Source organism: Haliotis asinina, chromosome 1 (genome assembly GCF_037392515.1).
Source record: "Haliotis asinina isolate JCU_RB_2024 chromosome 1, JCU_Hal_asi_v2, whole genome shotgun sequence".
In the NCBI taxonomy this organism is placed as follows: domain Eukaryota; kingdom Metazoa; phylum Mollusca; class Gastropoda; order Lepetellida; family Haliotidae; genus Haliotis; species Haliotis asinina.
In genome coordinates this window covers 66,886,351-67,021,289 of record NC_090280.1, presented here as the reverse complement: position 1 = coordinate 67,021,289, position 134,939 = coordinate 66,886,351, and the positions used below count along the sequence as shown (strand labels likewise).

Below are 134,939 nucleotides of genomic sequence, written 5' to 3'. Positions count from 1 at the left end.
TAACTGATGGAGAGAACCCTTTCAGATCTCATCAACAGTAACCAACCTTTCCATTTTGATCAGTAGAGAATGCCTGGTCTCTTTGATGCCTTCAGAAACATGCTGCTGCAGGATCAAATGCAGCAGTTGGCATTCTGTTGAACTTGAAGCAGTATCATACTTATGAACAAAAACTCTTTCCCTTCCTCAGAATGTTCGTGCCATACCATATGTATTTGTTTGCAGTCACTTCTGCTTTGATTTTTCAAGTATATCTGAATACACGATAATGATAGAAACTCCTAGCACAGTCACTGCCATAGCTTTACTTTGGAATTGTTAGCTGTGTCTGCTACATGGTTGCAACAGATATAAAACAGAGATGGCACACAGTCACAAATCATCCTGCTACTGCCGTGTATTAAACTCCTTATTTGTTTTACTCAGGTAAAAAACTTTACTTGACAAATCTTTACCATTGCTGTTCTGAATTAACTGTAATCTGTTGTTGATACTTTACCTAAATGTTCCGACCCTTGGCACAACCGTTAGCTCTCTGTGAAACGTGGCGTCGTTAGATGTACTTTTCAATTACTCTGTATTGCGGTTTAGGATTGTTTATTTGATAATGTTTAACTTTACATTGTTTTGTGGTTATTGTGGATTGTATAAAGTGTGTCGTACATTGCGTCATCAGCACCTTCCTGTCTGTGCTGCATGTGACATATTTTATCTATTGTATTACGTTGTGAATTACGTTACGTTGCAACTGTGTACCATGTAGATGTGTACACGCCCTCTGACTTGATGTGTAGAGAATTTAACAATGCCGTTATGTTGTATACTTTTGTATGTGTGTCGTGATTAATGTGGTATGTATAACGAATCCACATATGATGTTTCTGTTCTTTGAAAGCTGACTGATCACTATAATAATTGTACCCATACTATTTCCGAATGATTATGTAACAAAAGATGCGGCGACTGCTATGTATTGAACTCCTTGTTTGTTTTACTCAGGTCTTGTGGTGTGTTGTGTGTGGGTTGATCTAGTCTTGCCGAGCGAGCTAATTCCCCGAACTCGCGAATTAAGAAGTGGAGAATCAAAAATCGGCCTATGGCGACTTTCCAACCCACAAGTTACAACACCAGGAGCCAGACACAGCTTCAGCCACAGGCGACCTCTGACCCTGCCACAGAAACCAACGACCTTGACGAACTCGTGGAGGACCTTACAACAATAGCTTCGGGTCCAAACACGGAAAACGTTCATCCTACCGGCACTATCAACGAAGACGAGAGTGCGTCAAGCCAAGACACCGACGGTGCTCATCCTACAGCAGTTCCACGTCATACACAATCTCCCAGTATAGCATTCGTAAATAATTTGGCGAACAAATTCAATGGGACAGGCAACGTATGACAATGGCTAAAGAAGATGGATTGTCTTCGACAGCACCAATCGCTCAGTGATTCGGTGTATCTTAACCTGCTGCCATTGTATTTAGATGGAACTGCTGCTACTTTGCTGGACTCTCTTAATCCAGCACCAACAACTGCAGCCGAATTCGAAGCTGTCTTCACTCAGAGGTTCAACAATGTCTCCTAACAAACGGCTTTCCTGTCCACCCACCAAAATAACACTGCATACATTGAACGTGTGCAAGAGATGACAGCCGGCCTCCATTTCCCCGAGACCTTCCTTGCGCAGGTAATGGTCTGCAGTCTCCTTTAAAGGGAATATTTATTCCCCATGGCCTAGAGACACTGCAGGCAGTGTCACATCAGGTGAGACTGGCAGAAGCTGCTCTACAAGCCACACAGGACGCCACACCACTCATCTCATGTGTGACGTCCCCTTCAGTTGAAAACAATAATCAACTGACTACCATTGCTGCACTGTTGAAAACACAACAGGAACAACTGGACAAACTCACCGCGCAAATGGTCTATGTTCCACCACGACTGCATGTCAACACATATACCAGCCAGGGTCCGTCTCAGCAGCCCAGAGCTAATGCTCGCCATTCTACACAGCCTCTGTAGCGACAACAGTGGAGCAACAACCTTCAGGTAATGGACAGGGTTGTGGAAACAAATGCCGGTCTAGATTGTCAAGTCCATCTGCAAATCAGCGATGTAGTTATTGTCAAGGGTTACATCACTTTGCAAGGGTATGTTACCGAAGTTGGAATCAGCAATAGGGATTCGCGCCTGTTGGTGGGTCCTGGCCTACGAGCAGGCACACCTTAAAAGCCCCTAGGTGAAAGAATACATTTAAATCTTGCAGCAGGCATACCAGTAACCCCAAATCCTCTAGTGTATTCAGTCAATCACAGATTAAGAATACAGTGTATGTAAAGGCTGGTTATATTTGTTGCCATGCTTTGGTAGACACAGGTGCCACTCTGTCAGTTCTGTCTCTCCCCACTTAGGGCAGGTATTCCTCTCTCCTAGATGCAGGGCAGTAAGCTCTCACATGTTAGCGGTGTTGGGGGAGAGCACATTAAGGTACTTGGATCAGTTATCATTTCCCTCTCCATTGGTAGTGTGACAATTGACCACAACCTTTTAGTTCTCAAATCAGTTCAACATGCAATCATCCTCGGGTAAGATTTCCTCACTCCAAATGAAGTCATCATAGATTATACAACACATACTCTTGCCCTCCATCACGGTTTAGTCATTGTACCTCTCCAAACCAATGGCTCAGGTCTTGTACGTACTTGTTCATCTGTCACCACACCACGTTAGTTTGAATAACCACAAAGGTCAGTCATGTGCCTTTCTATTCGAACTAGTCCCTCCATTGACCTCATACAAATTGGCAGGTGCTAAGTGTCTTGTACAGTCAAAGAGAGGTAGGGCATGTTTTACCCTTCTGAACCAAACAAGTGAACCAGTTGTCCTCCCCTCCCACAAGGTCATAGCAGTTGCTTACGATGTGGCAAACTGAAACCCCTGAAGTTCAGTTTTACTATGACACCCCATCTCCGTCTATCTCTAATGTGGATACCACTATGGAGACTCCATGCCCTCTTCTCCTGATCTGGAGAACATTGGAGAAATGCAACGTAAGTGTCCTGATTTCAAGGCCATTATTAGTTTCCTGGAAGACGATTCTTTACCACAGGAGACCAGCCAGAAAGAAGGATTCAAAACACTGCTCATGAGTATGACATGTTAAATGGTGTACTTTATCAATTCTATCATCTTCGTACTCGCAAGATAGGGGCAGCTCATAAACTCATTCGTCAGTTAGCACTTCCGCAGAGCCTCCACAGGGATGCTCTGATCTCATACCCGGATTCACCACCACTTATTAAATCGCGAGTTCGGGGAATTAGCTCGCTTGGCAAGAGGTATGACTAGACCAACCCACACACAAAATAACACCTGAGTAAAACAAACAAGGAGTTTAATACATAGTAGTCGCCGTATCTTTTGTTACATAATCATTCGAAAATAGAATGGGTACAATTATTATAGTGATCAATCAGCTTTCAGAAAACATAAACATCATATGTAGATTCGTTATACATACTACATTAATCATGACACACATTCAAAAGTACACAACATAATGGCATTGTTAAATACTCTACACATCAAGTCAGAGGGCGTTTATACAATCTACATGGTACATAGTTACAAAACAGCATAGTATTCACAACGTAATACAATAGATAAAATATGTCCCATGCAACCTAGTAGGTGTTCATGCAGCACAGACAGGAAGGTGCTGATAACGCAATGTACAACAATAACCACAGAACAATGTAAACATGTAACGACGCCACGTTTCACATAGACCTAACGGTTGTGCTGTCATAAAATATGCAGAAATACTGTGCGTTTTCCCCATGTTAATATAATTCTCTATAGTTACCTACTATTCACAGCCCCTGTCATATAAGTGTCTATAGTTACCTACTATTCAAAGCCCCTTGATGTCAAAAAAACCTTATGGTACACTTCCAGTTACGTTGCCATGGTTTCTTTTGTTTTTACTGTCGGTGTATTTAACGATACACCTACTGGTTCGATATGATACAGTAGGTGTATCGTCAAAGTGACTACTTCAGGTCTTTGTGGTCCCAAGTAAGGCATATAAGACAATGGGAATGGCAAATTATTCATTTCTGGACTTTCCACTGTTATATCGATTCTATCTCTGTTTGCACACTTCACGAGAATGCGGTTTTTCGCTGGAACAAAGCCATCCTCGGTCTTTCCTTCAAGCGCAGTGGACGTTGATATTGGTGCCCCAGTTGCGATAGTTGCTGGAGTTGGTGCACATAACGTAGTTGTGGAGGTTGTTCGAGGAGCGACTGCATTGCATTTACTGTCATAAAATATTCAGAAATACTGTGCGTTTTCCCCATTTTAATACTTACATGACATGGGCTGTGAATAATAGGGGACCGTGCATACTTGCGTGGCATCAACGAGTTGCGAGTAGTATCGAACTATATATAGTTACATGACACCAAGGAGCTGTGAATAATAGGGAACGATATATAATTACATGACACTTATGGGTTGTGAATAATAATAAAAAATATCAAGTATGTCAATGATTAAACACATCATTATTCATAATTTAAGAATTTACAAATATCCCTAACTATTTTTGTCCGGGGAAGTTGCGTGCTATCAACGTGTTGCGAATGGTAGGGAACCATATGCAGTTTCATGACACAATGGGGCTGTGAATAATAGGGAACTATATATAATATTACATGACACTTAGGGGTTGTGAATAATAGGGGACCATATATAATATTACATGACACTTAGGGGTTGTGAATAATAGGGGACCATATATAATATTACATGGCACTTAGGGGTTGTGAATAATAATAAAAATATCTTCTCTGGAGGTAGGTCGTCCGAAGCATATGTTTACACTGACATTTCTTTGTGTTGTGTAAAAAGACGCAGTTACGGGCATATTTTCACTGCAGTGAACATATCCAGTGTCCGTCGCGGCAATGGAACTATGTGTGTCTCTTTTCAGAATGGGACAACACGAATACTGGGGCACGTTGAATGGTCCTGTCATATCTGGGGTGTTGTATAGTTTGACACCATGACTGGTCATGTGTCACCTGGGATGTTGTATAATGTAGATATTATGAATGTTCCTGTGATACCAGGGGGTTTGTACAGTTGGACACCATGACTGGTCATGTGTCACCTGAGATGTATAATGTAGATATTATGAATGTTCCTGTGATACCAGGGGGTTTGTACAGTTGGACACCATGACTGGTCATGTGTCACCTGAGATGTTGTATAATGTAGATATTATGAATGTTCCTGTGATACCAGGGGGTTTGTACAGTTGGACACCATGACTGGTCATGTGTCACCTGGGATGTTGTATAATGTAGATATTATGAATGTTCCTGTGATACCAGGGGGTTTGTACAGTTGGACACCATGACTGGTCATGTGATACCAGGGGGTTAGTTTAGTACGAAATCATGATGTGATACCAGGTTGTTGTGTAGTGGGACTTCATAAATGGTCCTGTGATACCGGGGATGTTGTATAGCGAGACATCATGGATGGTCCTACGATACCACGGGTGTGGTGTACTGAGACAAAACATCAGTACTTCCTTAGCCAATATGCTCAGTGAGTGGTAAGAAACTAGGTGGGCTGCTGCACTCGCGCCACAACCTATTTTTTTTCAAAATCAGAATGCACGTAGACAAAACAAATGAAGAAACGCATTTGGAACAGTTAGACTCATAACCTTTGCTAAGCAGAAGCAGTTGTAGTTATTCTGTGCTGCGCTGAAGCAATGATGTGAGCTCAAGTGCCTGTTTGTAATCACCTAAAAAGGGAAACCCGTGATTAGTTGCAGTCTGAATTGATAGCGGCACAGCTTTCCTGACGTCATTTATTGACCAGTAAATCCTTTGGTCTTAGCTGACCTTCACAAGCAGCAGATCCCCTGGGGATAGAGCTGCAAATTAAACCGGGATAGTCATTCCTAATCTGAAATGATTGTTGAACACGGGGTTTCTAAAATTGACTTTTAGGGAAGTGTACATGCCTTTAAAATTAGAAATACACCAACGCAATAGCTAATGTGTTTTCAGTAAATAGTAGGGTATATAACAGACCTCCGCGACTACAACAGTGGTGATATATCACAAATTTCCATGACTACAGAGGTGGGGGTATGTAACATATCTCCTTCACACCACCAGTGGTGGTATGCAACAAATCTCTGTGACTTCAGCAATGGAGATATATACCTCCATGACAACAGAACACATCTCCGTGGCTACAGCAACATATATCCATGACTACAGCAACATATATCCATGACTAAAGCAACGGGAGTATGAAAAAGATCTCCGTTACTACAGGATAGGAAGTATATAACACACCTCGATGACTACAGCTGTGGAAGTATATAACAAATATCCGTGACTACAGGAGCGGGGTTATGTAACAGACCTCGATGGCTACAGAAGTGGAGGTGTTTAACAGACCTCGATGCTACAGTAGTGGAGGTGTTTAACAGACCTCGATGCTACAGTAGTGGGTTTGGGTTTGTTTTGTTGTTGTTTTTCACATATTCAGTTCAGTAGTATACATATATCTGTGTAGTCTTTACATACACTACATTGAATCCATCCAGATACATTTCAGTGTCAAATGCATAAATGTCAAATACATTTTCAAATACCTTTTCAACCAAGAGATAATGTATGTATTTCTTGGCTAGGAGAATGATGTGATTTATAAGATAATCTGAGGGTTGGGAACCAAAAGAGATTGTGGACTTAGTTAAGACAAGACTTGGTATTCTGTCTTTCAAAAACACTTTAAAGTAAAACCACAAGTTATTGGTACGCTGACAGTAATAATACACATGTTCCACATCTTCTCTTTCTTACGTACAAAACGAACAAACATAATCATCAACAATTTTCATACATAGCAGCTCACGTTTGGTGTAAATTTTCTTATAAGTAAATCTGTATCCAAAACTGATCAATTTAACATCCTTAGTACATTTTCTAAATGAACATAGTGAATATTGTTTTCCAGTTCATATCTTCTGGAAATTGGGTTTTCCATTTTGTACATATCTGAGGTAGAATGTTTTGCATTAGTAATGTACCATAAAAGTGTCTACAACCTTAAGAATATTTTAACATATTTCTTAAGGGTTCAGTAAAGTTGATATTTTCTGCCATGTATTCTCTATCAGATATAGAATTTCTCCCTTGAGTAATATTTAATAACATGTTATTGTAATGTAGTACAGTACCATTCAAGCCATATTTGTCTTGTAATTGCGCGAAAGGTAATATACCACTGGAATCACATATATCTCTAATAGTACAAAGTCCTTTTGGAAACCATGACTTAATAATGACGTTTCGATGAGTAAACTGGTGGTTAGGCCATATGGTTCTGTTAGAATATCATCTACCGTATTTCCATCACATTTATACAATCCATAGTACACATTCCAAGATTCCAATACATCTTGCCATAAAGGGTTTTCCAATGAAACAAAGGTATTGACATTGCCCCCAGGTGTAGATATATCATCTACAAGAACATAGTGTATGTAGTTATTGTTTCTAACATATCTTTGGAGATAGGTAAAGCAGTGAATATATACAGTAGTGTTGACAACGCTGGAGACTTGATAACGATTATTTTGCCAATTAAGGTCAGATTGTTCTCCTGTTTCCTTATATTCTTTTAATATTTTATAGGTTTTTACGTGTGTTAATCGCCCATAGGTCTTCCAGCTCTACATTTAAGACTCCCACAACACCAGAATTACCTTCTTCCCAGTCTAGTTGGAGTTTCTTTTGCATAATTTTAGCCTACTCATTGCCATATAACCTAGCCATACAGAAGTTGTTGTTTTTTTTTATCATCTATCTATTCTTATTCCTTGTCCTGACATTTTGTCAAAAGTGTCTAGAGTGTTCATCGCTGCCTGTAGACTATATTCTGACCCGTTTAGAAACATCTCCGAGTCTACATCAGTGGAGGTATATAACAGACGTCCATGACTATATAACAAATATCCATGACTACAGCAGCGGGGTTATGTAACGGCCTGCATGACTACAGCAGTGGAGGTACATAACAGACCTCCATGACTACAGCAGTGGAGGTATATAACAGACCTCCATGACTATATAACAAATATCCATGACTACAGCAGCGGGGTTATGCAACGGCCTGCATGACTACAGCAGTGGAGGTATATAACAGACCTCCATGACTACAGCAGCGGGGTTATGCAACGGCCTGCATGACTACAGCAGTGGAGGTATATAACAGACCTCCATGACTACAGCAGCGGGGTTATGCAACGGCCTGCATGACTACAGCAGTGGAGGTATATTACAGACCTCCATGACTACAGCAGCGGGGTTATGTAACGGCCTGCATGACTACAGCAGTGGAGGTATATAACAGACCTCCATGACTACAGCAGCGGGGTTATGTAACGGCCTGCATGACTACAGCAGTGGAGGTATATAACAGACCTCCATGACTACAGCAGCGGGGTTATGTAACGGCCTGCATGACTACATCTGTGGAGGTATATAACAGACCTCCATGACTACAGCAGTGGAGGTATATAACAGACCTCCATGACTACAGCAGCGGGATTTTTGGCATAGGTCCATGGCTACAGTAGTGGGGTTACACATCAAATCCATGACTACAGCAGGGTAAGTATAATCTTCAAAAATGTTAACTTAGAGAGTGCGTATAATTGATTCAAACATGACATTATTGCTTAATTACAGTAAAATCATCCCTTTACAGCTCTCCAAAACATCATTATCGAGGAAGTGTTTGGTAAATGGCACTTGGTTAGAGTAAAATGTCAGTGATTAGTGTGACCACCGTGAGCATTGATAACAGCTTGGCAGCGATGACCCACAGAAGTAAGGAGATGCCGAATGCTGTTTTGGGAAATTCTTTGATACCTTTTCTGAAGTGTTATGTGCAGTGAATGGGGACAAATGGGGCGACGGCGAAGGTCAAGGTAACAGCTGAAAATTGTTTTGCAGGAGGAAGTCTTGTCAAACACGTGAGGTCGAGCATTACCATGCTCCAAAGATCAACCATTGACGCTGATTACAGGGGCCCCGTGACATTGAACTTGCAGAAGAGGTATATAACACTCCGTTACAACGCCAGTGGGGGTAGATCTGACCTCTGTGGCTACAACAATGGAGGTACGTAACAGACCTCAGCAGTGGGGGTATGTGACATACATCCGTTACTACATCAATGGAAGTATATACATAACAAACCTCCTCGGCTTCAGAAGTTAGAGTATATTATTAACAGACCTCAGTTTCTTCAACAGTGGGGTTTATAACAGACCACAGTGACAGTTATAAACACCTCCATGACCACTAAAGTGGTGAAACATATCACACGCTCGTCACTTCAGCAGTTGGGGTACATGCCAGACCTCCGTGAATTTAACAGTGGGCTATTAAAAAGATTTTCGGACCTCCGTGACTACAGCAATGGGAATAAATAACAACTCTCCATGACTACACAAGTGGGGCATATAATATACATCCATCACTGCAATAGGTATATTACAAATACCCGTGACCACAGTAGTGGAGGTCTATAAAAACGTCCGTGGCTTAACAGTAACGGTATATATAACAGATCTCCATGGCTACAGCCGCGGGGTATATAGTATAGGTCGTCCATGGCTACATGAATGGAAACATTTCCCTGTGAGGTATGACTATATGTACATGTCAATACCGTATGAAACGTGTCTGTGTAGGATATATTCATGACATTACTATGGGAAACATTTCACTGTAAGATACGACTATATGCACATCATTACTGTGTGAAATCTTAAGCTGTGCGATACGGTTATATGCATGTCTTTACTGTGGGAAATCTTTCACTGAAAGATACGGTTATATGCATGTCTTTACTGTGGGAAATCTTTCACTGAAAGATACGGTTATATGCATGTCTTTACTGCGAGAAATCTTTGACTGTAAGATACGGCTATATGCATGTCTTTACTGTGAGAAATCTTTCACTGAAAGATACGGTTACATGCATATCTTTACTGTGGGAATTCTTTCACTGTAAGATACGGCTATATGCATATCTTTACTGTGGGAATTCTTTCACCCTAAGATACGGCTATATGCCTATATTTACTGTGGGAAATCTTTGACTGTGAGATACGGCTAAATGCATATCTTTACTGTGGGAAATCTTTGACCGTAAGATACGGCTATGTGCATATCTTTACTGTGGGAAATATTTCACTGTGAAATACGGTTACATGCATATCTTTACTGTGGGAATTCTTTCACTGTAAGATACGGCTATATGCATATCTTTACTGTGGGAATTCTTTCACCCTAAGATACGGCTATATGCCTATATTTACTGTGGGAAATCTTTCACTGTGAGATACGGCTATATGCATATCTTTACTGTGGGAAATCTTTCCCTGTGAAATACGGCTATATGCATATCTTTACTGTGGGAAATCTTTCACTGTAAGATACGGCTATATGCATATCTTTACTGTGGGAAATCTTTCACTGTGAAATACGGCTATATGCATATCTTTACTGTGGGAAATCTTTGACTGTGAGATACGGCTATGTGCATATCTTTACTGTGGGAAATCTTTCACTGTGAGATACGGCTATATGCATATCTTTACTGTGGGAAATCTTTCACTGTGAAATACGGCTATATGCATATCTTTACTGTGGGAAATCTTTCACTGTAAGATACGGCTGTATGCATATCTTTACTGTGGGAAATCTTTCACTGTGAAATACGGCTATATGCATATCTTTACTGTGGGAAATCTTTCACTGTAAGATACGGCTATATGCATATCTTTACTGTGGGAAATCTTCACTGTGAAATACGGCTATATGCATATCTTTACTGTGGGAAATCTTTCACTGTAAGATACGGCTATATGCATATCTTTACTGTGGGAAATCTTTCCCTGTGAAATACGGCTATATGCATATCTTTACTGTGGGAAATCTTTGACTGTGAGATACGGCTATGTGCATATCTTTACTGTGGGAAATCTTTGACTGTGAAATACGGCTATATGCATATCTTTACTGTGGGAAATCTTTCACTGTAAGATACGGCTATATGCATATCTTTACTGTGGGAAATCTTTCACTGTGAAATACGGCTATATGCATATCTTTACTGTGGGAAATCTTTCACTGTAAGATACGGCTATATGCATATCTTTACTGTGGGAAATCTTTCACTGTAAGATACGGCTATATGCATATCTTTACTGTGGGAAATCTTTCACTGTGAAATACGGCTATATGCATATCTTTACTGTGGGAATTCTTTCACTGTAAGATACGGCTATATGCATATCTTTACTGTGGGAAATCTTTCACTGTAGGATACGGCTGTATGCATGTCATTATTGTGTCAAACATTTCGCTGTAAGATACATGTCATGATAGTACAGGACATATTTATGTTCTGTAGGTGTGTCAGGGTCACGCTGGAGGTGGTGGTGTAACGTCATTTAAGCCCTATCAGTGTGCAGGGCAGTATTGATTAACTGACTGCTAGTGTACATGATTGATGGTTCGTATGCATTCATCGCTTTCATAGTCAAACAAACGGGGCGTTATTGTCCCACGACAGTTTCAATCATCTACATCACTATGGTTACGTACTGCCTTGGGATTAGCCTGGCTGTTTTACAATTAAATAAAATGAAAACTGTTTATCGTCCATTGTTATATATCTGCAGGGCGCATCCTTTGCATAGCGTCACATCTCGGCTCATTTCAAGCATACAAAGATCGGTGCATGTTTTATTGCCATGAGCTTCATTGGCTCTGGACGGCAGAAGTGTTATTAAAATGTTACAGAGAGAGAGAGAGAGAGAGAGAGAGAAAGAGAGAGAGAGAAAGAGAGAGGGAGATAGAGATAGAGAGAGAGAGAGTATTTTTCTGTTTTTGTTGTGGTGTGACGGGTTGCGATTTCATAGACTTTAAAATAATAGTTCGTTCAGATGCACTGGAACTTCCTGCGAACATGGGGGAAAGTTCTAAGTATCCGGGATTCGAGTCGAGAAAGTAACGGGAATTTCCAAAACCTTAACATCATGGTATGGTAGAATTTCACAAGTAGTCTAGTTGTCATTCGTTACTGCCAACTTTGATAACCATTTCGTAAGAAAAATGAAAGTCCGTATATCATGCAGTGGTATTTTCAGGAATCTATTCAGCCTTATCGCAGTCACCATATAATCATCTTTTGGTAAAAACAAATTATTCGATCTGACGTCGTAAAAGTAAACCATGAGATGTAAACTGGTGAACGTAGTGTACTCTTTGACAGCTTCAGGTCAACATTTTTCACAGACAAAACACGGTTAACGTGATTCAAACGTCTGTAAAATACCTGTAGCGCTCAAATGAACGTTCACATGAGTCAACCTCTTGATGTTGTGTCCTCTTCTCAGGCTCTTGGTCTTCTTATCAATGTCAAGACACACACGCGTACATAGTCACTGCTCTCGGGTAACCTCAATGAGGCACGCCGTGACACGTTGTGAAACGTTTTATGTAATTCAGGGAGTAGGGAGCATTATCCCCCTGCATGAGGTCTGACGAATATTAGTTTAATTTTAGTTTAATAGAACGATTCGCTGAGTGGATATTCTTTAATTACTCAGATTATTAGGTTCATGAAATATCCTATTCACAGGAACACTTTTCGTAGCAGTATGATTCAGATTTCGGTAGTTAGGACAGAAGTCCAAAATACATCATGCAACATGTTCATCTATATCTTTTCTCAAGACAGCCAGATGTTGGGTTGTTTGCTCAGGCAACAGCACATGTCAGTATGCCAGACATTGTAATGTAAGTGCTGTCAGTGAGTTACACAAGCAGGCGAAGTGTAATTGTACATGTGACTGCTGCAAGTATGGTGGTTGGTGTCAGGAATACACTAATGACAGCACCACACTGATGTCTGCTGCGACCCGACCGTTGACACTATACAGGACAGAGTTTGTGCGCTACCAGAAATCGATCAACGGAGGACCGACACGTCAGTAATATGTTTGCAAAACTAAAATCTAAGCAAGCATCGCGAAAATCTGTCCACCGTTGATAATCGATTGCAGTGGGTATTTGTTGTGTGATCGCCCGTGGATTGTGTGATGATTTTGTTACCCGACACCTTCAATAATGCAGTGCCATACGAGGGGAGGACGGAGTCGGACCATGCAATTTGAGCAAGACAACCAACACTTTATACTCATTCACACCATCACATCTGGACTGCTTCTCTGCAGCATTCATTCTTGTCGTTATTAAACGTATAAACAGAGGTAAAGGAAGCACTCACAAGGCAACCATTCACAGCCATCTGTTTCAGCACAACGTAGACACTGTCGTCATATTAGTAGCATTAGTAGTAACAGCGGAGAATGTTAGGGAAGTACTGGCAACTGCACAAAGTAGTAACAGCGGAGAATGTCAGGGAAGTACTGGCAACTGCACAAAGTAGTAGCCTCAGTAGAGGTAGTAAAATTCGGAGCGATAGTAAAAAGTTGTAGCAGCAGCAGCAGCAGCAGCAGCAGCAGAAGCGGCAGTAACAATAATATTTTCAACCATCATGGTTCAATCACAATTTCAAAAATGCATCAAACTACATAAAGAACTGTATAGATAAAGGGATTATATTGTGGATATATGTGATGAAACTGGATTACTGTCAGTAGAATCCCATAGACAATATGGCATAGACTACAGATATTTTCTGCAATGTATTGCCTGAAGTAGGGACAGTAGCAACATTACTGTAGTAGCAAAAGGAACGTGTGTAGCGACGCTAACAGTATCAGCAGCAGTAGTAGAGGCAGTAGGAGTAATAGTAGTAGCAACAGTGATCGTCACAGAAATGGTAGTAATAGTAGCAACAACAACAGTAACATCATGGATAGTGGCAGCAACATTCACAGCAAACATAACGTCGTTTCCGTTCTTGCGGAAACCTAGTGGATACTTGGTGATGTAGGTTTCCGCTAGATTTAAATTAGCATTAGTGGTGGTAGTAGTAGTAGTAGCAGTAGCAGTAGTAGTAGTAGTAACAGCAACCGTTGCAGCATCAGTGATGGTGAAAGTGAAAGTAGATGCCGAAGCAGACGTTGTTGTCGTTGTTGTAGTGGCAGCAGTAACATAAAAGTAGTACTAGCTTCAGTAGCAACAGTAGCAGTACCAGTGATGTACTGTGCTTTCTTTGATATTTAACGCCGCACTCCGCATTACTCCAGCTATATGAAGGAGTGCCGAAACAGCGTCTTGACCAGTCACTACTGTCACGACTGGCATCAAGAGGATAGATTTACGCAACTAGGATACGATAATATGCATCAAACAGTTGAAAGAAACATTCTAACCTGCATTTTAATATTGGTAGTAACGGTAGTGGAAATACAACCAATAATATAATGTATATCACTGACGTTACTGTTCCTTTTGACACAAATGGGATTGACAAATTCGGGGGTCAACATGCTCAAAATGCTATCCCCGCATGCACCAAACGTTACGCCAGCCTCGGGTATGGTTGGATGGGTTTGTTGTTTTACGCCGCACTAAGCAATATCCCTGCTATATGGCGGTGGTCTGTATATAACAGAGTCATAGACAATGCAATGATAAGCAGCATGACCATCCATCTGCGCACTTTCTTGAAAGAAGTAAACACAAATTATATTGTGCATTCATTGACTTCTCTAAGGCGTTTGATAATGTTTGGAGAGTCGGTTTGTGGCATACAATACTGAAGCAAGGTATACGTGGGCGCTTTTTCGACCTAATACAAAGTATGTACAAAAACATTAACTCATGCTTATATGCAAATAACAATTATTCAGACTTCTTCCCGAGTGAGTGTGGTGTAAGACAATGTGAAAACCTATCACCACTCTTGTTTTCACTGTTCTTAAATTATCTTGAGGTATACATCTCTAATGATAATTGTGTTGGTGTCTATATCGAGAGTCCAGATGTAAATGCTCTTTTACACCTTTTTATTCTCTTATGCGCAGATGACGCAGTACTTGTTAGTCAAAGTCCAACTGGACTCCAGAGATTATTAAAATCGTTCCGTATGTATTGTAGGCAGTGGAAACTTGATGTCAATATATCCAAAACTAAAATCGTCATATTTGGTGGTGGATAACCTTCTAAAAGTAAACACATGTTTTATTTGGAACACAAGCACTCGAGATCGTTAACTTTTATACTTATTTGGGTTTAAAATTACATAGATCCGTTTGGTTGATACACGCCATCAAATCATTAGTGGACTCAGGAACTAAGGCTATGTTTTGTCTCTTGAAAAAGGCCAGAAATATTAATCTTCCGATAGACTGTTGAATCTATCTATTTGATGTAATGGGTGTCCCCATTCTCTGCTATGGGTGTGAAATCTTGGGATATGAATCGTTGGACATTATCGAAAAAATTCATCTGAAGTTTCTGAAAATCAGAATCCTTAAAGTCTCTACCCCAACTTACATGGTTTATGGAGAAACGGGAAGGTAACCTCTGAGAATTAAGACGGTAAAGCGATTGATTAAATGTTGGCACATCCTTGCAGTACCAAAAATATTAAGCGTTAAATTATCCCACACTTTACACAACTTTGTTACTCTACGAAAAAAGCACCGCGGCTATCAAGATAGGTGGCTAAATTTTGTTGAATGTACGTTAAATCAGCTAGGTCTTAGTAACATTTTCAGAAACCCAGAATGTGTTAACACTGAAGGCTGCAGCTGGCCTTAAAGGTAAAACTAGTTTTGAAAGATCAGTTTACTCAGAGCTGGTTGTCTTTGATGAATAAAAGCTCCAAGGCTCTTTATTATAGGACTGTAAAAGACTCCCTAACACATTGAACGTTACGTTTTTGTTCCAATCAATGTTTATATGTCAATTCTGAAATTCAGGACAACTAACCACCATCTACCCATTGAGACCGGCCGCTGGGAGTGTATAACGAGAGAACATAGAACATGTAAGCTATGCGACTCCCCAGCAATAGCCGATGAACTTCATTACTTACTGTGATGTAATTACTTTAATGACATTAGACTAAAATATATCCCTCTACGGTACCTCAAATGGAAAAACTTGGCTACCTTCCGCCAATTAATGTGTACAAAAAAAACTGCAGAATTGAAAAGCTGTCGATATTTATAAATTATATACTGTCACACTTTAAACATTAACTATGCCCCATCTTGCAATTTTTCTATGCAGTCCGATTTTCTGTACTCTTGTACCACCACTGGGTGGTTGAAGGAGAATAAAGAAGTTTGAAGTTTGACGCAAGTGAGATCCGAGAGCATGTGTCAACCAAACCAGCGAGCCTGACCATCCGATCCCGTTAGTCGCCTGTTTTGACAAGCACGGTTTACTAAGACCATTCCTTACCCATCTCTTCATGGTTTTCAGGTTTGGTACCTACCAGGCTTGAGCATTTGGCAGTATACATGTAACCGACTGCCTGGAACGCAATCCTGCTCACAGTGTAGGGGACGCAGCAGACTTCAGTGTGGGGAGTCAACACATTCTACGATATGATCTTGGTGAGTTTGACAAGGCAGCGCTTGCTAGGAGAGACGTCACTCGTGCGTGAAGAGGCAGCAGTGAACATGAATACTAATGATGGTAGTAGTAGTCGTCGTCGTCGTCGTCGTCGTCGTCGTCGTCGTCGTCGTAGTAGTAGTAGTAGTAGTAGTAGTAGTAGTAGTAGTAGTAGTAGTAGTAGTAGAAGTAGTAGTAGTAGTAGTAGCATCAGCAACCCTGGATTTATAACATATGGTATATGAATTCTGAAGTCTCCCGACTGTATTGACATCCCTGAGCGACTGCTTCATTTACTCTAGCCTTTAGTGAGTTGCTGAGCTTGGTTGATCAGAGTGAATATGGTGTTAGGTGATCTTCGTGAGTCTGGGGTTGGGTGGTCTGTTTGAGTTTGGGGTTGGTTAATCTGAGTCAGTCTGGTGTTAAGCGATCTGCGTAGGTCTGGGTTGGTTGAATGCTGTTTTGAATGCTAACAGCTGTGGGACGATCCAAAACATTTAAAGTAGATCACACCAAATGGGTATTCCGTTTAGAATTATAACACGTTTCTAAACATGTTAATATATTTACATGCCCTGTATGCATTTTAGATTCAAAAAACATTTTCACATTGTATTTAACTATAATGATGTGGGCTCATCATTTATATATGTATTACTTACCTGCTGAAATCGCCTAAATATATAGATGAAAGTCAAATTCTAGACATAATAGTGTATCGCCTGAATTAATGTTAAATTCTGGAAACGGACAGAAATCTTATTACGACCGTTTGGGGAGACCAGGCCCACAGGCAGGGTTAGCAACATCACGACGCAACCGAAAGTAGGTGTGAATATAATCAACTTGTCTTCGCGGAAACTGAACGAAATTGAAAAAAACCCAGATTTTGAACAAAGGACTTAAATTACAACCACTCCATATAGTAATGCTGTGAATGAACTCCAATGAGTTTTGTCGGAAATTAAGGAGTATTGAGTGTTGTTCTAACACAGGAGAGGATATGTCACTTCTTAAGAACGAAAGTTACTGGATCCCAAAGAAAGGTACGAATTCAAATCTTGATAAATACATTGATTCTATATCTTATCTTCCTTTATTACCACAAAAATGTCCAAAATCTAACATTTCCAATTCAGAACGGATTGCACTTAGAGATATTCTTAATGATAAAAACATTATAATCAAAGAAGCCGACAGAGGTAGGGCTGTTGTCACAATGGACGTTAAACATTAAAATGTCTTAATAATTCATGATCAAGAAGTTGTAAACAATGCCAATGTTCATTAAAAACTTAAAGGTTTTCTTGCTACATGTTCAAACGAAAGAAGGAGTTAGATTACAAAACAAATTCTATTTACAAAGAAAGCAACTTATTTAAGGATTACAAAAGAGCGCAAATGTTGGGATATTAAAGAATGTTAAATGTTTAAATGCTACTGATAACGACATTGAAACAGAACACCCTAATGGTTTAACAGTTAGGCCAATAATTGTAAGACCTAGTTGTGCTATACATCGGTTGATTAATTTCATTGACATAGTGCTTAATCCTTTTATTACAAAAGTTCACAATTATACTACAGATACAATGGGTTTCCTAAACTATTTACCCCAACAAACGCAAGGAAAAAACAAACTCGTTACTTTTTATGTGAAAACAATATTTTCTAATATTCCACACAATTTAGAAATTGACGCTATATCACTCTGGTTACACGAATATCCAGCATTACTCCCAACCCGAAGGACTTCGTCATAGAAAGTGTTAAGTTCATATTGAATAATAATACATTGATTTTGATGGAGAATAGTATAGACAAATAAAGGGTACAGCGATGGCAACTAAAATGGCACCCACGTACGTATGCTATTGTTATAGAGTAGCAATGTGGAATATGTTTCGTACAGTGTTATACATTCTATATTGTTTGAAATAAAGACCATTGATACATTTCATTTACTGTATATTAAATGTTACTTTAGAAAATTCTTCTGGCAAAGGTAAACACACCTCAGATAAGATCCTTTCGATAAGCATAAATTAAACACTATCGCTTCCCTCTCGACTTGTCAAAACAACTACCTCTCCATACCCATCAGCATAGCCTCCGGCCATGACTTCCAGGTCAGTATCCCATTATCTTCTGGCTAAGCTCGTGAGCACGGCTCACTCCATTGTTAAAGTTTCCTGAATTACCTTTGCCAGTCTCTGTGACGTTACGCATGCCTACGGCGTAAATATACCGCACTATTGTATTGTTTCATTTAGTTTTAAGCAAAAGAGTCATTGTGAAATTTAAACATTGCCGCGGGTCTTACCCCAACAGGTTTGACTGCATGTTCCTTGCACATAAATACAGGGTATCGTCCCCTCATCTTCATTCTTGACTGAACAGCATGAAAATACTTGTTGGTCATATATTGATATTGTTCAGGTAAGACCTTGCATTCTATATTTTTTGTACGTATTACTTGACTTACATTTCATTTATGATGATGTTGGACTTACTATTTGTACTTGAACTATTTTGAACTTATATCTGATTAAATATATATCTAGGTAACTCTTATTGTTTTACTTGAATACGTATGATTAAACATTCACTGGTAACGTTTGTGTAATGTGTACGGTTAATAAAGTTATATCCTATTCTATTGTAAGTCATGATATGAAATATTAGACCCTATATTGTATATGTAACTTACTATCATGTTACTCTTGATGTTATTCAAGTACTTCTATGTATATGATAGTAAAACGTACAGACATAAATGTAATCTACAACGATGTTATCATTGCTGAAATTTGTATTTGATTATGTTACAGACGATATCAGTAATCCATTGATTATTAATATATACTGACGTTATTTATTCTTCAAATTACTCAAATTACTATGAAATTCCTCTTTTGGACACTATGGTAAAACTATGTGGACATAACCTAGAAACCGATATATATTATGAACCTAGCTACAGATGCTAAAGAATATCTACCTTTGTCACATTGCCACACGAGCCATATGAAGAGAAGCATTCCCTATAATTCATCAAGACGTATATGCATGATTGTGTCTCAAATACCGAAAAGGAATATATATACGACATACAGAAGTAAACTCACATCTACAGTCCCCTGAATACCCTGAATTCTATTTGTGGAAGATGGAAAAAAGACGTTAATGAACACAGACAGAAAGACTCTGTTGAAAGTCCGTGATAGACAAATAAACAACGCTGTCAATCTGGCCTATGTGTCAACACACAACCTCAATAATCCAGAACGTTTTCATATCATAAGACAAAATGTTCCAGTTTTAAATGCAGATATTAAAATGAATCGAATTATGGCATGTGTAACTATGATAAAAAGTGAACGCCAAAGCCGTAACTTAAAACACATATTGACGGGTGCAAAATTCAATTCATGTATTAAACCTACAGAATTTAGTGTCTCAAAATGTAAACGGGGCAATTGTGGAACTTGTGAGTATATACTTGAAAGTTCATGTATAAAGTTCAAAAACAGGCACGCGCCATTGACGTTAGAACGAAGGTCAAACCAGGCGAATATTTTTTTTTTGTTAGAGGGGTGTTCCTTATTACAAAACTCATTCCATTAAAGTTGTCCACAACGTACGACGTACAATGCCAGTACAGATGATGCACCTTGCAGTGTATTTGAAGAAAACGTTGTTGTGAAAATGACTAAATAACTAACTGGAAATTTACATTTGACACTATGTACATTGTTTCTTTTTCCTGTTTCACCCCGAGTATTTGGGAAACCATCGGTTCCCAGCTGCGCAGATCAGTGCTGTTGCTGTTGATCACTGGATTGTCTGGTGCACACTCGATTAATTACAGACCACCACCATGGACTATTGCTGGATTAAACTAAACTCACTGACTCTGACAGCACTACTGGAGAATTGACCACCCGATCACGTTAGTCGTCCCTTACGACAAGCATGGGTTACTGAAGGTCAATATTCTACCCCGTACATTCAAGGGTCAAATTCTCCAGTAACATGTATTTAAGTGTATAGATAGTTTTAGGCACAAGGAGAAGAATACATCACGTGGTATGGGTAGTAGTATCATGGAATATGCTGGATGTTTCAAGTGAGATTAGGAGCAGAGATGTGCCAACCCACCCGTTTAACTTCGGAGTGTTTCTTATTCACTGATGTAAAGGTACTCCAGTTTGTTTGGTTTGGTGTATTACGAAACAGCCACATAGAACTTTCATCTGAGAAAATCACATTCACTACGTTTTCAAAATTGAAGTATTTAACATTTCATTTCATATTGTATATGATGCGTTAATACTGAAGACATTCCTTGTCCGCGTTAATACTGAAGACATTCCTTGTCCGCGTTAATACTGAAGACATTCCTTGTCCGCGTTAATACTGAAGACATTCCTTGTCCGGTATGTGTGTCAGACATAGATCAGCAATTTAATTTCATGTGCATGTTCTCCATCTACCAGAAGTAACATGTACCCATATGTGTTCGAAGAAATCCCCACTGACTGTAACTTGGTACACCTACATACCATTACTCCCAGATGTACCCTGTGAGGCTAATATCTATTTTCAACACAGTGACTATTTCTGCAGCTCCAAACATTACTCAGAGCAATATGGTTGTCATCTGTGTTCTTTAAAGTATCTCTAAAATTTCATACGTTATCTACCCATGTATAAAATATAATTTGCCGAAGTTCAACAAAACATGAAAAAGTCATGTCGTATGATTTCATACCATGTGTTCGTACTTAAGATGGTGAATCGTCCATTGTCTGACATATTAATTGTTAACAGACAATTTCTGTTTTATCAGCTTTTTAGCTTTCCTAACTAGTTTTGTGTCTCCTTGAGGATGAAATCTCCTTGAGGATGTTTCTAATCCACTAGCAATCTCAGAGAATCTATGTTCTTATTGTAGGACTTTGCTCATAAGGTGACCACCTCGTTTTATTAAGTGATAAAGTATCATTGTCCCAGTTAAGATTTCTAGGCTGTAAGCACCTGTTCAACCTTCGTTCCTTTTGTTCAGGTTTCAGGACCGATGATGGAATTTCTCGACTTTTCTGCGAACCCATGCAGGTCAGTTCTAATTGTCTTCTTACAGACAATCACAATTTCTTTATCAATTATATTCAGCCTTAAGTTTTTAAAACTCCTTCGTTTTCAGAAACAAGAATACCACCGACAGTTAATTTGTTAGACCTACTCGCGCTTCCCTGGTGCTCAATGCCATATCCATTAGCAATATTTTTCAAAACTCGACAAACAGTGGACAAAGGGATGTCTGTTCCACTTGAAATCACTTTAGCTATCTGATGCCCTTGTAATAATACTCTAAAATCAACTTCCTCTACTCTAAATCATCCATAATGAGGATCACTGAAAATAACCCGCGTTTTGGCGTATTCGTCTGAAGTTACAGATACAGTAAACTTTGGTCATAACGATCTTAGACAGACCTCTAGTGTTAGTTCGTTATACGCATTTCCAGTAAAATAGATAGGAAGTTGTCGTCACAAAAACACGCGGTTCGTAATAAAGGTCATTTCATTATAGCGTGTTTGGTATTAAAATAGTTCTCTGTTGTGTTAACCTTTTAAGAACAGAAGTAGATTATGTTGCAGGTACCATTATAGAAAATATGCCAAAATATTTGTACTTACGCAAAAAGTAGGTTTTGCTATATGAATGCTTGGGTGTATATACTTTCATCACTGTTGTGAGAGTTTCTGTGCGATTTCCTATTCAGTAACTCAAAGGCGTTCATACTCTAAACCTGTAACCTACAGACACATATCTGCTGTAGGGTGGCGGGTGGCTGGTGGCACTTATTGTCAGGTCAGTTTATTTTTGGCATCTGATTTACCAGTCACCAACAAGCTTCCACTGAAGTCTTAAATCCTATCTAACTATATATTCATGGTCAGCAGATGTTCGCTTACATATGCACTCAACGGCTGCCCCCATTAAATAGGCTTGCGTATGGAGTGGCCTGGCCGAGTGTGTTAAGGGCCTTGTGTACCGTCAGATGGCTTACACGGCCGTGAACCACGTGGGTCCTGGAGGTGACCTCGCCTCCCAGCCCTCAGACCAGGCCGCTCACAACACTGCAGCCGTAATCATCTCATCAGCTTCATAATCGTCAGCAAATTGTTTTCCTCACAGTCAACCACCCAGGGGTTTTCCAGGCAATCAATAGAGATCCACGGGCATTTTTACTTTATGAAATTAAATCAACGAGCAGCGTTTGCATAGACGAGCTTTATTTGATGCAGGCTCCCTGAAGGCTTTGGCAGCCAACGGGAGATTACCGCGCCTCGCTTGTCCGTCTTAGTCCGACTCCGCGCCTCACACATTCACAAGAACTGGACGAATATAGGGACATTTTAACACATTATTGGACATTTTCCCCATTTTATTGCAATGGGATTTTTTTCGGTTTAGAATGCCATAAATGAGTATAGTTTGGGAGAAGAGAAGGAATGTAGAAGTTGATTAAAAAACTGTATTTCGTGATATTGAAGGATATTATCATAAATGCCACTCAAATTGACGAGAGTCGTGTCTGCATGTTGGCGTAATATTCACACTGTTGGACACCGTGTGTCTCGTGACTCTTTGTGTACGGTAGTATTGCATTGACGGCTTGTTCGTTACAGTGTCATATGCCAGATGAACGTCAGTAGCACATGCGTAAATACGCCCACATAGCACAAACAATATATACACATTCAATATCTACACACTCAATCATTATTACGTAAATGCCCATAGATAACCACACATTCGGTGATGTATGTATGTTATTCATTGACCTCCATGAACCAAATGTGTGTTATGCCGCATATGTCATGTCAAAACATTGATTACAGAAAAGTCTCGTTTCCTGTTTATTGGGTTCCGTACTTTTGTGCAACTTAGTGCAATAGCCAGTCCAGAATTTTTAGACTTTTCCATTTAGCTGGATACATAGATCTTCATCAGTATGATTTCCTTACTTGTATATCGCAACCCTACGCTCCTTCTAATCCTTGCAAACACGTTGCATAGCGTGTTTTGTCGTACAACGAGCTCTGACAAACAGAAACCTGGAAATCATGGAAATCTCAAAACGAGGCCCTGCCGCTAGAAGAGTTTGGCGGTCTGGTAAGGAAGTGATATTATTTCAATCTCACTGTGCGTTACTCTGAACAAGCGCAAAAAACACACAACAGGTGTAACAAGTGAGCCACATGCATTGTGAATCAATTTACCTCATTAAACAGGGGCCGTCTGTGATTCGTTAGTTAAAGCATACTGCCTGAATTTCGACATAAAATCGAGAAATACGGTGCTATTAAAGTTTCAAATTAAAATTCATTTCTAAATACTATTTTGTTAAGAAACAAGGAATAGGAATTCAATGTAACCAGAGTCCTTTGTGGTGTTTGTTTTCAATTTCACACGAGAAAATTCGGATCGGCTGGAAAGTAAGTCATTGTATGAGTAGGTTAATGAGACATATTTCGGTATGACTGGCCCAGTAGCTGAAACAAGAACATGTTATGCAGTATGAAAGCATGAGGCTACTGTATGTTATGCCATAGGAAAGTGACTCACTTTTGCTGGAAGAAAGTATGAGACTACTGTGTGTTATGCTGGAAGAAAGTATGAACCAAGCGTGCGTTATGCTGTAGGAAAGTATGAGCCAAATGTGTGTTATGCTGCAGGAAAGTATGAGCCAAATGTGTGTTATGCTGGATGAAAGTATGAACCAAATGTGTGTTATGCTGGAAGAAAGTATGAGCCAAGTGTGTGTTATGCTGCAGGAAAGTATGAGCCAAATGTGTGTTATACTGGAAGAAAGTATGAACCAAGTGTGTTTTATGATGCAGGAAAGTATGAGCAAAGTGTGTGTTATGCTGCAGGAAAGTATGAGCCAAATGTGTGTTATGCTGGAAGAAAGTAGAAGACTACTGTGTGTTATGCTGCAAGAAAGTATGAGCCAAATGTAGTTATGCTGCAGGAAAGTATGAGCCAAATGTGTGTTATGCTGGAAGAAAGTATGAGCCAAATGTGTGATATGCTGCAGGAAAGTATGAGACTACTGTGTGTTATGCTGCAGGAAAGCATGAGCCAATGTGTGTTATGCTGCAGGAAAGTATGAGACTACTGTGTGTTATGCTGGAAGAAAGTATGAGCCAAATGTGTGATATGCTGCAGGAAAGTATGAGACTACTGTGTGTTATGCTAGAAGAAAGCATGAGCCAAATGTGTGTTATGCTGTAGGAACCTATGAGCCAAGTTTGTGTTATGCTGCAAAAAAGTATGAGCCAAGTGTGTGTTATGCTGCAGGTAAGTATGAGTCAAGTGTGTGTAATGCTGCAGGAAAGTATGAACCAAGCGTGCGTTATGCTGCAGGAAAGTATGAGACTACTGTTTGTTATGCTGGAAGAAAGTATGAGCCAAGTGTGTGTTATGCTGCAGGAACGTATGAGCCAAGTTTGTGTTATGCTGCAGGAAAGTATGAGCCAAATGTGTGATTTGCTGCAGGAAAGTATGAGACTACTGTGTGTTATGCTGCAAGAAAGTATGAGCCAATGTGTGTTATGCTGCAGGAAAGTATGAGCCAAATGTGTGTTATGCTGCAGGAAAGTATGAGCCAAATGTGTGATATTCTGCAGGAAAGTATGAGACTACTGTGTGTAATGCTGCAGGAAAGTATGAGCCAAGTGTGTGTTATGCTGCAGGAAAGTATGAGACTACTGTGTGTTATGCTGGAAGAAAGTATGAGGCAAATGTAGTTATGCTGCAGGAAAGTATGAGACTACTGTGTGTTTTGGTGGAAGAAAGTATGAGCCAAGTGTGTGGTATGCTGCAGGAAAGTATGAGACTACTGTGTGTTTTGCTGCAGGAAAGTATGAGCCAATGTGTGTTATGCTGCAGGAAAGTATGAGACTACTGTGTGTTATGCTGTAGGAAAGTATGAACCAAATGTGTGATATGCTGGAAGAAAGTGTGAGACTACTGTGTGTTATGCTGGAAGAAAGTATGAACCAAATGTGTGTTATGCTGTAGGAAAGTATGAGACTACTGTGTGTTATGCTGAAGGAAAGTATGAGCCAAATGTGTGTTATGCTGGAAGAAAGTATGAGCCAAGTGTGTGTTATGCTGCTGGAACGTATGAGCCAAGTGTGTGTTATGCTGGAAGAAAGTATGAGCCAAATGTGTGATATGCTGCAGGAACGTATGAGCCAAGTGTGTGTTATGATGGAAGAAACTATGAGCCAAGTGTGTGTTATGCTGCAGGAAAATGTGAGCCAAATGTGTGCTATGCTGGAAGAAAGTATGAACCAAGCGTGCGTTATGCTGTAGGAAAGTATGAGCCAAATGTGTGTTATACTGGAAGAAAGTATCAACCAAGTGTGTGTTATGCTGCAGGAACGTATGCGCCAAATGTGTGTTATGATGGAAGAAAGTATGAGCCAAATGTGTGATATGCTGCAGGAAAGTATGAGACTACTGTGTGATATGCTGCAGGAAAGTATGAGCCAATGTGTGTTACGCTGTAGGAAAGTATGAGACTACTGTGTATTATGCTGGAAGAAAGTATGAGCCAAATGTGTGATATGCTAGAGGAAAGTATGAGCCAAATGTGTGTTATGCTAGAAAAAAGTATGAGCCAAGTGTGTGTTATGCTGCAGGAAGTATGAGCCAAGTGTGTGTTATGCTGGAAGAAAGTATGAGCCAAGTATGTGTTATGCTGGATGAAAGTATGAACCAAATGTGTGTTATGCTGGAAGAAAGTATGAGCCAAGTGTGTGTTATGCTGCAGGAAAGTATGAGCCAAATGTGTGTTATACTGGAAGAAAGTATGAACCAAGTGTGTTTTATGATGCAGGAAAGTATGAGCAAAGTGTGTGTTATGCTGCAGGAAAGTATGAGCCAAATGTGTGTTATGCTGGAAGAAAGTAGAAGACTACTGTGTGTTATGCTGCAAGAAAGTATGAGCCAAATGTAGTTATGCTGCAGGAAAGTATGAGCCAAATGTGTGTTATGCTGGAAGAAAGTATGAGCCAAATGTGTGATATGCTGCAGGAAAGTATGAGACTACTGTGTGTTATGCTGCAGGAAAGCATGAGGCAATGTGTGTTACGCTGTAGGAAAGTATGAGACTACTGTGTATTATGCTGGAAGAAAGTATGAGCCAAATGTGTGATATGCTAGAGGAAAGTATGAGCCAAATGTGTGTTATGCTAGAAAAAAGTATGAGCCAAGTGTGTGTTATGCTGCAGGAAAGTATGAGCCAAGTGTGTGTTGTGCTGCAAGAAAGCATGAGCCAAGTATGTGTTATGCTGCAGGAAAGTATGAGCCAAATGTGTGTTATGCTGTAGGAACGTATGAGCCAAGTGTGTGTTATGCTGTAGGAAAGCAAGAGCCAAATGTGTGTTATGCTGTTAGAAAGTTTGAGCCAAATGTGTGTTATGCTGCAGGAAAGTATGAGCCAAGCGTGTGTTATGCTGGAAGAAAGTATGAGCCAAATGTGTGTTACGCTGGAAGAAAGTATGAGTCAAATGTGTGTTATGCTGGAAGAAAGTATGAGCCAAATGTGTGTTATGCTGGAAGAAAGAATGAGTCAAGCGTGTGTTATGCTGTAGGAAAGTATGAGCCAAGTGTGTGATATGCTGCAAGAAAGTATGAGCCAAGTGTGAGTTATGCTGCAGGAAAGTATGAGCCAAATGTGTGTTATGCTGCAGGAACGTATGAGCCAAGTGTGTGTTATGATGGAACAAAGTATGAGCCAAGTGTGTGTTATGCCGCAGGAAAATGTGAGCCAAATGTGTGTTATGCTGGAAGAAAGTATGAACCAAGCGTGCGTTATGCTGTAGGAAAGTATGAGCCAAGTGTGTGTTATACTGGAAGGAAGTATGATCCAAGTGTGTGTTGTGCTGCAGGAACGTATGAGCCAAATGTGTGTTATGATGGAAGAAAGTATGAGCCAAGTGTGTGTTATGCTGCAGGAAAGCATGAGCGAAATGTGTGATATGCTGCAGGAAAGTATGAGACTACTGTGTGTTATGCTGCAGGAAAGTATGAGTCAAGTGTGTGTTTTGCTGCAGGAAAGTATGAGACTTCTATGTGTTATGCTGGAAGAAAGTATGAGCCAATGTGTGTTTTGCTGGAAGAAAGTATGAGCCAAATGTGTGTTGCGCTTTAGGAACGTATGAGCCAAGTGTGTGTTATGCTTTAGGAACGTATGAGCCAAGTGTGTGTTATGCTGTAGGAACGTATGAGCCAAGTGTGTGTTATGCTGCAAGAAAGTATGAGCCAAGTGTGTGTTATGTTGGAAGAAAGTATGAGCCAAGTGTGTGTTATGCTGCAGGAAAGTATGAGCCAAATGTGTGTTATACTGGAAGAAAGTATGAACCAAGTGTGTTTTATGATGCAGGAAAGTATGAGCAAAGTGTGTGTTATGCTGCAGGAAAGTGTGAGCCAAATGTGTGTTTTGCTGCAAGAAAGTTTGAGCCAAGTGTGTGATATGCTGCAAGAAAGTATGAGCCAAGTGTACGTTATGCTGTAAGAAAGTATGAGCCAAATGTGTGTTATACTGCAGGAAAGTATGAGCCAAGCGTGCGTTATGCTGCAAGAAAGTATGAGCCAAATGTGTGTTACGCTGGAAGAAAGTATGAGTCAAATGTGTGTTATGCTGGAAGAAAGTATGAGCCAAGTGTGTGTTATGCTGGAAGAAAGTATGAGCCAAGTGTGTGTTATGCTGCAGGAACGTATGAGCCAAGTTTGTGTTATGCTGCAGGAAAGTATGAGCCAAATGTGTGATATGCTGCAGGAAAGTATGAGACTACTGTGTGTAATGCTGCAAGAACGTATGAGCCAATGTGTGTTGTGCTGCAGGAAAGTATGAGCCAAATGTGTGTTATGCTGTAGGAAAGTATGAGCCAAATGTGTGATATGCTGCAGGAAAGTATGAGACTACTGTGTGTTATGCTGCAGGAAAGCATGAGCCAAGTGTGTGTTATGCTGCAGGAAAGTATGAGACTACTGTGTGTTATGCTGGAAGAAAGTATGAGGCAAATGTAGTTATGCTGCAGGAAAGTATGAGACTACTGTGTGTTTTGGTGGAAGAAAGTATGAGCCAAGTGTGTGTTATGCTGCAGGAAAGTATGAGCCAAGTGTGTGGTATGCTGCAGGAAAGCATGAGCCAATGTGTGTTATGCTGCAGGAAAGTATGAGCCTAATGTGTGTTATGCTGTAGGAAAGTATGAACCAAATGTGTGATATGCTGGAAGAAAGTATGAGACTACTGTGTTTTATGCTGGAAGAAAGTATGAGCCAAATGTGTGTTATGCTGTAGGAAAGTATGAGACTTCTGTGTGTTATGCTGCAGGAAAGTATGAGCCAAGTGTGTGTTATGCTGGAAGAAAGTATGAGCCAAATGTGTGTTATGCTGCAGGAACGTATGAGCCAAGTGTGTGTTATGATGGAAGAAAGTATGAGCCAGGTGTGTGTTATGCTGCAGGAAAATGTGAGCCAAATGTGTGTTATGCTGGAAGAAAGTATGAACCAAGCGTGCGTTTTACTGTAGGAAAGTATTAGCCAAATGTGTGTTATACTGGAAGAAAGTATCAACCAAGTGTGTGTTGTGCTGTAGGAACGTATGAGCCAAATGTGTGTTGTGATGGAAGAAAGTATGAGCCAAATGTGTGATATGCTGCAGGAAAGTATGAGACTACTGTGTGATATGCTGCAGGAAAGTATGAGCCAATGTGTGTTATGCTGTAGGAAAGTATGAGACTACTGTGTGTTATGCTGGAAGAAAGTATGAGCCAAATGTGTGATATGCTACAGGAAAGTATGAGCCAAATGTGTGTTATGCTAGAAAAAAGTGTGAGGCAAGTGTGTGTTATGCTGCAGGAAAGTATGAGCCAAGTGTGTGTTATGCTGGAAGAAAGTTTGAGACTTCTGTGTGTTATGCTGCAGGAAAGTATGAGCCAAATGTGTGTTATGCTGTAGGAACGTATGAGCCAAGTGTGTGTTATGCTGTAGGAACGTATGAGCCAAGTGTGTGTTATGCTGCAGGAACGTATGAGCCAAATGTGTGTTATGATGGAAGAAAGTATGAGCCAAATGTGTGATATGCTGCAGGAAAGTATGAGACTACTGTGTGACATGCTGCAGGAAAGTATGAGCCAATGTGTGTTATGCTGTAGGAAAGTATGAGACTACTGTGTGTTATGCTGGAAAAAAGTGTGAGCCAAGTGTGTGTTATGCTGCAGGAAAGTATGAGCCAAGTGTGTGTTATGCTGGAAGAAAGTATGAGCCAAGTATGTGTTATGCTGCAGGAAAGTATGAGCCAAGTTTGTGTTATGCTGTAGGAACGTATGAGCCAAGTGTGTGTTATGCTGCAGGAACGTATGAGCCAAGTGTGTGTTATGCTGTAGGAACGTATGAGCCAAGTGTGTGTTATGCTGCAGGAACGTATGAGCCAAGTGTGAGTTATGCTGCAGGAAAGTATGAACCAAGCGTACGTTTTGCTGCAGGAAAGTATGAGCCAAGTGTGTGATATGCTGCAGGAAAGTATGAGACTACTGTGTGTTCTGCTGCAGGAATGTATGAGCCAAATGTGTGTTATGCTGTAAGAAAGTTTGAGCCAAATGTGTGTTATGCTGGAAGAAAGTATGAGCCAAATGTGTGTTATGCTGGAATAAAGTATGAGTCAAGCGTGCGTTATGCTGGAAGAAAGTATGAGCCAAATGTGTGTTACGCTGGAAGAAAGTATGAGTCAAATGTGTGTTATGCTGGAAGAAAGTATGAGCCAAATGTGTGTTATGTTGGAAGAAAGTATGAGTCAAGCGTGTGTTATGCTGTAGGAAAGTATGAGCCAAGTGTGTGATATGCTGTAGGAAAGTATTAGCCAAATGTGTGTTATAGTGGAAGAAAGTATCAACCAAGTGTGTGTTATGCTGCAGGAACGTATGAGCCAAGTGTGTGTTATGCTGCAGGAACGTATGAGCCAAGTGTGTGTTATGCTGTAGGAACGTATGAGCCAAGTGTGTGTTATGCTGCAGGAAAGTATGAGCCAAGTTTGTGTTATGCTGTAGGAACGTATGAGCCAAGTGTGTGTTATGCTGCAGGAAGGTATGAGCCAAGTGTGTGTTATGCTGTAGGAACGTATGAGCCAAGTGTGTGTTATGCTGCAGGAACGTATGAGCCAAGTGTGAGTTATGCTGCAGGAAAGTATGAACCAAGCGTACGTTTTGCTGCAGGAAAGTATGAGCCAAGTGTGTGATATGCTGCAGGAAAGTATGAGACTACTGTGTGTTCTGCTGCAGGAATGTATGAGCCAAATGTGTGTTATGCTGTAAGAAAGTTTGAGCCAAATGTGTGTTATGCTGGAAGAAAGTATGAGCCAAATGTGTGTTATGCTGGAATAAAGTATGAGTCAAGCGTGCGTTATGCTGGAAGAAAGTATGAGCCAAATGTGTGTTACGCTGGAAGAAAGTATGAGTCAAATGTGTGTTATGCTGGAAGAAAGTATGAGCCAAATGTGTGTTATGCTGGAAGAAAGTATGAGTCAAGCGTGTGTTATGCTGTAGGAAAGTATGAGCCAAGTGTGTGATATGCTGTAGGAAAGTACTAGCCAAATGTGTGTTATAGTGGAAGAAAGTATCAACCAAGTGTGTGTTATGCTGCAGGAACGTATGAGCCAAGTGTGTGTTATGCTGCAGGAACGTATGAGCCAAGTGTGTGTTATGCTGTAGGAACGTATGAGCCAAGTGTGTGTTATGCTGGAAGAAAGTATGAGCCAAGTTTGTGTTATGCTGTAGGAACGTATGAGCCAAGTGTGTGTTATGCTGCAGGAAGGTATGAGCCAAGTGTGTGTTATGCTGTAGGAACGTATGAGCCAAGTGTGTGTTATGCTGCAGGAACGTATGAGCCAAGTGTGAGTTATGCTGCAGGAAAGTATGAACCAAGCGTACGTTTTGCTGCAGGAAAGTATGAGCCAAGTGTGTGATATGCTGCAGGAAAGTATGAGACTACTGTGTGTTCTGCTGCAGGAATGTATGAGCCAAATGTGTGTTATGCTGTAAGAAAGTTTGAGCCAAATGTGTGTTATGCTGGAAGAAAGTATGAGCCAAATGTGTGTTATGCTGGAATAAAGTATGAGTCAAGCGTGCGTTATGCTGGAAGAAAGTATGAGCCAAATGTGTGTTACGCTGGAAGAAAGTATGAGTCAAATGTGTGTTATGCTGGAAGAAAGTATGAGCCAAATGTGTGTTATGTTGGAAGAAAGTATGAGTCAAGCGTGTGTTATGCTGTAGGAAAGTATGAGTCAAGTGTGTGATATGCTGTAGGAAAGTATTAGCCAAATGTGTGTTATAGTGGAAGAAAGTATCAACCAAGTGTGTGTTATGCTGCAGGAACGTATGAGCCAAATGTGTGTTATGATGGAAGAAAGTATGAGCCAAATGTGTGATTTGCTGCAGGAAAGTATGAGACTACTGTGTGATATGCTGCAGGAAAGTATGAGCCAATGTGTGTTATGCTGTAGGAAAGTATGAGACTACTGTGTGTTATGCTGGAAGAAAGTATGAGCCAAATGTGTGATATGCTACAGGAAAGTATGAGCCAAATGTGTGTTATGCTAGAAAAAAGTGTGAGGCAAGTGTGTGTTATGCTGCAGGAAAGTATGAGCCAAGTGTGTGTTATGCTGGAAGAAAGTTTGAGACTTCTGTGTGTTATGCTGCAGGAAAGTATGAGCCAAATGTGTGTTATGCTGTAGGAACGTATGAGCCAAGTGTGTGTTATGCTGTAGGAACGTATGAGCCAAGTGTGTGTTATGCTGCAGGAACGTATGAGCCAAATGTGTGTTATGATGGAAGAAAGTATGAGCCAAATGTGTGATATGCTGCAGGAAAGTATGAGACTACTGTGTGACATGCTGCAGGAAAGTATGAGCCAATGTGTGTTATGCTGTAGGAAAGTATGAGACTACTGTGTGTTATGCTGGAAAAAAGTATGAGCCAATTGTGTGATATGCTACAGGAAAGTATGAGCCAAATGTGTGTTATGCTAGAAAAAAGTGTGAGCCAAGTGTGTGTTATGCTGCAGGAAAGTATGAGCCAAGTGTGTGTTATGCTGGAAGAAAGTATGAGCCAAGTATGTGTTATGCTGCAGGAAAGTATGAGCCAAGTTTGTGTTATGCTGTAGGAACGTATGAGCCAAGTGTGTGTTATGCTGCAGGAACGTATGAGCCAAGTGTGTGTTATGCTGTAGGAACGTATGAGCCAAGTGTGTGTTATGCTGCAGGAACGTATGAGCCAAGTGTGAGTTATGCTGCAGGAAAGTATGAACCAAGCGTACGTTTTGCTGCAGGAAAGTATGAGCCAAGTGTGTGATATGCTGCAGGAAAGTATGAGACTACTGTGTGTTCTGCTGCAGGAATGTATGAGCCAAATGTGTGTTATGCTGTAAGAAAGTTTGAGCCAAATGTGTGTTATGCTGGAAGAAAGTATGAGCCAAATGTGTGTTATGCTGGAATAAAGTATGAGTCAAGCGTGCGTTATGCTGGAAGAAAGTATGAGCCAAATGTGTGTTACGCTGGAAGAAAGTATGAGTCAAATGCGTGTTATGCTGGAAGAAAGTATGAGCCAAATGTGTGTTATGCTGGAAGAAAGTATGAGTCAAGCGTGTGTTATGCTGTAGGAAAGTATGAGCCAAGTGTGTGATATGCTGTAGGAAAGTATTAGCCAAATGTGTGTTATAGTGGAAGAAAGTATCAACCAAGTGTGTGTTATGCTGCAGGAACGTATGAGCCAAGTGTGTGTTATGCTGCAGGAACGTATGAGCCAAGTGTGTGTTATGCTGTAGGAACGTATGAGCCAAGTGTGTGTTATGCTGCAGGAAAGTATGAGCCAAGTTTGTGTTATGCTGTAGGAACGTATGAGCCAAGTGTGTGTTATGCTGCAGGAAGGTATGAGCCAAGTGTTTGTTATGCTGTAGGAACGTATGAGCCAAGTGTGTGTTATGCTGCAGGAACGTATGAGCCAAGTGTGAGTTATGCTGCAGGAAAGTATGAACCAAGCGTACGTTTTGCTGCAGGAAAGTATGAGCCAAGTGTGTGATATGCTGCAGGAAAGTATGAGACTACTGTGTGTTCTGCTGCAGGAATGTATGAGCCAAATGTGTGTTATGCTGTAAGAAAGTTTGAGCCAAATGTGTGTTATGCTGGAAGAAAGTATGAGCCAAATGTGTGTTATGCTGGAATAAAGTATTAGTCAAGCGTGCGTTATGCTGGAAGAAAGTATGAGCCAAATGTGTGTTACGCTGGAAGAAAGTATGAGTCAAATGTGTGTTATGCTGGAAGAAAGTATGAGCCAAATGTGTGTTATGTTGGAAGAAAGTATGAGTCAAGCGTGTGTTATGCTGTAGGAAAGTATGAGTCAAGTGTGTGATATGCTGTAGGAAAGTATTAGCCAAATGTGTGTTATAGTGGAAGAAAGTATCAACCAAGTGTGTGTTATGCTGCAGGAACGTATGAGCCAAATGTGTGTTATGATGGAAGAAAGTATGAGCCAAATGTGTGATTTGCTGCAGGAAAGTATGAGACTACTGTGTGATATGCTGCAGGAAAGTATGAGCCAATGTGTGTTATGCTGTAGGAAAGTATGAGACTACTGTGTGTTATGCTGGAAGAAAGTATGAGCCAATTGTGTGATATGCTACTGGAAAGTATGAGCCAAATGTGTGTTATGCTAGAAAAAAGTGTGAGCCAAGTGTGTGTTATGCTGCAGGAAAGTATGAGCCAAGTGTGTGTTATGATGGAAGAAAGTATGAGCCAAGTATGTGTTATGCTGCAGGAAAGTATGAGCCAAATGTGTTGTGCTGTAGGAACGTATGAGCCAAGTGTGTGTTATGCTGTAGGAACGTATGAGCCAAGTGTGTGTTATGCTGCAGGAACGTATGAGCCAAGTGTGAGTTATGCTGCAGGAAAGTATGAAGCAAGCGTACGTTATGCTGCAGGAAAGTATGAGCGAAATGTGTGATATGCTGCAGGAAAGTATGAGACTACTGTGTGATATGCTGCAGGAAAGTATGAGCCAATGTGTGTTATGCTGTAGGAAAGTATGAGACAACTGTGTGTTATGCTGGAAGAAAGTATGAGCTAATTGTGTGATATGCTACAGGAAAGTATGAGCCAAATGTGTGTTATGGTAGAAAAAAGTGTGAGCCAAGTGTGTGTTAAGCTGCAGGAAAGTATGAGCCAAATGTGTGTTATGCTGGAAGAAAGTATGAGCCAAGTATGTGTTATGCTGCAGAAAAGTATGAGCCAAGTGTGTGTTATGCTGCAGGAACGTATGAGCCAAATGTGTGTTATGATGGAAGAAAGCATGAGCCAAATGTGTGATATGCTGCAGGAAAGTATGAGACTACTGTGTGATATGCTGCAGGAAAGTATGAACCAAGCGTACGTTTTGCTGCAGGAACGTATGAGCCAAGTGTGTGATTTGCTTCAGGAAAGTATGAGACTACTGTGTGTTATGCTGCAGGAATGTATGAGCCAAATGTGTGTTATGCTGTAAGAAAGTTTGAGCGAAATGTGTGTTGTGCTGGAAGAAAGTATGAGCCAAATGTGTGTTATGCTGCAGGAAAGTATGAGCCAAGCGTGCCTTATGCTAGAAGAAAGTATGAGCCAAATGTGTGTTACGCTGGAAGAAAGAATGAGTCAAATGTGTGTTATGCTGGAAGAAAGTGTGAGCCAAATGTGTGTTATGCTGGAAGAAAGTATGAGTCAAGCGTGTGTTATGCTGTAGGAAAGTATGAGCCAAGTGTGTGATCTGCTGCAAGAAAGTATGAGCCAAGTGTGCGTTATGCTGCAGGAAAGTATGAGCCAAATGTGTGTTATGCTACAGGAACGTATGAGCCAAGTGTGTGTTATGATGGAAGAAAGTATGAGCCAGGTGTGTGTTATGCTGCAGGAAAATGTGAGCCAAATGTGTGTTATGCTGGAAGAAAGTATGAACCAAGCGTGCGTTATGCTGTAGGAAAGTATGAGCCAAGTGTGTGTTATACTGGAAGGAAGTATGAACCAAGTGTGTGTTATGCTGGAGGAACGTATGAGCCAAATGTGCGTTATGATGGAAGAAAGTATGAGCCAAGTGTGTGTTATGCTGCAGGAAAGTATGAGCGAAATGTGTGATATGCTGCAAGAAAGTATGAGACTACTGTGTGTTATGCTGCAGGAAAGTATGAGCCAAGTGTGTGTTATGCTGCAGGAAAGTATGAGACTTCTATGTGTTATGCTGGAAGAAAGCATGAGCCAATGTGTGTTTTGCTAGAAGAAAGTATGAGCCAAATGTGTGTTATGCTTTAGGAACGTATGAGCCAAGTGTGTGTTTTGCTTTAGGAACGTATGAGCCAAGTGTGTGTTATGCTACAGGAACGTATGAGCCAAGTGTGTGTTATTCCGCAAGAAAGTATGAGCCAAGTGTGTGTTATGTTGGAAGAAAGTATGAGCCAAGTGTGTGTAATGCTGCAGGAAAGTTTGAGCCAAATGTGTGTTACACTGGAAGAAAGTATGAACCAAGTGTGTTTTATGATGCTGGAAAGTATGAGCAAAGTGTGTGTTATGCTGCAGGAAAGTGTGAGCCAAATGTGTGGTATGCTGCAAGAAAGTTTGAGCCAAGTGTCTGATATGCTACAAGAAAGTATGAGCCAAGTGTACGTTATGCTGTAAGAAAGTATGAGCCAAATGTGTGTTGTACTGCAGGAAAGTATGAGCCAAGCGTGCGTTGTTCTGCAAGAAAGTATGAGCCAAATGTGTGTTACGCTGGAAGAAAGTATGAGCCAAATGTGTGTTTTGCTGGAAGAAAGTATGAGTCAAGCGTGTGTTATGCTGGAGGAAAGTATGAGCCAAGCGTGTGTTATGCTGTAGGAAAGTATGAGCCAAGTTTGTGTTATGCTAGAAGAAAGTATGAGCCAAATGTGTGACATGCTGCAAGAAAGTATGAGCGAATGTGTGTGATATGCTGCAGGAAAGTATGAACCATGCGTGCGTTATGCTGCATGAAAGTATGAGCCAATGTGTGTTATGCTGGAAGAAAGTTTGAACTAAATGTGTGTTATGCTGGAAGAAAGTATGAACCAAATGTGTGTTGTGCTGTAGGAAAGTTTGAGCCAAATGTGTGTTATGCTGGAAGAAAGTATGAGCCAAATGTGTGTTTTGCTGGAAGAAAGTATGAGTCAAGCGTGCGTTATGCTGGAAGAATGTATGAGCCAAATGTGTGTTACGCTGGAAGAAAGTATGAGTCAAATGTGTGTTATGCTGGAAGAAAGTATGAGCCAAATGTGTGTTATGCTGGAAGAAAGTATGAGTCAAGCGTGTGTTATGCTGTAGGAAAGTATGAGCCAAGTGTGTGATATGCTGTAGGAAAGTATTAGCCAAATGTGTGTTATACAGGAAGAAAGTATCAACCAAGTGTGTGTTATGCTGCAGGAACGTATGAGCCAAATGTGTGTTATGATGGAAGAAAGTATGAGCGAAATGTGTGATTTGCTGCAGGAAAGTATGAGACTACTGTGTGATATGCTGCAGGAAAGTATGAGCCAATGTGTGTTATGCTGTAGGAAAGTATGAGACTACTGTGTGTTATGCTGGAAGAAAGTATGAGCCAATTGTGTGATATGCTACTGGAAAGTATGAGCCAAATGTGTGTTATGCTAGGAAAAAGTGTGAGCCAAGTGTGTGTTATGCTGTAGGAAAGTATGAGCCAAATGTGTGTTATGCTGGAAGAAAGTATGAGCCAAGTATTTGTTATGCTGCAGGAAAGTATGAGCCAAATGTGTGTTATGCTGTAGGAACGTATGAGCCAAGTGTGTGTTATGCTGTAGGAACGTATGAGCCAAGTGTGTGTTATGCTGCAGGAACGTATGAGCCAAATGTGTGTTATGATGGAAGAAAGTATGAGCCAAATGTGTGATAGGCTGCAGGAAAGTATGAGACTACCGTGTGATATGCTGCAGGAAAGTATGAGCCAATGTGTGTTGTGCTGTAGGAAAGTATGAGACAACTGTGTGTTATGCTGGAAGAAAGTTTGAGCCAATTGTGTGTTATGCTAGAAAAAAGTGTGAGCCAAGTGTGTGTTATGCTGCAGGAAAGTATGAGCCAAGTGTGTGTTATGCTGCATGAAAGTATGAGCGAAGTATGTGTTATGCTGCAGGAAAGTATGAGCCAAATGTGTGTTATGCTGTAGGAACGTATGAGCCAAGTGTGTGTTATGCTGTAGGAACGTATGAGCCAAGTGTGTGTTATGCTGCAGGAACGTTTGAGCCAAGTGTGAGTTATGCTGCAGGAAAGTGTGAACCAAGGGTACGTTATGCTGCAGGAAAGTATGAGCCAAGTGTGTGATATGCTGTAGGAAAGTATGAGACTACTGTGTGTTTTACTGCAGGAAAGTTTGAGCCAAGCGTGCGTTTTGCTGCAAGAAAGTATGAGCCAAATGTGTGTTTTGCTGGAAGAAAGTATGAGTCAAGCGTGTGTTGTGCTGTAGGAAAGTATGTGCCAAGCGTGTGTTATGCTGTAGGAAAATATGAGCCAAGTTTGTGTTATGCTAGAAGAAAGTATGAGCGAAATGTGTGATTTGCTGCAAGAGAGTATGAGCCAATGTGTGTGATGTGCTGCAGGAAAGTATGAACCAAGCGTGCGTTATGCTGCAGGAAAGTATGAGCCAAATGTGTGTTATGCTGGAAGAAAGTTTGAACTAAATGTGTGTTATGCTGGAAGAAAGTATGAACCAAATGTGTGTTATGCTGTAGGAAAGTATGAGCCAAATGTGTGTTATGCTGGAAGAAAGTATGAACCAAGTGTGTGTTATGCTGGAAGAAAGTATGAGAGTACTATGTGTTTTGCTGCAGGAAAGTATGAGCCAAATGTGTGTTATGCTAGAAAAAAGTATGAGCCAAGTGTGTGGTATGCTGCAGGAAAGTATGAGCCAAGTGTGTGTTATGCTGCAAGAAAGTATGAGCCAAATGTGTGATATGCTGCAGGAGAGTATGAGCGAAATGTGTGATATGCTGCAGGAAAGTATGAGACTACTGTGTGTTGTGCTGCAGGAAAGTATGAGCCAAGTGTGTGTTATGCTGCAGGAAAGTATGAGACTTCTGTGTGTTATGCTGCATGAAAGTATGAGCCAATGTGTGTTTTGCTAGAAGAAAGTATGAGCCAAATGTGTGTTATACTGTAGGAACGTATGAGCCAAATGTGTGTTATGCTGTAGGAACATATGTGCCAAGTGTGTGTTATGCTGCAAGAAAGTATGAGCGAAGTGTGTGTTATGCTGCAGGAAAGTATGAGCCAAGTGTGTGATGTGCTGCAGGAAAGTATGAGCCAAGTGTGTGTTATGCTGCAGGAAAGTATGAGCCAAATGTGTGTTATGCTGGAAGAAAGTTTGAGCCAAGTGTGTGATATGCTGCAAGAAAGTATGAGCCAAGTGTGCGTTATGCTGTAAGAAAGTATGAGCCAAATGTGTGTTATGCTGCAGGAAAGTATGAGCCAAGCGTGCGTTGTGCTGGAAGAAAGTATGGGCTAAATGTGTGTTACGCTGGACGAAAGTATGAGTCAAATGTGTGTTATGCTGGAAGAAAGTATGAGTCAAGCGTGTGTTATGCTGTAGGAAAGTATGAGCCAAGCGTGTGTTATGCTGTAGGAAAATATGAGCCAAGTTTGTGTTATGCTAGAAGAAAGTATGAGACTACCGTGTGATATGCTGCAAGAAAGTATGAGCCAATGTGTGTGATATGCTGCAGGAATGTATGAACCAAGCGTGCGTTATGCTGCAGGAAAGTATGAGCCAATGTGTGTTTTGCGAGAAGAAAGTTTGAACTAAATGTGTGTTATGCTGGAAGAAAGTATGAACCAAATGTGTGTTTTGCTGTGGGAAAGTGTGAGCGAAATGTGTGTTATGCTGGAAGAAAGTATGAACCAAATGTGTGTTATGCTGGAAGAAAGTATGAGCCAAGTATGTGTTATGCTGCAGGAAAGTATGAGCCAAATGTGTGTTATGCTAGAAAAAAGTATGAGCCAAGTGTGTGTTATGCTGCAGGAAAGTATGAGCCAAGTGTGTGATATGCTGCAAGAAAGTATGAGACTACTGTGTGTTATGCTGCAGGAAAGTATGAGCCACGTGTGTGTTGTGCTGCAGGAAAGTGTGAGACTACCGTGTGTTATGCTGCAGGAAAGTATGAGCCGAATGGGCGTTATGGTGCAAGAAAGTGTGAGCCAAATGTGTGATATGCTGCAAGAAAGGATTAGCCAAGTGTGTGTTATGCTGTAGGAGAGTATGAGCCAAATGTGTGTTATGCTGTAGGAAAGTATGAGCCAAATGTGTGTTTTGGTGGAAGAAAGTATGAGCCAAATGTGTGTTATGTTGCAGGAAAGTATGAGCCAAATGTGTATTATGCTGTAGGAAAGTATGAACCAAATGTGTGTTATGCTGGAGGAAAGTATGAGCCAAATGAGTGTTATGGTGGAAGAAAGTATGAACCAAATGTATGTTATGCTGCAGAAAGGTACTGGCCCAGGAAGATGAACCAAGTGTGAGTTATGCGAATGCTTGTACTGTCTGACTACCAAGGGCCGTGTGTCTGTTACGTCTCAGCAAGTGCGTTCGGTTGTACAGATACAGCAGGGTTTTTTTGTTTTGTTCCTTTTATTTAAGCAAGACCCTGCCTTTGTCTCGGTAATTACTTTACATTCGTGTACATTATCAATAAGCATCTGTACATTTCTAAATTAATCAATAATTTCGTATAAGTATCCAAACATTTTTAAACAAAAATAAGATGAAATCCAGAAATGTTTACGTATGTCTTTACGGTCATGTGCTTACATCGCTGAAATCATGTTGCAATTTACGCAGCGTAATTATGTTTATGACCTATCTGGACGGTGGAAATGCCAAATGACACTGTGGCCTATGAAACACTCACATATTTCATGATGTTATGATTTACTCAGGTACATTCCTGTTTATGTAAACTATCCTACACACTACACACTTGTTGAGTTAAGGTACAGGTGAACCTACAGGGACAGCGTGTATAACGTAACCTGTTCCAGTGCCATCCTGCTCCACCTGGATCAGTCGCTTGTACCTATACAATGGGATCAACTCCTACGTATACAGTATTGACCTCCAGCTTTGTTTCCATGCTGAATTCAATACACGTTTACAGCCATTCCAGATTCGGTTTTTTTCTTGAACTTACCACCGAGACAATATGATTGCTCTATTTAAACACCGCGTGAAGACTGGCGTTTTGGACGGTGCAGTGGTTAATCACAGGCATGTTGATCTCGAGTGGCGGCACGTAAAATACAGTATGTACAGTAAATTCTAAACCTGCAGTCGGGGTGAGAATCCCTTCCTTCCTATAAAGATGTTTACTACTTTACAACTAGCGAGGTAGAGTCCATGTTGCGAGGTGCTGAGAAATGCATGTATTCATATGTTGGACGTCTGGGGATATGGTGGTACTGAAAGTAGTCACATCAATACTGTATAGAATTTCTATGCACACAACACTATATCTTCTGGCTCTTTTCGAAAAAATCTTCTATCCATCATTCTCCATTTATTTCACAACGCACTGTATTCCCAACTGACGCTTCATGTATGCAATTTGATTTTTTTCTCCTGTTCGTTATTCCACAGATATGAATGTACCCAGACCTTCAGCAGATCAGGAAGTGTTATTCAAACCTACAAGAGCCATCGTGTGGAAGCACAGAAGGGGCATTGTGGATTTGACCCCACAGTAAACCAAAGCACAACGAAGCGCAATGCAGTAATGCGACATTCAATACATTTCACATTGTCGGGTTGTCATACGGTATTGTTGTGAATAATATTATGTTATTATTAATGAAATGCAACTCCTTCAGAAGTTAAAATATTGTTCTTTCAGTGTTGAAAACAATCTAAAGAGTAGCCATCAGACCTTGAAACGCTTGACAACTTGTTGCTTCACAAAGTCGCCATGTTCAACTATTGGTACTCATGCACATGAATATTTATAGTCATTTTCAAACTCCAGAGGTCTTGTTTATTTAGTTCCAACCAATTCTTTTGCTAAATTATTTACGGGGAATGGGTTTATTTTCTACTAATGAAAACAGTATTTTTTTCAAATATCATGTATCATCTAAGTTTACTGTGCAGGAGTACAGGAACCCATGACCATGCTTTATGCTTGTAGGCTTTAAAATATTTATTCAGTGGAAGAGTTGCGTCACTCACCTATCACAGATAGTTGACACGCCATCACACAACTGGAGTATTGATGTACATCCCGGCATTAAACCAAACTGCGTCACTCACAACGTTTTTGGCTCAGAATTTGGTGAAATAAGATTATATTTCACACATCGAACTTCTCATTACAGACAGCCCATTTACCCAGAATGTTCGCTTCTTCTTTATGTCAACGGGTGGATGTAGTCATCGGCTCGTGGCGAATTAGCTCGTGATTTTGATGAACATTACGTTGACGGACACAAATGATGAATACGTTGGTGAGACGAAGGCATAGTTTAGTTGTTCAGACTTCTTTAGTTGGTTTCACAAGACATGACAAACAAGTATACATGAATGAGGTGAGCGGACTTCCAGCTCAACCCCAGGGCCTTCCTGCGAGTGGCATTATCCTGCTCGCGGTCGTCCCCACAAAGTCGGAATGCCGGTCTCCACACTCACATCTCACTTCTCACGTACAGTATAGATGTGAGCATACATATATATAGTTTTTAACAACAATAGACAGGCAAAGATTCAACAATGGACAGATAGAGAAGCTATTAGCACTTCCTTCTACAGCTGATGTGATGACAGACAGGCCAAGGGGGATGACCAATAAAGGCCATAAATGTCATATACAGTAATTAATGGAATTGACAAAGAGGAACAAGGTAGCTGACAAAACAATGTACTCTGCGGTAGTGATAAAGATCAAGGTTGCAGATTGAATAATAATAACTAAATATCATATAGCCTGGTCATAGTTTTTGGTCAGTAGAAATATTGGGACATGACTGTCCTGAAGTAGACACTATAACATTTGTTATTGTTGTGGCTGAATTGGATCCTTCGACGCGTTGATCTGCTAACAGAGATCATATAATAAACTTGTTTTATCATGGAAATTTTCGGCAACAAATAAAAGTGAGACAAAATGATAATTCGATATTGTGACATTTCGATCATATATGACTGTTAGGTTGTTGACAATATACAGTTGTGTTATCGGCCTTTCATGAAATGAATCATGTCTTCGCAATAACTCCATGGTGTATAATGAATACACCCATTTGTAAGCTGCTTGGCCGAACTTGAAATTCCTGAAAACCTTGAAAAGGACTGATCTGGTCTTTCGGAATGGGATGGTCAGGATGCTTGCATTGATTACGATAATTGAATTTGAGCATGTCGGTTGATCCGTTTGCATAGTTTTGTTTTTTATTCTTGCGACGTAATCTTCCATGTTCTGGCAGGATGAAGACGTACGCGACTGTATATGACTGTATGTGTACATTGACCTAACACCGTAAGCTGGTCCACTGATACATCTACATCAAGACATAGCCACATATATAATACGTTGAACCATCTTTAGTACTAGCACCAACACCGTGGTAACTCATGTGACCGACGCAGCTACTGCAGCAATATGAACAACATTATCCTTTCCAACATCTCTCACTGGTGTGTCAGCGCAACAAAGTCCTCAGCGATCAGACTATGACCTGATCAGAGTAGGGGAACTGTTTCCATCTCACGTTTACCGAGCCCTGCATACTCAGTGTCTACAATTTACAAATCTGAATGATTATATGGGAGAAGCAGCTACACAACGCTTGTTGTAACACCTTTCTCTCTCCGTTCTGGACGTCTATCAGTCAGCACGTCGTCTTCTCCACACTACGGTCTTGTTGATTCCTGGAACATGGCAGTGTTGGCACTCTCACATGTCAGTGCAGCAGGTCACTGCAATGCAAGCTGAAAGTGCCAAAATACAAATGTGCGATTGTCACATTGTTGCGCTTTTTCAAATAAAATTAAAGTCGATGTACATGACTAAGGGCGACATAGAGGCAATCCTTTCACAAGTCATACAGTCAACGGGCGTATCAAGTCGGGCATTTGTATGATTGCGCGAATATTATCATAAAGCCAGCTGGCGTACCAACCCAGACCTATGTACAATTACGGCAACCACACAGTCTACACAAATATCAAGCCTGACTTATGTGTGATTGAATATCATAATACAGTCTACACGTGCATCAAGCCGCCAGACCTGTGTGTTAGTTTACAAGTGTTACCATACAGCCTACACGTGCGTCAAGCCGCCAGACCAGTGTGTTTTAGTTTACAAGTGTTACCATACATTCTATAGATGCATCAAGCCGCCAGACCTGTGTGTTAGTTTACAAGTGCTACCATACATTCTACAGGTGCCTCAAGCCGCCAGACATGTGTGTTAGTTTTCAAGTGTTACCATACAGTCTACACGTGCATCAAGCCGCCAGACATCTATGTTAGTTTACAAGTGTTACCATACAGCCTACACGTGAATCAAGCCCTCAGACCTGTGTGTTAGTTTACAAGTGTTACCATACATTCTACAGATGCATCAAGCCGCCAGACATGTGTGTTAGTTTACAAGTGTTACCATACAGTCTACACGTGCATCAAGCCGTCATGTCTGTCAGACCTGTGTGTTTCTTTTCATCACTTTATTTCTTTTTGTGAGGAGAATATATTTCAGCATAAACTTTCCTATTTTACACAAGATTATGTGAAAAGGCTATGGCATGAATACCAGAATGAGAGGAATTCGTCATATCTGCATTCGGTGTAGAGTAACTATTTATTAACATTGTATGCATCTCTCGATGCTGCTTTTGATTTTGTTTTCGGAAATTGTAGGTATAAATGTAATTATTGGTAACGCTGAAAATTAAATTTTGCATTTTTCTTCTCTTTGGAGCCAAACAAAAGACATGTATTTTGTTAAAATTTATTTTAGACCGATGTTTGTTTCACATTCTATCTATTCTAATAAGCGATACCATAGACCTTTTACACGAACACAGTCGAATAAGACTGGTTTATACTTTCACTTGTGCAGTTACAAAATGTACACAGAGGCTAAGCTTGCAGTTTACAAATAAAGGGCACTTTGATTTGTCCTAAGTATTCTGTGGACTGTCGATATTGAAACCATATACGTTCATACGTTCCCCATTTTATTTCACTATTTGATTCGAAACTGTGTTTGCTTTAATTAGGTTTAAGTAGAATTCTTAACATCCACTCACAGTTTTATAAATAAACAATAAAGGGCATTTTAACTTCTTACCTAAATTTGTTTTTCTTCAAAGTTTGAACCAAACCTGTTTTCAAAGACGTATGTTTTCATATGATATATATTTGTAATTCAGTAAAATTAAGAAAAGAATCACCCATTTACAAAGGTCATTGCCGAATCTGACATGTGCTCTAAATGTTTAAGCATAACAAAATCTATCAAAATATTGTGGCATGCCCAAGTACTGGGTTGGAATACCGTTCACAGCCGTTTTACCTCTTAATGCCCATTTATTAAGAACATCTTTCAAGAAAGCATGTCGTATATTGGATATGACGAATCTTCGCAAATAAGTTGGTCCCATCTCTATTGGATCTAAAGAATCTTTTGGTAGGAAATAGTCAATAAGATTAGCTTTGTATTATGTGCGTACAGCCTGAAGTAGCCAGGACATTTTTAGGTAACACCGTTTCTATTACTAGGGAGCTTTTAGACCTCCGTGTTTAAAATCTTGCACTATCAAGCTTCGTTTTACTTTATCCGGTTTTCCTTTCCAGATAATTGAGAAGCATTTTTGCTGTACGTTATTTAACTATTTTACTGTCGGATTAGAACGTGACATAAGGAGATGGTTTAGGTAGGTGAAGCGACACTCTTTAAGACTATTATTCTTCCCTTAGTTGTGAGGTCAAACGGTCATAAGATTATCCATTTCTAGCTTATCATTTCCGTCACATTATGTTGAAATTGTATACCAAGAAGTGTAAATGGACGCTGTGTCCAATCCGTATCTAACGAGTGGTAATATATGATAGAAGAGAACTGTTTTGATCCAATCCATACCACATTTTTTCAATAATTATCTTGAGGCCATGTACCAGAGCATTAAGCGTATTTTTTTTATTTTTTAGTTTTTATTTCAGCGCAAATCAGAAAAATATAGTGTAATCGAGGATCACCTTGACTACAACCTCTTGTGATTTGTAAAATTTCTGCTGCAATTTCGTTTGATAAAACACTTGAAGTTACATAAGTATAGAATTTTTAAGGCAAATAAACCAGACAGTTTTCCATATATTTCCGATGGAATGAATCAAAAGCATATTCAAAATCAGTATCAACACACCTGGTATACTGATATAGTCTGTATATTCCATTATATCTTGTACTAGTTGCGTACCTTCCCCAGTATATCAGACTTTCATAAAACCTTATTTTTTGGTCTTTGCTTATAAATCTAGGTAAAACACTTTTAATACATGCAGCTACTGTTGCTGGTGATATCTTGTACGACGAATTAAGCAAAAATATTGGGCGGTAATATTTTATATCTTTTTGAGTTTACTTTTGTAGGTATACATGTGATTAGCGCTTGTTTCTTCCTTACTGATAGTTCACCTGTTTGGAGCACGTAGTTTAATGAATTTATAAAAAATGACTGTTTATCTTTCCCGAAAAACTTGTAAAATTCAGCTGTGAATCTAGAGGTCCCGGACTTTTATTCATTTTACATGATCTTGAGTGCCTCATGGTACGCCACGTATACTCTTGTCCACACGTATTTCTCCTCAGGTACGCAGTTGGTTTGCGTATGGACTGAAAACAGCTCTTCCTTCCTTCATTACAGCCGGCGGGTCCGTTTCAATACTGTTCCCAGCTCCTTTCAGAAGTTTATGGCGTCGACTACATCGGGTGGACATCGTTACAAAAGTGGCAGTAATATTGGTAGGTGCTGATGGACGATGTTCACGTTGGTATTCTGATTTCGGGAGGCGACGTGCAGTTTGGAGTATCATATTATATACCTTTCGTTCCGGAAGCTTCAGTTTATTCATAAGAAAGTCCTTCAGTGTCTCTTGTTTGTTCTCTCGTGGTGTTTCTGGCATCCACTAGAATAGCAGATTTGGTCTTTTAAGATGCACTGGCGTTCCAACTTCGCGATTTTTTCTTCAGGTCGGCCAGTAGTATTATGGGTGGGAGCAGAAGGTAGATTTGCTTGAGGGAGGTCACGTGATCGCCGTCAGGAACGCCTTAAATAGCCCGCCAAAGGCGAGGAGGGAATGAAAGGTGGTTGTTTTTAATGCAGAAAAGCTTTTCATCAGAAAACAAAAAGTGAAGGGTGGTCAATTCATGAATGCATAGCGTGCTACACTGAATAGACAAGTAGCCCAGTTTGAATTGAGCACGCTTGACAACTCAATCAACTTTCAAATCTCCCGCGCTCGGCAGAGTGAACGTCTTTTGTTAACCCTTTGTAAAGAATTATTCAGCGCTGTCCCGACTCGGAAAGTTGATGTTTAAACGCGATGACATGCAAGTTTTTATTGTTAAATGTATCAAATGGTTCGAAATACACGTGGATCGAATATAAGATCCTGTGCATCACATACCGCTGCATACGTAAATGGTTCGGCTCCATCCTACCTGGCCAACCTGGTGAAAGAGTATGTTCCATCTCGCTGTCTCAGATCAGCCAACAACTCACTGCTCAAAATTCCCACTGCCAAACAGAAAACCTGTGGACACAGACGCTTTCTCTGGAATGATCTGCCCGTCTTTATTAAAAACACCGAAACACTGTCTACCTTCCAGTCAAAGATGAAAACTTACTCTTCCAAAAATATTACCCTGATGTCTAGACTAGCTGTCTTATCAAAAGCGCCGCGAACAATCACTTGGTGTTTGGACATTGTGCGCTATAAAAGACGACTTATAAAAGACGCCTTATTATATAAACATCAACTTTCCAAGTCGGCACAGGGCTGAATAATTCTGTACAAATGGTGAACGAGAATGGTCGAGAGCGGGCGATTTCAAAGGACGGGAACTCGCGAGTTGTCAAGCGCGCTCAATTTAAACTGGGCTGACGGGTACTGTCTGTGTATTCAGGGCAGCACACCATACACACAAAGACCTGTGGTTTGCATAGAGCACTGAAAGTACTCTGAAAGTACTCACTGAAACTATGGTTTTCAGTGTGATCACGCTCTCTATAATGTGATGCTATCTACGACAGTATAACTCGCTTTAGTTATTTCCAAAATGTACTCTGATATTTTACGAGTACACGTTTGGACTGAGCTTTATCTCTATCTTTATTTTACATGACCTAACACAGCTTATGCATTTTGAAATGGAGAGGTGGAAGTCCAAAATTGTTTAAATCGCTTCTCTATCGGAACAGGGCACGACAGAACTGTTTCAAAAAGAAGATTCCTGGCCACTACATTACCCTAAGTGCTGTTTTTTCCCAAATGATGTGGCTTTCATCCATAATACTACTTCGGTCATTTTCGAGCGTAGGTTTGTAATGTCATTGCCATGTCCTCCCCACGTCGTGCGTTTGTCTTAAGCTCAGTAGTTTCTGATTTGACATCTTTCATTGAGTCCTTAACGTTCATCCTTATCGAGCGTATCAAGCCACCAGACCTGCGTTGTCTTTACAAGCCTTAATATACAGTCTACACGCTTATCAAGCCACCAGACCTGCGTTGTCTTTACAAGCCTTAATATACAGTCTACACGCTCATCAAGCCACCAGACATGCGTTGTCTTTACAAGCCTTAATATACAGTCTACACGCTTATCAAGCCACCAGACCTGCGTTGTCTTTACAAGCCTTAATATACAGTCTACACGCTCATCAAGCCACCAGACATGCGTTGTCTTTACAAGCCTTAATATACAGTCTACACGCTTATCAAGCCACCAGACCTGCGTTGTCTTTACAAGCCTTAATATACAGTCTACACGCTTATCAAGCCACCAGACATGCGTTGTCTTTACAAGCCTTAACATACAGTCTACATGCGCATCAAGCCACCAGACCTGCTTTATTTCAAACATTACCATGCAGTCTACATGCGTATCAAGCCACCAGACCTGCGTTATTTCAAACATTACCCTGCAGTCTACATACGTATCAAGCCACCAGACCTGCGTTTTCTTTACAAGCATTAACATACTGTCTACACGCTTATCAAGCCACCAGACCTGCGTTATTTCAAACATTACCCTGCAGTCTACATGCGTATCAAGCCACCAGACCTGCGTTGTCTTTACAAGCCTTAATATACAATGTACACGCGTATCAAGCCACCAGACCTGCGTTGTCTTTACAAGCCTTAATATACAATGTACACGCGTATCAAGCCACCAGACCTGCGCTGTCTTTACAAGCCTTAATATACAGTCTACACGCTTATCAAGCCACCAGACCTGCGTTGTCTTTACAAGCATTAACATACAGTCTACACGCTTATCAAACCACCAGACCTGCGTTATTTCAAACATTACCATGCAGTCTACATGCGTATCAAGCCACCAGACATGCGTTTTCTTTACAAGCCTTAATATACAGTCTACGTGCGTATCAAGCCACCAGACATGCGTTATTTCAAACATTACCATGCAGTCTACATGCGTATCAAGCCACCAGACATGCGTTTTCTTTACAAGCATTAACATACAGTCTACATGCGTATCAAGCCACCAGACCTGCGTTATTTCAAACATTACCCTGCAGTCTACATGCGTATCAAGCCACCAGACCTGCGTTTTCTTTACAAGCATTAACATACTGTCTACACGCTTATCAAGCCACCAGACCTGCGTTATTTCAAACATTACCCTGCAGTCTACATGCGTATCAAGCCACCAGACCTGCGTTGTCTTTACAAGCATTAACATACAGTCTACACGCTTATCAAACCACCAGGCCTGCGTTATTTCAAACATTACCATGCAGTCTACATGCGTATCAAGCCACCAGACCTGCGTTATTTCAAACATTACCATGCAGTCTACATGCGTATCAAGCCACCAGACATGCGTTTTCTTTACAAGCATTAACATACAGTCTACATGCGTATCAAACCACCAGACCTGCGTTATTTCAAACATTACCCTGCAGTCTACATGCGCATCAAGCCACCAGACCTGCGTTTTCTTTACAAGCATTAACATACTGTCTACACGCTTATCAAGCCACCAGACCTGCGTTATTTCAAACATTACCATACAGTCTACATGCGTATCAAGCCACCAGACCTGCGTTTTCTTTACAAGCATTAACATACAGTCTACATGCGTATCAAGCCACCAGACCTGCGTTATTTCAAACATTACCATGCAGTCTACATGCGTATCAAGCCACCAGAACTGCGTTTTCTTTACAAACATTAACATACTGTCAACACGCTTATCAAGCCACCAGACCTGCGTTATTTCAAACATTACCATACAGTCTACATGCGTATCAAGCCACCAGACCTGCGTTTTCTTTACAAGCATTAACATACAGTCTACATGCGTATCAAGCCACCAGACATGCGTCTTCTTTACAGGCATTAACATATAGTTTACACGCTTATCAAGCCACCAGACCTGCGTTTTCTTTACAAGCATTACCATATAGTCTACATGCGTATCAAGCCACCAGACCTGCGTTTTCTTTACAAGCATTACCCTGCAGTCTACATGCGTATCAAGCCACCAGACCTGCGTTTTCTTTACAAGCATTAACATACAGTCTACATGCTTATCAAGCCACCAGACCTGTGTGTTTGTTTGCAAGCATTACCATAGAGTGTACTCGTGCGTCAAGCCGCCCGACCTGTGTCATTTTACAAGTGTTACCACCATACCAGCCTTTACGAGTATTAAGTGAATCAAGCAGGACATGTGCACATCGCCAGCAGTCATGGGGGCTACATGAGGAGTTCCTACTAGAGGCTCCTGACTGAGTCATATCTCCTATAATGATTGTTTGAGGTTTCCCTCACGCACCACTGCCTCTTATTCCTGGGCCATCTCACGTTACCTCGTAATCAAGTTACCTCGGTTTTTATGACAGTTAGTGTAGTGAGTTTAGTAGATACTTGCGCGTTTCAGATGGAATCGCACAGTCTGGCCACACCAGACAGACGCATCTTAAGCGGAAAGTATGTGGAAAGAGCACCTCCAATGTCACTACGCCTAGTATGTGGCATATAACAATAACAAGTAGTAGAACTAGTCAGAACTAGTACTTAGTTGCTTATAGTCAGCAATTACTCATTTGTTTTTGGTAACAGTTAATCATAACATAAATAGTATGTGCACAATCAAGTTGTTTCTAACCCCATCTAAAACAAGCAAAAGGATAACATTTCAGATGAAACATTATGCGAAACAAAATACCCTTTACCATTATTGTAGTTGGAACACGAGTAAAGTTGACCACGAGCGTTCCTCGTCAAGGGACGTTAATCTATACAAAGATAGAAAGCGAGAGTAATGTCCCTTTGACTATGGGCATCATTATGAAATATGTCGTGCGTTTGATCCTATATGATTGTATAGCATGGTGTTTGATGAGTGTTTTTTGTCCATGAAGAAATATTTCATTAAGTATGACAGATGAACGCAATTCAGTTATACTCCCTCAGTGGTTATATAAACAATGCAAACTAATATTCAGATAGAACAAAGGTTTTGTTATGTTTAATATCTTCACGTCTTACGTAGTCCTCACATGTCTTATTCCGTACTCGTATGTACGCCGTGTGTCTACAGACGATATAGTAACGTATCTTTGTCTTCTGCAGATGATATAGTAGCAGTTTAATTATGAAGTGTGTTCTTCGTGAAATACATTCACGTGTATAATTGTGAGAGTTCTGGCGAACTTACCGGTTGGATATATGCAGTGCATGTTATGTGATACATGTAGTTACGTGTGTGTGTGTGTGTGTGTGTGTGTGTGTGTGTGCGTGCGTGTGTGTGTGTGTGTGTGTGTGTGTGTGTGTGTGTGTGTGTGTGTGTGTGTGTGCGTGTGCGTGAGGGAGGCGGGGATGGGGGGTGGGTTGGGGTGTGGTTTGGTGGTGGTGTTCAAGACACGTTGTTACTTACATGTGTTATTCAAGAAATATGGATATTTCTGTTCAGCAATACATACATTTACCTACACTGTGTTCAGTAGTAGATAGATTTACTGATATTGGGTGTTCAGCAGTACATAGATTTACTTACAGTGGGTGTTCAGCAATAGATAGATTTACTTACAGTGGACGTTCAGCAATAGATAGATTTACTTACAGTGGCCGTTCAGTTTGTGTTCACCAGGAGATAGATTCGCTTACCGTGGATGTTCAACACAGGTAGATTTACTTACATTGGATGTTCAGTAGTACATAGATTTACTTACAGTGGGTGTTCAGTAGTACACAGATTTACTTTCATTGGATGTTCAGTAGTACACAGATTTACTTACAGTGGGTGTTCAGCAGTACATAGATTTACTTACAGTGGGTGTTCAGTAGTACACAGATTTACTTACAGTGGGTGTTCAGCATTACATAGATTTACTTACAGTGGATGTTCAGCAGTACATAGATTTACTTACAGTGGATGTTCAGCAGTACATAGATTTACTTACAGTGGATGTTCAGCAGTACATAGATTTACTTACAGTGGATGTTCAGCAGTACATAGATTTACTTACAGTGGATGTTCAGTAGTACATAGATTTACTTACAGTGGATGTTCAGCAGTACATAGATTTACTTACAGTGGGTGTTCAGTAGTACAGAGATTTACTTACAGTGGGTGTTCAGCAGTATATAGATTTACTTACAGTGGGTGTTCAGCAGTACATGGATTTACTTACAGTTTGTGTTCAGCAGAGGTAGATTTACTTACAGTGGATGTTCAGCAGAGGTAGATTTACTTACATTGGATGTTCAGCAGTACATAGATTTACTTACAGTGGGTGTTCAGCAATACATAGATTTACTTACGTTAGATGTTCAGTAGTACATAGATTTACTTACAGTGGATGTTCAGCAGAGGTAGATTTACTTACAGTGGATGTTCAGCAGTACATAGATTTACTTACAGTGGATGTTCAGTAGTACATAGATTTACTTACAGTGGATGTTCAGTAGTACATAGATTTACTTACAGTGGGTGTTCAGCAGTACATAGATTTACTTACAGTGGGTGTTCAGTAGTACATACACTTATTTACAGTGGATGTTCAGCAGTACAGAGATTTACTTACATTGGGTGTTGAGCGGTACCTAGAGTAACTTGCAGTAGATGTTCAGCAGTACATAGATTTACTTACAGTATGTGTTACAGATACGTTACATGTGTTATGCAGGAGGTGTAGTTGCTGATATGTGTTATGTCAGTGACATCTGTCATTTTACCGCACCGTGTAGTTACTTGAGTGTAGTATCTAGAGGTAACACCCTGTTGACAAGGAACACAGCAAAATGTAGTAATGTGTTCGTCGATATTTTTAATCGGTTGTTCTCTATGATGTAAACAGAGTGGAATTGCGTCCCTCTAGTCTCAGTTATGTGTGCACAGAGGAGAAGCTATCAACTCTGTCATGGCTCTCTGTTTTGAAACGCTCGAATACACAAACAGTCAGTTCCACATTCTACGAGGGAAATCGACAATCATCTAAGGATATCAACTTTATCGAAATCGATTTTATGACAGTCTCAATTTGCCGGAGTGACGTGAAACTAAACATTTGTTTGTTGAGGGCTACACACAGAGTCGCACACCCTTCGTGGTAATACAATACAGACAAGCCTGTCTCCATTGAAAAGCAAAACATATTATCACTTGTCTTTGGAGGGATTCATGTTTGCAGTAATCGATTGTTACACAACAGATGATGCCCATTACATAGTCTTGATTCAAGTAAACGGAACATGTGGATAAAACAATTCAAACCAGACACATCGGCAATGGATGTATATCTCACGCGTTTCATTGGTGCCTGGCATCGTGCAGTGACTCCAGACACGTGCAGTAGTATATAGTGGGTGGTGGAGTGAATCTGACTAGTGTACAGTTAGAGAAGGGCAAAAGTTCATCAATATGCTGGCTATATCGTCTCACAAAGAACTGATATTGGTACCTGTTTTCCTTTGACCATTGATCAAGATTTGTGTATTTTACAAAATTCGTGAATTACATGAATTCCCAAAATATTCCGTTGATTCCATTTTGGCTTCACCATTTGCCCCTGCAATGCCCAAACATTCACATTGCGGACATCTGTGATGTACCGTTTTACCGATGGTGTGCGTCTGGTTTAAAGCAGTTCAGGAAGTTCAGTCATGCGTCAGATTTACTGTCATACTGTCAGAAAACGAAAGAAATCAAAGAGACGAAACGATTTCCATAATTTCTGATACGCCTCAGACTATCTGCTAGCACGTGGTTAGGAATAACTATTCTTAAGAATGATACAAAGGGTTAGCGTGCCCTGCCACATCGGTAGCATTCGTAACGAACTCATGCATTTAAGATTAGTCTTTCACTTTATCGTGACTCAAAAGTTCAACTGTAATGAACTCACACAATGAAGGGCAAACCAAAATGGCTTCGTACAATAAAGATACAAACTTAATGAACTCACACAATGAAGGTCAAACCCAAATGAACAATTAGCAAAACGCAGATATACTTATATATTTGGTTCTTGGTGGGATGCCGTTAGCAAGTGTGTCGCCATGTTTACATTTGACAGCAGTACACAACAAACTACTGAGAGGAATGGGCGAACTTACAATACAGACGCATACAGTTCGATCACAGCAAATAGTGATACTATCAGGTATCCATAGAAATACATCAGAGTGCCGGTCACAATGAAAGGGCGTCCTCATTCATTTAGACCAAAATACAGGACGCCTACACGATAAAGATTGCACTACGTTTCAGATGACTGTGTAACACTTTGGCTTCAACTTCTTATACTTTTGTATGCTGATGTTCAGCGATGATCCTTATGATCTTCAAAAATCTCTCAATGCATTTTATTGTTACTGTAATGAATGGAAGCTATCTGTTATCCAAAACTAAAGTCGTTGTTTTAGTAGTGGTCCTGCAAAGTCATCTAAGTTAAAACTTTACTATGGTGAGGTGCCTCTTGAGGTAGAAGACTCCTATTGTCACCTTGGTATTTTCCTTCGTCGTAATAGTAGATTTATTCACACAATTAAGGCACTTATATCTGCGGGTGCAAAGGCCATGTTTTCTCGTTTGAAAAAATCACGTAATATAAACTTACCCCTTGACTGCACCCTTTCAGCTTTCGATGTAATGATTGAACCAATTTTGTTATATGGATGTGAAGTTTTGGGGTTCGAAAACATCAACCTAATTGAAAGAATACATATAAAATTTGTGAAGTTTACAGGTCTTCGAAATTCAACTCCAGATTACATGATATACGCATAAGCTGGTCAATACCCGATGTATATTAAATTAAGCAAAAGACTTTTAAGTTTTTGGCACAAAATGGTAACAAACACCCGCCAGGCTAAACTATCATATAATATATATTCAATTATGCTACAAGTTCGTTCTGAAATCAGTTTATTTCCCTGGATTGAGTTTGTAAGAAAGACACTTAATGACTGTGGTTTATCTGAAATATTTGATAATTCATTTCTCTGTACAACTAAGTTTCACTCCTTTAAGACTGAACAGATCCTCAAAGACCAATTTTTACAGAAATGGCATATCTCCATGATAAAGAGTTTAAGATCGTCTTTTTATCGTATTTAAAAAAAAATAATATAGAATTTGAGAGATATCTCTTTTTGCCAAGACATATCTATTTCCCGATTTTAAGATTCAGAACGAGTCATCATCACCTCCCTATAGAAATTGGCCATTGGGCAAACGTTCCTAGAGAATATCGTCTGTGCTCTCTATGTAATTCCCATGCAGTGGGAGATGAATTTCATTATCTGTTCAAGTGCGATGCTTTATTACAGTATAGACAAAACTATTTTCCTTCGTACCTGAATTCTGTATCCCTGTGGAAAGTTGTCAAAATGTTCTCCTCTAAATATCTTTAATATCTAACTGTGTTCATTAATGTAATATTTAAGTCTACAAAGATACCTTAACTTTTGGCTCTTGTTCGCCGTTTATCTGCCATCTTGTCATAAATATATTTATATATATTTATATTTATTTGTATTCTCCTGTACCACCGTTGGTGGTGTTGAGTAATAAATTGAATTGAAACTAGTTCTACGTTGAAAATATATCTGCAATGCTAGTGTGGGTTATCACGGAACACTTTACTAATCATTTCAATGTGATTATAGCGACTCACCAAATAGATGGTATGGAATACATGCGGTAGACACTCCAGGGACCCACTCCATAGCTTTTCTATGAGCCACAGCCTCCTTAATGTGTTTCAAAAAGCAGGTCACAAGAGTTTCTCTTCGGTCTTTTCAACATTTATACCTCTAATATTACAGATTAGTGCTTACCTGCGTAGAAAATGCATCTTCTAGCATTCGTTTCATTAATAGTGGTTACATAGTATTCAACATTTGATACTGACTTAATTTCTCTGTAATACCCGAAATTCAAGGATTGGTTGATGTTGTCAAGAATCCGCTGAGTATCACAATTCAAAACTGAAATAGAAATGATTAAACTATTATTACTAAAATAGAAATAAAGTGTGTAATATCACCCACATGCTGGCTGTACCTTACAAATTCCAAGGGGCAAAAACACAACAAATATTTCACAGATGTAGCCCAAGGTACTCTTTCAGTAAGACCTAACTTCCACACAAAGGTTAAAATAGCAGTCCTCAGACATCCTGAACGTCTTGCACCAGTGGCAAAAGCATCTTACATCATAATCTTCACAAATATTACATCTGCCACAGCTATAACTTGAATCGTGCTTTCCAACACCCTGTAAATACTTTTTTAAAACTTCGTATGGAAAGTATAAAACGTTTCAATTTTAACTGATACACCATTGTAGAACCACTTCTCATAAGAACGAAGACTACCACCTCCGTGTTGTCCATGTTTATCTCTAAATCCCATGACTTACAATATTTATGTAATAAGTTTATCTTTCTGTACACCAATGACAGTATTATCAAACTTATCGTCAGCATATAACAGCAACAGTAAATACTCACAATCTGAGGATTTACTGTACAACACCCCCAGCTCCAAGTTCTGCACCATGACTTGAAATCTGTTATAACATGGCACAAAAAAGACGAGCACACCCTTGTCGTAAACCTCTAAGCGATTGAAAATATTCTCATTACACGAATCTTCGACTACATATTTCTTAATGCCTTGTTTGATCAACTGAATTCACGGAAAAGCGTTTCTAAAATGTGCAAAACGACAGTAAAAACGACCTCCACTTTTAGAAAGATACACATGAAGTGTAATGTAAGTAGTTATCTGACGTAGAGTATCCTTCGTGAGATGCAACTTGCACCTCCAGGATCATGAACATCAGCAAATCGCTGAAGATGATTATGTTACACCAAAGCTTTCACAGAACATCCTTCAAAGAAAATACATAGATAATTGTCAACACAATTCAGATCTTCTTTCTTGTGAAGACGGGCAATGACGCATTTCGCCCATGCCTGTGGATAAATAACTGAAAGTAAAATATAATTACAGATGAACACTAATGACGGTGATAACAAACGAATACAACGGACCATTATCCCAGTCGCAATGCTATCTGGGCGGACAGCTTTTCCAAATTTCAGGCTTTTTACAGCTGCCCCCATCTCACTATCACAATCATCAACAAATTGGATATCATGGGTGTTAAGTACACTGTAAGATACCATCATTATCTTCACCGATGTTCATAATGATATTTCCAACGATAGATCTATGTAAGTCTAGGATCGACGAGTCTAAATGACCACAAACAATATCTCTGTATTTGTAAGTTTGCTCTCGTTGGTGGAACTCCCAAGTATTACAATGAAGAATAATTACTTCGATTCTTGGAGGCCTTGCAAGAGGCCCTAGTCATCAGAAGAAGCCGGTAAGGTATCAACCGTGACCAAGGAAGATGTCTCCCAAGCGCTTGGGACTTATCAATATTGGGATAATTCATTGCTGGCCACTGAGGAGGGTTAAGTCCACTTCGAAGTAACACGTTAAAAACTGTCTTTCTCGGAGCAAAACACGGATTCACTGGTACAAGTAAAAATAAGAAACCGCATTAGACATAATTTTGGTGACTAGGTCGAACATGACACTTTTTGAAAGTCTTACTTAGATACGGAGTGATGAAACCCTGGTCACACAAGTTTTGAGCAAGTGTCAGCTGTCAGCTGTCAGCAGTATTCCAGCTGCAAGGTGGCGGCATGCACACGGCCCAAACACTCCCGTGACTGACATCACGATCGATTTCTTGTTCAGTTGGGAAATCAGTGCATGTAAGCTGAGCATCACTGAACGTTGCCAAATCATTTCTATACCGTACGGTTGAGCTACATTTGTATTTAGATTTTGCACATATGAGCAAGAAATGCAGATCGTTAAAGAAGGCACACACGAGGTGTGGTTACATTTAGGGCTGTACGTTCCACCCTTTAGTTGCACACGTGCTTACATGTAGGGATGTACGTTCCACAAAATGTTGTTTATGAAGAGGTCCACCATTTTACGTGGTGATTTGTCTGAAAATGTCTGATTCCACGTGCTTTCATTTTTAACGCAGTGTCCGCGACAGTTGTAGGTAGTTATGGTTATAGGCAGTCAAAGCGCATATTTTCCATCACCTCATTTACTGATAAAAGACATGTGGAGTATTCCCCTAAGTTTGTCTTGCAGGATAATGGTGTATACAACCGAAACAGCATATGCTGACATAACAAAACCTTTGGGATATTGTGATACTTTAAGGGGGGCTGTTTTAACCAAGCAATAAATATCAGTTCATCTGTGAACACATTTCAAATTAAGGAACATGTCTTATGTCTTCTCACATTGTCATGTTAGGGACATTCGTGAAGGTATTGGTAGGACCAAGATTACCTAGACAGGAGTTCCAGCCTAAGTGGACCACCTTTACAATCCTGGGAAGTTCATATTGCCTGCTTCCTTGGCGGACACTGAGTTCTCATAAACAACTTGGAAGAATTCAAAATGGTACCATTGAATTATTGTCCTTGTCAAGCCAATTCACATCTGAAGGAATGTATTTCTGTATTTTCCTTGTGTGAAATAGTTTTACTTTATTTTGATCCATTAGCAACCGATAGAGAAGAAAACGCACCTTGAATACGTACAGTTAAAAGTGAAGAAAATAACCCGGGATTGCCACAATCCTCTAAACATATTCACAATATGATAATAATTGAAAGTTCAATTTGCTTACATAAGTAGTGAGGATAATAACATTTATGAAAGACGTAGATGGGGTCATGATGATGAAGAAGAATATTTTCATAACGTAATCTCAGTCCACAATTTCAAATCGTGTATTATAATCGTCATGTGAAAGTTATCGAACGTATATTTTAAGTAATTTATATTGGAATTCAGTGTTAACATGTTTATGGTATGATGGCTTCCACGAACACGGTCTTCCTTTACGTTTATTCTGTAACAAATAATATCGACTCTGTGGATATGGTGGACTGTTAATGCTAATCTCCACCAAGCTGAAATGGTGAACAGGATCACCAGCACAACTGTAACTTTGTCCAAGATTTATTTGTCTCCACAGTAGAAAAATCATTATTTTTCCCCCAAAACTGCTGTCAGATATAATTGATATTGTTTTGTTTATTTCCAGTGCATTTCAATTAGTTCAAATGGGCGCAACATGCATTCGATTAGAAGTGATATTTACAGGCCCAAATTGCAGAGACACTGGATGGTCGCCGAAAAAACTGATTCGTATCTGGTTGGGAAAGTGACGCTTGACCACAGCCATTCAGAATAAATGTATCGAAAATTGTGTCATTGGATCCATTAGATTTTGTCTGCTATGCTGGTTCACTTGTCCTAGATAATGACACAATAACAAATTGCAATCTTACTTCTGATATATTCCACAAAACGAGAACTGTACTCACTATTATCATTATTACGCTTATGATAACCGGACGCACAGTAGAAACAGTTTCATAGGTAGATTGGAAAAGGTTGTGATAGTTAGTCAACCTACCACTATCCTTGTCTGTATTACACACTCGGTAATCAGACCGTTTTCCCCACACACTAGGACTGTTGTCCTTGTTAGTGAGTGATACCCACGCTCAGACTGTTGTCCTGGTTATTGTGTGGTATTAACAGTCAGGCTATTGTGCTGACTTTTGTGTGCCTCCCACTGCCACATTGTTGTCGCTCCTGGTTAGTGTATCATACCCACAGACTATTGTCCTGGATAGAGTGGGATAGTCTCAGTCAGACCGTTGTCCTAGTTGGTGTGTGATATCCACAGTCAGATTATTGTCCTGGATAGAGGGGGATAGTCTCAGTCAGACTGTTGTCCTAGTTGGTGTGTGACATCCACAGTCAGATTATTGTCCTGGATAAAGTGCGATAGTAGTCAGATTGTTATCCTGGTTTTGGTGTCACTCACAATCAGACTGGTGTCCTGGTTAGTGTGTGATACTCACAATCAGACTGCTGTCCTGGTTAGTGTGTGATACTCACAATCAGACTGTTGTGCTAGCTAGTGTGTGATATTCACAATCAGACTGGTGTCCTGGTTACTGTGTGATACCCACAATCAGACTGTTGTCCTGGTTAGTGTGTGATAGTCACAATCAGACTGTTGTCCTGGTTAGTGTGTGATACTCACAATCAGACTGTTGTCCTGGTTAGTGTGTGATACTCACCATCAGACTGTTGTCCTGGTTAGTGTGTGATACTCACAATCAGACTGTTGTCCTGATTAGTGTGTGATACTCACAATCAGACTGGTGTCCTGGTTACTGTGTGGTACTCACAATCAGACTGGTGTCCTGGTTAGTGCGTGATACTCACAATCAGACTGGTGTCCTGGTTACTGTGTGATACTCACAATCAGACTGTTGTCCTGGTTAGTGTGTGATACCCACAATCAGACTGTTGTCCTGGTTAGTGTGTGATACTCACAATCAGACTGGTGTCCTGGTATGTGTGTGATACTCACAATCAGACTAGTTTACTGGTTAGTGTGTGATATTCACAATCAGACTGGTGTCCTGGTTAGTGTGTGATAGTCACAATCAGACTGTTGTCTTGGTTACTGTGTGATACTCAGAATCAAACCGATGTCCTGGTTAGTGTGTGATACTCACCATCAGACTGTTGTGCTAGTTAGTGTGTGATACTCACAATCAGACCGGTGTCCTGGTTAGTGTGTGGTACTCACAATCAGACTGGTGTCCTGGTTAGTGTGTGATACTCACAATCAGACTGGTGTCCTGGTTAGTGTGTGATCTTCACAATGAAACTGTTGTCACTCACAATCAGACTGCTGTCCTGGTTAGTGTGTGATACTCACAATCAAACCCATGTCCTGGTATGTGTGTGATACTCACAATCAGGCTGTTGTCCTGGTTAGTGTGTGATACTCACCATCAGACTGTTGTCCTGGTTAGTGTGTGATACCCACAATCAGACTGTTGTCCTGGTTAGTGTGTGATACTCACCATCAGACTGGTGTCCTGGTATGTGTGTGATACTCACCATCAGACTGTTGTCCTGGTTAGTGTGTGATACCCACAATCAGACTGGTGTCCTGGTTAGTGTGTGATACTCACAATCAAACCCATGTCCTGGTTAGTGTGTGATACTCACAATCAGGCTGTTGTCCTGGTTAGTGTGTGATACTCACCATCAGACTGTTGTCCTGGTTAGTGTGTGATACTCACAATCAGACTGCTGTCCTGGTTAGTGTGTGATATTCACAATCAGACTGTTGTCCTGGTTAGTGTGTGATACTCACAATCAGACTGTTGTCGTGGTTAGTGTGTCATACTCACAATCAAACCGATGTCCTGGTTAGTGTGTGATACTCACCATCAGACTGGTGTCCTGGTTAGTGTGTGATGCTGACAATCAGACTGTTGTCCTGGTTAGTGTGTGATGCCCACAGTCTTGTTGTCCTGGTTTGATTGTCATACCCACAATGAGATCGCCTTCCCGGGTTGTTATAACCTCCCTTTTGTTTAGCAGGCCGGACAGTGTAACTGACTTATGATTACATCGTGTAATATTTTAGAACTTCCTGATGTATTTCCCAACGCATGACATTTACTGTGGAAGCTGTATGACTGCAAGATACATTTATAGCCAACATATCCACACTTTGTTCTGTAAAACGTATGTGCCGTTTCCAAACAAGACGAATTTAATATGGGATTTATACATATTGTCATACGATGCGAAATGGAACTTTGATTTATTGTATTTAGTGAATACAAAATGAACCACGTTAATTGGTCGCGATCAAACAAAGACTACCCCACCAGTGTTGCTTAAAATGTAAGCAAACACGAGGATGGAACGGGATGTTGTTAATAAGCCTGCGAGTGTGGACAGAGCGAGTGACCAGGCACTGGGGAAGACGTCTGGTCAATCCGAGACAAAAAGATTAAACACTGATGGAAGCATAGTATTTGCCAGATCTGCAGTTTGCTGTTGTCAAACACAGCAGACGGTATGTTGGATAATGAGAGGGGTGGAACGATGGATCGTTGTGCTTCTGCCGCCGCCACATATCGGCATCTCCCGACTTGAGACTGTGGAGAGTCCACAAACACCGACCGTTAGTGCTGGGGCTAAGGCATCAATACAAACTCGATTGCACTACGAGAATCCGTCGTTTGCTCTCGGTCTAATTCAGCCTTCTTTATCCGGGGCCGAATTAAGAGGAATGCCATCCGATTAAAGAAGTTTTCTCGCCTCATTTGAGCTTGTTACTTTCAAATCAGAGTCAAAAGGATATGACAATCTTGCAGATTCTCATTTTGCTCTAACCTTCAGATGGGGATCTAATCTAGATAGGAAGAATGGAAAGCCCACATCAAAGCACTTAACCTGTGAAACAGGCAAGTGATTTCCAGACAGTTGTTTGTGAAGACAATAAGACCTTCTCTGGGCTGCCAGCAAAGACTTGGGCTGTCACAGATCTAGCCTCACAGTAAACACGTACTTTGCGTGTACCCCACAGGCTGAAGCTTCTGTACACCTTCTGTACACCTTCTGACGTATGTAGGCTGCTTAAGATGTAGACGGTAAGTATGTGGACTGTAGACTATGTCACTCAATTTAACATAAACAGGTCACTATATAGATATGGAGAATATTCAATGTGACACTTTGTGACATATGACTGTATACACGGGTTTCTATATGGATGTCCACTATAAACCTTGTATAGATGCCCACTATGCACCTTTTGACTGTATAAACGTGATCACACGGGTCTCTATATAAACGCCCACTATTCACCTTGTGACAGATGACTATGTACGTGTGTAAACGGGTCTCTATATAGATGTCCACTGTACACCTTGGGACATATGACCGTATAAACGGGTTTCTATATATATGTCTCTATATATACGAGTCACTAAATATATTTGAACAGGAGCCACAATATGAAACCGGATTATATATTGTCACTTGGGATTGTAGTATAATGGGATTTTAGCTATCCACTGTTACATACTAAATCAATAAGTTCAGAAATCTATACGCAATAGAATTTAGTATGAAGTAAATAAATAACAATTTACAACTGTTTTAGGACATTAACTCGGTTAAAAAAAACAAAGCAAATTGCATCTAAATAACTATAGTGACTGTACACAAGCGAGGATCAGTCCAAGGCCCAGAGACCGGACAGCTACAGTGGCGAAATACAATCCAATAGCCGTGGTAAAACCAATATAGCCAGTGATTCCAAAACAAGCCCTGTTTATATATCTAGGGAAGACATGGTCCTCCAGTCTGTCATACAGGTGTTTGAATGGCATTGAGAAGTGATACACACAAAGGAGAGTCTTTTATGGATGTCAAATTCTTTATGAGGAAGAAGGGTGGGAAAAGGCAAGATTTTGGAATTCATACTGGTTTATGTTTCAACATAGTCCCCTTCCAACTTCACACACTTCTCCCATCTGGTTTGCCAAGTGCTGATTTCTGATCTGAAGAACTCCACATCTTGGTCCCTTAAAAACACTCCACAGCAGCGATAAGCTCATCATCATCCTGAAATTTCTGGCCCCGATGTGTTCTTTCAGTCAAGGAAAGAGGTGGAAGTCGCTAGAGGCTAGATCTGGTGAATAGGGAGGGTGAGGTAAATTTCGCACCCGCACTTGCGGGTTTCCATTGCAGCCCGACAGGTGTGGACTGGCGCATTGTCCTGGTGAAGAAGAATCCCTCTTTAATGGACTGGCGTACCTGCCTCAGAAGGTTAGCATAGTACTCTCCATTCATTGTCGTACCGCGAGGCAAGTAGTCGATGTGGATAACACCTTTACGGTCCAAAAAGTTTCCATAACTTTCTTTGGGGACCTGGTCGATTTGAACTTTCTTTGGAGAGGTGGCATGTTTCCATTCCATTCCTGATTGCTCTCAGGGTCATAATGATGAAGCCAGGTTTCATCACAGGTTACAATTCTAAAGTGAAAATCTTCTGGGTTGGCATGGTAACGAGTCAGCATCAGTGATGTTGGCCCGAGGAAGCTTCATGTCATCAGAAAGCATTCTTGGGACCCATTTGCACAGATGGACATTTGGAGATTGTCATGGAGTATGCTGTGAATGGATCCATATGAGAGCCCGGCAGCATCTTCTAACTCGTGCAGGGTGATACGACGATTTCCCATCACTAGTTGATGCACAGTGTCAATGTTTGACTGGGTGGCACTTGTTGAGGGTCGTCCAGGACGGGGGTCATCATCTAAGCTCTCTCTTCCTCGCTGAAACTCTTTCACCCAACGTTTGATGGTTGCAGCAGAAGGGGAAGACTCCTTGTAAACAGCAGTGAGTCGCTCTTCAGCCTGCTTGGCGGGGTTGCCCTCCAGGACAAGAAACTTTATTACTGCTCTATATTCAACCTTGTCCATTTTTCACATTCACTAGTGGGTATATATCTTCTACAACGCACTGCCATTGCAGACATGCATCCAGCTATGTGATCCTACTGGGAATATGTAGCTAGGACACTAATATACGTTAGGTGCCCTGCCCATTACTATTTGTCAAGTATAAACATGCAAAGCTCAAAACTTTTTTATATCCCCTCGTATATATACAAGAAAGCCTACGCCAATGAAAAATATGTGGCAAGTCTAAATTTCCACAGTCTCTGTGCTCCTCTTCATTATATTTCATTATCATTTCTTAATGAACAGTTTTTGTTTTCTGTAAAATATGTTATTTTCAGAGACTAGCTGTGAGCCTAATGGTCTTCCAGCAAACGCTGTTGTTTTGTATAATGTTAGATGACAGTGTTTAATTCAAACATACTATAGCAATCAAATACTTCATACAGGGTCACTGTAGACTTGTGACGCTTTCTGGCTTGAAGTACCAACGCGTCGATATCAGTGCTGCTGAGTAATGCATACATGCGAACATACGCATGCTCATGTATGGCTTCCAGCAAACAGGTTCTCAGGAGTAATTGGCTGTCGTAAAACAAATGTACCTGTTAAACTGGAATTTGGAAAGAATAGTTATGTAAGAAATCAAGCCAAGCCAGTGTAATCCAGAAGAAGAAAACTGACAAGTGCTCAAGTGCATGGTCCGTGCTGTTGTAGACTGACCACATGGGTAGATGCTGAAACTATTTATAACGTACAGCAGGAACACTCAGCATATTAAGGGCACGGTATGCCATTGCGTCATGTCAGAGGTTTTCACTCAGGCTATAAATGTCCATGTTTAATGGTGAATCTAAGGCGACAGTTGAAAATAACGTCCAGCAAGTATGGGTTTCGATTGTCCAGAATGTCCTCAGATTGTAAGTCTTAGAAACAGCCTATACTTGTTATCAACGAGGAATGTCTAAAACAAATTGCTCTAAGGCTGTATCCACTACACGAAATACTCCAAGACAAACTCATGGATCTTTTCAACACCACCGGTTTCAAAGGAATATCTATTTAATCTGTATTTCCATAACACAAGGTCAGTTGTGACTTTATCCTGTAAACATGAAGCGCCTCAGCCACACTGTAGTTGATAAAACAGAGACTGACGACCTCATGAGACACGAAACTGTCCATCTGCGGGCCAACTAAATACTGACAAATTATCAAATTTCCAGTTATTTTCACTGAGATGACCGAACAAAGGCAAGCCAATGCTTTGGTATATGGCTGCACTAACGTAAAACTATACTATTGCCTATCTTTATGTATTTAAGTGTCGTTATGGGAACATATATGCCAAGTTCAACCTCACCTGTCGAGGGCTTCAGACGGGGTAACCGATGTCAGAGGCTGGAAGAAGGCCGACATACAGGTCACTAGAAACGTGTATCTGACCTTTTGTTAGAATGAAATACAAATGTAAAGTCATTCGATTCAATTTATTCAGTGGCATCTGCAGGTAAAGACTGATAAACACACAGACCTGAGATTCCACACTTCTCCAGCTGCCATCCTGTGGGCAGAACTCCAACCAGTTGGGATGTGTAATTCACTCACCTCCTACTTTACTGCAGCGCGGTCGCTGATACTCATACTCTCTCATATCAAGATACCGGGCTATAATTCCTCAATGTAATGAGGACAGGTTTGTCCTACTATCTGTGTATTCCCTATCCTTTCCCTGCTACAGTGACCTGACCCCGGCCTCTCCATCTTACCCCTCCCGCAGTATCTGGCCCTGGTGAACCGCCAGCTGCTCCAGTCTTGTGGCTTTAAGTCTTCATTGCCTCAAACCCGCGCTATATTACACGTCGTTTCCTTGAGCTGGAAATTACGCAGATTTCACCGATAAAATATGTTTGTCAATCTAATGTCATTAAAAGAGACATTAGTTTTGAGCTGTCACATTAAATATTTCAAATCCTTCATAACAATGGCCTTATTAACTACAAGTCAACGACAGTGGTAAGAAACGCATAAATCTGTCAAATTTCGTGTTCTTTTCTCATAACTATAATCCTGGAAAAAATAGCTTTTCTTATGCGTTGTTTGTGAACTAATGACTAGGTAATGTTAAACTTAACGCGCAAGCACTGATTCCGTATTAACGCACGTGCATATCTGTAATGCAATACCGGTCTTTACGTATTATCATGAAATAAAATCGCCATGTTGCGCCATAGTCACTAGTATCTTAACGTAATTAACAATCTGGCTGAGCATGAGCTTTTAGCGTTTGTTAATCAGCGCTTAATCGTCAACTGGACCGAGGCTTACTTATGTGAAGATGAAATGACCAGAAAAGACACATCTCCACAGTTCGTACAAGATGAACACATCCACGTAATTCATTACGATCTAGTACATGCCACGGGTATAGGGTGGGTAGTTTAACATGGTGGACTTTTGTTGTCATGATTAAACGGCGTTATGACAGATGTAACTTATTAGTAGCATGTGATCCTGTCCCTGTAACCACACCAGTCAGATGGAGACAGCAGGGCCAGAACGGAGTGACGGCAATATGAATCTCTCTTCACCATCAGCTCCCTGAGGGGAGGGTGTATGGTTAAATGTAGTGAAGATAAAGCGTTTCCAGTGTACACATATTATAGTGTGGTGACATTGCTGACAGCTAAACAAAGGCATTGATTCTGTAGTTTACTATGATCGTGTGTGTACGGTCTTTATTTAAACTGTACCTGCACTGATGATAACGGAGCCTAATGCTCGCTCAGAGTCCAAGCAGTGTTTACACGTCCCATCCCAGGACGTGCCGAGGAATGATAGATTTGTGTTCAATGTGTTAGGGGAATTAAATAATGACCCTCTTTACTTGTGCTTAATGTATTACATTGTACATAGTTGTTTGCCCACACGAAGGAAAGTTCGCCAAAAGTTAAATATATAAATTTGAAATATATGATATACCCTACTCAAATATTAGCTAAAGTACAATGCCTTTATTAAATAACATGTACAGGTGCGAAGCCTGCGATATAGCTGGGGAAGGTGGGGAAGGTAGGAATGACATGTTATGTGCTATGTGTTTACACGGTAAGACAAACCCCCATGTCGGTAGAAATTTGATGTTTCATTAGCGGATTTATAATCGATTCAATCTTCATCCATTTATCACTTTTGTCAACAGCGGCCCCAGCTCCTTTCCAATGCAAATCTCCGCGGCCAAATGACCATGTCATCCTATTTCAGCAATATTTGTGTGATTACGGTTGTACAATACAAGATAAGCACGGCGATGAGGACAGGACAACGGACAGAAATGTCAGCGGCCATGTAGCTGGATTCAGAAGCAGTCCTGTCAAACATGCTCAACTATACTAGCCACATTAAAAAACTATGCATTGTCAAAATTTTATCTCGGTTGATAAGTACGGTAACAATGTCAAAGGTACATACAAACATTAATGGAGGGATCGTGAGAACACAACAAGTCGGGACAATTTCAGTTGAAAAGTCAATCACAATGACGTCATGAGTCCGCATGCGGGACAGGGGTCAAACGACCATGTCACAAGCTCAATAAGGGGTATGTCCACCACCGGCATTGAGAACAGCAGTGCATCAACGACGCATAGAGCCTATCAAACGTGCAAGGATGGCTTGTGGGATGTCACGCCAGATTCTCTCAAGTTCTGTTGCAAGGTCAAGGACGTTATCTGACGGATGAGGAAGACGGTGTAGACGTTGATCCATCTCGTCCCAAACATGATCTATTGGGGAGAGATCCGGGGAATTTGCAGACCAGTGCAGAAAGTCAACATTGTGGTGTTGCAAGAAATCCATAGCAAACCTTGCCGTATTAGGGCGGGCATTGTGCCGTTGGAATGTTAACCCAGGGCCGTGACGTTGCACAAAAGGAATTGCCACAGGTCGAAGAATCTGATCCCTGTAGCCCACACCTGTTACGTTGCCCTGAACAATCACCAAACCTGTTCTGTGGCGTGGTGTTATAGGCACCCCAAATGATCACGGAACCACCACCACCACCACCACCACTAAAGCGATTCCTCTTCAAGACACAATGTGCATAACATTGTGCTTAGTATATATGTGCACACCCATGAGTTGACCGATATGTGTTTGTTGGGGCGGGTTTGGGTGTGTTATATTAGGCGGGTGTTTTGTGTAGTTGTGAGGGCCTATGTTATGATCTGTTAATGATGTTTGGAAGAGTTCACAATGATGCAGCATTCTATACTCAAGTTTTTAATACCAATCTGAAGTGTCTTAGTGACTCCTGGTATTTATATTTACTTGTCAAATGGGTTCCAGTATTCAACTCAGCGAAGAGAAATAGGACAATATTTCGTTTCTTGATTAATTTTTATACGTCTGCCCTGGGAAGTCTCGGCTTGTCGATCGTCGTATATACATGAACGTTTTGCTGGAGAGTGAAATGTGGCCGCCATTTCCGCCACAAGTGAGCTGATGGTAACGTGTTGGGATCAGACATCCCGAGCGTCACGCACCGGTGCCCCTCGCTCTCTATAGACGAGACATGACAAACAGATTGGCAGATGCCATCAGTCTACCACTTTTTCAGTGGTCGGAAGTTGATGTCTCACAGGCTCTGGTGTTTCGACAAGTGGTGCGAAGCAGTAGCGATCAATTATAAACTTTTATTAATAATTCAAAGAAAGTTACAGAACATCCACTCAAAGACTGATATTGTTCAACTTCACCGGTTCACGTGAGAAGTCAATTAGCCTGCCTTTTAGTTATAACATAACAAGAAATCCATGAATGAAAGGGCCTAAAACAGGGATATTGTGATAAATTTTCAAGGCCAGTCAACTTGCTCCTGGTTTAGCGAGGCCGCCTAAGATAGTATTGCAGACGGATAAAAAATGGTCGCCCACTAATACTCCCAATTCAAGTGGCTGCCCATAACACACAAACTTCTATGAACTGGCCACTAACACCCCCAGTTCTAGTGGCCGCTCTCTCGCACCCCCATTTATAGTGGCCACCCACTAGCACCCCCAATTCCAGTGACCGCCCACAAACACCCCCAATTCCAATGGTCGCTGACTAACACTCACATTTCTAGGAAGTGTCGCCTTCTGTGGATCACGGACTGACACGTAAAGTTGCGGGATAAGCCAAGAAATACTCGCGCTTAATAGATTAATGGCTCCCTGTCAGAACACTGTAGTTCCTGATAACAAATGCATAGAGAAAAGCAATACCGACTTCAGAGCTATCCTAGGTTTTACTCACGAAAAAAGCACAGGATAGATTGGGGAGAAACAACATCTGGGTTCTCATTTTTGGACAGACATTTTGAAAGTGGTAACTACAGGCTTGGTGACTAGAATCACTTATCGGTAATATTACACTGGTTTTGCAGACTAACGCTTAGTCTCTGACTATATAGAATTTTGATAGTAACAAACTAGACTATACAACTTGAAAAGGAGCACCAGGAAGACCAGAGCATCTAGACTTGCTTCATTTACGGTTTTACCATTGAATGTAGGGCTAGGCAGCAGAGAAAATAAGGTGGTTCAAGGACTGTGAGACAGACTACTGGCTATTTCAGGGACAATGACAGGTTCCTGTAAATATCGAATCTGCTGGCGCATCTTTCAGAAACATCAGTCGCACTTATTGACCCTGATGATCAGTAACGCTTGATCAACTCATTACAGAAACTGGTACCATCCATTTCCATACAAGTAATCATGCATACACTGCCACGCCCATAAAAAAGATTAGGACTGATGCTGATCATTTAGTAACTCTATTTTAATGACATTAAATGCTAATCCTGAGAGCTAAAATAATGCAGGTTGATTGTCACCATGAGTTAACATGTAAGAGGAAGTGACGTCATGTACTTTAAGCAGCAGGGAGCGGATACAGTGAAAGGTTACACCCATACAAACGGATCACTCCCTATCCGCTCGGTGCATCATAGGTGCTGAATGTTTGTATATTACATTAACTTTCGGATAGATAGCCTAATATCCATATTTATACTTTTGATAATTGAAATGGCTGTACTCCCCGCACATTAAGTGATTATCTAGCCTGGGCTAGCGTTGCTTGTCCACGGGGACGCTTTCATGTTCCGATCACGAGGAAATTTTGTCTTTAACTCAGAATAAATCGATGTCCGTGTATGCCTCAATCTCTCGGCATGTCACTTCTAACTTAAGTTACAAAAAGCATGTGCACACTCGGTTTACGCTGCTAGCACTAAAGCGACCCATGGGGACCCTATTCCATCCTTGCCAAATGGCATTGCGTCTCCTTGCCTTGCAACTCCCGCGAACGTATGACCTACATAAAGTCAATATCATGCTATTGTAATATTAATTCTATCTCCCTTGAAAGTTGGTGTGTTCAATGTAAGCGGATGGTAATAGAGCATTGAGAGGGTTGTGCCCAAGGCCACAAATGATCTCCAGTACGTGAGGTAACAAGACCAACCACTCCCCGGTCTCGTATCCCTCCCGCCCTCCTGCACGGCCCCTCCCCCGGCCGCTCACCCACCCGCCCGTCCGCCACAGTGAACATCTATGCTGCTGCCACCGGCCGCTGCCAGACGTTCGTTCAGAGTCATATCCATCAGGACATTTACTTGACCAACGGCCAGTGACCGCTGGATACCATCATACACCACCTCCGCTAACGACTACTAGTGATTTTATCGCCACTTTATTACTGCCTGAGGTAAGTACTAGGATTTATCGAAAGAAAAGCAGCGTGCATGACAAAACGTTTACTGGTGTAACTTTTAGCAATATTTCAATTTATTTTAAACTATGGTAATTAAATGGTAATTAATTAATTGACATTGATTACTGAAGTAATTTGATTGTGTTTGTGGAAACAAAGCAGCGGATTGTCTTGCAGCGTATACATTAGGTAGGTAGACTGGCTTAGAGAGGGATTTCGCGAGGCCATGTGTAATTATATGTGTAATTACATTACATCATTCTCCAGGATTAGACACGAGCCCGCCCATAGCGCTCCTCTGAGAATACCTTCCACTAATTATATGACAATGCGTCTGTCTTTAAACCTTTGCCATAGGGATTGCCCCAACTGGACCATGGGTATTTGAAGACGCGGCTTTCAAACCCTGTTCCATGGATGCTGACATGTCGGCGGAATCGTTACATGTATAACATAGTATAATATTTGAGAAGAAATAATACAACCGTTAAGATCTGAAACATGGTTTAATATCCCATATACTAATGACAGTAGGACAAGAGAATCAGATACACATGCTCACGGCACCCTTGCCGCAGGTGATGTCCCTCGGGACAGCCACGTGACCACTGTCATGGCTGAGCATATTGTTTCTCTCCTTTGTTGGAATGTGTATAATTCATAGCTGCGGCTGTGCCGGATTGATTAGCCTGGATAATTAATTTCTTAAGCTACTTGTGCAGCACCTGTAAATTGTTCCATGGTGCCAGCTGTTCAAGACATAGTCTTCCGCAAATTGTAAGCATTAAGTAGCCCGCGTGTGTGTGTAAGTGTGTATGTGCGAAAGTGTGTGCGAGCGAGAGAGAGAGAGAGATAGAGAAGTGTGTGTGTGTGTGTGTGTGTGTGGGGGGGGGGGGGGTAGTGTTAGGGGGAGGTCGAGGTTAGCGGTGATTAACATGTGGTACCTCCGTTTAATGCTTCTTGCTCTAATCTTCAGTTGTTCTGCGTTGAGTAACCTGTGCAGCACTTCCTGTAATATTCTTTATTCTTATAGAGTGAATTGGGAATATATTGGTCGAAGAATGACACTTCCTCATCTTCTTGACACCGACCACCATTATCTGTATTTACGGTGGCAATAGTCTCTCAGTATTTCATATGGAAAAAAACTGTATATTTCAGTATGCACAATTTCCACAATTCTAGTGGTCGTCTACACTGACATGGGTACTTCAGAAGAAATGAAGAGTTAATATGTGCATGTAAGCGACACTTCAGAGATGTGTTCAGCAATGAGTCGCCAGTGGTAACAGATATATGATGCCGGGCCTGACTCTACCGAGCGTAGCCATCATTTCAATCCGTCATCCAATTACTCAAAACCCAGCTGAAGATGGTGTGTCTGTGAGGACGGTACGGGTGTCGCCCCAGTGTCGCCTCAGCACACAGCAACAAATGCAACGATGGTTGAAGGAGTCACGCCCGCAACGTGTTTCTTAATTGAGAGCAGGGCCCTGGGGGCAGGACAAACACACTATGTAGGTAAATAATTACACAGCACACACAATTGTATCATAACACCTACCTATTATCGGAAAAAAAACTATCTTGGGAAAATCCTTATTCAACACAGATATTTTGATAAGTGCTTGCGTTAATGTTTAAAATGACATTTTCACAATCTCTATCACACAATGTTATACGTTCCGGGCGTAAATTCATATATTAGCACATTTCCCATTTTGTTGTTACGACATTTTAGCCTAAAGAGTTATTTTCATTGTTTAATAATTGACACAATAATTGTGCATGTACCTGACACCACATGCACCAGACACCACATGTACCAGACACCACATGTACCAAACATCACAGCAGACACCACAAATCCTGTAGTCTACAGACTGCGTTTCCTATGTGATAAACACATCTATTTCTGTCAGAAGTAAATACCGTATAGGAGTTTTAATCACACCAGAAACTGCTAGCGTAGTACTCACATCTGTTGGTCGCCACGACATACACAAAATATTCCACCCGTATCTGTTGGTCCTCTTATTGCCATAATGTATGTAAATATTCCACCCCTTTCTGTTTGTTGTCATAGTGCCATGATGTACACATCTATATGGCCATATATACAATATTCCACCCGTAACTGCTGGTCGTCATCGCGCCATGATGTATATGGAATATTCCACCCGTACCTAGTGGTTGTCTTATTGCCAAAATGTATGTAAATAATCCACCCCTTTCTGCTTGTTGTCATAGTGTCATGATGTACACATGTACACAATATTCCACCCGTAACTGCTGGTCGTTATGTAGTTTGTAGTTCGCGACCCATTTGTTCGTTCACCCATGTTTCGGCAACCCCTTTTTCCAAAACAAAATTTGTCTTCATGTGTATCGCATTGTCAGACAACATCACAACCAGCAACATATGAAATCATCAGTACATATGCGTATCTACTGAAGGCTTCATGAACTGCAGGATTTCAATACGAATGTTGGGGCAGCTGTACACGCCGACAAATGCCTTACAGCTAATCGAAACGTTTCTATATATATTTATCATCTCACCGCGCCCCCAGGCAATATTGGTAGTGCTATACATTTTGACAGCATCAGTATATCTGCCATCATTGTGGTATTCTGTGATGTACAGCATACATTAATGTGCGTGTCGTCGTACATCATAAACTGAACTGTCGAACAGGGACTCACCACCGTTGCTGTGGAGCGGCAGCCATGTTGGTTATTACCCCAATAAATGCAATATCTGGTTTCACTTTAGACCTTAATTCGGCCTAACTTTCAATCCATATTATTAATAGTAATGCATGTAGTTGCCCGAGTTAATAGATCTTCAGATACACATTGAAATTCCAATAAAGGCAAGATAAGAGAGAAAGCAAGACACTCTTCATTAAAACTGGAGGTACAATCACGAGAGGCGTTGGTGAACGACATAAGCTTGTCGTATCACACTTATGATTCTTGTAATAGGAGACAATGCAGAGAAGGGGTAATAAGTGAAACACATCGGGGGAAGAGGGAAGGTGCTGAACCATCAATATCTACCTTTGTTCATCCTGTTTGAAACAACATCGTACTGTATGATAATATTGAAAATGCATTTGTTCCGCATTTACCGTGCTCCAAAACCGAGCTGACCTGATCATGGGTAGCTACGCCAGGTCGCCATTACTAGCCGAGCTGATTGTTAGTTGTGTTACACATGAACAATTCATGGATGGTGTGACCTGGCCCGAAGCCCTTATACTATCAAGACAACTATATTTTCCCTGTAGGCCAATGTTAACATTGAACAAAGACGTCACAAGCTGCTCAACGGACAGAGGTTAAAAAATAATCTGATAAAGAGCACCACTACATTTGTGGACACATTACAAATTCTTTTTTACACAGCGTGAAAGTGTAGCATGGGCTTTCTAACACTTTCAAAACGAAAAATACAATGCATTTCAAACGACTACAGCTACAGTCAGACGCTCTTAGTTCTTCTCCCATCAAATGGTGATCTTGTAAAGAGCCCATTCTCTACCTTGCTGATGCTGAGAACGGATGGTAGTGAGTAGTTCTTGAGTTAAGTTTGGCTTCACGTCACATCGGCATTATTCCAGCCATATAACGATGACATCAAGTCTGAATTCATAATTTTAGGAAAAAAGTGCAAATGAGCCTTTTTTGAAAACATACATATTCATTACGCTATTATTTTTTTAAAAAAAACCCAGAATATCTTGTAGCACCAAATACAAAAGCAAGCAATTTGTTATTCACAATACACAGTTACACTTTATGGTACAAGTTAGCATCCCTCACGGTGTTCTGAGTAGCACTCATCTGGAGTGGTCCATCTTGTCAGCTGTACTGGGACGAGCACGGACACAAGCTGCTCTACATGGTATAATCGCTTACTGTTAATCTTGGCGAAATGCCAGCAGAAAATGAACCGAACGTCGTGTTTACGGAATATATATTGTGTGAAATCTTTTAGGGGTGATCTCAGGAATTAATACCATGGACTTGGACGGTTTTACTAACAATGCCAAATCATTAATGGTGCCGACTGTCATATAACATGTAAAACTGGTTCAATCACCGTATGTGTACTATACCTGTTTATACAAACCAGCGTATTAAACACATCACCCGATTGCGCCATGTAATATACGTTTCTTTCAGCGATGTATATGCATTGAATCTGGTGCATCAGGTGATGAACAGATGATTAAGGCAGGTATTATGCACAACATCTCACTGAGCTTTGTATCGTACATATGCAGTTGAGCATTTCATGTGATGACATCGCGTCATGGAGAATACTCAGAATCTTACTGACTGAAGCAGTACACACAGGATCTGACTGAGTCATGGGGTATACACAATATTTGACTGAGTCGTGGAGTATACATATTATCCGACTGAGTCATGGGGTATATACAGTATCCGAGTCATGGATTGTATTTTAATTCCTTGTGTTTGGCTGAGTCACGGAATCTGTATGTCTGACTGGGCCAAATAGCATACACCATATCTCAGTCAAAGAAAGCACATAGTGCCTCGACTAATCCAGTTCATGTACATGGTATCCGTTTGAGCCAGGGATGATGTCTTGTGTCTGTTTCAGCCAGGGATCATGCATCGTATCTGATTTTGCCACTGATCATGCATCGTATCTGATTTTGCCACTGATCATGCATCGTATCTGATTTTGCCACTGATCATGCATCGTATCTGATCATCATGCATCTGAATGAGCCAGGGACCATACATGGTATTGTCAACGGGTGGATGTAGTCATCGGCTCGTGGCGAATTAGCTCATGATTTTGATGAACATTACGTTGACGGACACAAATGAATACGTTGATGAAGACGAAGGCATAGTTTAGTTCAAACTTCTTTAGTTGGTTTCACAAGACATGACAAACGAGTATACATGAATGAGGTGAGCGGACTTCCAGCTCAACCCCAGGGCCTTTCCTGCAAGCGACATAATCCTGCTCGCGGTCGTCCCCACAAAGACAGTCGGAATGCCGGTCTCCACACTCACATCTCACTTCTCATCTCTCACGTACAGTATAGATGTGAGCATACATATATATAGTTTTTAACAACAACAGACGGGCAAAGATTCAACAATGGACAGATAGAGAAGCTATTAGCACTTCCTTCTACAGCTGATGTGATGACAGACACAGCCAGGGGGGATGACCAATAAAGGCCATAAATGTCATATACAGTAATTAATGGAATTGACAAAGAGGAACAAGGTAGCTGACAAAACAATGTACTCTGCGGTAGTGATAAAGATCAAGATTGCATATTGAATAATAATAACTAAATATCATATAGCCTGGTCACATAGTTTTTGGTCGGTAGAAATATTTGGACATGGTATCTTGATTATCTAAGGACCATGCGTCGCGTCTTACTGGGCAAGGGATCGGCAAGGGATTGAGCCACTGATCATGCATTGTATCTGACTGAGCCAGAGATTAAGCATTGTATCTGACTGAGCCACTGATCATGCATTGTATCCGATTGAGCCAGAGATCATGCATTGTATCCGATTGAGCCAGAGATCATGCATTGTATCCGATTGAGCCAGAGATCATGCATGGTATCTGACTGAGCCAGAGATCATGCATTGTATCTGACTGAGCCACAGATCATGCATTGTATCTGATTGAGGCAGAGATCATGCATTGTATCCGATTGAGCCAGAGATCATGCATGGTATCTGACTGAGCCAGAGATCATGCATGGTATCTGACTGAGCCAGAGATCATGCATTGTATCTGACTGAGCCACTGCTCATGCATTGTATCTGATTGAGCCAAAGATCATGCATTGTATCTGATTGAGTCAGAGATCATGCATTGTATCGATAGTGATTCACACTGGATTCAATCGAATTGCTTGCACTGTGATATGAACGTTGTGGAATACGAATACCACGTTTTCTTTATCTGTGATAGATATGTTCTGCTCCGTAATGAATACTTTTTGTTAATACTTTTTGTTTGTAGTACCATGAAGCGTACATGTATCTTGTTCTGAGCGTTGTGCAGTATTGTTCTTGTTACTTTAACACAGATCAACGACACGGTACTGGTTTCTTCACTGTCCTATGTCGATTTGATATGGCTGAAATTGGCTGAAAAAGTGCTGATGTAACCGTTACCTGAGTGAACGGACACATTTACTTGTATGTACATGATGTTCCTGTATGGCTAGTGTCAGGCTAAGTACTCTACCTGCATGGCTATTGTTATATAGAAATCGTTTTTGTATCCTTTCTCAAAAATAGATCAAATATATTCTTTTTGGACGACATAGAAATGAAAATACAAGTGCCATTTCACAGTGTTTCAGAAAATCGTTCTACACACAACACTCCATCCACCAGAGATCTTTGACCTCAGAAGTCTTTAAAGCATCCATTCTCCTAGGCCTCTCGAAACCTTCATAAGTGTGAGCTAATCCCCAAATTCAGCGCCCACGTGCTGCTGCTACGCCCTGTCGACCTACACAACACGCTACTAGGCCCAAGGCAGATAGATCTTCCGTTGGGCTGAACGTAGTATGTGCATGACGTGTTCTATGCCGATATCCTTCCAAGTTCAAGCCAGAGAGTCACTTGTTCATCTTATAGACAATATACAATTGCATGACTTGGAATAGATTTGCTGCTATATACGAAAGAGAAATGCTGAAGATAAACGTCGTCTTCATAGTGACAATTACAGCTGTGTGTTACAGAGGTATGGTTGTGGACACCTACAGCTGTGTATGTTACAGAGGTATGGTTGTGGACACCTACAGCTGTGTATGTTACAGAGGTATGGTTGTGGACACCTACAGCTGTGTATGTTACAGAGGTGTGGTTGTGGGAACTTACATGTACATCTGTGTGTGTTACAGAGGTGTGGTTGTGGAAACTTGCATGTACATCTGTGTGTGTTACAGAAGTATGGTTGTGGGCACATACATCTGTGTGTGTTACAGAAGTATGGTTGTGGGCACATACAGCTGTGTGTGTTACAGAGGTATAGTTGTGGAAACTTACAGCTATGTGTGTTACAGAGGCATGGTTGTGGGAACTTCCAACTGTGTGTTACACAGGCATGGATATGTGAATTTACAACTGTGTGTTGCAGAGGTGTAGTTGTGGACACGTACAGCTGTGTGTTACAGAGGAATGGTTGTGGGCACATATGGCTGTGAGTTACAGAGGAATGTTTGTATGGCATGTACACACATCTGTACCTCACAGAGGTGCCACAGTGAGCATATTCCTTCCTAAAAGGTAAGTAGCCATAATAATATTTCATTATCTGATATACTCGTATGTGTGCATCACCACTGGCGATAAGAGAGTCATGAATTATAGAGAGAATGTTGTTTGCTACCGGAATATCCCCTGGATGGCGTTAAGTTTGGTCAGGCGTGCATCTGGATAGAGAGTGTAACGAATCGGTGTGATGCTAAAATATGCTGTGATCAACTATTGACCGTTACATAAAGTGGACAACCTGCACTCGCAGAATGTTCCTGCGGTTACGGTATTTGTTTTGTGATAAGTTAATATGCACATATAACAAATGATTATGTTCTGAACATCCCTATGATTCTTGTTTGAATTTTGTCTGGGGTTATACACATACAAAGCACTTGAAAACTCCTTCATGACTCTAGGTAAATCATTATGTTATAAAGATGGCACGTTGGAAAAGCAATATGCATAGGCCGAAAGTCCACTAAGCCGCCAACTGACTGACACAACCAACTTGTCCTGGGGGATATACGAAACTCTCTGCTTAGTAATATACTACTAGTGCTAACTGCACACGACAAATATAGATTATATATCTTCTATCCTAGATTAGACTGGCGGAGCATTTTCTCCGTGTGAAAGCTATCTAATGGTGGTATTGTGCTAGATAGGCGAGATATACAGTGTAGTGACGCTGTTCTGAGCTGCTTCTAAACTGAGCAATGATGCGTTGACCGGTGATTGTGAAGCTCCATGCCATCATGTGTATGACATATCGATTACACCACGGCTTTTTCATACAACCATTCAAGACGCATGCTTTGATTTCCCCCGGTTTATTCTTTTCTTTCCGACTAATTAGTTAAAGCCCTCCTACCGTCAACAATTCCTCGCCGTGAGCGGAGCGTTGGCCTGGGACAGGCGGGGAACAATTAGTAGCAATTCATCCCTGCTTGTTCGTCGTCTCTTCCCTAAGGAGCATCGCAGTTCAAGTTAATATGATTGAAATGAGCTGGGACGTTTCAGCGATCTTTGCAAGTCGTCAATAAAGACATATTGGCAAATATAACATGGGCTCGCCACCCATCTAATGATACCCAGAAATCTTTTAAAGCGGGGGATAATTATCTCTTGAACAAGGGATAAGGTGCGAGGTTAAGTACTCTCAAATGCAGCCAATATTTTCTTTCTCGCTCCCTCTATGGATTGGTCTTCACCGTGTGTTATATGTTGCTATAAAAAGACGGGTGGCCTGGCAAATTGGACGGCAAACAAACAATTGAGCACGAGAAACGGTGATCAGCTCCGATTTTCCTCCTACATAGTTCGATCTCATTGAAAAGCGCTAAACCACATGACGTCTCGCCTGGCTTCACGGTATGCACACTGGTCGTGACGGAGAACTGAGGCGGCCCGTGGCTCCAGACTGCAACATCAGATGACGTCGTACTACCCACGGACTCGAGAGAATCTCCCAACCTACTCTCTGCTTCTCCTTAATGCAAACCCCGGCCGTGGGAAACAACATGGTAGACTTGCCAAGTAATTGGATTACAAGTTGAGATGCTATAGCAGTTGTATTATATGGAAAGAATACCCCAAGACAACCATCCGCGTCTCGATTTAGAGTAATGATTGACTGGCAGAAACTTCGTCAAGACCCTAGTGAATTGGTAGCAGGCAGACATCTGCCCTCAAGCCGGCATTAGTCCTGGACGACGTCCTGCGCGATCAACTAGTGTCCGGTACAGAGCAGCTGTGAATTACTCGCACTTGACTTAGCCCACTGCTGAAAGCCAACTGAAGTCGTGCTTCGACAACGTTGTGGTTACAGTTCCTGGAGTTGCTGTCAAATGTAGGCCAGCGTTTGGCATATACCTGGATATGGCACTGGACATGGCTGAAAAGGTTAGTAGCAGACGTAGTGTCAGGTATCTACCTACTTTAGCCGCAATACCAGCACGGCAAATGTTGCCACCGTCCTCCTCCGTCAGATATCACAAGCCATGTTTAAACTCACGGTCGCTGACAGGCTTGACTGTCTTATTACAATATCAAAGGCGCAGAGTTTGTTTTAATTATGGTGGGATATTACAGTTCAAGTTATTTTCATTTGTGGTAACTATTTCAGTGAGCTTCAGTGGTATTCCGATGTGTATATAAAGGAAAGTTATTTTCATGACTATATGCTGACAGATGTTATTTGTGCTCGCAACGCCGTAACCTGGCCCTGAGTGTATTATTTCCCCTGCAACGTCTTCTGTTTACTGTAAGTCATTCTTTATTTTGACAAAAGCAGCTTGGAGACATTCCCATTCTCGGCACTTCAAGTCATACTGTAGTTTGACAAAAGCTATATGGAGACGGCCCCATTCTGTTTACTGTAAGTCATCCTTTAGTTTAACAAACGCTGTAAAGAGACGCCCCAATTCTCTTTACTGTAAATCAGACCTTAGTTTAATAAATGCTGTCTGGCGACACCCCCATTCTGTTTACTGTAAGTCATACTTTAGTTTTAGCAAATGCTGTCTGGAGACGCCCCCATTATTTTAATGTACGTCATACTTTAGTTTGTCAGAAGCTGTCTGGAGACATTACCATTCTATTCACTGTCAGTCGTAATACCTCAGTTTAACAAATGGTCTGTGGAGAAACTCCCATTTTCTTAACTAAATCATACTTTAGTTTGACAAATACTGTCCCGAGACGCCCCCATTCTCGATACGGTAAGTTATACTTTAGGGTAACCTAAACACTGCCATTGTCTTCACTGTAAGGCATCTCTTAGATTGACAGTTAGTTACACCCTGTAAATACCCTCAGCGGCCCTGCCTTGCTGTCTCTTAACTTGAATACAGGCGTTGTCTCATTTCTGGTGTCCTGTTCTGTCATGTATGTAAAACACACAGGCATCGTTACTTGTATTACAGCGCTTTGAGGCAGTGCTTTGCAGGAGTTGCCTCCCCATGATAACCCGTTTTACTAGGGTTTGTGACTGTTGTTGGCATCATAATGGCATCCACCTGATAGCCAGCTATCACGCCAAAACACGGAAGAAAACATTGAAAACTAAAGGGCATGGAATTGCAAATTATTACGGTCAATTATTTCATAGATTAAACATTCTGTAGTCGTAAAGTATAATTGTCAAGATTTGAGAGCCTTCATTACAATCACGGCAGTAATAAGAGGCGTCTGTCACGCACACACCGGCGGTTTGTAGTTAGTGTTTAGCTGCAGTGTCGCTCTAGCCGCCTCAGCCGCCATGATTGAGATCACAGGCCCAGCTTAAACGAGAAAACAATTACAACGCCAGGTTGCCTTTTGAATTTTAAGCGAATCGCACGGAACGGTTAAAGTTAGTTGCTTTAGATTCATTCATGCTCTGCATGTAAATTGAATTTTGTTTGTTTTTCCACTTTCGTAAAAAGCCCAACTCCACTTGTTTTAAGAAAACACTGAGTTATTTTGCAACTGCTGTTCTGACGTGACATGATGGAGAAGGAGGCTGCAGCAGTACATAATTAGCACCAATAAATTCTATTGTATTCAGGACAGGCTCTGTGGAATATATGATAGCAATTACTGAACCATTTTCTATCCCACTGCACGCTTGTGTATTGTGGATTTGCCTATCATAGAGACAATATGCACGACCCGCCTGGCGCTGTAACGATGTAGGAGGAAATAGAAGCGGTCTCTTGGGAGGGAGGGACAAGGAGATGGCCACCTTCTCTTCCTCGCAGTAGCACCACAGTAGTGTGATGGTATACGTAGTAGTTTCTCATCTCATATACATGTGCACACAAGGATGCATCTTACCCACATCTTTCCCTACATTCTTCGGTACTGAAGAAGCCAGACTTCACATACCCCTGTTAGGGAACTTCACCGAGGAAATGTTTGTACACTTAATCAACACTGGGGATGGGAACACTGTCGATTTCTTTTCAAATCAACAGTTAATGCATCCCAACTGAGGATGCTCATGTATGTTTAATTAAGTCATTATGCCAACAATATAGCACAGTGAAAGAGTCGTAGTCTTACCCGGCAGACTGGGTTGTTAGCAAAAGTAAATAAAAGGAATGCCAGCAGGCTGGGTTGTTAGCAAAAGTAAATGAAAGGAATGCCAGCAGGCTGGGTTGTTAGCAAAAGTAAATGAAAGGAATGCCAGCAGGTATGGTTGTTAGCAAAAGTAAATGAAAGGAATGCCAGCAGGCTAGGTTGTTAGCAAAAGTAAATGAAAGGAATGCCAACAGGCTGGGTTGTTAGCAAAAGTAAATGAAAGGAATGCCAGCAGGCTGGGTTGTTAGCAAAAGTAAATGAAAGGAATGCCAGCAGGTTTGGCTGTTAGCAAAAGTAAATGAAAGGAATGCCAGCAGACTGGGTTGTTAGCAAAAGTAAATGAAAGGAATGCCAGCAGGCTGGGTTGTTAGCAAAAGTAAATGAAAGGAATGCCAGCAGACTGGGTTGTTAGCAAAAGTAAATGAAAGGAATGCCAGCAGGCTGGGTTGTTAGCAAAAGTAAATGAAAGGAATGCCAGCAGACTGGGTTGTTAGCAAAAGTAAATGAAAGGAATGCCAGCAGGTTGGGTTGTTAGCAAAAGTAAATGAAAGGAATGCCAGCAGACTGGGTTGTTAGCAAAAGTAAATGAAAGGAATGCCAGCAGGTTGGGTTGTTAGTCAGAGTAAATATAGGGAATGCCAGCAGGTTTGGTTGTTAGTCAGAGTAAATATAGGGAATGCCAGCAGGTTGGGTTGTTAGTGAGAGTAAATATAGGGAATGCCAGCAGGTTTGGTTGTTAGTCAGAGTAAATGTAGGGAATGCCAGCAGGTTGGGTTGTTAGTGAGAGTAAATATAGGGAATGCCAGCAGGCTGGGTTGTTAGTGAGAGTAAATGTAGGGAATGCCAGCAGGTTTGGTTGTTAGTCAAAGTATGTGTACAGAATGCCAGCAGGTTGGGTTGTTAGCAAAAGTAAATGAAAGGAATGCCAGCAGACTGGGTTGTTAGCAAAAGTAAATGAATGGAATGCCAGCAGACTAGGTTGTTAGCAAAAGTAAATGAAAGGAATGCCAGCAGACTGGGTTGTTAGCAAAAGTAAATGAATGGAATGCCAGCAGACTGGGTTGTTAGCAAAAGTAAATGAAAGGAATGCCAGCAGACTGGGTTGTTAGCAAAAGTAAATGAAAGGAATGCCAGCAGGTTGGGTTGTTAGTCAGAGTAAATATAGGGAATGCCAGCAGGTTTGGTTGTTAGTCAGAGTAAATATAGGGAATGCCAGCAGGTTGGGTTGTTAGTGAGAGTAAATATAGGGAATGCCAGCAGGTTTGGTTGTTAGTCAGAGTAAATGTAGGGAATGCCAGCAGGTTGGGTTGTTAGTGAGAGTAAATATAGGGAATGCCAGCAGGCTGGGTTGTTAGTGAGAGTAAATGTAGGGAATGCCAGCAGGTTGGGTTGGTAGCCAGAGTAAATGTAGGGAATGTCAGCAGGTTGGGTTGTTAGTCAAAGTATGTGTACAGAATGCCAGCAGGTTGGGTTGTTAGCCAGAATAAATGTAGGGAATGCCAGCAGGTTGGGTTGTTAGTCAGAGTATATATAGGGAATGCCAGCAGGTTTGGCTGTTAGTCAGAGTAAATGTAGGGAATGCCAGCAGGTTTGGTTGTTAGTGAGAGTAAATGTAGGGAATGCCAGCAGGTTGGGTTGTTAGTGAGAGTAAATGTAGGGAATGTCAGCAGATTGTGTTGTTAGTCAGAATAAATATACGGAATGTCAAGTTGTTTGTGTTGTCAACGAGAGTGAAAGCAGGAAATGCCAGCGAGGTAGGTTGTTGACCACAATAAATGTACTTAGTGTACTTAATGGAGCTGCGGCAATGAGTGTACCTACCATATCTTCAGTGACTGAACTGGGAGTTTTATAGCGACAGCGGCCGGTAACCAACAGGGCATGGGATGTTATGTTTTCCGCTGGTAAATGTTGGTAAATTTTTTACCTACCGATGGTAATGTGGCATACAATGTTCATGTTATGCTAAATGAATCTCATTATCATAATCGTAACTCATATTCAAACGCTGGAATTTAAAATCTAAAGTCAGATTTTATATGATCAAAGGTTTGTGCCATCACAGAATCAATCCAGTGTGGGTAATACACTTTTGAGGCTGATCGGTACACACCACCTATAGATTCAGGTCCGTTATGCCAAATTCTACACGCTGTGTATACTCAGATAAAGCATGATTTGTTGACAGTCTCATCATCTCATCCTCATTAGCTGATCGATATCCATTTACCCAGTAACCGCCTCCACATGGTATGGTTTAGTAGATGCATGTACCCAGTAACCGCCTCCACATGGTATGGTTTAGTAGATGCATGTACCCAGTAACCGCCTCCACATGGTATGGTTTAGTAGATGCATGTACCCAGTAACCGCCTTCACATGGTATGATTTAGTAGATGCGTCTACCCAGTAACCCCCTCCACATGGTATGTGGAGTAGATGCATGTACCCAGTAACCTGCTCCACATGGAGTGATGGAGTAGATGCGTGTACCCAGTAACCTACTCCACATGGTATGGTTTAGTAGATGCGTCTACTCAGTAAACTCCTCCACATGGTATGGTGGAGTAGATGCGTGTACCAAGTAACCTCCTCCACATGGTATGGTTTAGTAGATGCGTGTACCCAGTAACCTCCTCCACATGGTATGGTTTAGTAGATGCGTGCACCCAGTAAACTCCTCCACATGGTATGGTGGAGTAGATGCGTGTACCAAGTAACCTCCTCCACATGGTATGGTTTAGTAGATGCATGTACCCAGTAACCTCCTCCACCTGGTATGGTGGAGTAGATGCGTGTACCCAGTAACCTCCTCCACATGGTATGGTGGAGTAGTTGCGTGTACCCAGTAAACTCCTCCACATGGAGTGATGGAGTAGATGCATGTACCCAGTAACCTGCTCCACATGGAGTGATGGAGTAGATGCGTGTACCCAGTAACCTACTCCACATGGTATGGTTTAGTAGATGCGTCTACTCAGTAAACTCCTCCACATGGTATGGTGGAGTAGATGCGTGTACCCAGTAACCTCCTCCACATGGTATTGTTTAGTAGATGCTTGTACACAGCAGCCTCCTCCACATGGTGTGGTTTAGTAGATGCGTGTACCCAGTAACCTCCTCCACATGGTATGGTTTAGTAGATGCGTGCACCCAGTAAACTCCTCCACATGGTATGGTGGAGTAGATGCGTGTACCAAGTAACCTCCTCCACATGGTATGGTTTAGTAGATGCGTGTACCCAGTAACCTCCTCCACCTGGTATGGTGGAGTAGATGCGTGTACCCAGTAACCTCCTCTACATGGTATGGTGGAGTAGATGCGTGTACCCAGTAAACTCCTCCACATGGAGTGATGGAGTAGATGCATGTACCCAGTAAACTCCTCCACATGGAGTGATGGAGTAGATGCGTGTACCCAGTAACCTCCTCCACATGGTATGGTTTAGTAGATGCGTCTACTCAGTAAACTCCTCCACATGGTATGGTGGAGTAGATGCGTGTACCCAGTAACCGCCTCCACATGGTATGTGGAGTAGATGCATGTACCCAGTAACCACCTCCACATGGTATGGTGGAGTAGATGCGTGTACCCAGTAACCTACTCCACATGGTATGGTTTAGTAGATGCGTCTACTCAGTAAACTCCTCCACATGGTATGGTGGAGTAGATGCGTGTACCCAGTAACCTCCTCCACATGGTATTGTTTAGTAGATGCTTGTACACAGCAGCCTCCTCCACATGGTGTGGTTTAGTAGATGCGTGTACCCAGTAACCTCCTCCACATGGTATGGTTTAGTAGATGCGTGCACCCAGTAAACTCCTCCACATGGTATGGTGGAGTAGATGCGTGTACCAAGTAACCTCCTCCACATGGTATGGTTTAGTAGATGCGTGTACCCAGTAACCTCCTCCACCTGGTATGGTGGAGTAGATGCGTGTACCCAGTAACCTCCTCTACATGGTATGGTGGAGTAGATGCGTGTACCCAGTAAACTCCTCCACATGGAGTGATGGAGTAGATGCATGTACCCAGTAAACTCCTCCACATGGAGTGATGGAGTAGATGCGTGTACCCAGTAACCTCCTCCACATGGTATGGTTTAGTAGATGCGTCTACTCAGTAAACTCCTCCACATGGAGTGATGGAGTAGATGCGTGTACCCAGTAACCTCCTCCACATGGTATTGTTTAGTATATGCTTGTACACAGTAGCCTCCTCCACATGGTATGGTGGAGTAGATGCGTGTACCCAGTAACCTCCTCCACATGGTATGGTGGAGTAGATGCGTGCACCCAGTAAACTCCTCCACATGGCATGGTGGAGTAGATGCGTGCACCCAGTAACCTCCTCCACATGGTATGGTTTAGTAGATGCGTGTACCCAGTAAACTCCTCCACATGGAGTGATGGAGTAGATGCATGTACCCAGTAACCTCCTCCACATGGAGTGATGGAGTAGATGCGTGTACCCAGTAACCCCCTCCACATGGTATGGTTTAGTAGATGCGTCTACTCAGTAAACTCCTCCACATGGTATGGTGGAGTAGATGCGTGTACCCAGTAACCTCCTCCACATGGTATGGTTTAGTAGATGCGTCTACTCAGTAAACTCCTCCACATGGTATGGTGGAGTAAATGCGTGTACCCAGTAACCGCCTCCACATGGTATGGTTTAGTAGATGCGTGTACCCAGTAACCTCCTCCACCTGGTATGGTGGAGTAGATGCGTGTACCCAGTAACCTCCTCCACATGGTATGGTGGAGTAGATGCTTGTACCCAGTAAACTCCTCCACATGGAGTGATGGAGTAGATGCATGTACCCAGTAAACTCCTCCACATGGAGTGATGGAGTAGATGCGTGTACCCAGTAACCTCCTCCACATGGTATGGTTTAGTAGATGCATGTACCCAGTGACCTCCTCCACATGGTATGATTTAGTAGATGCGTGTACCCAGTAAACTCCTCCACATGGAGTGATGGAGTAGATGCATGTACCCAGTAACCTCCTCCACATGGAGTGATGGAGTAGATGCGTGTACCAAGTAACCTCCTCCACATGGTATGGTGGAGTAGATTCATGTACCCAGTAACCTCCTCCACATGGAGTGATGGAGTAGATGCGTGTACCCAGTAAACTCCTCCACTTGGTATGGTGGAGTAGATGCATGTACCCAGTAACCGCCTCCACATGGTATGGTAGAGTAGATGCGTGTACCAAGTAACCTCCTCAACATGGAGTGATGGAGTAGATGCATGTACCCAGTAACCTCCTCCACATGGTATGGTGAAGTAGATTCGTGTACCCAGTAAACTCCTCCACATGGTATGGTGGAGTAGATGCGTGTACCAAGTAACCTCATCCACATGGTATGGTGGAGTAGATGCATGTACCCAGTAACCTCCTCCACATGGAGTGATGGGGTAGATGCGTGTACCCAGTGAACTCCTCCACTTTGTATGGTGGAGTAGATGCATATACCCAGTAACCGCCTCCACATGGTATGGTTTAGTAGATGCGTGTACCCAGTAAACTCATCCACATGGTATGGTGGAGTAGATGCGTGTACCCAGGAAACTCCTCCACATGGTATGGTTTAGTAGATGCATGTACCCAGTAACCTCCTCCACTTGGTATGGTGGAGTAGATGCGTGTACCCAGTAAACTCCTCCAGATGAAATGGTGGAGTAGATGCATGTACCCAGTAAACTCCTCCACATGTTATGGTGGAGTAGATGCATGTACCCAGTAACCGCCTCCACATGGTATGGTGGAGTAGATGCATGTATCTACTAACATCTACTTGGAGTAATGGCGTAGACCCATGTCTCTAGTAACCTTCACAAGGTATGATGGAGTAGATCCATGTATCTAGTAACCTTTATATGGCGTGGTGGAGTAGATGAATTTATCCAATGACCTCCACATGGTATGGTGTCGTGGATCCATGTATCTAGTAACCTCCACATGATGTGGTGAAGTAGATTTGTGTATCTCGTAATCTCTACCTGGTATGGTGTCGTGGATCCATGTATCTAGTAACCTCCACATGATATGGTGAAGTAGATTTGTATATCTCGTAATCTCTTCCTGGTATGGTGGAGTAGATCCATGTATCTAGTAACCTCCACATTGTATGATGGAGTAGATCCATGCATCTAGTAACATCTACATGATATGGTAGAGTAGATCAACGTTTCTAGTAACCCCCACATTGGTATGATGGATAAGATCCATGTACCTAGTAACCTCCACAAGGTATGGTGAAGTAGATTTGTGTATCTAGTAACCTCCACATGGTATGATGGAGTAGATCCATGTATTTACTAATCTCCACATGGCATGGTGAAGTAGATTTATGTATCTAGTAACCTCCACATTGTATGATGGCGTAGATCCACGCATCTCGTAACCTCAACATAATATGGTGGAGCAGATACATTTATACAGAAACCTTGACATGCTATGGGGGAGTAGTTCCATGTACACAGTAACCGTTACATGACGTGGTGGAGTAGATCCATGTATCTAGTAACCTTGACATGCTATGGTGGAGTAGATCCATGTACACGGTAACCTTGACATGGCGTGGTGGAGTAGATCCATGTATCTAGTTACCTTGACATGGCGTGATGGAGTAGATCCATGTATCTAGTAACCTTGACATGGCGTGGTGGAGTAGATCCATGTATCTAGTTACCTTGACATGGCGTGATGGAGTAGATCCATGTATCTAGTAACCTTGACATGGTGTGGTGGAGTAGATCCATGTATCTAGTAACCTTGACATGGCGTGGTGGAGTAAATCCATGTATCTAGTAACCTTGACATGGCGTGGTGGAGTAGATCCATGTATCTAGTAACCTTGACATGGCGTGGTGGAGTAGATCCATGTATCTAGTTACCTTGACATGGCGTGATGGAGTAGATCCATGTATCTAGTAACCTTGACATGGCGTGATGGAGTAGATCCATGTATCTAGTAACCTTGACATGGCGTGGTGGAGTAGATCCATGTATCTAGTAACCTTGACATGGCGTGGTGGAGTAGATCCATGTATCTAGTTACCTTGACATGGCGTGGTGGAGTAGATCCATGTATCTAGTAACCTTGACATGGCGTGGTGGAGTAGATCCATGTATCTAGTTACCTTGACATGGCGTGATGGAGTAGATCCATGTATCTAGTAACCTTGACATGGCGTGGTGGAGTAGATCCATGTATCTAGTAACCTTGACATGGCGTGGTGGAGTAGATCCATGTATCTAGTTACCTTGACATGGCGTGGTGGAGTAGATCCATGTATCTAGTAACCTTGACATGGCGTGGTGGAGTAGATCCATGTATCTAGTTACCTTGACATGGCGTGATGGAGTAGATCCATGTATCTAGTAACCTTGACATGGCGTGGTGGAGTAGATCCATGTATCTAGTAACCTTGACATGGCGTGGTGGAGTAGATCCATGTATCTAGTAACCTTGACATGGCGTGATGGAGTAGATCCATGTATCTAGTAACCTTGACATGGCGTGGTGGAGTAGATCCATGTATCTAGTTACCTTGACATGGCGTGATGGAGTAGATCCATGTATCTAGTAACCTTGACATGGCGTGGTGGAGTAGATCCATGTATCTAGTAACCTTGACATGGCGTGGTGGAGTAGATCCATGTATCTAGTTACCTTGACATGGCGTGGTGGAGTAGATCCATGTATCTAGTAACCTTGACATGGCGTGGTGGAGTAGATCCATGTATCTAGTAACCTTGACATGGCGTGATGGAGTAGATCCATGTATCTAGTAACCTTGACATGGCGTGGTGGAGTAGATCTACGTATCCACTTACTTTCACATGGTATGGTGGAGTAGATATGCAGGTATGTCAGAAGATAAGTACACACGGTACTTATCGACCTGTTCTACACCGACATTAAATTGAATCAAAAGTGACTTTTATCAAGTATGATCCAGTCCCCTCCTTATCGGCCAATGTTTAGTGGTTTAGTGTAGAAGCATGAAAATCCACTGTTAAAATCGAAAAGATATTTTATCTTACTGTTTGAGTACAAAGGTGTCACCGATGTTTCGTTTCAGCCATAAACCACAGATTGTACGCTAACCTCAAGAATTGGACCAGTATAGTAAGTGGATTACTACTAATTGAATTTCAAGATGTTGAAAACCTTTTGAAAATCAAATTAATTCTAGCACCGTTATAGTAGTGTTAAAGCAATGGAAACTTATGCCACTTGGAACTGTGCTTCTACTACCCACATAGTTGCCGTGCTGGGTTTCTCATCCGTTCAGCTGCTCCGCTGGTCCGAAATCTTCCGAAAAAACATGACATATGATTAAATCACGAAAGGATTAAAGAAGAATACATGATATTGAAACTCTAAATTTTTAGAGGAAATGATTGTTGGTGTTTAAGGAGTCGGAATTGGACCATGCAAATTAAAGTTCGAAACCCACCGTTGCGAAACATTTGAAGCCTGACAGTTCTCGTAGTGCAGTAAGCATATATTATACAATAACCCGCTACCTCCGCGGTTATAGTCATACAGCACTTCATATTCTGTATGGTGGTCTCTCCAGCTTCACTAAACACACTGTAAATATTCTACTCTATTAGCTAGGACAAGGAAACGTTCCTCATTGCCACATTCAATTTAAATGTGTCTATTTAAAATGTCAAACAGTACAGTTTCATGGTCACAAATACTGCAAAACTATCTGTATTCACTATCTGTTATCACGTTTGCCTCACGTGTACCAAATCCTTGAGCACGCCCACCTGTGATCTGTCAGATAATGTTAACGCCACAACGCTGTATGTAGCAGATTCTTGACCACGCCCACCTGTGATCTGTCAGATAATGTTAACGCCACAAAGCTGTATGTAGCAGATTCTTGACCACGCCCACCTGTGATCTGTCAGATAATGTTAACGCCACAACGCTGTATGTAGCAGATTCTTGACCACGCCCACCTGTGATCTGTCAGATAATGTTAACGCCACAACGCTGTATGTAGCAGATTCTTGACCACGCCCACCTGTGATCTGTCAGATAATGTTAACGCCACAACGCTGTATGTAGAAGATTCTTGACCACGCCCACCTGTGATCTGTCAGATAATGTTAACGCCACAAAGCTGTATGTAGCAGATTCTTGACCACGCCCACCTGTGATCTGTCAGATAATGTTAACGCCACAACGCTGTATGTAGCAGATTCTTGACCACGCCCACCTGTGATCTGTCAGATAATGTTAACGCCACAACGCTGTATGTAGAAGATTCTTGACCACGTCCGTGCGTATGACGGGTGCGTTACATCTGTATATCATATTCAGTGTTAGCATACAGGGGCTGGAGAGGGGAGGTGAAGTGAGACAGCTTTTAGCGACTGTTCAGTATGTGATGTGTTCCACCAGTGGGGCATGACGCTGTTTGCAGCTTCTCTGATATGAGGGTTGCATCGCAGAGGCGTCAAGAGCGTGTCCTTTGTCTTGCGTTCAGTGCGTGTGTGACATCTCCACTTTGTTCCAGTTAAGTCGTTAAACCAACCCTTTTGATATGAGAGATCCCTTGTAATCCTACATTAGTCAGAGTTCAGGTCTATTAACTGATCACAGTGAGTGTAGGCTTAATCAAAGCTTTTATTCACCCTAACCGCCACAGTTTGTCTATTGATCAGTGTTTAAATATGAATACATTAACAACAGTATGCTGTTTGCGAGAAGACTCGCAGTAAAGCTATGGGACTATCGCTATGTCAGTTCACGTTAAGCACGAATGATATTGCGATAACAATTCAGTTTAAAGTTCGAAGGATTTTGCCATACTAGGAGGATATCCATTGTCTCTATATACTTCTATAAGGATGTGCATGTGATTGTTGGTGGGGACTTCAATGCTCGAACGGGAACACTATGTGATGCCATTGATAATGACATCTCTGATATCTTGGGGGATGAGTATATGTCGTCGTTTGAGGACAGCGTTAACATCGACAGGTCATCGTGTGATAAAATCATCAACAGTGCTGGTCGTGTCCTGGTGAATATGTGTGCTGCCCTGAATATGTCCATCTTAAACGGCCGTTGTGGTGCGGATTCTGGTATCGGCGACTTTACGTTTATTAATCAGAGTGGATCAAGTGTAATTGATTATATTATTGTATCTAATTGCCTATTTTCATATTGTAAACATTTTGAAGTTGTTTCACGAGCTGACTCAAGCCATCAACCGTTAGCGTGCTCGTTTCAGTCACGTGACCCTGCTACCGACGACAGTGTTGAAGTAGCACGTGCAAAACGTGTGACGGACCGCTATGTGTGGGACCTGAAGTATCTCCAACAGTTCAGGGAGAACCTGTTGTTACCTGCCGTTGTTGACATATTTGAGAAATGTATACTACCTGTTGATGAAATTGATAAGGTTGTTACTCAGTTTACAGCAGTAATCTGTGAAGCGGCCGGTAGTATGAAGCGCCATAAGAAAACTAGATTTGTACACTCCGAACCATGGTTTGACGCGGAATGTAGGTTCCATAGATCAGAAAGGGAAAGACTTCTTAAAGTATTTCGTGGTAATAAAACTGATGTTCACTTGAGTAATTATATTAAGGCCCGGAATACCTACACATCAATACTTAGAAATAAAAGGAAAGCATATTATGACAAAGTGAGCGATAAAATCGCAAGAAGTCTCCATGATAGTAAAGCATTCTGGTCTACTTTAAAAGGGTTGTCCTCCTCTACCAATACTCGTTCTCCTAATATAACCATCTGCGAATGGGCTGACCATTTCAAAAACCTGTTTCTTTCCGATGACCAGTCCGAAGTCAGTGTTATGGATGAAACTGACTCTGATAACTGTGATGATATGACACGCTTCATATGACTCTCCTATTTCACAGGAGGAGGTTTTCACCGCCATCGAAGGGCTGAAGTGTGGCAAATCCTCAGGTACTGATTTATTAATTCCAGAATTTTTCAAATACACAACCGATATTTTGGTACCATATCTTGCAGCTCTTTTCAATGCCATGTTTGAACAGGCTTACTTTCCAGAATCATGGTCGGAGGCTGTCATTGTTCCTTTATATAAGAAAGGTGATATACACTCCCCATCTAACTATAGAGGTATTTCTCTTCTTAGTGTATTTAGCAAGGTTTATGTGTCGTATTAAACAGGAGATTAACGTATTGGTGTGAAGCATATTGTAAAATTGTAGAGTCACAAGCTGGTTTCCGCCACGATTACTCCACCATTGATAACATATTTATCCTCCAGTCTGTTATCCAGAGGTACCTGAGTAAGCAAAAGGTCAAACTTTACTGTGTATTCGTGGATTTTGCAAAGGCATTCGACAGTGTAAGTCGTTTGAAATTATGGTCAGTATTGAAGTCTAGAGGTGTCTCCCCCAAAATGGTTAACTCTGTACAGGCTATCTATTCTTCCGTTAAGGTTACCGTAAAATTTGATAATGTGCTATCAGGATTTTTCCCTTGTTCACGTGGTGTTCGTCAGGGCTGCGTCCTAAGCCCTCTGCTGTTTTCAATTTTTATCAACGAGCTGGCTGTTGAGATAGAACGGTGTTCAGGTCCAGGTATCCAATTACATCCTGATGTTATTCAGATATTTATTCTCCTCTTTGCGGATGACATCGTACTTATATCTGATTCTATTGGTGGACTACAGAAACGCATCAATGTTTTAGAAACGTTTTGTATAGAATACGGTCTTGAAGTCAATTTGGATAAGACAAAAGTTGTCGTGTTTCAGAAAGGTGGTATTTTATCAAGACGAGAAAGTTGGTTTTATAATGGTAGGAAGTTGGAAGCTGTAACTTCATATAAGTATCTTGGTATAACCTTCACGAGGGGCTTGTCTTGGTCTAGTCATTGTTCCAATGCAGCCTTGCAAGGCAAAAAGGCCTTATTTGGTGTCCTTAAAACAATAAGTAAACTAAGCAATATATCTCTTGAGTTATACTTTAAGATATTTGATAGGAAAATAGCTCCTATTCTGCTGTATGGTGCCGAGGTCTAGGGATTCTATCAGAATGACTGTATAGAATCGGTACACACATTGGCTTGCAAACGATTTTTAGGCGTCAAGATCTCTACAACTAATAATATAGCTCGTGGTGAATGTGGGCGGTTTCCCCTATATATTTTAGCATATAAACGGGTTATAAAGTATTGGCTAAAACTATTAGGCATGTCTGAATCTCGTCATCCCAAAAAATGTTATCACATGATGCTAATGGCTTTAGATCATAATAGAGTTAATTGGGCGTCGAAGTGTAGAGATCTGCTTTACAGCTTGGGTTTTGGCTTTGTTTGGGAGCAGCAAACTGTTACTTCCCCTACCTCATTCTTAACTGAATTTGAGAATCGTCTTAAATGTATTCATGAACAGAACTGGTTCAGCTCACTTCAAAATGGCAGTAAATCTACGTGTTATTCTTATTTTAAAACATCACTGTCTAGAGAGCCATATTTAAATGTGATTAGCATTAAAAAGTTTAGAGTAGCACTCGCGCAGTTTAGGTGCTTTTCACACCAGTTACGTATTGAAACTGGAAGATATTATAAAATAGATAGAAATGACAGGCTATGTTTACAATGCGAGGAAGGCTATATTGAGGATGAGTACCACTTTCTCCTCGTGTGTTCCAAATTCAAACAGCTCCGCTTGAACCATTTACCTAAAGCCTTTTGCACCAATCCATGTAAAGCAAAATTCAAACTCCTTATGTCATCATTAGACTGTAATCTTATAAATAATTTAGCTAGCTTTATTTATCACGCTATGCATCTAAGATGTTAAAACTATCGATCTATACTGTATACACCATGTTTTGTCATACACCATGCAACTTTTGTAGTTATGGGCCGATGGCCTACACTTCTGTAATAAAGAATATATGTATATACTTCTAGCCAGTAAATATGTAATCACTTATAATATTAAGACAGCTCGCTTGTGCCGGTTAGGGCAACCTTTAACTTTACTAGGCTAAAGGGGCTGTCAAGCCTCGATTTGGGGAATTAGCTATTGGGAGCGAACCTTGAAACAAGAAAGGAGAGAGCTGTGAGTTCCTTGGGTTTATTCAAGCAAGTGTGCCTGAGATGACATTCACAAAACACCAATTGATACATAATAATGACATACAACTAATAGACATAACAATCAATATCCTAATACACTTTCAGTATAAGTCAAATAATTTAAGCATAACAATCAATATCCTAATACACTTTCAGTATAAGTCAAGTAATTTAAGCAGTGAGTGGTATAATAGAGTGTGCATGGTAACTGCTTACAGAAACATAATACAAATAATACAACATAACCTAATCTTGCGGGTAAAGTGATACCTATTGTAACGATTTATGACTATCAGGGGTGTAGCGCCTAATATTCTAACTACGGTAATGGGTCCACGATAATTACGGTATGTAGTGCCTATTGCATTAACTACGGTTTGGATTAATGTCCGTTATGGTAGGTCGCGCTTGATGCATTAACTACGGTATTGCAAGACGCACTCTAACTACAACGTTAGCAAATGTTTTCTCCATACAATACGGTACGTGACATAAGTAAGTAATATATGTAACTACAGGGGAGAAGGTACAGTTTAGCTAGAGTAATGCTAATTTGTTTTATCATGAATTATTTGGGTGACTACGCTAAATGTTTCCCGACTGATGTTGCTGTGGGCAACGAGCGGTTTCGATATATACGGAGTTTATCAATAACGTGGAATATCTGTAATACTGTAATGCTATACTTAAAGATGTCGGAATGTACATTTTTGTGCTTTACAAACAAGACAATAACACAGCTAAATGGCAATGTTAACTTTCTAGGATGGCTCTGATGAAATACGGCACTGGATAGGAACAGAATGAAGGCTGAAATTACATGCTGAACTATGCGGGTTTGAAAGTATAATTTCGTGAAATAGGAAGAGAAGACAATGCCATTTTCGAATGATTACGGTATTTAAATTCACGCATAAACTGTTCTGTACCGTATACAAGAGCACGTGGAACTGAACGTTTCAAATCATAAGTGAAATACTTATTTATGTTTATGAGACATCAAAATACAAATGTTGACTGTTGTAACCTGTTCTGTGAACGCGTATTTGATGCAAATCTACTCGAATATTATTTGATCCACGGAATCTCTTAAAATACGGAATAACTGCCCTACATATAAATTCATCATAACTCGAAATAATTGTATAAACTCTCGGAACTGATTTTGCGACTAAACTACAAGCATCTAGGCTACTGAACACGAATCTAACCTGTATGTACAGATCTAACACGCAAATTGAATAAAACTGGACAAAGACTAGGGATATACATGTACAGCTGTGTGTCGAAACATAGAAAGGAAATATTCGTTTGTACATGAAAAACATAACACTTGAGGAGCCCACGACGCAATGTGCATAATTAAATACTTCTGGGTAGTGGCTAAGGATTAACGTAGAACCAGCACTTGCACTGAAGAGTGCTTCAATATCGTAGGAGCGCTTCAATATACTCTAGCCTTTTAAGACGATAATTACAAAGAAATAGCAAGTTAGACATAAACAAGAATAAGGTTTAAATGTTTCTTACCTTGAAACAAGAAAGGAGAGAGCTGTGAGTTCCTTGGGTTTATTCAAGCAAGTGTGCCTGAGATGGGAGAACCCAGGATTTTATAACCCACAGCTCTACCCGTTTGTCGTTATCAAGTTTCTCCGATGTTGGAGCTTTCCATATGCGTTATCTACCCTATGCTGACAAGGTTTACTATACGAGGTAGGTGGTAAGGAGATGATTACCTAACAAGACTTGATTTTCTTTATGGTATAGGCATGGCCGGTTTGTGTCAGCTGCTAATCCAAATATCTGTCAGTACGTGGTCATGGCATTTACGACCGGACAAAGAGGGTGGTACGATGGTAAAGTTGATTTTCGATTACGGCCTAGTTGGTGGTATAGATGCTCCTGCTGAGATGGGCCTACCTATCTGCGCTTGACCATGGGATGTAGCCGAGAAGAAAGGCCAGCGCCGACACAGCTCACTAATTTCATCTGTGATTAATTAGTTAAGGCTGGCATGGACGTGTTTGCTAATTGCCTGACGCTTTGCTTGACAAAACAAGATACACTATGCATAGTAATTGCTTCTATACGGATTTCCTTAGTTTAAGAATTATTTTTGAAAAATATAAAAATATATGAGGAAATATATGCACTGTAATAATATTATAGGACAGTTTTCTCTGGGTATTCCATGCATGATGATGCCGCATTTGGTTCTAGTCAATGGTTATTTTAAACTGATGAAAGAACCTTTCTCACGCTGTTTCAGCTGACAGTTATTGCTGTCTCACATCAAACACAATGCTTCAACTACTTGTATGGTACATCATTGTCCAACTAGAACAATACAGCTCAAGGTCAGTGAGGTACTGCTACTCATCAACCCAGGGGTAAACAGATCGAAGCACATTTCAATTTCAGTTATTCCAGGCATTTGTCTGGTTGAATGTGCAACTTGACTTTTACGGAACTACTTTCGCTACATTCATTTGTTTATTTTTCAAATCACAAGAACAACGTTACAGCTAAAGGATAACAAAATGAAGTAATTTAAATGTTTTTTTCAGTATCAGATGCTAACGTACACTTGCAGAAGACTAGCGGAACGTCACTTCAAACTAGTAAAACTATACAGACATATCACACACAAATATAGGAACACCGGGTGTCCAGTATCTAACTGAACCTGCACTTTTCACGCTTGAAGACATGTTTTTCATTCGCCTTGGCTGTTGAAATTTTCCGCGGATGCAGTGTGTGACAGGAAAAACACTAGAACTTGAAGTTGTCAAGATATTAGACAGTGGGGACGAATTTAATCAGACATTAACCAGTCAGTTTTAATACGTTCGTCTCAGTTATAATAAAACTAATTCAACTTTTCATTCTGATATAAACACCTATACTGGATGAAAACTACATGCCGTCTATCGTTACGGTTTAGACGACAACGTTCAATATGAGCTTGTATGTCGATTCCACTCAACCTAGGTATGTTTGTAGCAACATTGAAAATATTACACTCGCTTCAAGTTGTTAGTACCAAACGATTCTTTTCCCCGGGGAAAAGAGTCGATGTTAAATTGAAGCTTGTACAACAATCTCTATTATACATTTGTATTGTCACAGCAGAATCAGAATGGTCTTGCTGAATCAACCCTCTGTGCTAAAATGATGCCATTGAAATGTAAATCACACCGGCGGCATTAAGCATGTTAGTTGCCAGTGAAACTGATATATACGGTCAGAACAGAACCATAATGCTGTTACCAGCTGCTACATCAACTCTGAAACTAAACGTATATGGCCAGTATCAACTGACTATTAGCTGTAATAATATATTCAGTGTAACTCTTCCTGAGATATATCAGCTTGCTTCAAACATGTGAAGGAATATATGTTACTAAGGTAGCAGAGGGAAGTGCGTGTGTGTTTGCGTGCGTGCGTGTGTGTATGAGAGGGGAGTTGAACGGTTCATGCCGTTACAAATGTTGTAGAACTAGAGCGAAACCTCTTCTTATGGCAACAATATGAACTAACTTGAGCGAGAAGTCTCTATTATGACAGACATTCACGATGATATTGAGCATCACATATTGCTGACTATGGCCGAACTGTAACAAGTATAACTGCAGTGAAGTCATCTGCCCTGCCAGTAGTTCCTGTAAGCCTAGAGTAAAGTCATCTGTTCTGGAAATAGTTCTTGTATGCCTAGAGTGAAGTCATCTGCCCTGCCAGTAGTTCCTGTAAGCCTAGAGTGAAGTCATCTATTCTGAAAATAGTACCTGTATGCTTAGTGTAAAGTCATCTGTTTTAACGATAGTTCCTCTCTGACCAGAGTAAAGTCATGTGTTCTGCCAATAGTTCTTGTATTACTAGGTGGAAGTCACCTAGATCTGTTCTGCCAATAGTTCCTGTATGCCTATAGTGAACTCATGTGTTCTGGCAATAGTTCCTGTATGTCCATCCTCGATATCTCCAGGGTATACGTTCCGATAAGTCTCCACTATACCCTGGATGCAGGGTCGGCCCGATAAATTTATTACCTCCCTTGGCCGGCTCGGCATTCTCACAGTAACAATTCATCTAAGACGCCGTTACAATCGAGCTTGCCAGTATCAACATAGACAGCGGTCGCAGCTGCGAAAGTTTGTTCACAGTGCGACTCAGATTCGGGTAAATTTTTGGGGATGGATTTATACAGACAAATTGATTGGTCCGAAACTTTTAAAAACACATTTAAATGCACGAGCTCCTTCTTCCTACTTCAGAGAACCTGTCCATGGTTTGTGGTTTAATCGGTTTGATCATTTAAAAAGCGAAAGTGAGTTGTAATTGGTTCGCTCAACTTGCCAGCATAGACACCTGATTGGATACAAAACACCAAAAGGAGGTAATAAAAGTATCGGGGCGATCCGTAGATGCATCCAGGGTGTAGTGGAGAATTATCGGAACGTATATCCTGGAGATATCGAGGATGTTGTATACCTAGAGTGAAGTCATATCTTCTGGCAATAGTTCCTGTATGCTTATAGTGAAGTCATATGTTTTATCAATAGTTACTGTCTGCCTAGAGTGAAGTCAGCTGTTTTATCAATAGTTACTGTCTGCCTAGAGTGAAGTCATCTGTTCAGCCAATTGTGCTTGTATGCTTAAGTGTCAAGTCGTCTGTTTTGACAATAGTTCTTGTCTGCCTAGAGTGAAGTCATCTTTTGCCAATAGGTCATGTACAATGATGGGAACCTAAGTGATCACACGCCTATAGTTATTGTTACGGACCACTAGTAGCGCAATAACCATTATCACGTTTTGTTTTATCCTATATATCCTATATATTAAATGAAATTAGACACACTCAAAGCTGAGCCCTGTTGTAAGAGTGTTTAAACACATTTTAAGGGTTCTTTTTACTTTCTATTCATAACAGACAATTCAACCGTCCACCGATCGTCTTCCTTTACAGCAAGAAGATCACCACGGTTTGGGCACCCCACTAATGCAGACACCCAAGCATGATTACCCCCAAGAAGATATAAGTGGGGTTGTCCTGCAGGTCGATGCACTTCCCATTGATTTCGTTCGTTACACTACCGAAACAGCAACAGACCTAGGTCTCAATATGAACACCCGCACAAACATCGCAACACAAACGCCAAATAAATCTAGCAAAATGAAAGCTCTTAGATGTGAAGTCTTTTGGAAAATGCTCATGCCCATAACATTTTTAATAAGTCATCAGTTTCTCTGTTCTATTATTGAAGTGCCGAAAAGGTGGCAGTATTATGGTCACGGCTAGTAATTGCCTGCTTGAATGTGTAAATGGACTGCAAGGGATGCAGTCTTTATCTGCGTTATCTCTCGGTTAACAGCAGAGATGATAAAGTTGTCTGTTAATACATCATCCTTTTACACCTCCATAACAGAGCTGATATTTATAAATCTGTAGCTGGCCATGATAGAAATAGTAGCAATAACTGTGGGGAGACAAGATACACGGGCCACGGTACAACACAATACATATCTCCCTTGTATATCTATCCGTTCAAAGACAAATAAAGTTAATTACAGTATTCTCACGCGACAAGAACCGTTTATTATTGATAAGGAACGGGCAATTCACAGCTGTTCCTACAGCTAGGGGAACCGATGCCCCTCTCCTCACCTTCCCTGGCTTAATAACTTTCCAATCATAAAGCCCTAGACATATAGACGAGTGTCGTGTTAGGACTTCCGCTTTTTGGCGTAAATTCAAAATACAATAAACACAGATTGCTAATATCAATATTCTATTGTGTGCCAGTTTGCTGACTATGAGCATGAGGGGTAACATGACACAAGAACGATAAAAGGTAATCTCATGATTCCAAACATATACTAGTGAGAGCGCCGTTGGCATGATTTCACCTTAATCCAGTCAGTAGAGGTGGATCCCATCTGTTGACGCCCGACTGTCAACACCGAGACAAATATACAATCTTCATAAAATCTACATGAGTTGTCACCTTAATGTGAAGGCGTCATTGGTGCGTACTGAAATTCACCTCTCCCTGCCTAAAGATGTCGATCTGAAGTTGCTAATATCATCTTCTTGATATTCACAAACTGCTGGAATTTGACGTACTCCTAGGCCGGACGGAGCATTAACGTCTCATTTCATACTTTCACGCCTTCATTCATGAAACCCCAGGAACAAAAATGAGCAAGTCCCAGTGGAGGCAGTGACAGATTGGTCTCAGAATTTGCTGGAATACCATAGGATATCTTACACACAGGTCAGTCGCTTAAATAGATATCAGTACAATAGCTGTTATACCTTAGATTCAGGGATTGCTCACGTTTATCTAATATACATTAACGATGTCTGATACATATATTAGCCAGTAAACACAAGCAGCTGTAACGATGTAACCTGACGGGTAAAACGTCGTGTATCATCTTGTAATAGACAACATAACAAACACACATCCTTTGCACAGCCAGGAATAATGTACACTGAACACTGAAGGTTGCATCATGGTCCAGTTTCAAGCGAACTGAAAACCACCCTCCGTGGGCATCTTGTCATTGTGTAGTTTTCACATTATATTCAGATTTGAGGGAGCCATGAAAGAACCGCTTTTTATCCTGTTGCTAAGAGACCGATTCAGTGTTATGCATTAGTTGTGAGACATGCCTGTTTCAGATCACCTTTCAAATCAAACTAAGCCGTACTGTGATATCAAAAGATTGAGATTAATAAATTGGTTCATCTACTCTTAACTGAAACGTCAGATAGCAGGATGGAGATGCTCCAGGGAAACAAAGGGTTACGTTTTGCCAGCTCCTTACTATATATAGATGTTGACATCAATAGACAGGGAAACAAAGGGTGTACAATTTACCAGCTACTTATGGAGATACTGCCATCAATAGACAGAGAAACCAAGGGTGTACAATATACCAGCTCCTTATGACTATATTGACATCAATAGACAGGGAGGGAAACAAAGGGTGTACAGTTTACCAGCAACTTATGGAGATGTTGCCATCAATAGACAGGGAAATCATGGTGTACAATTTACTGTCGTCTGATGGAGATGCTGACATCAACAGACTGATGGCAAGGAGGGTGTACTGGTATCCACTTACATATACACAGGGCTGCATCTTAGTCTGAAATCTCAAGAGTTATTATCGTCTCTTCTCGCTGAACACGAATGGAAGAGGCATCTTGGTGTTTTTAGATTGTTGTTCTAAGGTGTCAACAGACAGTTTCGTAAATTGTTTGTCTTTGGACACCTGTTACAGGTTGCTGTTCATGTTGAAAGTGTGGTTCGCTTGCTCTAATGTTCAACACACTGCGTTGTCCTTGAAACATGTACGACGCACTATCACGGTAAACACAATGCCTACGCAATGCCTGTCTGCACACTGACCCCTGTCACGAACACTACCTGCCAAGCAGATCTCCGTCTAACACTATACACTGCCTCCAGGCAGACGTCTGCCTGGCACTATGCACTCCCTCCATACAGACACATCCTACAGACACTATACAGTGCCTCCACGCAGATACATCCCACAGACACTATACAGTGCTTCCAACACAGACACATCCCACAGAAACTATACACGTCTCCACGCAGACCTCCGTCTGGCACTATACACTGCCTCCACAGAGACACATCCCACTGACCCTAGACACTGGCTCCAAAGACACATCCCGCAGACACTAACACTGCCTCCACACAGTCACTAGACACTGCTTCCAGGCGAAACTCCTGCACCATACACTTTCGCCACACAGACCTCCATGAGACTCGAATCTCGTTTAAAATGTTTAAGAGTGTATGAAGCTTTAATAAGTTTTGAAATTAAATCTTATTTGGTTAATTACCATTGAATATATTTTTGAATGTGTGCTCCTAAACTTATAGCTTGCACCTGCAAAGCAACATTTTGACCTGGGAGAGGATAGTGTTTATTTGAATCGTTTCATTTTTTATTGGATGTATTTTGAAGGGGTTCATATTCATGTGTTTCACTACAAAACAATGAGCTGTTTCAGGGACCACCTCTGCATCCCATGTCTCTGATTCAGAGTTCAGTAACTTCAAGCTGATTATGTAAACGCAACAGAAATGTTGTGTACAGCCAGTGTTTTATTCCCGGGACTCCCTTCTCTTCAATCTCGATCTCTGTGTGTATGCGGCGAGGGCAACAGTGACACCTTGCCTCAAGCTGTTAACTGTAAAAGCGTTTTTGGCCAGCTGATATCTCATTTTACTTGCATGCCTTGGGCGTTGATAGTGCGTGTTTCCTATTGGCTGACGGGGTCTCAGTTGACCACATCTTGCACGCTGGCCCACACCGCCTGACGGCTTGCGTGGGGCGCACAAACACTGTGTCCCATGCTATTTCCATACACTTACTTAAAAACTTTATTATCATTTTACGTGTATGCAGTTTCGTTGAGGTGTCATAGTTGACGAGAATGTGAAAACCTTCAATCGCAGCCCAGCCGCTGCAGGAATGGGTTATAGTCATGTATACAGTTTAACTCAACTTATTCATTATTTATGCCCAAGGTCAATGATCACTAAAACTGCCTTTGTCACTAAGGAAATTCGTTCAGTTCACGCCTTTTGGGGGGTTAATTTTAATCGTAGCTAACTGATGCTACAGTGTTTGTGACGGATCTAACAGTTAGTGCAGGGTAGAGATGCCGTCGGGCTGATCATGGACGGCCTCAGCACCACCCTCATTTTGGAGCTCAGGTCTCACTGACACGAACATGGAGAGATGGAGCATGATTCTGTCTCATGACATCGACTGAATCTTGTTGCTTCCTAAAGCTCATATGTTACAGTGTTTCACTATTACGTATAACTCATAAAGTGCTCGTGAATTACATGCTTGAGTGGGGCCTAATTCAAACGACGTCTGGTGATAGGGCTGGTCCTACTGGCGATTGCCTCCGGGTATGATTTGATGCAAAAGCCAGTAATTATTTTGCCTGTGAGAAGATAGGATACATCTATACCAGTGATCTTGGGCGAAATATAATAGAGTGAATCGGCATCAGCGATCTCAATTGATTAATACCCTACCTGGCAGTTTGGGCAAATGCCACTTTAAACAACCGCAGGCAGAACCAATCGGTTTTGTCTCGGACAAGGCATTGTGCCCACACCATCAGTTTGACAGCGTCTGATAATCGAAGGGTGGAATTCCACCGTCAAGTGAGGGTGAGAGGACCAGTGGGGAGGGTTCACAGAGGAACAACAGACAATTTGAAGTGAAGACGAGATGGGAGGGTTCACAGAGGAACAACAGGAAGGGTGAAAAAAGGACCAGAGGGGAGGGTTCACAGAGGAACAACAGGGAGGGTGAAATGAGAATGATAGGGGAAGGTCCACTGAATTGTAACAGGGAAGGTGAAGTAAGGACGAGAGGGGAGAGTTCACAGAGTAGCAACAGGGAAGGTGAATAAAGGACGAGAGGGGAAGGTCCACAGAGTGGCAACAGTGAGGGTGAATAAAGGACGAGAGAGGAAGGTTCAAAGAGTAGCAACAGGGAGGGTGAATAAAGGACGAGAGGGGAAGGTACACAGAGTAGCAACAGGGAGGGTGAATAAAGGACGAGAGGGGAAGGTCCACAGAGTAGTAACAGTGAGGGTGAATAAAGGACGAGAGGGGAAGGTCCACAGAGTAGCAACAGGGAGGGTGAATAAAGGGCGAGAGTGGAAGGTTCACAGAGTAGCAACAGGGAGGGTGAATAAAGGACGAGAGGGGAAGGTCCACAGAGGTATAACGGGAAGGGTGAAGAGAGGACCCAAAGTTACCTCTGATACTGGTAAATGCACCAGCAATCCAGATCTTTGGCTGTTGATTATGACGGGAATACAATCCAATACCATTCTGAACAGATTTTGTATATCATTTCATTATCCCAGAGCTACCATATGCTATATCGTTTTCATTTTCTGCAATTAGTGTACAAATATTATACCCCAATGTGTTGTGATGACTCATATCTCGTTAACCACATTGCCAGTCTGAAACTTTGGATACTGATTTGCTAATGATCCCTTCACAATAGATTATAAACACGGGACATGGAGAACATAGTAAGGTCCACTACATTATCATGACACCCCTTCGTATCTGTCTCAACCGTCTACATTCAGTCAGTATTCCTATCGAGATACTTCATATGTTTTCAACGATACAACATTTACTTGTCTCATTTGTTTAACTGATCCTGGTTAGAACGCCTCTGTGAATATTAGTTTAAGAGTACTTCCGACCCTCCTCTTTGTTGATCTCTTGTTAAGGCGAAACAGCATCAACACTTTGAACACTGACAGTTTGCTGGGTATTTAGTGATTCTCTTGGAAAATGCTTCTTTTCATCTCTAAAAACATGGGGGAGGATATTAAACCTTACAATTACTTACAGTAATCGGCAGGATAGTCAAATCAAACGGCTATGAGGAGGGCAGTCTGCCAGATGGCGAATTTCAGACCAATTCCTAACGTAAGGAAATGTCTATGACCGCCTTGGTGAGGGATTTGATGAGAACAAATCAAACAACGTTCCCGTCTGGTTAAATGTCTGAAGTGACCATACCACGTGGCCCTGCTCAGGGGTGATTATCCGTACTTGAGCGATATCAAGTCGAGCTTAATAGAATAAGATAAATGATCAAGTCCGTCATGTTTCTGATGGCAGGGCCAGGTGTTTTACTGGGACACTCTCGCGTAACTGTATAGTATTTTTCATTTTGTCGTAGAGACGTTTGAAATATTTAACTGTTCACAGTCACCGTAATTTAGAGAGTCCAACAGATATGACTTGCTCATTAATACTGAATGAAATGTAAATTATTCACATGGTGGAAAAATACCAACTTTTCTGAATTTAGGACACAATCCACCTTTGTTCTGTCATTTGAATTAAAATTGAATTAAAGGACAATGTAATACACAAAGGTACATATACCTGTGGATGACGCAACTAGGTCCAGGGAACTGGTAGTCTAATATTAATGTATATTGTCTCCTCCTCTAGCCCTCGCGTTCTCAGACCTAATGACGGAGGACGGACCAGAGTGCTGTAATAGAAACTGCATGAGTTAGTCATGTAGAGCAGATTACTTGATGATCTTCTCGTCACAATTAGTTTACTGCTATCCCCCGGCCTCAGCAGCCAGGCTGTCAGAAATGGGATACGCCTGGATGGAACAAAGAAATTATGACAAGCGCCAGGAGACATCAACCCGTCAGCACTGGCTCTCTTCCCCCTAACGTTGATGCTTAGCTGATCGTGCAATCAAGACCAATTTGCTGTCTCCAATCGCTCCATTAGGCCTTATCAACGATTTCGCCTCTCCAATCCTTTCTAATATGTTCTAGGGAAGCCACGCAAGCGTAATAATGTATTGTGTCGCAAGTACAAGAAACTTGTCCCATGCACTTGTGGTCGAGTTACTGCTAACCTGCCTGCTGATTCAAGGGCTCACTAATAGCAGCGAGGCTCTGCTTTGTGCTGCTGAATCTGCCGTTAAACTTGAATACTGTATAAATCACTGTTGTTGAAGCCGGGTTAAGCTTAAAAGCGAATGACTACGGGATTCAACAAAATACACTGCTTACAAAGTTATTTTCCGCCGAGACGTCCTCTAATGTTGGAAACAAATTGAATCTTTACAGAGCGTGTTGATGGCCTTTGTAAATTTGGTGATGGTATTGATTGCTTGACGAGGGTAGAACGACAGCTTGAGAGCTCTATCGAGGACCCGGTTCAATTGGGACGCAATGTCTTCCCCTGTGAATGGCCAGGACGAGGGAAAGCCACAAGCTTGCGGCTTCTTGCTCCCTGCCATTTATCCCAGTTACACAATTAGGACCCCAATGGAAGTCAGCCGGAATAGTCAGCTATGTTTGGTGCAGAAATTACCATAGTTGTTTTATTGGCAAATTGATGTCATTGGTTGCATTGCTGTAGGGTGCGTGAAGTTGCCGCATGGGAATTTCTGTATTGTTTGACTAAACCCAATTAATGGCCAGTACATGTTGCGAAATATTCGAAGATGATTTGTACAATACCGGATTGGACATAATGATAACAATGGGCAGTCGCAATGGTATTACAAGTTATCAAAATAGTATGAGAGCTACAAATAATATGATTTACTGTGCGGGGAAAATGTTTCATCTGGACTTCTGTGTCATTCAGGTTGTCCAAGCTGTGCTTATATAACATTTAATTGTGCTGTTATTGCAATTGTTTGTTGGCTCAAGCTGCTCGTGTTTCTTTAATGCTTAAAAACTCTCAGTTAGCCTTGATAATGTCAACAGTCTGTTTCACGGGGTCATAGACGACAACAGCGCACTTGACAACTGACTATATGGGAATAGCACGTTGAATTCATAAATTGCCTATATTGGAAGTTGGTATAACATTGACTCCATTAGATGATGTCATGAGGCAGTAGCACATTGACTCCATTAGATGATGGCACAAGGCAGTAGCACATTGACTCCATTAGATAATGGCACAAGGCAGTAGCACATTGACTCCATTAGATGATGGCATGAGGCAGTAGCACATTGACTCCATTAGATGATGGCATGAGGCAGTAGCACATTGACTCCATTAGATGATGGCACAAGGCGGTAGCACATTGACTCCTTTAGATGATGGCATGAGACGGTGGCACATTGACTCCATTAGATGATGGCATGAGGCGGTAGCACATTGACTCCATTAGATGATGGCATGAGGCAGTAGCACATTGACTCCATTAGATGATGGCACAAGGCGGTAGCACATTGACTCCTTTAGATGATGGCATGAGACGGTGGCACATTGACTCCATTAGATGATGGCATGAGGCGGTAGCACATTGACTCCATTAGATGATGGCACAAGGCAGTAGCACATTGACTCCATTAGATGATGGCACAAGGCAGTAGCACATTGACTCCATTAGATGATGTCATGAGGCGGTAGCACATTGACTCCATTAGATGATGGCACAAGGCGGTAGCACATTGACTCCTTTAGATGATGGCATGAGACGGTGGCACATTGACTCCATTAGATGATGGCATGAGGCGGTAGCACATTGACTCCACTAGATGATGGCACAAGGCAGTAGCACATTGACTCCATTAGATGATGGCATGAGGCGGTAGCACATTGACTCCATTAGATGATGGCATGAGGCAGTAGCACATTGACTCCATTAGATGATGTCATGAGGCAGTAGCACATTGACTCCATTAGATGATGGCACAAGGCAGTAGCACATTGACTCCATTAGATGATGGTATGAGACGGTAGCACATTGACTCCATTAGATGATGGCATGAGGCGGTAGCACATTGACTCCATTAGATGATGACACAAGGCGGTAGCACATTGACTCCATTAGATGATGGCACAAGGCGGTAGCACATTGACTCCATTAGATGATGGCATGAGGCGGTAGCACATTGACTCTATTAGATGATGACCTAAGGCAGTAGCACATTGACTCCAATAGATGATGTCATGAGGCGGTAGCACATTGACTCCATTAGATGATGGCACAAGGCAGTAGCAGATTGACTCCATTAGATGATGGCATGAGGCGGTAGCACATTGTCTCCATTAGATGATGGTCCAAGGCAGTAGCACATTGACTCCTTTAGATGATGGCACAAGGCGGTAGCACATTGACTCCATTAGATGATGGCATGAAGCAATAGCACATTGACTCCATTAGATGATGTCATGAGGCGGTAGCACATTGACTCCATTAGATGATGTCATGAGGCGGTAGCACATTGACTCCATTAGATGATGGCATGAGGCGGTAGCACATTGACTCCTTTAGATGATGGCATGAGACGGTAGCACATTGACTCCATTAGATGATGGCATGAGGCGGTAGCACATTGACTCCATTAGATGATGGCACAAGGCGGTAGCACATTGACTCCTTTAGATGATGGCATGAGGCGGTAGCACATTGACTCCATTAGATGATGGCACAAGGCAGTAGCACATTGACTCCATTAGATGATGGCACAAGGCGGTAGCACATTGATTCCTTCACAGAATGGTAAAAGGCAGTAGCACATTGACTCCATTAGATGATGTCATGAGGCGGTAGCACATTGTCTCCATTAGATGATGGCACAAGGCGGTAGCACATTGATTCCTTCACAGAATGGTAAAAGGCAGTAGCACATTGACTCAATCACAGAATGGTATTAAACACTATCACTTTGACCTACTCAGGCACATCTGTACGATGTGAGGATGATTAACTGTAACAAGCCTCATTGTACGATGTGAGTGTGATTTACTGTGGCAAGTCTCATTGTACGATGTGGGGATGATTAACTGTAGCAAGCATCGGTGTATAATTTACATCACCTGAATCGGTCATCGTGTCATTCTAGGGTGTAAGACTGATGAATTGTAAATTTGTAGGACGGGATTTAGCTAAACTGGTCGCTGTTACATTGTAGTATATACGTACTTTCAGTTATGGATGCACGTTAGCTGTATCGTATCGTTACAGGATCAAAGGAAATGTGTACACCATGTATTTGATTGTTGATTGCAGGGATGTTGTCGGTAGTACATAGAATTAGTAGAAATTTAGCATGTATTGGAGAACAATGCGTTTGGTAGTTTCAGTGCATGTTTTCAGGAAGGCAGTCTGAGAGTAGTTTCAGTAAATGTTTTCAGGAAGGCAGTCTGAGAGTAGTTTCAGTGCATGTTTTCAGGAAGGCAGTCTGAGAGTAGTTTCAGCAGATGTTTTCAGGAAGGTTGTCTGAGAGTAGTTTCAGTAGTTGTTTTCAGGAAGGTTGTCTGAGAGTAATTTCAGCAGTTGTTTTCAGGAAGGCTGTCTGTGTGTAGTTTCAGTAGTTGTTTTCAGGAAGGTTGTCTGGGTGTAGTTTCAGTAGTTGTTTTCAGGAAGGTTGTCTGGGAATAGTTTCAGCAGTTGTTTTCAGGAAGGTTGTCTGGGAATAGTTTCAGTAGTTGTTTTCAGGAAGGTTGTCTGGGTGTAGTTTCAGTAGTTGTTTTAGGAAGGCTGTCTGGGTGTAGTTTCAGTAGTTGTTTTCAGGAAGGTTGTCTGGGAATAGTTTCAGTAGTTGTTTTCAGGAAGGTTGTCTGGGAATAGTTTCAGTAGTTGTTTTCAGGAAGGCTGTCCGGAAGTAATTTCAGGATTGGATTTAAGGAACGATGACTGTTGGTAGTTTTAAGGTAGAATGTTATGGAGGTTGACTTCGAGTAGTTTAAAGTTAAATGTAAGGGAAGTGGACTGTGTGTTGTTTCAATGACATCTCCTCCCTCTCTCTCTCTCTCTGTCTCTATTTCTCTCTGTCTGTCTCTTTGTCTGTCTGTCTCTCTCTCTCTCCCTTACTCTTTCTCTCTCCCCCTCTATCTGTCTGTCTGCATTAGTGATTATTTGGCCATGCACATACTGAACTTTTGCAAAGACTTCTTTAAGTTGGGTTCTTATTCATCTTCTCTGGAATAAAGCGTAACCTGTTTAGGAAACACAGGGGTTTTGAACTTAATATTTGTTTTTCAATTGCCCATAAAACTCTTGAGTAGAAAGTATTGATTTTGTCCTGCCATCAGTTCTGTGTATAATGTTTAAGCGTATTTGTCTGCTGATTGATACAACTTTGAAACACGGCGGTGTAACAACACATTACACTGAACGTAAACTTCCTAAATAACAGTTACATGTGTTCCGGCAAAACTGTTGCGTTATGGTATACATTTTACTTTCGACTCGACTGTCATAAACCAAATGCGAAAAGAACACCGTGTCCTCACCACATGTTTGACGTGTCTTCCCCACTCGGTCTCTCTTTACTTTAAATAAATCTCGTCCTGGCTGTCCCGATCGATATACTTGGTGACACTGTTTCACCTTTGCACAATTCATTTCCTTCTGTGGACTCGCTCAGCTAGGCATGGAATGATTTGCTGTGTGCCCGCATGTGCCGCAGCTCCTTCATCACCAGTAGGTTAAAGATGCAGGCATTGACTGTACAGCCCACTCTCATTAGGATTTCTCAATACCCACTTGCTCTCGCTGTTCATGTATGTGTGTGTGTGTCTGTATGTGTGTGCGCGCGTGTGTGTGCGTGCGTGTGTACGTGTGTGTGCAGTTGCGTATGTAATTTGGACTTTCTTCATTATAGGGCGGATGGAGTGCTGGATTTTATTTGAAAAAATATTAATGTTTCCTTCAGCTGAGTTGGCAGGCTTATGTCCCCTTACATTATTCACCTACTGGTTGACAGATGCTAGAATATTATCAGACTGGCAGCATCCAGTGGTCCGCGTCCCCGAAATGTTTCCGTCGGTAATTATTGTAAGGTAGTACACAATGCTATAAAACTATGTGCTAAAGAACGTAATCTGAAGGCATATATTAACAATGAAATGTGTCTTCAGACGGACGGTATCATGTATCTGCGGACAAGTGGGATCTGGTTATAAGTGGTACAGTGTACAATGTGTTTTCAGACAAGTGGTATACCTATGTACTTGCTGTCCAAACCGTATCTCGGCAGGCTAGTGGTAACCTTTGTCTGGGTACTGGCTGTTGGTACCATGTGTACAGACCAGTAGTAACCTATGTCAATCTGTGTCTTGAGACTAGTGGTAATTCCTGTCAACATGTGTTTTCGGACTAGTGGTAACCCCTGTCATCATGTGTTTTCACACTAGTGGTAACCCCTGTCAAAATGGGTTTTCAGACTAGTGGTGACCCCTGTCAACATGTGTTTTCAGACTAGTGGTGACCCCTGTCATCACGTGTTTTCGGACTAGTGGTGACCCCTGTCATCATGTGTTTTCGGACTGGTGGTGACTCCTACCAACATGTGTCTACAGACTGGTGGTGACTCCTACCAACATGTGTCAACAGACTAGTCATATCCCGTGTCCGCGGTGAAGAGTATGTGAAGAGTACACGAATGCTCTATGTCAGGGGTATTGTTGAACAGCACATCTACGCTCTACGTCAGGTTTATTGTTGAAGGTTAGATTTATGTTCTACGTCAGGTTTATTGTACACCTATGATCTACGTTAGGGTTACTGTTGAAGAACACACCTGTGCTCTGCGTCAGGGTTATTGTTGAAGACTGATACACATACATGTACACATATCCGAACACTAAGATGATGTGTCCCTTGAGTGGTGTATTGACTATGTGTATTGTATACATGCCCCATCTGTGATTTCTGTGGTATAATGAATATTTCATGTAAGGGACAAGTATGAAATATTAACGAAGGTGTGCCTGATTCCATGTTACCTATGATATGAAGGCACTTCTGCTGCTGCCGCACACCACCATGTTGATAGCTGGAAGACTGTCGATCAATTGCTACCGACGTGCTACTGTTTCTTTAGATGCGCCTTGGTATGATAACTGAAGGGTGTTGAACATTACTGTATTTGGAATATGCTGTTCAACGATAAACACTTTACGTTTGTCGACGATTAAAAACAGCTAATGAATTGAGTGAAGAAGTACACATCAATAACGGGAGTTAATTTACAGATGAGAGTGTGAAATCTCCTCGACCTATCAGCTGCGAGACGGCGTGTACCGATAGAGTAGCGGGCCATTCACGTTTCTATTGTTTTACTGATGGCGTTGTTACAAAAAAGTGCCTGTTGAGACTTTAGTCATGCTCAAACACAGGACCATTAAACCACGGAAACAATGCTCTCCCCGTCTTGCCTTTCTCACCAGCGTTTCACTGATGTCGTGTTTAATCGCAGGCTAAGCGGACACTGTGATTGTTGCGTGTAATGGAATGACGAGTTAAGCCAATATTTGTATATGCGTTATAGCAGCAACGGACACTTTGTGTTACAGTCCTGGCGGCGTCTTTCATCGCCATGTTGAGGTATGCGGCGGCGGACTGAGGCGACTAGTGTCAGCAGCTGATGTTTAAGACGACCGGAGCGAGCATTATACCTCCACGTTCACACCCAGCACATCGTTCTACTTCAGGTACGTCCTGTCTTATCACTATACATCTACTGACGCCTGAATACACCAACACATCGGCAAGCATTTGGCTGACGCCTGAACATACTGTCGCACATTTTTCTTAAGATACAGTGTTATATACATATGATATTGATAAAGTCACGTATGAGTGGTATCCCCGCTGCTTGTTCTTTACTTATTTATTACGTTAAACTTCTTTAAATAATGCCATTGCGTTACATGCTCTTCGCGAATCTTTAACCATTTCTAGCATATGGGGACACCTTTAATCATGACAACTCGGCTTATATATAGCGTTAAAGCAGTCTTTGACACCTCGCCTCTAATTACAGGTGTCGCATTGGTGACATAATGCCAATTCAATGTTAAACTTTAACTCGTTCCCTCTATTTACAGCACATTTGATCGTCTCTTGTTACAACATCTTTAGACATCCCGTCACACCTGCACTACAGCATCTCTGAACATGACAAACCAATTTATGTTTGTACTAGAATTAAATGCCAAACTTACTATATTATGTTTTACATTATATTTAAAAATGACAAACCGACAATGACAAATGACTTTGCTTGTTATGTTTGCACAATATGTAAATAACAAACAAACTTACAGATTATGTTCACTCTGTATTTGAATAACAAACCAACTTAAATATCATGCTTACACTACATCTAAATAACGGACAAGATTACATATTATGTTTCACGTTATAGTTAAACCTGACAAACCAACTTACATAATATGTTTTACTCTATATTTAAGCATGACAAACCAACTTACATGTTACGTTTACTCTAAATTCAAATAGCAAGCCGACGTACATATTATGTTTTATACAATGCACTATATTTAAACACAGTTTACTCTATATTTAAACGCGACGAACAAACATACATATTACGAATACTCTATATTTAAAAAGACTTAGATATAGACACATGGTGTTTATAACATCATTAACTATGTCACCTCCACATCACAACATCTGTAAACAGAACACATATGGCACTACCACCCTTGTTAATCTGACCTCATGTGAAATGCATCATTGAGCTTTGTAGGTAACTAGAATTTACTGGTGTGTCACGTGTTATGTGTTCCGTATATTCCAGGCGTGGATTCCTGATTGTATTTCCGTCACATATGCATTAGTGTTGCTTGTTGTCAAAGTTCATCTGAATAACGCCGGTTAAAATTCGTTACCAGACTGCAGATGGTTTCACCCCGATGCCTCGAGATCGTTACTCTATCAACCACTGGTTTCTTTCGCTGAAAGTCGTATATTTCTTTACATATCGCTGAATTAAAACACACCATAACTATGACAAATATTAGTATCGTTCTTCTTGCCTTTATGATAACAATATTGTTTATTGGCAATTACTAAACGTATTCAGTAAAGTGTGTGAAACCAATTCTCTCATGCCGTCTGTGTCTGACACAGTGTTTCCTATGTCACAGTACTGGGCGATGTGAGCGTATGTCAGACCCAGCGTTTCCTATGTCACAGTACTGGGTAGTGTGATAGTTTGTCAGACACATTGTTTCCTATGTCACAGTATTGGGCGATCTGAGATTATGTCTGAGACAGTGTTTCAGTATGTCTATGTCACAGTAATGGGTGATGTGAGAGCATGTCTGACACAGTGTTTCCTATGTCACAACACTGGGCGATATGGCGGTATGTCTGACACAGTGTTTCCTATGTCACAACACTGGGCGATATGGCGGTATGTCTGATACAGTGTTTCCTATGTCACAACACTGGGCGATATGGCGGTATGTCTGATACAGTGTTTCCTATGTCACAACACTGGGCGATATGGCGGTATGTCTGACACAGTGTTTCCTATGTCACAACACTGGGCGATATGGCGGTATGTCTGATACAGTGTTTCCTATGTCACAACACTGGGCGATATGGCGGCATGTCTGACACAGTGTTTCCTATGTCACAACACTGGGCGATATGGCGGTATGTCTGACACAGTGTTTCCTATGTCACAACACTGGGCGATATGGCGGTATGTCTGACACAGTGTTTCCTATGTCACAACACTGGGCGATATGGCGGTATGTCTGATACAGTGTTTCCTATGTCACAACACTGGGCGATATGGCGGCATGTCTGACACAGTGTTTCCTATGTCACAACACTGGGCGATATGGCGGTATGTCTGACACAGTGTTTCCTATGTCACAACACTGGGCGATATGGCGGTATGTCTGATACAGTGTTTCCTATGTCACAACACTGGGCGATATGGCGGCATGTCTGACACAGTGTTTCCTATGTCACAACACTGGGCGATATGGCGGTATGTCTGACACAGTGTTTCCTATGTCACAGTACTTACCGATGTGAGAGTATGTCAGACACAGCGTTTCCTATGTCACAATACTTGGCGGTGTGTGAGTATGTCTACCACAGTGTTTCCTATGTCACAGTACTTGCCGATGTGAGAGTATGCCTGACACAGTGTTTCCTATGTCACAGTACTGGGTAGTGCGAGAGTATGTCTGACACAGTGTCTCCTATGTCACAGAACTGGGTGGTGTGAGAGTATGTCTGACACAGTGTTTCCTATGTCACAGTACTAGTCGGTGTGACAATATGTCAGACACAATGTTTCATATGTCATAGTACTGGGTGGTGTGAGAGTCTGCCTGACACAGTGGTTCCTATATCACAGTACTAGTCGGTGTGGCAGTATGTCAGACACAATGTTCCGTATGTCACAGTACTTGTCGATGTGGGAGTACGCCTGACACAGTGTCTCCTATGTCACAATACTTGTCGATGTGAGAGTATCCCCGACACAGTGTCTCCTATGTCACAATACTTGTCGATGTGGGAGTACGCCTGACACAGCGTCTCCTATGTCACAATACTTGTCGATGTGAGAGTATCCCCGACACAGTGTCTCCTATGTCACAATACTTGTCGATGTGGGAGTACGCCTGACACAGTGTTTCCTATGTCACAATACTTGTCGATGTGGGAGTACACCTGACACAGTGTCTCCTATTTCACAATACTTGTCGATGTGAGAGTATCCCTGACACAGTGTTTCCTATGTCACAGTACTCGGCGATGTGAGAGTATGCCTGACACAGTGTGTCCTATGTCACAGTACTGGGTGGTGTGAGAGTATACCTGACAAAGTGTTTCCTATGTCACAGTACTACTCAGTGTGGCAGTATGTCAGACACAATGTTCCACATATCATAGTACTGGGCGGTGTGAGGATAAATCACACTTTCCAAATATTAAAGGGGTGTTTTACTTCGTCTCAAATTGGTGCCCTTAAGGTTAAAGTTCGTTTACTAAACACAAGCTTTTAAAATAGTTCCCGTGAAAGTGACATATAAATATTTTATGGACATAGTCAAAGCTGTGTTGAATTATTTACATGCTCACATCAGGTTTCCAAGCGGTATGGCATTCCAGGCTGTTGTGGAGCGTTCTAGGGTTACTTGTGGTGTGCCTTGAGGGCTTCGCTCCACAGACACTGTGTTCAGGTTGAGACAAGAGCTCTTCCACTTGCAGTGCACCTTCTTACTGAAACAATAGCCTACAAGGTTGCCTCAAAGCGGATATTAGTGGGATCTTTGCTTTGTCGAATGTGTGCGAATTGAACCAAGTCGCGAGGTAATCGATATTGTAGCATGAAAAAAATCAGATATCTTCTGGGGTTTTTTTTGTAGCTATTGATCGAGATCAGATTTATTTTTTTATAAACCCACTGTTGCAATGTCGCAATCTGTCCCCACAAAGCATGCAGTTGCAATGGCCCTGTTCAACTCCTTCTGTTGCTAAACAGGTGTCTTCGGGTATTATTGGGTTAAAGATCCCCGAATACTGTTTTCACACTTGCCTTGTCGCTGGTTGTTTACACGAAGGACTGAAAGTAATAAGCTACTCACTGTGGGAAACATAGCGTGTAACCCTAGCTTATCTGGAACTCATACCCGAGTTCCCACAAATCAGTCCAGTGACCTCTCCACACTTTTATGTAGGTTTTGGAAAAAACGCCAATGCCACTGACAACGATACACGCATTTAAAAAGAACTCTAAAGGGTATCCACTGATCTCTTTTACAAATTGTTGATTTTTTTCGAAAACAGATATTTATAAACTAATCGCATTTTTCGAAAATGGAAAGAAAAAGGACACTTGTTCACTACCTCATTCATTTCACATTTTACCATTGACGCAATGGGAAATCATTCTCCGTGTACACAGTTTCAAGTATAATTGATTCTATGTTGCATACCAACGTGTACAAAAACTATTTCTTGCACACCAACCTGTACATACACCATATGTTGCATACCAGTCTGTACATACTCCCACCACATGTTGCATACTAACCTGCACAAAATCGTCTCTTACTAACCAACCTGTACATACACCCACCATATGTTTCCTACCAACCTGTACATACGCCCACCATATGTTGCATCCAAACCTGTACATACACCCACCATATCTTGCCTCCCTACCTCTACATACACCCACCATATGTTGCATCCCTACCTGTACATACACACACCATATGTTGCATCCCTACCTGTACATACACACACCATATGTTCCATCCTAACCTGTACATACACACACCATATGTTGCATCCCTACCTGTACATACACCCACCATATGTTGCATCCCTACCTGTACATACACACACCATATGTTGCATCCCTACCTGTACATACACACACCATATGTTCCATCCTAACCTGTACATACACACACCATATGTTGCATCCCTACCTGTACATACACCTACCATATGTTGCATCCCTACCTGTACATACACCCACCATATGTTGCATCCCTACCTGTACATACACACACCATATGTTGCATCCCTACCTGTACATACACACACCATATGTTGCATCCCTACCTGTACATACACATACCATATGTTGCATTCCTACCTGTACATACACCCACCATATGTTGCATCCCTACCTGTACATACACACACCATATGTTGCATCCCTACCTGTACATACACATACCATATGTTGCATTCCAACATGTACATACACCCACCATATGTTGCATCCCTACCTGTACATACACACACCATATGTTGCATCCCTACCTGTACATACACATACCATATGTTGCATCCCAACCTGACATACACACACCATATGTTGCATCCCAACCTGTACATACACCCACCATATGTTGCATCCCAGCCTGACATACACCCACCATATGTTGATCCCTACCTGTACATGCATCCACCACATGTTGCATCCCTACCTGTACACACACCATAACCTGTACATGCATCCACCATATGTTGTATACCAACCTGGACATATATGCACCATATGTTACATACTAACATGGACATACACCCACCATATATTGCATACGAACCTGGACAACATATGTTGCATACGAACCTGGACATATACCATATGTTGCATACCAGCCTGTACATACACATACCATATGTTGCATCCAAACCTGTACATACACCCACCATATGTTGCATCCATTCCTGTACATACACCCACCATATGTTGATCCCTACCTGTACATGCATCCACCACATGTTGCATCCCTACCTGTACACACACCATAACCTGTACATGCATCCACCATATGTTGTATACCAACCTGGACATATATGCACCATATGTTACATACTAACATGTACATACACCCACATACGAACCTGGACAACATATGTTGCATACGAACCTGGACATATACCATATGTTGCATACCAGCCTGTACATTCACCACATGTTGCATACCAACCTGCACATGCACTATATGTTGCATAATAACCTGTACATGCACCACCATATGTTGCATACCAACCTGTACACGCATCATATGTTGCATCCCTACCTGTACATCCACCTTATATTGAATTTCAACCTGGGCACCATTCTCTTCCCACATGTGGTATCAGCTATTCCACTATGAACTGTACAACCCTGAATAGGCCCCTATCCCCAAAAGGGCCCCAGTACTATTAACGTAAGGGAGATAACTCTCATTGCCCTTGTTCTAGGAGTTGAGAGCACATGGCCACTGTCTCGCCATGTTGGCTGAGTAAGCCCATTTTGAGCTACAAATAAACCCACAAACCTCTGTGATAGTTGTCCTTCCTACCACCACATGGTGTCAGAAGTGGTTCAAGGCTCATCATGGCAAGTTTTCAGATCACACCTCCTGAATCTTTTGACTTTTCTAACCCAGAATGTTGGACTCGTTGGATCAGAAGATTTGAGAGATACCGGGTCACTTCCAGACTATCTACTAAGGACTCCACCACTCAGGTGAATCAGTTATTGTATCTAATGGGTCCTGAAGCAGATGATATTCTCCCTACATTCTCTCTCAATGAGGATCAAGAAAATGACTATGATACTGTAAAGCAGAAATTTGATGACTATTTCTCAGTTCGAAGAAATGTGATATTTGAGAGGGCAAAATTCAATCAGCGATGCCAAAGACAGGGAGAACCTGTAGATTCCTTCATTACTGATCTGTATTCTCTTGCTGAAAATTGCAATTATGGCTCTCTTCATGATGAGATGATTCGAGACAGAATAGTTGTTGGAATTTGTGATGTGAGACTGTCAGAAAAACTCCAGCATGATCCTAATCTCACTCTACAGTCGGCTGTTAGTCATGTGCGCCAGTCAGAAACTATTCACAAACAGCAACCAGTTATTCGTGGTACCACAAGTAAGCCTGATGTAACTAACAATTCCAGTGTGGAAGAAGTAGTGTCTCCATCAGCAAAATCCAAGAAATCACAGCACAAGTCAAAATCAAAGAAATCTCGTCCATTCAATGATCACTTCAAACCTAAATCAACATGCAAATATTGTGGAAAAAATTCTCATCCTAGAAGTGAGTGTCCTGCATCTAATTCTACATGTCGCAAATGTGGAAAAGCGGGACATTGGGATGTTGTATGTCGAAGTTCAAAATCGAGACTCTCTGAAGTCCAATCTACTCCCAAGTCTCCTACTACAAGTGAGCCTGAATATGCCTTTATTGGGATGCTTAGCACAAGTTCATCTCATCCATGGACTGTAAACTTGAAGATAAATTCATCTGTCACAGAGGAATTCAAGATTGACACAGGAGCTGATGTGACGGTAATTCCGTATGGTGTCTACACATCTCAGTATCTTCCATGTCTGCAGAAAAGTGACAAGAGACTGTTTGGTCCCTCAAACTCCCGCCTGAGCGTCGTTGGAAAGTTTCGCGCCAAACTGAATAGCATAAGCAGGGATGTCGAAACAGAACAAGATATATATGTGGCCAGAGGTCTCACACACTCTCTACTTGGCAGACCAGCAATCGAAGGACTGCACCTCATCAAACACATTGACAGTGTTACAGGTGACACTTGGAAAGAACTGTTCCCAGAACTTTTCTCTGGATTAGGGAAAATGGAAGGTGAATACACCATCAAACTGAAGGAGAATGCAAAACCTTTTGCAATTTCTACACTTAGACGTGTACCACTTCCTCTCATGGACTGTGTGAAACATGAACTTCAGTCTATGGAAGACAACGGCGTCATATCGAAGGTTGATGTTCCTACTGAGTGGTGTGCCGGCATGGTAGTAGTCCCCAAGTCCTCGGAAAGAGTAAGGATTTGTGTCGATCTCACCAAACTTAATGAATCTGTGAGACGTGAAAATCATCCTCTCCCAGCTGTAGATCACACTCTCAGTTAAGCGGAGCAAGAGTATTCACGAAACTTGACGCTAATTCGGGATTCCATCAACTTCTATTGTCTGAAGAATCCAAACTTCTCACTTGTTTCATTACACCTTTCAGTCGATACTGCTTTAATCGACTCCCATTTGGCATTTCGTCTGCACCTGAACTCTTTCAGAAGAGAATGCAACAAATCTTAGAAGGACTGGATGGTGTCGTTTGTCAAATGGATGACATTCTCACACATGGTCGTGACGACAATGAACACGATCAGCGTGTTGAGAGCAGTCTTATGCAGACTTCGGGATGCAGGTGTAACTCTCAATGCTGAGAAATGTCAGTTTTCCACATCGCAAGTGAAATTTCTCGGACACATCATTGATCAAAATGGTATTCGAGCCGACCCAGACAAAATCAGTGCTATTCTCGACATGGCACAACCACAGAATGTCTCAGATATCCGAAGGTTTCTTGGAATGGTCAACCAACTTGCAAAATTTGTTCCAAATCTTGCCTCCATCACACAGCCTCTCCGTGAACTCCTTGTCAAGGATAGACAATGGATATGGATGGAACCTCAACAAACTGCATTTCAGTCAATTAAATCTCTACTCACATGTGCTCCAGTTCTCGGACATTATGATCCAAATGCAGAGACACTGTTGTCAGCTGATGCATCGTCCTACGGATTGGGTGCTGTAATCTCACAAAGGTGTGACAATGGAACATACACACCAATCGCATATTGCTCTCGCTCGATGACAGAGACAGAAAGGCGTTACGCACAGGTAGAAAAGGAAGCGCTAGCCATTACTTGGGCATGCGAACGTTTCCGTGATTATCTCCTGGGAAAATACTTCCACATCAACACTGACCATAAACCTCTTCTCGCTCTTCTTGGTGACAAGTCTCTTGACCAACTCCCACCAAGAATACAACGATTCAGAATGCGTCTCATGGCATATTCATATGACATTTCTCATGTTCCTGGGAAGCAGTTGTGTTCCGCAGATGCACTCTCCAGAGCTCCTCTTAACTTGGCACTCTCCAGTGTGGAAACTCGTCTTCTAGAGGACACAAACATCTACGTTGACTCAGTATTAGCAAACTTACCTGCATCTGATCAGCGTCTGGATGAAATTCGTCTAAAGTTGCGCCAAGACCCTGTCTGTTCAGTCATCATGAAATACTGTCTTGAGGGATGGCCAATTTATGCATCTCTTCCAAACTGTACAAGATCATACTGGCCGTATCAAGGAGAACTTTCCGTTGTTGAAGGGCTCTTGCTGTTTGGAAAAAGGCTAGTAATTCCATCTTGTATGAGAGCAGAAATGCTTGATATCATTCACTCTACACACCAGGGCATAACCAAGTGTCGTGCTCGTGCAAAGGAATCTGTATGGTGGCCAGGACTTAGTTCTCAGATTGAACAAGTTGTTATGAGTTGTCGTACTTGCTCTCGCTGTCGACCTAACCCTCATGAGCCACTCATCCCATCAGAAACCCCTACTCGTCCATGGAGTAAGGTATCCACTGACCTGTTTGAAATCAATTCAAATCCGTACCTGCTTGTCATAGACTACTATTCAAAGTACATCGAGATAAGTAAACTCACAAGTACAACCTCGGCAAGTGTTATAAACCATCTAAAATCCATCTTCGGAAGACATGGAATCCCTGATATCGTCATCTCTGACAATGGTCCTCAGTACTCGTCATACATCTTCAAGAAGTTCTCTGATGACTACTGTTTCAATCACATCACAAGCAGTCCGAGGTATCCCCAAAGCAATGGTGAAGCTGAAAGAGCTGTTAAAACTATCACGCAAACTCTGAAGAAAGCAACTGATCCATATCTGGCATTGCTCACATACAGAAGCACACCACTGCAATGTGGTTACAGCCCAGCGCAGTTGTTGATGGGACGTAATCTACGCACAACTCTTCCTGTTCATCCATCACAACTTGAACCTCAGCTGCCTTCTTCACAGCAAGTCAGTTCATCTTTCAAGCAGTCTAAACAGCGACAAAAGTCTGACTATGACTCTCGTCACAGAAGTCGCAATCTTCCACCTGTAAATGAGGGAGATAAGGTGTTAGTCCGTGACCCTGAAGCAATTCGGGAAGCCGAAGTATACAAGAAAGCAAACACACCACGTTCTTACTATGTGAAGTCTGGTGACAGTCTCCTGAGAAGAAATCGAAAACATCTTGTCTTGTTGCCACCACAACAGTCAACTGCACATCACGCAGAACTAACTCATTCTCCAGTCTCCACACAGACACAGACACAGTCAAGCAGTGACATGCCTCCAAACTGTACAGTCACCAGATCAGGAAGGGTGTCCATCAAGCCAAACAGACTTGACCTGTAGTGTAGTGTAGTGTAGTGTGTGACAAGCCAAACTAGTGACTTTGCAGTTGAAAGTGGAAGGCGTAAGATAAATATATCCTAGTGTTCTTTTTCAGCTTATGGACGTTTAATTATAGTTGCAACTTAGCATAAAGTTTATTTTGTGTGATTATTGCATACACAGCCAAGTGCACATTAGGTTACTCATTATTTCTGGCTTGTTCACTGATTAAGTGTTCCATTCTTACAAAGGGGGATGTGGTATCAGCTATTCCACTATGAACTGTACAACCCTGAATAGGCCCCTATCCCCAAAAGGGCCCCAGTACTATTAACGTAAGGGAGATAACTCTCATTGCCCTTGTTCTAGGAGTTGAGAGCACATGGCCACTGTCTCGCCATGTTGGCTGAGTAAGCCCATTTTGAGCTACAAATAAACCCACAAACCTCTGTGATAGTTGTCCTTCCTACCACCACACCACAGATGTTACTCCTGTCATATCTTCATACGTAACCTCTGTTCTAATACGGCCCTTTCATGGTGCAAGTGTTCAAGACTCGCGATTGGAGGCGTTCAGATTTAGTTGTGCAATCAGAGACGTTGTTTCAAGAGTGATCATTCTCAAGATTGGTAATTTCCGAATGCATCGGGAAAACTTGCCACTACCAGTTTTTGTTTCTACAAACATATCATAGCGATTGATCCCCACACTCTCTATTGCCAGTTTCTGATTTTCAGTTAAACATGAAACACCGAATCTTTCCTTCGCACGTTGATGAACCAACTCTATGAGGGCCGCCATATTGGAGCCAACTCTACTTAACGCGTGTTCAGATTGGATAGTAACAAGGGAGATAATTCCTGCTGCGAGTTTTTGCCGCAAGGGGATTTCTCGATGTGCGGGATTAGAACAGAGGTTACGTAGGAAGACATGACAGGAGTAGCCTCTGTGGGAAGAGAATGCCTGGACATATATGCACCATATATTACATACCAGCATGTACATACACCCACCATATATTGCATACCAACCTGTACAAACACCATATGTTGCATAATAACCTGTACATGCATCCACTATAGGTTGTATATCAACCTGGGCATACACCGTATGTTGCATACCTACCTGGACATATGCCGTATGTTGCATACCAACCTGGACATATACCGTATGTTGCATACCAACCTGGACATATACCGTATGTTGCATACCAACCTGGACATATACCGTATGTTGCATACCAACCTGGACATACACCGTATGTTGCATACCAACCTGGGCATACACCGTATGTTGCATACCAACCTGGGCATACACCGTATGTTGCATACCTACCTGGACATATACCGTATGTTGCATACCAACCTGGACATATACCGTATGTTGCATACCAACCTGGACATATACCGTATGTTGCATACCAAACTGGGCATACACCGTATGTTACATACCAACCTGGACATATACCGTATGTTGCATACCAACCTGGACATATACCGTATGTTGCATACCAACCTGGACATATACCGTATGTTGCATACCAACCTGGGCATACACCGTATGTTACATACCAACCTGGACATATACCGTATGTTGCATATCAACCTGGGCATACACCGTATGTTGCATACCTACCTGGACATATACCGTATGTTGCATGTCAACCTGGGCATACACCGTATGTTACATACCAACCTGGACAAATACCGTATGTTGCATACCAACCTGGACATATACCATATGTTGCATACCAACCTGGGCATACACCGTATGTTGCATACCTACCTGGACATATACCGTATGTTGCATACCAACCTGGACATACACCGTATGTTACATACCAACCTGGACACATACCGTATGTTGCATACCAACCTGGGCATACACCGTATGTTACATACCAACCTGGACATATACCGTATGTTGCATACCAACCTGGGCATATACCGTATGTTGCATACCAACCTGGACATATACCGTATGTTGCATACCAACCTGGACATATACCGTATGTTGCATACCAACCTGGGCATACACCGTATGTTGCATACCAACCTGGACATACACCATATGTTGCATACCAACCTGGGCATACACCGTATGTTACATACCAACCTGGGCATACACCGTATGTTACATACCAACCTGGGCATACACCGTATGTTGCATACCAACCTGGGCATATGCCGTATGTTACATACCAACCTGGGCATACACCGTATGTTGCATACCAACCTGGGCATACACCGTATGTTACATACCAACCTGGACATATACCGTATGTTGCATACCAACCTGGGCATACACCGTATGTTACATACCTACCTGGACATATACCGTATGTTGCATACCAACCTGGACATATACCGTATGTTGCATACCAACCTGGACATATACCGTATGTTGCATACCAACCTGAGCATACACTGTATGTTGCATACCAACCTGGACATATACCGTATGTTGCATACCAACCTGGGCATACACCGTATGTTACATACCAACCTGGACATATACCGTATGTTGCATATCAACCTGGGCATACACCGTATGTTGCATACCTACCTGGACATATACCGTATGTTGCATGTCAACCTGGGCATACACCGTATGTTACATACCAACCTGGACAAATACCGTATGTTGCATACCAACCTGGACATATACCATATGTTGCATACCAACCTGGGCATACACCGTATGTTGCATACCTACCTGGACATATACCGTATGTTGCATACCAACCTGGACATACACCGTATGTTACATACCAACCTGGACATATACCGTATGTTGCATACCAACCTGGGCATACACCGTATGTTACATACCAACCTGGACATATACCGTATGTTGCATACCAACCTGGGCATATACCGTATGTTGCATACCAACCTGGACATATACCGTATGTTGCATACCAACCTGGACATATACCGTATGTTGCATACCAACCTGGGCATACACCGTATGTTGCATACCAACCTGGACATACACCATATGTTGCATACCAACCTGGGCATACACCGTATGTTACATACCAACCTGGGCATACACCGTATGTTACATACCAACCTGGGCATACACCGTATGTTGCATACCAACCTGGGCATACACCGTATGTTACATACCAACCTGGGCATACACCGTATGTTGCATACCAACCTGGGCATACACCGTATGTTACATACCAACCTGGACATATACCGTATGTTGCATACCAACCTGGGCATACACCGTATGTTACATACCTACCTGGACATATACCGTATGTTGCATATCAACCTGGGCATATATGCAACAGATATTACACACCACCATGTACATACATCCACCATACATTGCATACCGACCAGGACAAACATCATACGTTGCATACCAACCTGGACATATATACATCTTATATTACATACCAGCATGTACATACGCCCACCATATGTTGCATACCTGTCTGTACATTCACCATATGTTGCATACCATGCTGTTCATGCACCACATATGTTGCATATGAACCTGGGCATACACCGTATGTTACATACCAACCTGGACATATACCGTATGTTGCATACCAACCTGGGCATATACCGTATGTTCAACATTCACCATATGTTGCATACCATGCTGTTCATGCACCACATATGTTGCATATGAACCTGGACATACATCCCGCTATACATTAGATACCAACCTGCACATACATACACCATATATTGCATACCAACATCTACATACACCCACCACATGTTGCATATCAACCTTTACATGCACCCACCATATGTTGCATAGCAACCTGTACGAACACCCACCATATACTGCATACCAACATATAGATGCACTATTTGTTGCATACCATTCTGTACATACACCCACCATGTGGCATACCAACTTGCACATACATACACGATGTTTTGCATGCCAACCTCTACATACACCCACCACATGTTGCTTACCAACTTCTTCATACAACACATGTCGCACTTTAAGTAGCGCAATACACATGGACATACATCCGAGCACAAATATATATGTCAAAATGCAGGTGTACAACTTCCACATGCTCCATGGGTTTTCATGGACTAAATCAACAAAGTTATATACAAGTGTATGTACGTGTATGTTGCAGGTGCTTCCAAGCCAGACGATGTTGCTGCAGCTCCTGCCCCTGTGCTCCCTTCTTTGTGCGCTGCCCTGCACCTGGGCCACGTGCCTCTTCCCCAAGTTCCTCCAGAGGGAAGAGCCTTGGGCGGCAGACTATGGAGAGGGAACCTTTGTTGCTTACGTCAAAGGAACATACATGCAAATTAATCAAATCAAAGGCGGAAGTGGCAGCGCGTATGCTAGAAGATGCATACAGAAAACTTCCAATGACAAGTATTTGGTGACACACGAAGAGAAACAAAAGGAAAACCGTTTTGTTTGTATGCAGTTTCTTCGGAGAAGTGCCAACATTGTTCAGCTGAAAGTATCTCGTAACTCAAATCGACGCTCCATTGACTTGTGTCAAGATCGTTTAATGGCCTTAGATCACTGGCCTATCGTGCAGTTAAGTCAAACACCCGACCAGCGCATTACGTGCCCCTTTGTCGGCGGCTACAATGTGCAGATGCAATTCCCAAATCACACTATAGTATGCGCTGACCATCTGCTCTTGTTAAGGATTGAAAGTGAATGTGAAAAGGGAGAAGGGATATTGTTTGATTTCCGGGACGAGCAATGTATCCCACCTTCACTACCCCGAGATATCAAGCAAAGAGCATATTGCATTGCTCACTGGGAAGAAAATGGCCAGACATTTGTTATTCTTCAACATGCCACTGTTCATAAACAAATGTGGTGCCTCCGCATCAGTGATGCTCTGGGAGATATGAAAGGAGCCTACCTAATGTTGGACCTTGTTTGTCATCCCAACGAATCGGATGAAGAAACGCTGAACTATTACTACATCAGCATAGAAAAACAAGTTCACTCCAGTATCTGTGCTGATGCTGTGGATGGATGTTCTTTAATCAAGGATTTCTGTGACACAGATTTCAGGCAGCACTGCTCAAAAACCTGTCGTGATTGTGAGTATGAAAGTGAAATTGGCTTGTGTACTTTCCCCGAACATATGAGAGGCAAATGGATCGACGCTAAAGGGAACAAAGAAAATGAAATCAACATCTACGATTATTCTATGAATATTAACGACATAGGCAGATTTCAGTGTTTGGAGATGCAGAGTGATTATTACCAAGATCGACGAGTCCTTCTTGAGTTGTTTGATAATGGGTGTTACCCACGCTACGCCTGTGTTGAACTGGAGAAGATAGCTCTTCCGGTTATGAAGTACCGCTTGGGTAGCAGACTCGACTGGCCTCTGATACCAACACCAGATCAGAAGAAACTTATCTGTGATGATGAAGTATTCAAGTCCAGGCCTAACAGACTGCGTGACAACAATTTGAAACCTCCAAGGTTACTCATACGAAAAGAAAAAATGCATTATGTAAGTTGCGGACTCCCATCGTCGTTGCAATATGGGCTTTCCTTCCGCGAGGAGGGAGAAGACTGTGGTGGTTGTCTCTTCTACAGCCCTGTTCACGAAGATGATAGCATCACTGTTCAGCCTGTTAACTGCTCCACACCTAACCTCCCCATCGACTACAAGTGTCTGGCGTCGTTCCAGTTCGGTAATGATACCCATGCAGTTGTCGCCAAAAGTAGAGACACATACCTTTGTTGGGTGTTCACGGACGACAGTAAAATCAAGGTTCTCACAGCAGGAGATTGCTTCTCCTATGAATTAATGCAGACCGCCAAACTTCAGGGTTATTTTACTATCACCGAGGAAAACCTGTGTCAGAATATCATGCGCGTGTTGAGGACAACTACTACTACCACCCAGAAAACAACGCAGATAACATCTACTCTAGGTAGAATCGAGTACACTGTAATACCCCCAGAGGAAGCAGACTTTGGGGTGGAACAGGAACCTATCATTACTCCAAGCTCATCAGTAGGTAATGGTGCCCATCTCAGCACACCACCAATGTCATACCAGCTGTTGCTCATGTCCTGTCTTGTGGTTAGACTGAGATCCATACTGAGCTGAGTATTCCCTTTGCTGTGTGGTGACCAGCTGAGATGCACTAATGAGTGCTCCTGTTTCACTTGAACATAAGAAACTTCACTAATTCAATCTGCATGTAAGGAGGAGTCACATGGACGATATCATCCACTGACTGAATACATGTGATAAAATTACTCTGGTGTGGAAGTCCTTACTACAAACACAACTGAACCTGACCACGATTGACCAGATGCTGGCCGGGACCCGAACCTGCCTGAACCAGTGTAATGTAGCTCACTAGGAGGTCGTTGTTACTCATATTTGCTATTGTATATCATGGGAAAATGGTGAGACGATATGTGAGCGGTCCTACAGGCAGTGTGATTGAAGGACGGTGGGACTGGTGCATTGTTTATATGTGTAGACATGTCGCGGATGTTGCCGGAGTGTTGCCCAGGCGGGACTTTTTTCAACTATCGGAGGTTCCATGGTCCTAATTAAACCCATGTATAAGTCGATTTATTCAGGGTCCTCTTTCAGAAAGTATTTTTTTAGAATTTTTCGCTGGGTGGCTTCTGAATCCGTCGTACTTTGTATGGATTCTGCATGTTTGTTTCTATCCATTTAACTGATGCCATGTATATATCGCTAATGAGTATTTGTTCACATCTGAATACACATTAATAGTTTATAGGACAGTTTCCGTTTCATGTGTTATGATATTGTCTGGTCTAAAGTTAAACTGTATTATCTTTTGACGCCTCGGACATCGTCCTACGGGAACGTTTATGTGTACAATATGTCGCGTACATGATATCTTTGTGAAGACGTCAACTTGATTCATTGACAATAAGTATTAAATCCCGTCAGAACGCAGTATGTGTGTGTTGATGAGTGTGTGTGCCCATACGTGAGAGAAAGAGAGCTCGAATGAGTGAGATAGATAGAATAAGAACGAGAGATTGTATATATGTGTTTGCGCTTGTGCCTGTGTATGTGCGTGTGTGCGTGCGTACCTGCGTATGTGCGTGCGTACCTGCGAGCGCGTGTGCTTGGCGCTATGCCGTCAATGAGGGGTGTATTTTACAAGCGCAGTGTTTGTTGTACTCGGCCAGGGTCTGAATATCTTGGCCTGCATACATGCATGGTTGGACATGTCCCGTACTGCCCTAAGCCACTAACTTTACTGCCGTACGTAGAAGTAGTTCACCTTTCATTTGCCACATTCAGCCATCTACTGCCTAAAGTCTATAGTCTAGATATGAGATTGCCATTGTATTCAATTACTGGTGAAATTGTTAGATGTCTTGTGTACGAGTAAAATGTTAGGAGATGAACAAGAAGACTTTGAACGGTCATATCGCCGTGTAATACTGAACAATGCTAACCCGTTAAATCTTGCAAAATCAACACAAGTGCTTTCTTTTGAATGGGATTTAAAATGCTTCTTTTTAATTCTGCGTGAAGCCTGGGTCATGTTTGAGAGGACTCTTATACTGATTATTGTTCCTATCATGTCGACTGTTTACTTTGTGCAATGATGACACAGAGTCATATATATGTTTAAAACCAAACATTTCATTTTATAAGTTGTGCTTTTTAATATTTATTATTATGTGTCTCTCCAACGTTGTCTCACCCTAGTCTAGTTGTCTTGTTTTGTGATAGATGTAAGATTTTCTTCTTCTATGCACGAGGTACCACACCGTTCACTTTGTGAAAAGACGAGCAGGACTGTTGTCAATGACATTGATGTGGTGAGATTTCCTTACATACTCAGTCACTCTCAGAATGTTGCTTGCTAGCTCTGAGTCCTCTGGACCTGTGGGTCATTGTCGTCAGTCACAGCCAATGCTGTAGGCTGTGTCGGCAGTTACACTAAATGCTTTAACATATGTTGGCAGTAACAGTAAATGCTCTAACATATGTTGGCAGTTACAGTAAATGCTCTAACATATGTTGGCAGTTACAGTAAATGCTCTAACGTATGTCTTCAGTTACAGTAAATGCTCTAACATATGTTGGCAGTTACAGTAAATGCTCTATCATATGTTGGCAGTTACAGTAAATGCTCTAACATATGTTGGCAGTTACAGTAAATGCTCCAACATTTGTCGGCAGTTACAGTAAATGCTCCAACATTTGTCGGCAGTTACAGTAAATGTTTAAACATATGTCGGCAGTTACAGTAAATGTTTTAACATATGTCGGCAGTTACAGTAAATGTTTTAACGTATGTCGGCAGTTACAGTAAATGTTTTAACGTATGTCGGCAGTTACAGTAAAAGTTTTAACATATGTCGGCAGTTACAGTAAATGTTTAAACATATGTCGGCAGTTACAGTAAATGTTTTAACGTATGTCGGCAGTTACAGTAAATGTTTAAACATATGTCGGCAGTTACAGTAAATGTTTAAACATATGTCGGCAGTTACAGTAAATGTTTTAACATATGTAGGCAGTTGCAGTAAATGTTTAACGTATGTCGGCAGTTACAGTAAATGTTTTAACATATGTCGGCAGTTACAGTAAATGTTTTAACATATGTAGGCAGTTACAGTAAATGTTTAACGTATGTCGGCAGTTACAGTAAATGTTTTAACATATGTCGGCAGTTACAGTAAATGTTTAACGTATGTCGGCAGTTACAGTAAATGTTTTAACATATGTAGGCAGTTACAGTAAATGTTTTAACATATGTAGGTAGGCACAGCTAATGTTGATGTTAATGCTGGTCGTCAAAGCTAAAGCCAATGTCGGCTGTGTCAGCTTGACAAGTGGCTAATGTTAACCATCCCATCTCCTCGTAGTGTTCATGTCACATATGCAGTCACATGCTAGCCTAGGAAATACGGAAACTATAAAGTTGGTTTACCATATGTTGCCATCTGGTCGTGACAGTCGCGCTGTGCAATCTGCTGTAAGCAGTTCCGTCATGGGGGAACTATAGCTAAAACTTATAGCTTTATTTGGGGGCGCATATCAAACAGGAATCATCTTGCTCAACTACTGGCCATATAGCGTTTCTTATGGATCGGTTTATATGTCGTCATTCCTACTATGTCACTGACTTTATGCAAGGACAGCTACCAATGGCGACTTGATACCTTTACTGGCCCCGTGTAGTTTGTGATATGTCTGTGATATGTCTGTAGTTGCTGTGACATGGATCTCTACGTCCTTGTATATAGGAGAAGTAAAGTAAAGTAAAGTTTACACACATTCTCTCCTTCCTTAGTGCATGATCATTCCATATGCGTGACGTCATTCCGTCGGTAACTTCACTTGGTACTGTGTTTCATTCAGCTGATGTTGCCACCCACAGCTTCTGCTGTAGTTCCTGTTGGGTGCTTACTCTATGTTGTAGCCTATATTCTGATATCGGCTGCTACAGTTTGTTTTGGAACCATTTTTGCTTGTTACAGAATGTGTCACAGCTAATATTGGCTGAAATAGGGCGTTGCAGATTGCGTTATGACTAATGTTGGTTGTTACAGATTGTGTTATGCCAAGTGTCAAGACTTATGAACTTATCCGTTCCTCGCAACAAGAGCATTTGACATGCTCCATCACGTTAAGCGGAGGCCTTCTGGAGTAAAGAACATTTGCGTACGCAAGCATGTGAAAGGTTGCGTGCCTTCTTCATACTGGTGATGCGTTTCCAGTCGTTTTGTGTACCCTCAATATCTTATGTATGATCCAAGGCCTTAATGTCTGCTTATGAAGGTGCACCGGACTTATCTAATGCTGGAAAATTTCCATGGACTCATTCAACTGCATTTCTACAGTTTGTTGCTACACCTTTTTGTTCGTGTCCAGAAGCATGGCCGTGCACCTTCCTCCGGAGTCGTGCCTAGTCACGGTAGCTCTGTCTTTACTTTCCCCCCGCTATCTGCATGCTTCTCTCTGTGTGTCAGAGCCATCCATGTGCGTCAGGCTTACATTGGTCGGTGTATTCTTCAGTACCAGCACCCCAACCCATTCCAGTGACAGGGGTCAAGGTTGCAGGACCTTCACATCTGGCACTCATCCTCGGGTCAGTTTGTAGCATGTAGGTCCGTTGTGCCTTTAGCTGTAAAGTCGGCTATATATTTAATCCAGTTTTCCTTCTTTACTTAATTGTAACTTCACGCACGATAGTACAGTTATGAAACGATGCGGCCGCTTGGCTTTTGTTACAACAAATATCAACACCTTGATGCATATACCCATGTGCAAGCAATTTATTTTTTATTTGATTTTTAACAGCGTATTAAAGAGGTACAGTATTGTTTTGTTATACCGCACTCGTCAGGTCTTGTTGGTTTCTATGAAGGAGGCATATGTCAGTTGTCTATTTATATGCTGTATCTATATGACTTGTTTTTCAATAAATCTCTTCAAATTTGTTGATCTGTTGTACTTACTTCAGAACAAGGCGACAATGTATATAATTACTTCTGTCACGAACTATCGTCGTTTGGAACATTATTCTACTTGTGTCCCCAAACACACCTCACAGTCCCTAATCACCACTGGGTAGACGTGCAATATACCGGATACCTAACTTCTGTATTGGACTAGGTCCCCACCCTAACGTTTTATGAATGCACTTAATTATCAACCGACGCCACCA

General features: G+C 41.5%; 2 protein-coding genes across 3 annotated transcripts; one reads left to right on the top strand and one right to left on the bottom strand.

Annotated features, from left to right (window-relative positions):
* Window positions 1–64,566: 64,566 nt before the first annotated feature.
* LOC137274722 (protein GVQW3-like) lies at window positions 64,567–64,947 on the bottom strand. Its single transcript, XM_067808067.1, has one exon. It carries the CDS (start codon window positions 64,945–64,947, stop codon window positions 64,567–64,569), a length of 381 nt encoding a protein of 126 aa, XP_067664168.1.
* A 6,607-nt stretch (window positions 64,948–71,554) lies between these two features.
* LOC137282167 (uncharacterized) lies at window positions 71,555–132,186 on the top strand. 2 transcript variants are annotated; one of them, XM_067813904.1, is made up of 3 exons: window positions 71,555–71,679; window positions 114,058–114,195; window positions 128,399–132,186. In XM_067813904.1, the coding sequence occupies exon 3, from the start codon at window positions 128,417–128,419 to the stop codon at window positions 130,364–130,366; it is 1,950 nt and encodes a 649-aa protein (XP_067670005.1). In that variant the 5' UTR covers window positions 71,555–71,679; window positions 114,058–114,195; window positions 128,399–128,416; the 3' UTR covers window positions 130,367–132,186. The 2 variants fall into 2 exon arrangements, with proteins under 2 accessions (XP_067670005.1, XP_067669999.1); XM_067813898.1 differs by lacking the exon at window positions 71,555–71,679 and adding an exon at window positions 80,670–80,880.
* Window positions 132,187–134,939: the final 2,753 nt, after the last annotated feature.

Excerpts from the sequence above, each read along its gene's own strand:
- LOC137282167 (XM_067813904.1), top strand. The coding sequence starts at position 128,417 with ATGTTGCTGCAGCTCCTGCCCCTGTGCTCCCTTCTTTGTGCGCTGCCC.
- LOC137274722 (XM_067808067.1), bottom strand. The coding sequence starts at position 64,947 with ATGGACAAGGTTGAATATAGAGCAGTAATAAAGTTTCTTGTCCTGGAG.